Source organism: Dama dama, chromosome X (assembly GCF_033118175.1).
Source record: "Dama dama isolate Ldn47 chromosome X, ASM3311817v1, whole genome shotgun sequence".
In the NCBI taxonomy this organism is placed as follows: Eukaryota; Metazoa; Chordata; class Mammalia; order Artiodactyla; family Cervidae; genus Dama; species Dama dama.
Genome location: NC_083714.1, coordinates 6,196,125 through 6,340,303, shown reverse-complemented (window position 1 = coordinate 6,340,303; position 144,179 = coordinate 6,196,125). Strand labels below are relative to the sequence as shown.

Sequence of the window (144,179 nt, the reverse complement as noted above, 5' to 3'; positions counted from 1 at the left end):
AATCACGATGGTGTGATCACACACCTAGAGGCAGACATCCTGGAATGTGAAGTCAAGTGGGCCTTAGGAAGCACCACTATGAGCAGAGCTAGTGGAGGTGATGGAATTCCAGAAGAGCTATTTCAAATCCTGAAAGATGATGCTGTGAAAGTGCTGCAGTCAATATGTCAGCAAATTTGGAAAACTCAGCAGTGGCCACAGGACAGGAAAAGGTCAGTTCTCATTCCAATCCCAAAGAAAGGAAATGCCAAAGAATGCTCAAACTACTGCATATTTGCACTCATCTTACACGCTAGCAATGTAATGCTCAAAATTCTCCAAGCCAGACTTCAGCAATATGTGAAGCATGAAGTTTCAGATGTTCAAGCTGGTTTTAGAAAAGGCAGAGGAACCAGAGATCAAATTGCCAACATCTGCTGGATCATTGAAAAAGCAAGACAATTCCAGAAAGACATCTATATCTGCTTTATTGACTATGCCAAAGCCTTTGACTGTGTGGATCACAATAAACTGTGGGAAATTCTGAAAGGGATGGGAATACTAGATCACCTGACCTGCCTCTTGAGAAACCTGTATGCAGGTCAGGAAGCAACAGTTAGAACTGGACATGGAACAACAGACTGGTTCCAAATAGGAAAAGGAGCACATCAAGGCTGTATATTGTCACCCTGCTAATTTAACTTATATGCAGAGTACAGCATGAGAAATGCTGGGCTGGAAGAAGCACAAGCTGAAATCAAGATTGCCGGGAGAAATATGAAATAACGTCAGATATGCAGATGACACCACCCTTATGGCAGAAAGTGAAGAAGAACTAAAGAGCCTCTTGATGAAGGTGAAAGAGGAGAGTGAAAATGTTGGCTGAAAGCTCAACATTCAGAAAACTAAGATCATGGCATTGAATCTCATCACTTCATGGCAAATAGATGTGGAAACAGTGGCAGACTTTATTTTTGGGAGCTCCAAAATCACTGCAGATGGTGACTACAGCCATGAAATTACAATACATTTACTCCTTAGAAGGAAAGTTATGACCAACCTGGACAGCATATTAAAAAGCAGAGATATTAATTTGTCAAGAAAGTTCCGAGTAGTCAACATTATTGTTTTTCCAGTAGTCATGTGTAGGTGTGAGTTGAACTATAAAGAAAGCTGAGCACAGGAGAATTGATACTTTTGAACTGTGGTGTTGGAGAAGACTCTTGAGAGTCCCTTGGACTGCAAGGAGATCCAAGCAGTCCATCCTAAAGGAGATGAGTCCTGGGTGTTCATTGGAAGGACTGATGTTGAAGCTGAAACTCCAATACTTTGGCCACTTGATGTGAAAGCTGACTCATCTGAAAAGACCCTGATGCTGGGAAAGATTGAAGGCAACAGGAGAAAGGGATGACAGAGGATGAGATAGGGGGATGGCATCACTGACTCAATGGCCATGATTTGGGTAAACTCCGGGAGTTGGTGATGGACAGGGAGGCCTAGCATGCTGCGGTTCATGAGGTCGCAAAGAGTCAGACACGACTCAGCAGCTGAACTGAACAGACTTACAAATTGGACCACCTGAATCATTTCCCCTAGGAGTTCACTGATACCACCCACTCATGCCTGCTGTGTGTCTCCTACCACTCCTTTCAAACAGGTCCAGCTTACAATCTGCAGCCTCTGACATATCCCCCTTGCATGTGTTTCAACCTAAATATCAGCTTTATTACTGATGAAACTGATTGGGAAGAACATGGCTTGGGCATCTGAGCCAAGTCAAGTTTCTGACTTCCTCCAGACTGGCTGAGACCTGGGGATGGCCACCCTCAGGGAAACATGGGCCCTGAGGATTGATCCACCTTCCCAGGCTGCTGCCTCCCATGGTCAGCTTCATTGCCTGTCACACTCTGACATGTGTGTCAGACCCATTTTCTTCAGTACATATTATCTCTGAGATTTGCTTTCTCATACTGAGTCAGATTATCTGTCACACACACTCTTTCTGTTGTATTCCTGTGTCACTCTATAATGCTTTTTTCCATCACACTCATTCTCTCTCACACCCGATCTCTCCTAGACTCTTTCTCTGACACTCTGTGTGCCACACACTTACTCTGTCATGGTATCTGTGAGAGGGTTAACTTAGCCAGGTTTCTAGGGAAACCAAGGCTCTTTAAGGAGGAGGTGAACATTCTTTCTTTTTCACATTCTTTTTACTTTGACACGGAGGCCTGGTAGGCAGAAGAATCACTTGCTCAAGGACATGCTTTTTTTTGTAGCTCAGAACCTATGTTACAGGAGAAGGTCTGGGTAAAACTTCCATGGCCTTGAGCTCTGGGTTAACCCATTTCTTCTGGTTAATATCCTGCTGATGTCATCCTCAGATGTATGCTATGGGAAAGGGTCTGGGCAAAATTTTCATAGCCTTGAGTCATCCTTTTTTCTATTCTCAGCAGGTAGCAGAAAAGTATATAATGCTCTGCTTAAACTAGCAAATGTGGTACTCTTACTACCCTGTTCTGATAGCTATGTCAGAAGCTTTTTCTATCCCTTTCACTTTAATAAAATTTCTACTACACAAACTACTGGGTGACTGGAACTGTGTCTCTTGGTTCCAGAATTAAAGTTTTCCTTTGGAGACCACAAATCTGGTGGCAACGTTCAGCATTCACTGTACATGTTAAGCTATCATCTATCACCTTCGGGGCTTGCTACCACTATCAGTATCATCTGCATCTTAGTTTCTTCCCGTTGCATTCTGTCCTTTTAAATTCCTGTCCCAATCACACATTCCCTCTGCCTCACTCACTCAAAACCATGCACCTGTCACAGTGGTAAACTCTCTGAGAAACTCATTCTATCATACAGTGTCTTTCCTTCATACTTCTGTCACTCTCTTGTCACACACATTATTTGTCATTGGCACTATCATTTTCATTTGCAGATCTCACCATTCAGACCCAACTTAAGCCCAGTGCCTGCTGGAGCACTACGGTCATCATATTTTGAGAAATGCAGAAACGAAAATGCACAAGACTTTGAGCCGCTGGTGTTGGGGAAAGAGTGGGTGTGTGTGATTTGTGTGGAGGAGACCTGCATCATGGGAGACTGGATGCGAACATGGCAATACTGTCTGAAAACTGACTTGATAGAAGAAAATATGGAAAGCATATGAAACATCATATGGACTGTAGCAAGTGTTAGCTATCACTACAGATTAAGAGCATAGGTGTAGATGAACAGTGTTCAGAGGAAGGACGCTGGTGGGTCCTGTGGCTTAGCCCCTTGCCCTCTAGTCCATCGTAGTTAGTGAGCTCCCTTCTAGAGCATGACTACCCTTACAAATGTCCCCCCAACCTGACAGTGGGCCCCTGAGGGAGAGATGTGTCCAGGCTCCCTGCTGGGGTCCTCAAGGCCACAGAGCACGGGACAGACACAGGCATTAGACAGGGTCTACCCACACTGACTGGGAGCCAGAATGGGGAGAAACTGGGTGGGTGGGAAGGTGGGACAGGCATGCCCCACCCGTGAGCAGGCACTGCCCGCACCTCTCCTTGCAATAGGGGTGGGGGAATGCTGCTGGCCTTGGATTTGAGGGCTGAGAGGATTCTCCAGCCAGGGGGTGGGGACCAGGGACGAGAGAGGGCAAGAGACTGGGTAGTGTCCAGGGGAACATTGCCCTTCCCCCAGTCCTTGAGTCTAGCCAGTTACTCTGGTGCTTCTGAGGGGCCCTGGGCAAGCCCACAGCCTGGAGTCCCTGCAGCCTGTGTGCCTGGAGCCCCAGGCAGCCCAGCCCCATGCCGTCCCCAGTGAGCAAAACAGCAGGCCCCGCCTCAGGTGGGCAGGCACAGCAGGCTCTGCATCCCCGGTATCATGCCTCCAGGGCCAGGCCACCCCACTCCCATGTGAAGGCACCTGTGCAGGCATACACACAGACACATATGCCCATGTGAATGCATCTCAACCATGCTCTCTTTGACACGCACACACACACACACACATACACACATGTACACAGGGACCCTCCCATGTGCATGCACCTGACCACACACTCTCTCGTGACAATACATATATGCCCGTGTGTAAGCACCTCCACACACAGACACATGCATATGCCGATGGGAAGGCACCTGTGTAAGGGCACTCTCTCGGGCACACACACAGATATGCACAATCAAACGCCTATGTGCATGAATCTGTGCACGTGCTCTCTCTCACAAACACACCCATGCACACGCCCATGTGCATGCACCTGCCCATGTGCATGCACCTGCCCATGCGCTCACACACAGACGCACATACACGCACGTGAGCTATGTGTGAGACACCAGAGGGACAGACCGGCCCTGACCCAGGGGTTCCCGACTCCCTTCTGGGAGTCGATGACAAGGACCTGCGCTCAGCAGGATGGTCACCTGTGAGCGACACCAGCTTGGCAGTAGTGCAGTCTTGGAGGTGCACAGGGACCGGGGCTGACTTGGGGTTTGCAGGCTTGGAGTGGAAACAGTCAGGGGCCCTGAGGAGTGGGGCGGGGTCTGTTTGAGCATGCGCACTGAGAAGCTGCCCCCACACTAAAGGGTGGAGCGCCACCCAGAGGCCTCAGGGCTGAGCAGTTTACCGGGCTTCCGGGTCCAAGGCAGGGCTGACACAGAGGGCCCAGAACACGTGGGTGTGCATCTGCGCACGCGCATTGGGGCGACATGGCACGTGAACGGCATGAAACTTCAGCAGGGAGGGCCCCTTGCCCGAGAGCCTGCAGTCATCGCGGGAACCAACGGTCGGTGGGAACCAATCGTGAGGCAGGACCAGGCTGTGTGTGCGCAGGCGCTCTGCCTATGCTGAGTTGCAGGTCTCATCACAGGGCTGGGTTCTGTAGGGACGGTTCCGTCTTTCCCGCCACGGAGGGCAGGGGAGAGCGGTTCAAGATGGAGTCCGAGGCACATGGTGGAGGAGCCATGAGGGCAGCCGATGAAGACGCAGGCGCCGTGGCCTCTGCAACGGGCACAGCACATGGTGGCCAAGGCGTGCCTGGTGGTGCTGGTGGCCGCCATGGCCCTGGCGACCCAGCTGGCCCTGGAGACGCTGTCAGTCGAGGAGTCCCTGCTGGCTCCGGCGACATGGCTGATCCCAGAGACCCCAGCACTGCCGGAGAGTCAGGTGGTGCAGCCCGTGCCATTCCGCAGATCCCGGGGGCACCCCACGCACCAGGGCCTGGTGGAGACGCAGCACCCGGAGCCGGAGCTCTGAGTAACCAAGTCTTCCAGTTGTATCCTATTCCAGGAGCCCTGGTGGGCCGGGCGGCTGAGGGTGTGGGGGGTGGGCTAGGGGTGGTTTGGAGGTTGCAGGCAGCGGGGCCTAAAGTGTAGGAGGAGGGTACTCTGGGGGGCTGGAGGGTATGGGTCAGGAGTGGTCTGGCAGCCAGGGTATGGTGGTGAGGAAAAGCAACCTGAAGGGATCCAGAGGGTCGGGCGGTGATATGTAGGGTGTCCAGCGGCAGCCTTGTGGGAGAAGGCGGGTCTCTGTGAGCAGGGAGCCTGACGTACAGGCAAATGACTCGTGTGGATGATGCCTTAACCGTATCTCCACCAGCACCCTTGCCGTGCCTTTTGCAACGCCTGGGCGGGCGGAGTACGCCCGCCACCTCCTGACTCGACGTACTCAACTGCGATGGCCGGTTCGGAGGGAGCTCTATGTTAATGGCCGCATGTTGGTTCTGTAAGTTCTAAAGGGGGCTGGGGTGAGGGACAGAGTGGTGGGTGGTGACCAGTCTTGGCCCAGGAGGAGCCATAATGGAGGGTTAAGCCTAGAGGAGAAGTGTGGTACTTTGGGCTTGTCCGTGTGCGGGGACAGAGGGAGGACATTCTCCTCTTCCTCCTTGGCGAGAACTTGAATTTCATTTTCCTTCCCTTTTAGCCGTTTGACTGCTGAAGACCATGACCTGCTCGACACAGCTGTCGCCTTCTTTCTGGAGCAGGTTTCCCTGGTGAGGTGGACCTTGCAGCACTTTTTGCACCCTCTTTTTGCTTAGTCTCCACACGGAAGAGGGGCTTAAACCTTGCCCATGTGCCCTACCTTCAAGTGTGCTTCCATTGGGCATTTCTTTCTGCAATAGTTTGATCGGGCTTCATCTTGTGTCTGTGGTGCTATTTGAGGGCTCAGGGTCCACATAGTTTGTTTGGTGATTGTTAACTGCAGAAAATAAAAGTGAGCTACTGTGCTGTCTCTGACTTTAGTTTTAGCTTGTTCACTTCCTAATACTGCGTTCATCTACTGGGTGGAGGGGAGGGTCTGAGATCCAGATATTCAAGGAGAACAACATAAGTGAAGACAATGTAAGAAGTGGGAGAATAAGAAAGTTGGGTACTGCCATTCAGTATTGATTTTGAAATATATTGTCGATTTTATAGTTTCATTTATATATTAAGATATTATACCAGAACCTTGTTGTTGTTGCTCAGTCTCTAACCAGTGTCCAACTCTTTGCAACCCAATGGACTGTAGCAAACCAGGCTCTGTGTCCCCACTGTCTCTTGGAGTTTGCTCAAGTTCATTTCGATTGAATGGGTTATGCTGTCAAACCAACTCATCCTCTGTTTATGTTTGTGTATTTGTTAGGAAGTGCTGTCATTTCGTTCTTTTACATGTAACTGTCCAGTTTTCCCAGCACCATTTTTGTAGAAATTGATGAGCTGATTTCTTAAACAAATGCTTTCTTTCTTTCACCCCATTGGGCCTTATTTGGGGAATGTTGAAACATCATTGTGTCACATGGGATCTTTTATTGAAGTGCACAGACACTCCAGTCTCGATGCCCAGGTTCAGTAGTTGCTCCACTGCGTGTAGGATCTTAGTTCCCTGACCAGAGGTGGAAGTGATGTGCCCCACATTGTGAGGCAGGTTCTTTCTTAAAAGATTCATTTGTTTGTTTGTGTAATTTTGGCTGGACTGGGTCTTTGCTGCTGCACACAGGGGGTTTTTCTGGTTGTGGTGAGTGGGGGCTACGCTTTAGTTATGGCAGATAAACTTCTCATTGGGGTGACTTCTCTTGTTCCAGAGCACAGGCTCTAGGCACTCCAGCTTCAGTAGTTGCAGCTGGCGGGCTCTAGAGCATAGGCTCAGCCATTGTGCTGCTTGGGCTTAGTGGCCTTTCAGCTTGTGGGATCTTAGCAGAGCAGAGATCAAACCCATGTTCCCTGAATTGGCAGGTTGAGTGTCAACCACTGGATAACCAAAGAAGTCCCTGATAAGCTGATATTGAAATATATGTGAGAACAGAAGCCTGATGATGGCCTGAACAACTGTGACTATGCACAGATAAAAAGACCAAGACAGTCTAATTTCATAGCTTACTGTACATGTCCAGTACTGGAGCTGTGGATCCATGGGACAGGACTGATAATCGAGAATTTCCAACTTTTAAGTTTAATCAGGTCCCACTTGTTTACTTTTGTTTTTATTTCTGTTACTCTAGGAGATGGGTCATAGTGACTCTTGTTTTGATTTATATCATAGAGTGTTCTGCCTGTGTTTTCCTCTTGTTTTGTAATAGTTTCTAGTCTTCCATTTAGGTTTATAATCCATTTTGAGTTTATGTATGGTGTTTGGAAGTGTTCTAATTTCATTCTTTTACATATAGCTGTCCAGTTTTCCCAGCACCAGTTATTGTAGAGGCTGTCTTTGTTCCAATTGTACATTCTTGCCTCTTTTGTCAATAATAAGGTCCTGGGATGGTCCTAAAATGGTGGAGGAATTTTGGTGGAGGTCCAAAAGGGGAGACCACTTTCTCCCCTACCACAAATTCATCAAAAGATCATTTGAATGCTGAAAAACTTCCATGAAACAACTTTTGAACACTGGCAGAGGACACCAAGCTCCCAGAAAGGCATCCCATTCTCTTAGAAAGGAGGTAGGACAAAATATAACAGACAAAAAGAGGCAAAACAGTTAGGGACAGAGACCGTCCTGGGGAGGGAGTCGTGAAGGAGGAGAAGTTTCCAAACAGCTGGAAACCCTCTCACCTGCGGATCTGTGGGAGTTTGGAATCTCAGAGGGCAACATAACTGGGAGAAAGGAAAAAAATCTCCACAGAACAGGCGCCTAACCACAACTCCCAGTAGCCTAGACACTTAGGCTCTGCCACCAGCGAGCAGGGCCTGGGTAGGGAGGTGTGGGTTGCATGCTTAGGGTAAGGACTGAGCATGAATGCCCTGATGACAGTCTGAGGGAGTTATCATGAGATAGCAACCCCAACTGTGGGATAACCAAAGAGGGAAAAAAAGAGGGAACTTTCCTGCGAAAGGCTCTAACCTAAGGTATATCCTAGCCCTGGCCCCTCAGAGAACAAAGGACTGAGCCAATAACAAAGGAGAGCTGGCTGGCTGCGGACTGGCCCCTCCCCTGCTGGAGGCAGAGAGGCAGGTGTGCGACAATCATAGCTGGAAGGTAAGGAGCCATCTCAGCCCCAGAAATGGCATCCTCCACCAAACTGTGAGCAGGCTCCCAGTTGCTAACCACGTCTTCCTGGGATCCTGGACAGTTGACATCTGCCAGGAGGGTCACAGCCTGAGATCAGCTCCCCAGAGGAGACACATGGCATGTCTGAGATGGAGCTCTCCCAGTGCACCGAGGAAACAAAGAGGCCAGGACCGAGGAGGTGATTAAGATGTCCGGCCCACCTTGTCACTGCACTCCCCAAGCACCTGGCCACCTGAGCTGCTCAGACCTGGGAAGGGCACAAAACGCACGCCCAACCAAGTCTGTGCCCTTGCGCAGTACCCAAGAACCTGAACCTGAGCAGCTCAGACCTGGGAAGTGCACGAAACACAGGGTATGCTCTGGACAGTTTCCCTGCAGAGGAACTTGGAGCCTGAGCAGTGTAGACCACAAAAGCACATGCCATGATGAGCTGGGGCAAAGCCAGTGTGGTTCATACACTGAGAACACTCCCCACACACACCAGTGAGGTTTGTTTGCTGTTTTCCTCCCTCCCCACAACACAACTGAACAAGTGAGCCTAAATAAGTGACCACCCTGCCCCCTTGTGTGAGGTCAGAAATTAGACACTGAAGAGACTTGCAAACAGTGGAAGCCAAAATAAACAAAAACAAGAGGGAACCACTCTGGAAGTGACAAGAGTGACAGATTAAAACCCTGTAGTTAGCATTACCTAAGCATTGGAAGGGGCCTATAGACCTTGAGAAGAAGTATAAGCTGGAACAAGGAACTATCTGAAACTGAACTGACCCCACATTGCTCTCAACAGCTCCAGAGAATTCTAGATATATTTTTACTATTAGAATTTTTCAATTACTTTTTTATTTTTAAGTTCTTCATTACCCCTTTAATTTTCATTTTTGTAACCTACTATTACCTTACCAAAAGAAAGGTCCTATTTTTAAAGCAAATTTCATATATATATATATATTTTATAATATTTGTTTCATGTTTTTAATATTGTATTTTTGAGAGTCTAAATTCTACTCTAGATTTTTCATCTTTGATCTTTTTTTTCTTCCAACTTTGGTTTTATTTTTATTTATTTTTGTTTGTTTGGTTTTTTGGTTTTATTTTATTTTTCATTTATTTTTATTAGTTGGAGGCTAATTACTTTACAATATTGTAGTGGTTTTTGCCATACATTGACTTGAATCAGCCATGGATTTATTTACATGTGTTCCCCATCCCGAACCCCCCTCCTGCCTCCCTCCCATCCCATCCCTCTGGGTCTTCCTAGTGCACCAGCCCTGTGCACCTGTCTCATGCATCCAACCTAGGCTGGTGATCTGTTTCACCCTTGATAGTATACTTGTTTCAATGCTATTCTCTCAGAACATCCCACCCTCACCTTCTCCCACAGATTCCAAAAGTCTGTTCTGTACATCTGTGTCTCTTTTTCTATTCTGCATATAGGGTTATCGTTACCATCTTTTTAAATTCCATATATATGCATTAGTATACTGTATTGGTCTTTATCTTTCTGGCTTCTTTCTGTATAATGGGCTCCAGTTTTATCCATCTCATTAGAACTGATTCAAATGAATTCTTTTTAATGGCTGAGTAATATTCCATTGTATATATGTACCACAGCTTCCTTATCCGTTCGTCTGCTGATGGGCATCTAGGCTGCTTCCATGTCCTGGCTATTGTAAACAGTGCTGTGATGAACATTGGGATGCACGTGTCTCTTTCAATTCTGGTTTCCTCGGTGTGTATGCCCAGGAGTGGGATTGCTGGGTCAAATGGCAGTTCTATTTCCAGATTTTTGAGGAATCTCCATGCTGTTCTCCATAGTGGCTGTACTAGCTTGCATTCCCACCAACAGTGTAAGAGGGTTCCCTTTTCTCCACACCCTCTCCAGCATTTATTGCTTGTAGACTTTTGGATAGCAGCCATCCTGACTGGCGTGTAATGGTACCTCATTGTGGTTTGATTTGCATTTCTCTGATAATGAGTGATGTTGAGCATCTTTTCATGTGTTTGTTAGCTATCTGTATGTCTTCTTTGGAGAAATGTCTGTTTAGTTCTTTGATCCATTTTTTGATTGGGTCATTTACTTTTCTGGAATTGAGCTGCAGGAGTTGCTTGTATATTTTTGAGATTAACCCTTTGTCTGTTGCTTCATTTGCTATTATTTTCTCCCATTCTGAAGGCTGTCTTTTCACCTTGCATATAGTTTCCTTTGTTGTGCAAAAGCTTTTAAGTTTAATTAGGTCCCATTTGTTTATTTTTGCTTTTATTTCCAATATTCTGGGAGGTGGGTCATAAAGGATCCTGCTGTGGTTTATGTTGGAGAGTGTTTTGCCTATGTTCTCCTCTAGGAGTTTTATAGTTTCTGGTCTTACATTTAGATCTTTAATCCATTTTGAGGTTATTTTTGTGTATGGTGTTAGAAAGTGTTCTAGTTTCATTCTTTTACAGGTGGTTGACCAGTTTTCCCAGCACCACTTGTTAAAGCGGTTGTCTTTTTTCCATTGTATATTCTTGCCTCCTTTGTTGAAGATAAGGTGTCCATAGGTATGTGGGTTTATCTCTGGGCTTTCTATTTTGTTCCATTGATCTATATTTCTGTCTTTGTGCCAGTACCATACTGTCTTGATGACTGTGGCTTTGTAGAAGAGCCTGAAGTCAGGCAGGTTGATTCCTCCAGTTCCATTCTTCTTTCTCAAGATTGCTTTGACTATTCGAGGTTTTTTGTATTTCCATACAAATTATGAAATTATTTGTTCTAGTTCTGTGAAAAATACCGTTGGGAGCTTAATAGGAATTGCACTGAATCTATAGATTTCTTTGGGTAGTATAATCATTTTCACAATATTGATTATTCCAATCCATGGACACGGTATATTTCTCCATCTATTTGTGTCCTCTTTGATTTCTTTCATCAGTGTTTTATAGCTTTCTATATATAGGTCTTTCGTTTCCTTAGGTAGATATACTCCTAAGTATTTTATTCTTTTTGCTGCAGTGGTGAATGGTATTGTTTCCCAAATTTCTCCTTCTGTTTTCTCATTGTTAGTGTATAGGAATGCAAGGGATTTCTCTGTGTTAATTTTATAGCCTGTAACATTACTATATTCATTGATTAGCTCTAGTAATTTTCTGGTAGAGTCTTTAGGGTTTTCTTTGTAGAGGATCATGTCATCTGCAGTGAGAGTTTTACTTCTTGTTTTCCAATCTGGATTCCTTTTATTTCTTTTTCTGCTCTGATTGCTGTGGCCAACACTTCCAAAACTATGTTGAATAGTAGTGGTGAGAGTGGGCACCCTTGTCTTGTTCCTGACTTTAAGGGAAATGCTTTCAATTTTTCACCATTGAGGATAATGTTTGCTGTGGGTTTGTCATATATAACTTTTATTATGTTGAGGTATGTTCCTTCTATTCCTGCTTTCTGGAGAGTTTTTATTGTAAATGGATGTTGAATTTTGTCAAGGGCTTTCTCTGCATCTATTGAGATAATCATATGGTTTTTACCTTTCAGTTTGTTAATGTGGTGTATTACATTGATTGATTTGCAGATATTAAAGAATCCTTGCATTCCTGGGATAAAGCCCACTTGGTCATGATGTATGATCTTTTTAATATGTTGTTGGATTCTGTTTGCCAGAATTTTGTTAAGGATTTTTGCATCTATGTTCATCAGTGATATTGGCCTGTAGTTTTCTTTTTTTGTGGCATCTTTGTCTGGTTTTGGTATTAGGGGGATGATGGCCTCATAGAATGAGTTTGGAAGTTTACCTTCTGCAATTTTCCGGAAGAGTTTGAGTAAGATAGGTGTTAGCTCTATAGCTGTGAAGCCATCTGGTCCTTGGTTTTTGTTTTCTGGAAGATTTCTGATTACAGTTTAGATTTCCTTGCTTGTGATGGATCTTTTAAGATCTTCTATTTCTTCCTGGTTCAGTTTTGGAAAGTTATACTTTTCTAAGAATTTGTCCATTTCTTCCAGGTTGTTCATTTTATTGGCATATAGCTGCTGGTAGTAGTCTCTTATGATCCTTTGTATTTCAGTGTTGTCTGTTGTGATCTCTCCATTTTCATTTCTAATTTTGTTGATTTGGTTCTTCTCCCTTTGTTTCTTGATGAGTCTGGCTAACAGTTTGTCAATTTTATATGCCTTTTCAAAAAACCAGGTTTTAGTTTTGTTGATTTTTGCTATGGTCTCTTTAGTTTCTTTTGCATTTATTTCTGCCGTAATTTTTAAGATTTCTTTCCTTCTACTAACCCTGGGGTTCTTCATTTCTTCCTTCTCTAGTTGCTTTAGGTGTAGAGTTAGATTATTTATTTGACATTTTTCTTGCTTCTTGAGGTAAGCCTGTAATGCTATGAACCTTCCCCTTAGCACTGCTTTTACAGTGTCTCATAGGTTTTGGGTTGCTGTGTTTTCATTTTCATTCATTTCTATGCATATTTTGATTTCTTTTTTTATTTCTTCTATGATTTGTTGGTTATTCAGAAGCTTGTTATTTAGCCTCCATATGTTTGAATTTTTAATAATTTTTTCCTGTAATTGAGATCTAATCTTACTGCACTGTAGTCCGAAAAGATGACTGGAATGATTTCAATTTTTTGAATTTACCAAGGCTAGATTTATGGCCCAGGATGTGATCTATTCTGGAGAAGGTTCCGTGTGCACTTGAGGAAAAGGTGAAATTGATTGTTTTGGGGTGAAATGTCCTATAGATATCAATTAGGTCTAGCTGGTCCACTGTGTCATTTAAAGTGTGTGTTTCCTTGCTAATTTTCTGTTTAGTTGATCTGTCCATAGGTATGAGTGGGGTATTAAATTCTCCCACTATTATTGTGTTATTGTTAATTTCCCCTTTCATTCTTGTTACCATTTGCCTTACATATTGTGGTGCTCCTATGTTGGGTACATATATAATTATAATTGCTGTATCTTCTTCTTGGATTGATCCTTTGATCATTATGTAGTGTCCTTCTTTGTCTCTTTTCACAGCCCTTATTTTAAAGTCTGTTTTATCTGATATGAGTATTGTGACTCCTGCTTTCTTTTGATCTCTGCGTGAAATATTTTTTTCCAGCCCTTCACTTTCAGTCTGTATGTGTCTCTTGTTTTGAGGTGGGTCTCTTGTAGACTGCATTTATAGGGGTCTTATTTTTGTATCCATTCAGTCAGTCTTTGTCTTTTGGTTGGGGCATTCAACCCATTTACATTTAAGGTAATTATTGATAAGAATGGTCCCGTTGCCATTTGCTTTGTTGTTTTGGGTTTGCATTCATACAACCTTTCTGTGTTTCCTGTCTAGAGAAGATCCTTTAGCATTTGTTGAAGAGCTGGTTTGGTGGTGCTGAATTCTCTCAGCTTTTGCTTGTCTGTAAAGGTTTTGAATTCTCCTTCATATCTGAATGAGATCCTTGCTGGGTACAGTAATCTAGGTTGTAGGTTATTCTCTTTCATTACTTTAAGTATGTCCTGCCATTCCCTTCTGGCCGGAAGAGTTTCTGTTGATAGATCAGCTGTTATCCTTATGGGAATCCCTTTGTGTGTTATTTTTTCTTTCTCCCTTGCTGCTTTTAATATTTGTTCTTTGTGTTTGATCTTTGTTAATTTGATAAATATGTGTCTTGGGGTGTTTTGCCTTGGGTTTATCCTGTTTGGGACTCTCTGGGTTTCTTGGAGTTGTGTGACTATTTCCTTCCCCATTTTGGGGAAGTTTTCAACTATTATCTCCTCGAGTATTTTCTTCTGGCCTTTCTTTTTGTCTTCTTCTTCTGGGACTCCTATGATTCGAATGTTGGGGCATTTCATATTGTCCCAGAGGTCCCTGAGGTTGTCCTCATTTCTTTTAATTCTTTTTTCTTTTTTCCTCTCTGCTTCATTTATTTCCACCATTTTATCTTCTACCTCACTTATCCTATCTTCTGCCTCCATTATTCTACTGTTGGTTCCCTCCAGAGTGTTTTTTACCTCATTTATTGCATTATTCGTTTTTAATTGACTCTTTTTTATTTCTTCTAGGTCCTTGTTAAACATTTCTTGCATCTTCTCAATGCTTTCCTCCAGGCTATTTATCTGTAACTCCATTTTGTTTTCAAGATTTTGGATCATTTTTATTATCATTATTCTAAATTCTTTTTCAGGTAGATTCCCTACCTCCTCCTCTTTTGTTTGGCTTGGTGGGCATTTTTCATGTTCCTTTACCTGTTGGGTATTTCTCTGCCTTTTCATCTTATTTAGATTGCTGTGTTTGGGGTGGCCTTTTCTGTATTCTGGTAGTCTGTGGTTCCTTTTTATTGTGGAGGTTTCTCCCAGTGGGTGGGGTTGGACGATTGGCTTGTCAAGGTTTGCTGGTTAGGGAAGCTTGCGTCGGTGTTCTGGTGGGTGGACCTGGATTTCTTCTCTCTGGAGTGCAATGTAGTGTCCAGTAGTGAGTTTTGAGATGGTTCTATGGGTTTGATGTGACTTTGGGCAGCCTGTATATTGATGCTCAGGGATATGTTCCTGCATTCCTGGAGAATTTTCATGGTCTGTCTTGCTCTGGAACTTATTGGCTCTTGGGTGGTGGATGGTTTCAGTGTAGGTATGGAGGCTTTTGGATGATCTCTTATTAATTAATGTTCCCTGTAGTCAGGAGTTCTCTGGTGTTCTCAGGTTTTGGGCTTAAGCCTCTTGCCTCTGGGTTTCAGTCTTATTCTTCCAATAGCCTCAAGACTTCTCCATCCATACAGCACTGATAATAAAACTTCTAGGTGAATGGTGAAAGGATTCTCCACAGAGAGGGACACCCAGAGAGGTTCACAGAGTTACATGAAGAAGAGGAGAGGGAGGAAGGAGATAGAGGTGAGCAGGAGGAGAAAAAGGGGGATTCAAGAGAGGAGAGACAGATTTAGGTTGTACTCTGTTCCCTAAGTGTTCTCCCCAGCCCAGAACACCCACAGAGATTCACAGAATTGGATTGAGAAGTGAAGGGGGAGGGAGGAAATAGAGGTGATCTGGGGGAGAAAAAGGAGAGTCAAAAGGGGGAGAGAGTGATCAAACCAGTAATCACACTCCTGAGTAAAAATGGGTACTGAAGGTTGTATTACTAAATGTCCAAAATTGATATCAAATACTGAAAAACAAAGATTAAAAATCTAGGGTAGAGGTTAGACTCTTAAAAATACAATATTAAAAAAAAATTTAAGAAAAATATATGAATTTCACTTTAAAAATAGGGTCCTTTTTTTTGCCAGGTTATAGTGGGTTATATAAATGAAAATTAAGGAGTAATAGAGGAGTAATAGAGGACTTTTAAAAAATGAGAAAAAAATTTTTAATTAAAAAAATAGTAATAGTAAAAATATATCTAGGAATTTCTCTGGAGCTGTTGCGGGCAGTACAGATTCAGTTCAGTTTCAAATAGCTCCTTGTTTCAGCTTACACTTCTTGATACCTATAGGCCCCTTCCGGTGTAGTTGGTGTTGACTACAGGGATTTTAATCTGTTGCAGCGGTCACTTCTAGAGCAGTTCCCTTTGTTTATTTGGCTTCTGTTTGCGGGTCTCTACAGTGTCTAATTTCCGCCCTGACACAAGTGGGCGGAGGTGGTCTCTTGTTTAGGTTCGCTTGTTCAGTCCTGCTGTGGAGAGGGAGGGGCACTGTAGACAAATATCACTGGCATGTGTGGGGAGCACTCGCAGTGTTCCGGCCACACTGGGTTTGCCCCCTGCTCACAGCGTGTGTGCTTTCCCCATCTACACTGCTCAGGCTCCCAGCTGCTCTATATGGAGTGGGCCCTGAGTTGTGTGCACTTCCCAGGCCCAAGCCGCTCAGGTTCAGGTTCTCGGGTACTCCCCAAAGGCACAGGCTCAGTTGGACCTGCATTTTGTGCCTTCCCCAGCCCGAGCAGCTCAGGCAGTCAGGAGATTGACGAGAGCACTCTCCCGGGGTGCAGTGCGCCTTATCCCCTCCGCGGCCCCAGCCTCAGTTTCCGCGCGTGCCGGTTGGGTGCGCCTTGTGTCTATTCTGGGGAGTTGGTTTCTGGCTGCGACCCTCCCGGCGGATGTTGGCCATCCAGAATCTCAGGAAGTCTTTGGCTAGAAGCTGGAAGCCTGTTTGCCGTTTGGTAGGGAATGCTGTCTCTGGGGCCGAGTTTGCCCCTTTCCCCTCCCCACTGCCTCCTGCCTCTGGCGGGGGATGGGCCGGTCTGCAACCGGCTAGCTCTTCTCTGCTATTTGCTCAGTCCTTCGTTCTGGGAACGGGTGGGTAGTGCCTAAGTTTAGGGCTTTTCTCAAGTTAATTCTCTCTCTCTTGCTATCCCACAGTTTAAGTTGCTATCTCGCGTTAGCTCCCTCCGATTGCCCTCAGGGCTTTCAGGCCTGGCCCTTACCCTAAGCAATGCCACCCACTCCTCTCTGTTCAGCCCCCACTTGCTGATGGCGGATGCGAGTGTCTGGGGTACTTTTCTGCTGGGGGTTGCTTTTAGGCATGTAATCTGTGGGTTTTATTTATTTTTCCTCCTGGTTAGGTTGCCCTCCGAGATTCGAAAACTTCCCCCAGACCCGCTGGTGGGAGGGTTTCCTGGTGTTTGGAAACTTCCTCTATTAAGACTCCCTTCCTGGGACGAATCTCCGTCCCTAACTCTATTGTCTCTCTTTTTATCTTTTATATTTTGTCCTACCTCCTTTCGAAGACAATGGGCTGCTTTTCTGGGTGTCTGATGTCCTCTGATAGTGATCAGAAGTTGTTTTGTGGAGTTTGCTCAGCATTCAAATGATCTTTTGATGAATTTGTGGGGGAGAAAGTGGTCTCCCCATCCTATTCCTCCGCCATCTTAGCTCCTCCCCCCAACTCTCCATCTTTGATTTTGTATTTGTTATCAATTTTGTACCTTCAACAATCTAATCTTCAGTATCCATTTTCACTTAGGGGTGTGATTACTGGCTTCATTCTCTCTCCTCTTTTGACTCTCCCCTTTCTCCCCCAGGTCACCTCTATCTCCTCCCTCCCCCTTCTCTTCGCTACTTAACTCTGTGAATCTCTCTGGATGATCAAGGCTATGGAGAACACTTAGGGACCTGATTACTGACTAGACTGGTCTCTCCTATTTTGACTCTCCCTCTGCTCCTCCTGGTCACCTCTATCTCCCTCCTCCCTCTTCTCTTCTCTCTGTAACTCCGTGAACCTCTCTGGGTGTTCCAGATAGTGGAGAGCACATGGGCAAAGAATATTAAGAAAAGCAAAGAAAGGAATAAATGTAGAAAAAATAAGTTTAAAAAATAAGATTAAAAAATATAAAAGGGGAAAAAAAAGCAAAATTCCACAGAACTGAAACAACCCAATGTAGAGGCAGAGGTTTATAACAACAATAAAAACTGTGACTGAGGAAAACAAAATGAAACAAAAAGCTCAAAAGCTTATTTAGATTTCATAGTGCCAATAAAATAGCTACAACACAGGGTGAAAACAAAAGGGAAAAAAAAGGGGAAAAAAGGAAAAAAAATCCAAAAGAGTCTACAGAGCAAGTGAAAACATAAGAATAATAAATGTTTTTCTTGACTCAATGCTCAGAGTTGAGTCCTTTCCCTCACTGGGAATCACAGTCCACCTCACCTCCCTACATTGCCCTCCAACACTGTGCTGATCTCTGGACCTGTTGTGGGGGCAACTCAGATTCTAATCTGGTCCTACTGTATGTTCTTGTGTGTTCTTGTGTGAATCTGTGTTCTTGCCTCCAATGTCCACAGCTATCAGAACCAGTGCATTGTTTTGTGGGAGCTCTCAATGTCCTTTTATATATTCCATAGACACAGAGTCTGCCTAGTTGATGGTGTAGATTTAATCTGCAGCTTGTACAGCTGATTGGAAGGTTTGGGGTCTTCTTGCTTAGACACACTGCCCCTGGCTTTCCAATATATTTTTATTTCCACCTCTGCATGTGGAAACCAGTATTGCCCAATACGCTCCAGTATTCTTGCCTGGAGAAAACCCCTGACAGAGAAACCTGACAGGCCACAGCCTACAGGGTCGCAAAGAGTTGGGCACAACCGAAGTGACCCTGTGCACATAGATGCAAGATTTTTTTGCCTGGGGCAGCAGTGTTCCAGGGACAGTTAAGCATGAATGTGGCTCAGCTGCTTGGCTTGTGGGGACCCTGTCAGCACAAGGTGTGCAGGTACACGGAAACTGCCTCCACCCCAAGAGTTGTGGAATTCAATTCAGTTCAGTCACTCAGTCATGTCCGACTATTTGCAACCCCATGGACAGCAGCAAGCCAGGCTTCCCTGTCTATCACCAACTCCCGGAGGTTACTCAGTCTCATGTCCATCGAGTCAATGATGCCATCCAACCGTCTCATCCTCTTTCATCGCCTTCTCCTCCCGCCTTCAATCTTTTCCAGCATCAGGGACTTTTCCAAAGAATTAGTTCTTCACATCAAGTGGCCAAAGTATTGGAGATTCAGCTTCAGCATCAGTCCTTCCAATGAATATTCAGGACTGATTTCCTTGAGGATTGGCTGGTTTGATCTCTTAGCAGGCCAAGGGACTCTCAAGAGTCTTCTCCAACACCACAGTTCAAAAACATCAATTCTTGGGCGCTAAGCTTTCTTTGTGGTCCAACTCTCACATCCATACATGACTACTGGAACAACCATAGCTTTGACTAGATAGACATTTGTTGGCAAAGTAATGTCTCTGCTTTTTAATACACTCTCTAGGTTGGTCATAACTTTTCTTCCAAGGAGCAAATCTCTTTTAATTTATTGGCTGCAGTCACCATCTGCAGTGATTTTGGAGCCCAAAAAACTGAAGTCTGTCACTATTTCCATTCCTTCCCCATTTATTTGCCATGAAGTGATGGGACCAGATGCCACGATCTTAGTTTTCTGAACTTTGAGTTTTAAGCCACCTTTTTCACTCTCCTCTTTCACTTTCATCTGGAGGCTCTTTAGTTCTTCTTCACTTTCTGCCATAATGCTGGGGGCATCTACATCTCTGATGTTATTTATATTTCTCCCAGCAATCTTGACTCCAGCTTGTGCTTCATCCAGCCAAGCATTTTGCATGATGTACACTGCATATAAGTTAAACAAGCAGGGTGACAATATACAGCCTTGACATACTGCTTTCCCTATTTGGAAACAGTCTGTTGTTCCATGTCCAGCTGTAAATGTTGCTTCTTGGCCGGCATACAGATTTCTAAGGAGACTGGTCAGGTGGTCTGGTATTCCCATCTCTTGAAGAATTTTCCACAGTTTGTTGTGACCACCCAGTCAAAGGCTTTAGTGTAGTCAATAAAACAGAAGTAGATGTTTTTCTGGAACTCTCTTGCTTTTTCAGTGATCCAGCAGATGTTGGCAATTTGATCTCTGGTTCCTCTGCCTTTTCTAAATGTAGCCTGAGTCTCTGGAACTTCACATTTCACGTACTGTTGAAGCCTCAGTTAGAGAATTTTGAGCATTACTTTGCTAGCGTGTGAGACAAGTGCAATTGTGGAGTAGTTTGAGCATTCTTTAGTGTTGCCTTTCTTTGGGATTGGAATGAAAACTGACCTTTTCCAGTCCAGTGATCATGGCACAGTTTTCCAAATTTCTTTGGAGATTTCCAAATTTGCTGCCTTATTGAGCGCAGCACTTTCACAGAATAATTTTTTAGGATTAGAAATACCCCAACAGGAATTTCATCACTTCCACTAGCTTTGTTCTTAGTGATGCTTCCTAAGGCCCATTTGACTTCGCATGCCAGGATGTCTGGCTCTAGGTGAGTGATCACACCCTCGTGGTTATCTGGGTCATGAAGATCTTTTTTGTATAGTTCTTCTGTGCATTCTTGCCACCTCTTCTTAATATCTTCTGCTCCTATTAGATCCATTCGACTTCTGTTCTTTATTGTGCCCATCTTTGCATGAAATGTTGCCTTGGTATCTCTAATTTTCTTGAAGAGATCTCTAGTCTTTCCCATTCTATTGTTTTCTTCTATTTCTTAGCATTGATCACTGAAGAAAGTTTTCTTATATTTCCTTGTTATTCTTTGGAACTCTGCATTCAAATGGGTACTATAGATTTCCATTTCACCTTTGCCTTAAGGTTCTTTTCTTTTCTCAGCTATTTGTAAGGCCTCCGCAGACAACCATTTTGCCGTTTTGCATTTCTTTTTCTTGGTCTTGATCACTTTTTGATCAAGTGATCACTTGACCACTTTTTGATGGTCTTTATCACTGCTTCCTGTACAATGTCACGAACCTCTGTCTGTAGATGTCAGGCACTCTATCAGACCTAATCCCTTGAATCTATTTGTCACTTCCACTGTATTATCATAAAGGATTTGATTTAGGTCATACCTGAATGATCTAGTAATTTTCCCTACTTTCTTCAATTTAAGTCTGAATTTGGCAATTGGGAGTTCATGATCTGAGCCACAGTCAGCTCCCAGTCTTGTTTTTGCCAACTGTATAGAGCTTCTCCATCTCTGGCTACAAAAAATATAATCAATCTGAGATTGGTATTGACCATCTGGTGATGTCCATGTGTAGAGTCTTCTCCTGTGTTGTTGGAAGAGGGTGTTTGCTATGTGACCAGTGGGTTCTCTTTGCAAAACTCTGTTAGCCTTTGCCCTGCTTCATTTTGTGCTCCAAAGCCAAATTTGCCTGTTACTCCAGTATCTCTTGACTTCTACTTTTGCATTCCAGTCCTGTATAATGTAAAGAAATCTTTTTGGGAGTGTTAATTCTAGAAGCTCTTATAGGTCTTCATAGAACTATTCAACTTCAGCTCCTTCAGCATTACTGGTTAGGGCATGGTTATGTCATTACTGGTCATGGCCCTATATGAGTGTTTTTGCGAGCCTCTTGTATCTGACGATCAGAAGGTCTCTTTGGCCCGTCTTTCTCTGTAGCTCTGCCCGTTTAGGCACTTAGAGGACTCCTGTGCCTGGGGTCCTTCTCTGTTGTTTCACACATCAGGCAGTTAAAGGGCCCCCCTGGATGGGATCCTAGTCTATAGCTTGGCACATCAGGCACTTAAAGGGGCACCCTGGGTGGGGTCCTCCTCTGTTGATCAGGCACGTTAAACAAGACCCTGGGTGGGGTCCTACTCTGTAGTTTGGTGAATCGCGTTTGATGGGTGAGCTTCTCCATTGTTCACCACTGGATGCTGGCGGGTGGGGAGAGAAAGGCTATGGTTACCTGTGTGACTCAGAAGTATCACCTTGCTTCCATGGCTGCTCAACTTTCTCCACAGTCATTTCCCACCACAGTCTCCTCCCTCACATCCCCTCTCCACAGTCAATAACAGCCCTCGCCCTGGGATTGTTCCACAATCCCTAAATTCCAGTTCGCAGTCGCTGTGCCTTCCAGGGGACCTGCGTCCGTTTGGGCTATCTATGGCTGCAGCAAAGACTGTCTGATTCTCATTCCATTTAGGCTGCCACACAGATCAGCTGTTTCACTCCCAGTCTTAATGTTTCTCCTCTCACTCAGACATTTGCCTCGATGTGGTATAGGTCCTATCCATCAGTTCCCCCACCCACTGAGGGCAGTTCTATTCCTACTAACACTCCTGTTTTTCCCACTATTTCATTCTTCCTACCGAGTTTTGCGAGGTTTGATATATTCTTTCCCACTGGTCAGGTACTCCTGTCAGCTCTCAGCCGGTGTTCTGCATGCACTTCTGTGTCTGAAGGTGTATTTCTAACGTATCCATGGAGAGAGATGTACTCCATGTCCACCTATTCCTCTGTCATCTTATTCTCCCATGTTTTTTGGTTTCTTGACAGTCTCTCATGGCTAGACTGGAACCTCCATGGAGACTTGTAATGGTATCCAACAAAAAATGTTCCTTGAGTTACTGAATACACAAAACTATTTTAGAGAGATGTAAGAAAATATCCTTGTGAGCTACCATTGGGGGTGTACTTCCTAAATATTGTTTTAAGCCCATAAAAGATTAATATAAAGAATATACAAATATTTTTAATATCCCATGATCATCAAGAAGGAAAGTGCAGTTGCAATTTGTGGAAATGGGCAAAGGATACAAATAGGTGTGGCCTGTGGAGGTGGGAGTCAGAGCCATCTAGATGTCCACTCACTATCCTCCTGCCCTAATTTTAGACCCTTAGGTGGGTCTGGTTAACTCATTAGTTTCCACTTGTGGGATGGACAACAGCAGAAGTCAACACACTAGACCCTTGCTTGGTACGTTCTTTGGCCTTTCCTGCCACATGTCTGACCAAAGTGTCCACACCAACTCTACGTACCCATGTGACTCTGGATCTTCACTGAAACAGTTGTTTACCAGGGATGATGGCAAAAAACTATGAATATCTGCTAAACGTACAACTAGAACTGTAACAACGTCTGCTCATGCCTCCCCCTTTGTAGCACCCACAGAAAGACTGAGACAGAGAGCTCATTTAAACATCTGTAAACAACTGCAAGGCTTTGTTTCCCACTTGGTTTTCATATAAGATCCCTAGACCAGCTCCACACTGCCTTTTACTCAGAGAAGCTTGCCTGATCTCCTCCCCTCCTGTTGATTTTATTGATTTATTTTTGCATGTGTTGGGTCTTCCTTGCTGTACCCAAGCTTTCACTAGTTGTAGGGAGTGGGGGCTACACTCTACTTGCTGTGCACTGGCTTCTCATTGCAGTCACTTCTCTTATTGCAGAACATGAGCTCTAGAGCACAGGTTCAACAGTTATGGTGCTCTGGCTTAGTGGCGTTTCAGCTTGTGGGATCTTCCCAGGGCAGGGATCGAACCTGCGTCCCCTGCATTGGCAGGTAGGGTCTCAACCACTGGACAACCAGAGAAGTCCTTGATGAGCTGATATTGAAATTTATGTGGGAACTGAAGCCCAGTGATAGCCTGAAGAATTGTGACTATGCACAAATAAAAAGAATAACAGCCTAATTTCATGGCTTACTCTACATGTCCAGCACCAGAGCTGTGGCTCCATGGGACAGGAAAGACCATCCAGAAGCATCTCCAGACATATGTATGCGGTCAATGGATATTCGGTAGAGGAGTTTAGATAATTCAATGGGGGGAGGATAGTCTTTTGTTGAACAATTGTGGAATATCCATACGGGGAAAAACAAACCTGCATTTCCTTGTGTTCTTACCTTCCGTCATTCACAAACATGTTTACGTTCAAACTCTCAGGGTTCTACAGGCAAAAGCTAAAAGGATAAAAAGTTAAGGACTCAGATGAGAACTTTGTGACCTTTCAGTATGCAAGTCTTTCACGTTTGAAGTCAATATCAATAAGTGTGAAGAACAAAAAAGAACAATATGAACCCAGTCTTCACCAATCAAAAATACCAGTCAGATGATATTACTACTCTGATGAAAATTGTATGAGTTTTCTAGGGCTTCCATCATAAAGTACCAGATAGGAGATGCCTTCAGACAAGAGAAATTTATTCTCTCACAGTTCAGGAGGCAGGGAGTCTGAGACTGGTGTTGGCAGGCTGATTGATTCTGATGGCACTGAGGGAGAGTCAGTTCCAGGTCTCTCTCATAGCTTCTGGTAGTGGCCAGCAGCGCGTGGCCTTGTCTGCCTTGTAGACACTTCACTCCAACTCTTCCTGTGTCTTCACACAGCCTCTGTGTGTGTCTCCACATGGCTTTCTTATCAATGTACCAGTCATCGGATTAGGGCCACCATAACACAGTGTGACCTCATCTTAACTAAGTATATCTGCAAAACCCTATTTCCAAATCAAGTCACATCCACAGGCTCGAGGGGTTGAGACTGCAACATCTTTTTCGGGTGGACACAATCCAACCCACAGCCACCCTCCACCACCTCCCACTTCACTCTCAGCACAAGCCCTCAGCATGTCCCCTGAGGCCTCCACATCCAGTCCCTGTCAGCTCTCGGCCCCCTGTCCTGCTGCTCTCCTCTTCTCCCACTCTGCTCTGGCCACGCTAGTCTCCTCACACTCCCAAACCTCCTCCAGGTTCATTCAGTCTCTGCTTCACAACAAAGCCGACCCGGACCACCCGGTTGAAAATGGAAAACCACTCCTCCAAGCGCTCCCTCTCCTTCTCTGGCTGCACTTCCAGCCAGGCTTCTCACCACCTTCCCATAGTCTACCTAATGTAGTTTTTTCATTTCATTTCTTTTGACATTTTAAATGGTATTTTTTATTGAAGGATAATTGCTTAATAGAATTTTGTTGTTTTTTGTCAAACATCAGCATGAACCAACCATAGGTGTACATATATCCCCTCCCTTTTGAACTTCCCTCCCACCTCCCTCCCCATCTCACTCCTCTAGATTGATACAGAGGCCCTGTTTGACTTTCCTGAACCATACAGCCAATTCCCATTGGTTATTTTATGTACGGTAATACAAATTTCCATGTCACTCTTTCCATGCATCTCCTCCTTTCCTCCCCCTCCCATGTCCACAAGTCTATTCTCTGTGTCTGTATTTCCATTGTTGCACTGTAAGTAAATTCTTCAGTACCATTTTTCTATATTCCGTTTATATGCATTAGAATATGATATTCATCTTTCTCTTTCTGAATTACTTCACTATGTATAATAGGTTCTAGGTTCATACACCTCATTAGAACGGACTCAAAAGCATTTTTAATGGCTGCATAATATTCCTTTGTGCAAATGTACCACAAATTTTTTATCCATTCATCTGCCCATGGACATCTAGGTTGCTTCCATGTTCTAGCTATTGTAAATAATGTTGCAATGAACAATGGGATTCATGTCTCTTTTTCAGCTTTGGTTTCCTCAGGGTATATGCATAGGAGTTGGATTGCTGGGTCATATGTTGATTTTATTCCTAGTTTTTTAAGGAATCTCCATACTGTCTTCCATGGAAGCTATATCAATTTACATTCCCACGAACTGTGCAACAGCGTTCCCTTTTCTCCACACCCTCTCCAGCATTTATTATTGGTAGACTTTTTGATGATGGCCATTCTGGCTGGTGTGAGGTGATATGTCATTATAGTGTTGATTTGCATGTCTCCATTAATGAGCAATGTTGAGCATCTTTTTATGTGTTTGTGACCAATCTGTATGTCTTTGGAGAAATGTCTGTTTAGGTCTTTTTTTCCATTTTTTTGATTGGATTGTTTATTTTTCTGGTATTGAATTGTATGTGGTGCTTCTACATTTCAGAAATTAGTCTTTTGTCAGCTGTTTCATTTGCTGTTATTTTCTCCCATTCTGAGGGTTGTCTTTTCATCTTGCTTAGTGTTTCTTTTGCTGTGCAAAAGTTCTTAAGTTTCACCAGATCTCAACTGTTTACTTTTGCTTTTATTTCTGTTACTCTAGGAGGTGGGTCATAGTGGATCTTGCTTTGATTTATGCCTATGATTTCCTCTAAGAGTTGGATAATAGTTTCTGGTCTTCCATTTAGGTCTTTAATCCATTTTTACTTTATCCTTCTGTATGGTTTTAGGAAGTGTTCTAATTTCATTCTTTTCCATGTAGCTGTCCAGTTTTCCCAGCACCATTTTTGTAGAAATTGGTGAGCTTTGATTTGTTAAACAAATACTTTCTTTCTTTCGCCCCATCAGGTCTTATTTGGGGAATGCTGAAACATCACAGTGTCACACGAGATCTTTTGTTGCAGTGCACAGACACTCCGGTTGCGATGCCCAGGCTCAGTAGTTGCTCCACTGCATGTAGGATCTTAGTTCCCTGACCAGAGATAGAAATGATGTCCCTTACATTGTGAGGCAGGCTCTGTTTTAAAAGATTCATTTGTTTGTTTGTTTATGTAATTTTGGCTTGTCTGGGTCTTTGCTGCTGCACACATGGGGTCTTTTTAGTTGTGGTAAGTGGGGGCTATGCTCTAGTTGCAGCAGATAAGCTTCTCATTGTGCAACTTCTCTTGTTCCAGAGCACAGGCTCTAGGCACTCCAGCTTCAGTAGTTGCAGCTGGTGGGCTCTAGAGCACAGGCTCAGCGGTTGTCGTGCTTGGGCTTAGTGGCAATTCAGCTTGTGGGATCTTCCCAGAGCAGGAATTGAATCCATGCTTCTTGCATTGGCAGATAGAGTCCCAAACATTGGACAACCAGGGAAGTCCTTGATGAGCTGATATTCAAATTTATATGAGAACAGATGCCTGATGATAGCCTGAAAAATTATGACTATTCACAAATAAAAAGACTAACACAGCCTAATTTCATAGCTTATTCTACATATCCATTACTGGAGCTGTGTATCTATGGGACGAGACTGACAATCCAGAAGCATTACCAACTTTTAACTTTAATCAGGCCCCACTTGTTTACCTTTGTTTTTATTTCTGTTACTCTAGGAAATGGGTCATAGTGGATCTTGCTTTGATTTATGTCATAGAGTGTTCTGCCTGTGTTTTCCTCTAAGAGTTTTATAATAGTTTCTAGTCTAGTTTCACATGTAGCTGTCCAGTTTTCCCAGCACCATTTATTGAAGCTGCTGTCTTTGTTCCATTGTACATTCTTGCATCCTGTGTTAAAAATAATGTACTGGGGTGGTCCCAAAATGGCAGAGGAATAGGACTAGGAGACCATTTTTCTCCCCCAAAAATTCATCAAAAGATCATGTGAATCCATGAAACAACTTCTGAACCCTGGCAGAGGACACCAGGCACCCAGAAAGGCAGCCAATTCTATTTGAAAAGAGGTAGGACAAAATATAACAGACAAAAAGAGAGGCAAAAGAGACCCGTCCTGGGGAGGGATTCGTGAAGGAGGAGAAGTTTCCAATCAGTAGGAAACCCACTCACTGCCAGATCTGTGGGGAGCTTGGAATCTCAGAGGGCAACATAACCAGGAAAAGTAAAAGAAAACCACAGAATAGGTGCCTAACTGAAACTCCCAGCGGAGAATAGCCCAGACGATCACATCCTCCATCAGCGAGTGGGGGCTGGATAGGGAGGTGTGGGTTGCCTGCTTAGGGTAAGGACTGGGCCTGAATGCCCTGAAGACAGTCTGAGGGAGCTAACATGAGATACCAACCCCAACTGTGGGATGGCCAAAGAGAAAATAGAGAGAGAGAACTCCTGCCAAAGGCTCTAACCTAAGGTACAGCCTGGCCCGCTCACAGAACAAAGGACTGAGCAATCTCCAAAGGAGAGCTGGCTGGCTGTGGGCTAGCCCCTTGCCCGCTGGAGGCAGAGAAGCAGGCGTGTGACTGCCATAGCCGGAAGGCGAGGGGCCATCTCGGTCCCAGAGACGGCATCCTCCACCAGACTGTGAGCAGGCTCCCAGTTGCTACCATGTCTTTCTGGGATCCTGGACAGTTCACATCTGCCAAGAGGGTCACAGCCTGAGATCAGATCCCCAGAGGAGACACACGGCACACCTGAGATGGTGCTCTCACGGTGTACCCGGGAAACCAAGGCACCAGGACCGGGGAGGTGATTAAGATGTATGGGCCACCTGGGACAGTGTGCTTGCCAAGCACCAGGTGGCCTGAGCTGCTCAGACCTGGGAAGGACACAAAACGCACGCCCAACCAAGTCTGTGCCCTTGTGCAGTACCCAAGAACCTGAACCTGAGCAGCTCAGGCCTGGGAAGTGCATGAAACACAGGGTCTGCTTTGCACAGTTCCCCTGCAGAGCAACCTGGATCCTGAGCACTGTAGACTGGGAAAGCACATGCCATGGTGAGCTGGGGCAAACCCAGTGTGGTGCATACACTGCGAGCACTCCCCACACACGCCACTGGTGTTTGTTTGCTGTGTTCTCAACACAACTGAACAAGTGAGCCTAAATAAGTGACCACCCTGCCCCCTTGTGTCAGGGTGGAAATTAGACACTGAAGAGACTTGCAAACAGAGGAAGCCAAAATAAACAAAAAAGAGGGAACCATGCTGGAAGTGACAGGAGCAACAGATTAAAACCCTGTAGTTAGCATTGACTAAGCATTGAAAGGGGCCTATAGACCTTGAGAAGAAGTGTAAGCTGGAACAAGGAACTATCTGAAACTGAACAGACCCCACATTGCCCTGAACAGCTCCAGAGAAATTCCTAGATATATTTTTACTATTATTATTTTTGAACCAATTTTTTATTGTTAAGCTCTTTATTACTTTTTAAATTTTCTTATTTATAACCTACTATTAACCTGCAAAAAAAGGACCCTGTTTTAAATAAAATTTCATATATATATTATAATTTTTGTGATTGGACTTTGTTGTATTTTTAATATTGTATTTTTGAGAGTCTAACCTCTACTATAGATTTTTCATCTTTGCTTTTTGGTATTTGTTATCAATTCTGTACTTTTAAGAATCTAATCTTCAGTATCCATTTTCACTTAGGGCTGTGATTATAAGCTTGATTGCTCACTCCCCTTTTGACTCTCGCCTTTCTCCCCCAGGTCACCTCTATCTCCTCCCTCCCCCTTCTCTTCTCTACTTAACTCTTTGAATCTCTCTGGGTGTTCCTGGCTGTGGAGAGCACATGGGAAGAGAATGTTAGGAAAAGCAAAGAAATAAATAAAAAAAGACAAAAAGACAAAAAGAAAAGGAAAATTCCACAGAACTGCAAAAGCCCAATGGAGAGGAAGAGGTTTATAACAACAATAAAAGTGTGACTGAGGAAAACAAACAAACAAAAAAAGCTCAAAAGCTTAATTAGATTTCATAGTGTCAATAAAATCAACTACAACAGAGGGTGAAAACAAAAGGAAAAAAAATCCAAAAGCATCTACAGAGCAAGTGAAAACATAAGAATAATAAACGTTTTTCTTGAATCAATGCTCAGAGCCATTTCCCTCGCTGGGAATCACAGTTCACCTCACCTCCCTAGGATGCCCTCTGACACTGTGCTGATCTCTGGACCTGTTGTGGGGGCAGCTCAGATTCTAAGCTGGTCCTGCTGTGTGTTCTTGCATGTTCTTGTGTGAATCTGTGTGTTCTTGCCTCCAATGTCCACAGCTATCAGAACCAGTGCGTTTTCTTTTGTGGGCACTCTCAATGTCTTTTTATATATTCCATAGACACAGAGTCTGCCTAGTTAATCGTGTGGACTTAATATGCAGCTTGTAGAGCTGGTGGGAAGGTTTTGGATCTTCTTGCTTAGCCACACTGCCCCTGACTTTTAATTACCGTTTTACTTCCACCTCTGCATGTGGGTTGTCCACTGGGGTTTTCTCCTGAGGCTGCCTTGAAGGACTTGGGTTTGCCCCCGTGAGGGCCAGGTGTGGACGTTGTGCAGCTGCCTGGGTTTCAAGGGTTCTGGCAGCACCAGGTACTCAGGGGAGTTGGCGGCTAGGGCAGCAGGATATCTACTGCTCTAGAAGCATATGGAAACCAGTATTGGCCAATACGTGCCAGCATTCTTATCTGGAGAACCCCCCTGACGGAGAAGCCTGACAAACCACAGTCTACAAGGTCAGAAAGAGTTGAGCATGACCGAAGAGGCCCTGCGCCCACAGACACAAGATCTTTTTGCCTGTGGCTGCTCTGCCCCAGTGATAGTTGAGTGTGAAGGTGGCACAGCTGCTTGTCTTGTGGCGACCCTGGCAGCACAAAGTGTGCAGGGACACGGACTGCCTCGGCCCCAGGAGTTATGGCCCTCATTGCAGTTCAGTCACTCAGTCGTGTCCAACTATTTGCAACCCCATGGACTCCAGTACCCCCCAATACCCTGTGTATCACCAACTCCCAGAGCATACTCAACCTCATGTCCATCGAGTCAATGATGCCATCCAACACTCTCATCCTCTGTCATCCCCTGCTCCTCCTGCCTTCAATCTTTCCCAGCATCAGGGTCTTTTCCAGTGAGTTAGTTCTTCACATCAGGTGGCCAAAGTATTGGAGATTCAGCTTCAGCATCAGTCCTTCCAATGAACACTCAGGACTGATTTTCTTTAGGATGGACTGGTTGGATCTCCTTGCAGTCCAAGGGACTCTCAAGAGTCTTCTCCAACATGATAGTTCAAAAGCATCAATTCTTTGGTGCTCAGCTTTCTTTGTGGTCCAACTCTCACATCCATACATGACTACTGGAAAAACCATAGCTTTGACTAGATGGACATTTGTTGGCAAAGTAATGGCTTTGCTTTTTAGTATGCTGTCTAAGTTAGTCTTAGATTTTCTTGCAAGGAGTAAGTGGCTTTTAATTTCATGGCTGCAGTCACCATCTGCTGTAACCTTGGAGCCCAAAAAACTAAAGGCTTTCACTGTTTCCATTGCTTCCCATTTATTTGCCATGAAGTGATGGGACCTGATGCCATGATCTTAGTTTTCTGAATGTTGACTTTTAAGCCAATTTTTTCACCCTCCTGTTTCACTTTCATCAAGAGGCTCTTCAATTCTTCAATTTCTGCCATAAAAGTGGTGTCATCTATTTATCTGAGGTTACTGATATTTCTCCCAGCAATCTTGATTCCACCTTGTGCTTCATCCAGCACAGCATTTCATATAATGTACTCTGCATATAAGTTAAACAAGCAGGGTGACAATATACAGCCTTGACATCCTCCTTTCCCGATTTGGAACCAGTCTGTTCCATGCCCAATTCTAACTGTTGCTTCTTGACCGGTATACAGATTTCTCAGGAGGCAGGTTAGGTGTCTTGGTATTCCCATCACTTTAGGAATTTTCCACAGTTTCTTGTGATCCACAAAGTCAAAGGCTTTAGTGTAGTCAATAAAGCAGAAGTAGATGTTTTTCTGGAACTCTCTTGCTTCTTGGATGATCCAACGGATGTTGGTTCCTTTGCCTTTTCTAAATGTAGCTTGAACGTCTGGAAGCTCACATTTCATGTAATGTTAAAGCCTCAGTTGGAGAATTTAGAGCATTACTTTGCTAGTGTTTGAGACAAGTCCATTTGTTCAGTAGTTTGAACATTCTTTGGCATTGCCTTTCTTTGGGATTGGAATGAAAACTGACCTTTTCCAGTCCAGTAGTCACACAGTTTTCCAAATATTTTGCAAAACGTTTTTTCCAAAAATTTTTTTGAAATATCCAAATTTGCTGCCATATTAAGTGCAGCATTTTCACAGCATCATCTTTTCTGGTTTGAGCTCAACTGGAATTCCATCACTTCCACTAGCTTTGTTCTTAGTGATGCTTCCTAAGGTCCACTGGACTTCCCATTCTAGGATGTCTGGCTCTAGGTGAGTGATCCCACCATCATGATTATCTGGGTCGTGAAGCTCTTTTTTGTACAGTTCTTCTGTGTATTCTTGCCACCTCTTCTTAATATCTTTAGGTAGATATACTCCTAAGTATTTTATTCTTTTTGTTGCAATGGTGAATGGTATTGTTTCCTTAATTTCTCTTTCTGTTTTTTCATTGTTAGTATATAGGAATGCAAGGGATTTCTGTGTGTTAATTTTATATCCTGCAACTTTACTATATTCATTGATTAGCTCTAGTAATTTTCTGGTAGAGTCTTTAGGGTTTTCTATGTAGAGGATCATGTCATCTGCAAACAGTGAGAGTTTCACTTCTTCTTTTCCTCTCTGGATTCCTTTTACTTCTTTTTCTGCTCTGATTGCTGTGGCCAAAACTTCCAAAACTATGTTGAATAGTAGTGGTGAGAGTGGGCACCCTTGTCTTGTTCCTGATTTCAGGGGAAATGCTTTCAATTTTTCACCATTGAGGGTGATGCTTGCTGTGGGTTTGTCATATATAGCTTTTATTATGTTGAGGTATGTTCTTTCTATTCCTGCTTTTTGGAGAGTTTGAATCATAAATGAGTGTTGAATTTTGTCAAAGGCTTTTTCTGCATCTATTGAGATAATCATATGGTTTTTATCTTTCAATTTGTTAATGTGGTGTATTACATTGATTGATTTGCGGATATTAAAGAATCCTTGCATTCCTGGGATAAAGCCCACTTGGTCATGGTGTATGATTTTTTTAATATGTTGTTGGATTCTGTTTGCTAGAATTTTGTTAAGGATTTTTGCATCTATGTTCATCAGTGATATTGGCCTGTAGTTTTCTTTTTTTGTGGCATCTTTGTCTGGTTTTGGAATTAGGGTGATGGTGGCCTCATAGAATGAGTTTGGAAGCTTACCTTCATCTGCAATTTTCTGGAAGAGTTTGAGTAAGATAGGTGTTAGCTCTTCTCTAAATTTTTGGTAGAATTCAGCTGTGAAGCCATCTGGTCCTGGGCTTTTGTTTGCTGGAAGATTTTTGATGACAGTTTCGATTTCCTTGCTTGTGATGGGTCTGTTAAGATCTTCTATTTCTTCCTGGTTCAGTTCTGGAAAGTTATACTTTTCTAAGAATTTGTCCATTTCATCCAAGTTGTCCATTTTATTGGCATAGAGCTGCTGGTAGTAGTCTCTTATGATCCTTTGTATTTCAGTGTTGTCTGTTGTGATCTCTCCATTTTCATTTCTAATTTTGTTAATTTGGTTCTTCTCTCTTTGTTTCTTAATGAGTCTTGCTAATGGTTTGTCAATTTTGTTTATTTTTTCAAAAAACCAGCTTTTAGCTTTGTTGATTTTTGCTAGGGTCTCTTTAGTTTCTTTTGCATTTATTTCTGCCCTGATTTTTAAGATTTCTTTCCTTCTGCTAACCCTGGGGTTCTTCATTTCTTCCTTCTCTAATTGCTTTAGGTGTAGAGTTACGTTATTTATTTGGCTTTTTTCTTGTTTCTTGATGTAAGCCTGTAATGCTATGAACCTTCCCCTTAGCACTGCTTTTACAGTGTCCCATAGGTTTTGGGTTGTTGTGTTTTCATTTTCATTCATTTATCTTCTGCTTCTGTTAGGTCCTTAGCATTTCTGACCTTTATTGAGCCCATCTTTGCATGAAGTGTTGCCTTGGTATCTCTAATTTTGTTGAAGAGATCTCTAGTCTTTCCAATTCTATTTTTTTCTTCTATTTCTTTGCATTGATCAGTGAGGAAGTGTTTCTTATCTCTCCTTGTTATTCTTTGGAACTCTGCATTCAAATGGGTACTATTGCTTTCCTTTTCACCTTTTCCGTTAGCTACTCTTCTTTTCTCAGCTATTTGTAAGGCCTTCGCAGACAACCATTTTGCCTCTTTTTCTTGGGGATGGTCTTGATCTCTGCCTCCTGTACAATATCAGGAACCTGCATCAATAGTTCTTCAGACACTCTGTCTATCAGATTTAATCCCTTGAATCTATCTGTCAGTTCCACTGTATAATCGTAAGGGATTTGGTTTAGGTCATACCTCAATGGCCTAGTGGTTTTCCCTACTTTCTTCAATTGAAGTCTGAATTTGAAAATAAGGAGTTCATGATCTTAGCCACAGTCAGCTCCCAGTCCTGTTTCTCTGGACTGTGTAGAGCTTTTCCATCTCTGGCTACAAAGAATATAATCAATCTGATTTGGTATTGACCATCTGGTGATGTCCATGTGTAGAGTTTCCTCCTGTGTTGTTGGAAGAGGGTGTTCGCTATGACCAGTGTGTTCTCTTGGCAAAACTCTATTAGCCTTTGCCCTGCTTCATTCTGTGCCCCAAAGCCAAATTGCCCTGTTACTTCAGGTATCACTTGACTTCCTACTTTTGCATTCAAACCCCTTATAATGAAAAGGACATCTTTTTCGGGTGTTAGATCTAGAAGGTCTTGTAGGTCTTTATAGAACTGTTAAACTTCAGCTTCTTCAGCATGACTGGTTGGGGCATGGTTATGCCATTACTGGTCATGGCCCTTTCTGAGTCTTTGTTCGAGCCTTTTGTAGCTGGCAATCAGAAGGCCTCTTTGGCCAGTCTTTGTAGTTCTGCCCACTGAGACCTCCCTTGTCTGGGGTCCTTCTCTTGTTTGACATGTCAGACACATAGAAGGGCGTCCCTGGCTTTGATCATATTCTGTAGGTTGGCACATGAGGCACTTAAAGGGGCACCCTGGGTGGGGTCCTACTCTGTAGTTTGATGAGCCAGCCCTCTCTATTGTTTAGTTGTTGATGCTGGTGTACAGGGAGAGTGAGGCTATGGTGATGACTCCACCCCGTCCCTGGACTCTGCAGTATCAGCTTGCTTCCATGGCTGCTTGGCTTTCCTCCACAGGCATTTCCCACCACAATCTCCTCCCTCACACCCCCTCTATCCATCTCTCTGCAGTCAACAGCAGCCCTCGCCCTGGGATTGTTCCACAAACCCTAAATTCCAGCTCCCAGCCACTGCAGCTTTCAGGGGACCTGTGTTCTTCTCAGGGCTATCTATGGCTCAAGCAAGGACTCTCTGATTCTCATTCTGTTTAGGCTGCCACAGATCAGCTGTTTCACTCCCAGCCTTAAATGTTTCTCCTCTGACTCAGACAATTGCCCTGATGTGGGGATCAGACCCCTTCTTCAGTTCTCCCACCCACTGAGTTCAGTTCTAGTCCTACAAACACTCCTGTTTTTCCCACTAGTTCCTTCTGCCTCCCGAGTTTTGTGGGGTTCCATATATTCTTTCCTGCTGGTCAGGCACTCCTGTCAGCTCTCAGCTGGTGTTCTGCATGCACTTCTGTGTCTCAAGGTGTATTTCTGATGTATCCATGGCGAGAGATGTACTCCATGTCCACCTATTCCTCTGCCATCTTGTTGTCCCGTGTTTTTTCATTTATTGGCAGTCTCTCCCAACTAGACTGTAACCTCCATGGAGACCAGAAATGGTGTCCAACAAAAAATGTTCCTTGAATTGCCAAATAAATAAAACTATTATAGAAAGGTATGAGAAAATATCCTTGTGAGATAAGAGTGGGGAAGTACTTCCTAAACATTGTTTTAAGCCCATAAAAGATTAATATCAAGAATATACAAATATTTTAATATCTTATAATCATCAAGAAACTAAGGGCAATTACAATTTGTAGAAATGGACAAAGGACACAAACAGGCTAGTTCTAGAAGAGAAAAACCCCAAAGGTCGCAGGATATGGTAGGAATGGAGATGGGTGCAGCTATAGCAGGGAGCAGCCTGGTATGACTGCATCCAGTGAAGCCTGCACATCCTTGAACTCCAGCATTTCTGCTTCTGGGAAACTGTGGCCAGTCCCCTCAGTGGGAGTGTCTGAGGGTGTCCTCACGGTGTCATCTGTGGAGGCGGGAGTCAGAGCCATAGACCCTTTGTCTAAGGAAAACCCTTTGGGCTTTCCTCCCACATGTCTGACCAGAGTGTCCACACCTACTCTCTGCATTCTCATGGGATTCTAGATCTGCCCTGACACAGTTTCTCTCCAGGAATGATGGCAGAAACATATTAATATCTGCTAAACTTACAACTGAAACTATAACAATACCTCCTCATGCCTCCCGCTTTGCAGCACCCACAGGAAGACTGGGACAGAGAGCTCATTTAGTCATCTGTAAGCAACTGCAAGGCTTTATTTCCCACTTGGTTTTTGTACAGGATCCCTGGCCCAGCTCTGCCCTGCCCTATACTCAGAGAAGATAGCCTGCTCTCCTCCCCTCCTGTTGATTTTATTGATTTATTTTTGCATGTGCTGGGTCTTCCTTGCTGTGCCCAAGCTTTCTCTAGTTGTAGGGAGTGGGGTCTAAATTCTAGTTGCTGGGCACAGGCTTCTCATCACGGTCACTTCTCTGATTGCAGAACATGGGCTCTAGAGCACAGGCTCAGTAGGTGTGGGGCGTGGGCTCAGTCGCTCCATGGCATGTTGGATCTTCTCGGATCAGGCATCAAAGCAATGTCTGTTGTATTGGCAGGTGAATTCTTGTCCACTGAACCCCCAAGGAAGTCCTCCACATGTTTTCTCTCACTCTGTCCTGAACTGTAACCACTATTCTAACCTCTGCTTTCTCCTGGATTAAACATATATGTGTATATGTGTGTGTGGGATCAATCATGTCTGACTCTTTGTGACCCATGAACTGGAACCCGCCAGGCTCCCAGTCCATGGGATTTTCCAGGCAAGAATACTGGAGTGGGTTCCCATTTCCTTCTCCAGGGGATCTTCCCCACCCAGGGACTGAACCTGTGTCTGTTGTGTCTCCTGCCTTGGCAGTCGGATCCTTTACCACTAGCAGCACCTGTGTTTTGGAAGTCTGAAAGAAAGTGTGTGGCTTTATAAGCTGGACCACCTGAATCATTTCCTCTACAAGGAGTTCACTGACACCACCCACTCACGCCTGCAGCGTGTCCCTTACCTCTCCTTTCACACAGGTCCAGCTTAGTGTCTGCAGCCTTTGACACATCCCCCTTGCATGTGTTTCAACCTAAATATCAGCTGTATTACTGATGAAACTGATTGGGAAGAACGTGGCTTGGGCAGCTGTTTTTGTTGTTCAGTTGCCCAGTCGTGTCTGACTCTTTGCAACCCCGTGGACTGCAGCTTGCCAGGCCTCTGTGTCCCTCACCATCCCCCAGAGTTTGCCCAAGCTCATGTTCATTGCATCTCTGATACCATCCAGCCGTCTCATCCTCTGACATCCTCTTCTCCTTCTGCCCTCAAACTTTCCCAGCACCAGGGACTCTGCCAGTTGTTGACAATTTTTTCATTACTTTGGTTAATGATTCAGTGGAATTCATGTATATAATTCTTTCCATTAATGGTTATTTCCTGAAAGTATTAATATATTCCAAAACTTAGAAATATTGACCTAAATGTTTATTTCTCTAGTTCTTTTTAAAGACTCTGGAACACAGGGAATTCCCTGGTGGTTCAGTGATCAGGACTCCAGGCTTCCACTGCAGGAGGCACGGCTTTGGTCCCATGTCAGGGAACTAACATCCTACAGGCCGTGAGATGCAGCAAAACAAAAGATGGAGAGGAAACAGAGTCTCTTTAAAAAAAAAAAAAAGATTCTTGATCACATGTTCTCTCAAAAAATATTCCTGCTTCCCAATTGCTGGATTCCCAACATCCTTGCCCAACACATATTGGCTTGGTTTTGTACTAAAATAAAAAACTTAGTTTGCTAAATTCACTGATTAGTTCTTGTCAATATTTTGTAGATTCCATATGATTACCTGCATAAACAGTTATGTTGTCTGCGGATACTTTTACTTTTTCCTTTCCAATTGAGATGCCTCTTATCCACTGATTTCTCTCCTCATAATGGTTTGGATATTTCTGATTCTGGGCATACTCTTTTCCTTGGGTGCTAGGTATATTTTTCCCTAGGTATATTCCACAACTTTAAAAAATGTAATGTTGTTTACTTACTTAGAAACACTTTGATCCTGTTGAGTCTTGCATTAAGGTTTGATTGTGGGAGTTTGAGACAAGATCCCTCTGAGTCCTGTATGTGATGTCACCTGAATGAAGAGTTTCTGCTATGGCTCCAGCAGACTATCTGCCCATGTGCAGGGTTCTCTCCTCTCTCTGCCGCCCTCTCCTCTCTGGTCTGCCGCCTGCCAGCTCCAATAGCCTGTGCTCTGCAACCCCCCCTCAACACCCAGGGGGACAGCTGGACATGGCCTGGGCAGTCTGTGTAGATAGCAAGCTGGGGCAGCTGCACAGCTCATCTCTTCCATGTCTCGGCTCCCAGAGATCACTGCTGATCCTCCCTGGCCTGATGCCCAGTTTTTTCACAGCCTGAGCTTCATATATTTTGGCCTGTTTTAAGGGGATCTTTGAAGCCAGTGGCAGGGGAGACCCGGTCCTGCTCCTCCATATGCGTGAACAGAGTCTGCCATGACAGAACCAGGAGAGCTCTGCCACCGTGGGCTGTAGGGAGGCAAGAGCTGCTGCTGGGGATGGTGGCAATGGTCCTGTGGGTGACAGTGATAAGAGTTATCTCACCTGCCAGCACCCAGCAGCTCTAATGGCTACAATGATCCTTCCTTTCAAAATGTAAGCCAGATATGTCTCCCCTGTTCAGTTCCCTTCACTAGCTTTATTCTCGCTCAGAATATAAGCCAGAGGTCCTTCTAATGACCAGAAAGGCCCCACATTCTCATCTGTGAACCCACATTGCCTCTGTACCTCCTCTGCTATGCTCACTCTTGCTCACCCCATGCCAACCACACTGGCCTCTTGGCTGCACACTCAACATTCCAGGTTTTCTTAAGAATTAGTGCTTTTGCATAGTCTGTTCTCCCTGCCTTGACTACCCTCTCAAGTATAGCTCCTGGCCACCTTCCTCATCTCTGAGTCTGCTCAGGTCTCATATTCTCACCCGACTTCCTCCTGCAGCCACCCTCACCACAGCCTGGTGGGCAGTCAATCCTCTTCATGCTGTTCTTTCCCACACCACTCATCACCTTCTATAATACAGTATAATTTACAAATTTGTTTTACTTCCTGCCTCTTCCCAATAGAGATAATCACTATTCTGACTTCTGTCACCATAGAGTATGAAAATGAGTTAAAACTCATGTTGAAGACCAAAGAAATGGAAATATTTAAAATTTCAAGACAGATATAAAACAATTAGGTAGTGTTCTTTTGTGTGAAAGTAAACAGAGGCTAAAACTCATTCAAATAAGAGATTTTGACCATGAAACACACCATGAGAACACAGTGCTGGACAGAAGCCAAATGGAGGGACACACCCCATGGATTGCCCTGCCTTCTCCATGGAGGTCTCCCAGGAAGTGATGTCCGTGTGTGGTGCCAGAGTGGGATCGGGTTCACGATCAGCCTTGTGGAGTTCCAGTGAGCAGCAGCCTTGATTGGAAAGGCCATCCTGTCCCTTCGGCCCTCCAGTGCCCCATCTGCCATCAGTGAGGTGCCCATGTGGAAGGGGTCTCTGTCTCAGCTCTGCTCTCTCCCATCGGGCCCCCTGCTCCAGCCTGCACAGTGCCACGCTGTCTCAGAAAATAAAAAATAAATTTATAAAAACAAATGGCACTATTAAAATAAATAATAATTAATACAATTTAAGATCAAAGAAAATAAAGTAGAAACTGGAAACTTAGGGAGGTTCCTGGTGGAGTAAGGGGACCAGAGCTCAAGGGGCCTGGGGCTCAGAGACCTTCAGCTTAGGTTCCCTGGCCCTAGCATCTCAGGTTAGCATTGTGGGCCAAAATACCCTTCTTTAGATCGGGGGTTGGTCTGCAGTGTCAGGAAAAATCGTTCGTGGTAATCGGCCTGTTCCTTGACCACGGTGAGGAAGTTCACGTGGCTTCTCCTCCTTTGTCTCAGCACCAGGATTCCCCTTGGCCGTAGGGTCTGTGCCTTTGGCCTGGTTCCCCCAAACCTGAGCCCTGCCTACTCTGGTTGTCTCTGCCTTACATCATGGCCTAGAGACGCTGCTGACCCGGCACCCAGGGCAGCTGGGAGCATCAACCATGGGGAGAAGAGAGGTGAGGGCACAACAGACCCCTGCTGTTGCCTTTTAATGTCAGTACCGAAGGTCACCTTATCTGTGGTATCTGGCAGGGCCGTTGATTTTACTGTCAATTACTGAAGCTAGTTTCTGGCGCAGAAAAAAAGACATGGTTTGGCTGACCAAAAGCAATGCTTGTTCCAGCCACCTACTGAATGGCTTGCAGCAAAGAACATGGATGAGGGGCATTCCATGTGATTCAGGATAGGCCTGTTGTATATGAAAACAGCAGGGAAGTCTATTTTCATCACTCAGCCTTCAAAACGTGTTCCGAGTTTTTATCAGAGGTCATTATTTATATAAAAGGGCACTTATTCTTCCTTATAACTTTTATTAATGCCAGAAATGAAACAGTAAAACCACAGTGAATTTTTCAAAATGTCATGATTTTGTCACATTCACAGGTGCCAGGGCTTGGGATTTCAACATCTTTTCCTGGGGACACAATCCAACCCACAGCCACCCTCCACCATCTCCCACTTCACTCTGAGCACAAGCCCTCAGCATGTCCCCTGAGGCCTACACATCTAGCCCCTCCCTGTAAGCTCTCAGGCCCTGTCCTGCTGCTCTCCTCTTCACCCACTCTTCTCCAGCCACACTGGTCTCTTCACACTCCCAAACCTCCCTCAAGTCTTCACTCAGTCTCTGATTCACAAAGAAGCTGACCCTGACCACCCGGTTGAAAATGGAAAACTACTCCTCCAAGTGATTGTTCTCTTTTCTCCAGCTGCACTTCAGGCCAGAGTTCTCACCACCTTCCTATAGGCTACCTAGCGTAGTTGTTTTTCGTTTCTTGATTGTTTTTCGTTTCTGGCTGGACTGGAGCGTCCACAGAGGCCTGGAATGGTGTCCAACAAAAATTGTTCCTTGAGTTATTGAAGAAATAAAACTACTATAGAAAATGTAAGAATATATCCTTGTGAGCTAGGAGTGGGGAAGCACTTCCTAAACATTGGTTGAAGCCCATAACAGATTAAATAAAGAAAATACAAATATTTTTAATATCTTATGATCTTCAAGTAGTTAAGTGTAATTGCAATTTGTGGAAATGGGCAAAGGATGCAAATAGGCTAGTTACAGAAGAGGAAACCCTCAAAGGTCACAGGATGCGGTAGGAGTGGAGATGGTTGCTGCGTGCCAGATAGCAGCCTGGCACGACTGAATCCAGTGAAGCCTGCACATCCCTGAATGCCAGCATTTCCGCTCCTGGAAAACTGTGATGAGTACCCTCAGTGGGAGTGTATGAGAGTGTCCACACAGTTTTGTGTGTGGAGGCGGGAGTCAGAGCCACCTAGATGTCCCACTGTCTCTCCTTCTGTCCTAATGTCAGACCTTCAGGTGGGTCTGGTTGTTAATTCATGAGCTTACACTTGTGGCATGGCGGACAGCAGAAGTCATCATGCTAGACCGTTGCTCAGTACATTCTATGGGCTTTCCTCACACATGTCTAACCAGAGTGACCACACCTACTCTATGTACCCATGTGAATCTGGTTCTGCCCTGACATGCTTTTTCTCCAGGGATGATGGTGAAAATCTATTAATATGTGCTAAACCTACAACTAAAACTGCAACAATGTCTGCTCACTGCTCCCCCTTTGTAGCACCCACAGGGAGTCTGAGACAGAGAGCTCATTTCGTCATCTGTAAGTGACTGTGAGGCTTTACTTCCCACTTGCCTTTCATATAGGATCCTCAGCCCAGCGCCACACTGCCCTTAACATGGAGAAGCTGACCTGCTCTCTGCTCATCATGTTGACTTTATTTATATATTTTTGTCTGTGCTTAGTGTTTGTTGATGCACATGGCCTTTTTCTAGTTGTTGCCAGGGGCACCTACAGTCTAGCTGCTGAGCACAGGCCTCTCATTGTGGTGCCTTCTCTTACTGCAGAACATGGGCTCTAGAGCACAGGCTCAGTAGTTGTGGGGCATGGGCTCAGTTGCTCCGTGGCATGTTGGATCTTCCCGGACCAGGCATTGAACCATGTCCCTTGCACTGACAGGTGGATTCCCGTCCACTGAAACCCAAGGGAAGTCTTCCTCATGTTTTATCTTGCTCTGTCCTGAACTGTAACCACTTCTCTAACCTCTGCTTTCTCCTGGGTTAAAAGTATATTGGTATATGTGTGTGTGGGCTAAATCGTGTCTGACACTTGCTACCAATGAACTGGACCTCACCTGGCACCTCCATCCACGGGATTTTCCAGGAAAGAATACTGGTGTGGGGTCCCATTTCCTTCTCCAGGGGATTTGCCCACCCAGGGATTGAACCTGTGTCTTTTCTGTCTCTTGTGTTGGCAGGCAGATTCTTTACACAAACATTACCTGTCTTTTGAAAACCTGAAAGGAAAAGAGTGTGGCTTTACAATTGGACCACCTGAATCATTTCCCCTAGGAGTTCACTGACACCACCCACTCATGCCTGCTGTGTGTCTCCTACCACTCCTTTCAAACAGGTCCAGCTTACAATCTGCAGCCTTTGACACATCCCCCTTGCATGTGTTTCAACCTAAATATCAGCTTTATTACTGATGAAACTGATTGGGAAGAACATGGCTTGGGCATCTGAGCCAAGTCAAGTTTCTGACTTCCTCCAGACTGGCTGAGACCTGGGGATGGCCACCCTCAGGGAAACATGGGCCCTGAGGATTGATCCACCTTCCCAGGCTGCTGCCTCCCATGGTCAGCTTCATTGCCTGTCACACTCTGACATGTGTGAGAGACCCATTTTCTTCAGTACATATTATCTCTGAGATTTGCTTTCTCATACTGAGTCAGATTATCTGTCACACACACTCTTTCTGTTGTATTCCCGTGTCACTCTATAATGCTTTTTCCATCACACTTACTCTCTCTCACACCCGATCTCTCCTAGACTCTTTCTCTGACACTCGGTGTGCCACACACTCACCCTGTCATGGTATCTGTGAGAGAGTTAACTTAGCCAGGTTGCTAGGGAGACCAAGGCTCTTTAAGGAGGAGGTGAACATTCTTTCTTTCTCACATTCTTTTTACTTTGACACGGAGGCCTGGTAGGCAGCAAAATCTCTTGCTCAAGGACATGCTTTTTTTTTTTTGAGCTCAGAACCTATGTTATGGGAGAAGGTCTGGGTAAAACGTCCATGGCCTTGAGCTCTGGGTTAACCCATTTCTTCTGGTTAATATCCTGCTGATGTCATCCTAGGATGTATGCTATGGGAAAGGGTCTGGGCAAAATTTTCATAGGCTTGAGTCATCCTTTTATCTATACTCATCCTTTTTCTGTATTCCCAAGCCATGTTCTTCCCAATCAGCTTCATCAGTAATAAAGCTGTATTTTAGGTTGAAACGCATGCAAGGGTGATGGGTCAAAGGCTGCAGATGGTAAGCTGGACCTGTTTGAAAGGAGTGGGAAAGGACTCCCAGCAGGCATGAGTGGATGGTGTCAGAAAAGTATATAATGCTCTGCTTAACTAGCAAATGGGTACTCTTTCTACCCCGTTCTGATATCTATGTCAGAAACCTTTTCTATCTCTTCACTTTAATAAAATTTCTACTACACAAAGCACTGAGTGACTGAAACTGCGTCTCTTGGTTCCAGAATTAAAAGTTCTCCTTTGGCGACCACGAATCCGGCGGCACTGTTCACCATTCTCCGTACACGTTAAGTTATCATCTATCATCTTGGGCGCTCACTACTGCTATCACTGCATCTTAGTTTCTTCCCGTCGCATTCTGTCCTTTTAAATCCCTGTCCCAATCACACATTCCCTCTCTCACACTCACTCAAAACCATGCACCTGTCACAGTGGTAAACTCTCTGAGAAACTCATTCTATCATACAGTGTCTTTCCTTCATACTTCTGTCACTCTCTTGTCACACACATTATTTGTCATTGGCACTATCATTTTCATTTGCAGATCTCACCATTCAGACCCAACTTAAGCCCAGTGCCTGCTGGAGCACTACAGTCATCATATTTTGAGAAATGCAGAAACCAAAATGCCCAAGACTTTGAGCCGCTGGTGTTGGGGAGAGAGTGGGTGTGTGTGATTTGTGTGGAGGAGACTTGCATCATGGGAGACAGGATATCGACATGGCAATACTGTCTGAAAGCTGACCTGATGGACGAACACATGGAAAGCACATGAAACAGTGCATGGACTGTAGCAAGTGTTAGCTATCACTATGGATGAAGAGCACAGGTGCAGATGTGGAGAGGGCAGAGGGAGGACCCTGGTGGGTCATGTGGCTTAGCCCCTCGCCCTCTAGTCCATCGTAGTCTTGTGAGATCCCTTCTACAGCACGACTGCCCTTACAAATGTCCCCCCAACCTGACAGTGGGCCCCTGAGGGAGAGATGTGTCCAGGCTCCCCGCTGGGGTCCTCTAGGCCACGGAGCAGGGCACAGACACAGGCAGTAGACAGGATCTACCCACACCCTAAAACTGACTCGGAGCCAGAATGGAGAGAAACTGGGTGGGTGGGAAGGCAGGACAGGGATGCCCCACCCCTGGGCAGCCACTCCCGGGGCCTCTCTCCCTGCGCTGGTGGAGGGGGAATGCTGCAGGCCTTAGATGTGAGGGTTGAGAGGACTCTCCAGCCCAGGGGATGGGGACCAGGGACGGGAGAGGGCAACAGACTGGGCGGGGTCCCGGGGAACATTGCCCTTCCCCCAGTCCTTGAGTGTATCCAGTTCCTCCGGTGCTTCTGAGGGGCCCCGGGCAAGCCCCCAGCCTGGAGTCCCTGCAGTCTGTGTGCCTGGAGCCCCAGGCAGCCCAGCCCCATGCCGTCCCCAGTGTGTCCAACAGCAGTCCCCGCTTCCCTCCCCAGGCAGGCAGGCACGGCAGGCTCCACATCCCTGCTATCATGCCTCCAGGGCCAGGCCACCCCACTCCCATGTGAAGACACCTGTGCAAGCATGCACACAGACACACATGCCCATGTGAATGCAACTCAACCGTGCTCTCTTTGACACACACACACACACACACCTCTGCACACAGGGACAGACCCATGTGCATGCACCTGACCACACGCTCTCTCGTGACCACACATACATGCCCATGTGCAAGCACCTCCACACACAGACACATGCACACGCCTATGTGCACGAATCTGTGCTTGTGCTCTCTCTCTCTGAAACACACCCACGCACACGCCGACGGGCAGGCACCTGTGTTAAGGGCACTCTCTTGGGCGCACACACAGATACACACACCTATGTGCATGAATCTGGGCACGTGCTCTCTCTCACGAACACACGTGTACATGTGCCCATATGCATGCACCTGCCCATGCGCTCACGCACACAGACGCACATACATGCACGTGAGCTATGTGTGAGACACCAGAGGGAGAGACCGGCCCTGACCCAGGGGTTCCCGACTCCCTTCTGGGAGTCGATGACAAGGGCCTGCGCTCAGCAGGATGGTCACCTGTGAGCGACGCCAGGCTGGCAGCAACACAGACTTGGAGGTGCACAGGGACTGGGGCTCACTTGGGGTTTGCAGGCTTGGAGTGGAAACAGTCAGGGGCCTGAGGAGTGGGGCGGGGTCTGTTTGAGCATGCGCACTGAGAAGCTGCCCCCACACTAAAGGGTGGAGCGCCACCCAGAGGCCTCAGGGCTGAGCGGTTTACCGGGCTTCCGGGTCCAAGGCAGGGCTGACACAGAGGGCCCAGAACACGTGGGTGTGCGTCTGCGCACGCGCATTGGGGAGACATGGCACGCGAACGGCATGAAACTTCAGCAGGGAGGGCCCCTTGCCCGAGAGCCTGCAGTCATCGCGGGAACCAACGGTCGGTGGGAACCAATCGTGAGGCAGGACCAGGCTGTGTGTGCGCAGGCGCTCTGCCTATGCTGAGTTGCAGGTCTCATCACAGGGCTGTGATCAGTAGGGACGGTTCCGTCTTTCCCGCCACGGAGGGCAGGGGAGAGCGGTTCAAGATGGAGTCCGAGGCACATGGTGGAGGAGCCATGAGGGCAGCCGATGAAGACGCAGGCGCCGTGGCTTCTGCAACGGGCACAGCACATGGTGGCCAAGGCGTGCCGGGTGGTGCTGGTGGCCGCCATGGCCCTGGTGACCCAGCTGGCCCTGGAGATGCCGTCAGTCGAGGAGTCCCTGCCGGCTCCGGCGACATGGCTGATCCCAGAGACCCCAGCACTGCCGGAGAGTCAGGTGGCGCAGCAGCTGCCATTCCGCAGATCCCGGGGGCACCCCACGCACCAGGGCTTGGTGGAGACGCAGCACCCGGAGCCGGAGTTGTGAGTAATCGAGTCTTCCAGTTGTATCCTATTCCAGGAGCCCTGGTGGGCCAAGTGGCCGCACAAGTTGGGGTGTGGGCTAGGGGTGGTTTAGGGGTAGCAGGTGGTGGGGCCTAAAGTGTAGGGGGAGGGTACTCTGGGGGGCTGGAGGGTATGGGTCAGGGGTGGCCTGACTGCCAGGGGAAGGTGGTGAGGAAAAGCAATCTGAAGGGAACCAGAGGGTCGGGTGGTGATAGCCAGGGTGTTGGGCGGTGGCCGTAAGGGAGAAGGCAGGTCTCTGCGAGCAGGGAGCCTGACGTACAGCCAAAATGACTCGTGTGGATGGTGCCTTAACCGTATCTCCACCAGCACCTTCGGTGTGCCTTTCTCATCACGCGCAGAGGCGGACAACGCACGCCACATCCTGACTCGACGTACTCAACTGCGATGGCCGGTTCAGAGGCAGCTCTACGTTAATGGCCGCATGTTGGTTCTGTCAGTTCTAAAGGGGTCTGGGGTGAGGGAGGGAGTGGTGGGTGGTGACCAGTCTCAGCCCAGAAGGAGCCATAATGGAGGGTTAAGCCTAGAGGAAAAGTATGGTGGTCTGGGCGTCTCGGTGTGCGGGGACAGAGGGAGGACATGTTCCTCTTCCTTCTTCTTGGCGTGAACATGAATTTCATTTTCCCTCCCTTTTAGCCGTTTGACTGCTGAAGACCATGCCCTGCTCCAGATGGCTGTCGACTTCTGTCTGGAGCAGATTTCCCTGGTGATGTGGACCTTGCAGAACTTCGTGCCCCGCCTTTTTCCTCAGTCTCAGCACAGAAGAAGGCCTTAAAACTAGCCTATGTGCCTTAGTCTCAAGTGTCCTTCCCGAGGGCATTGCTTTCTGCAGTAGTTTGATTGGGCTTCATCTTGTGCCTGTGCTGCTGCTTGTGGGCTCAGGGTCCACATAGTTTGTTTGGTCGTTGTTAAATGCGGAAAATAAAACTGAGCTACTGTGCTGTCTTTGACTTTAGTTTTAGCTTGTTCACTTCCTAATACTGCATTCATCTTCCAGTTGGAGGGGAGGTTCTGAGATCCAGATATTCAAGGAGTACAACATAAGTGAAGACAATGTAAGAAGTGGGAGAATAAGAAAGTTGTGTACTGCCATTCAGAATTGATTTTGGAATATTTTCTCAGTTTTATAGTTACATTTATATATTAAGATATAATACCAGAACGTTGTTGTTGTTGTTCTGTCTCTAACTTGTGTCCAACTCTTTGCAACCCCATGGACTGTAGCACACCAGGCTCTGTGTCCCCGCTTTCTCCTGGAGTTTGTTCAAGTTCGTGTCCACTGAGTGTGTTATGCTGTCAAACCATGTCGTCCTTTGTCCTCCCATTCTCCTTTTGCCTCAGTCTCTCCCAACATCAGGGTCTTTTCCCGTGAATCAGCTTTTCGCATCTGCTGGCCAAAGTGCTGAAGCTTCAGCTTCAGCATCAGTCCTTCCAATGAAAATTCAGGACTGATTTCCTTTAGGATTGACTGGTTTGATCTTGCAGTCCAAAGCACTCTCAAGAGTATCCTTGTATCCTGAAACCATGCTAAACTTTAATTAATTACAAAAGATCTTTTGTAGATCCCATTGACCTTCCTACATAGGCAATCATTTTGTCTGTAAATAAATACACATTTATTTCTTCCTTTCCAATTAATGCATTTTAACTGGTTTCTGTTAAAATGAAATCTCCAGCACTTTGGCCACTTGATGCGAAGAGCCAAAGACCCTGAATATGGGAGAGATTGAAGGCAGGAGGAGAATGGAATGACAGAAGATGACATGGTTGGATGGCATCACGTCTCTATGGACATGAGTTTAAGCAAGTTCTGGGATATGGTGAAGGACAGGGAAGCCTGGCGAGAAGCACTCCATGGGGTCACAAAGAGTTAGACTCGATTAAGTGACTGAACAACAACACAGTGATTTCTGTTATAATGGATTGGAGTTTTCTGCTTCTTTGCCTCCTGGTAATTTTACACTGAATGCCAAGCATTATCAAATTTCCCTTGCATGCTTGATATTTTTCTATCCCTAAACTTATTTTTGTGCCTTATTCTGAAATCTTGTTAAGATGCTTGGGAACAGTTTGATCCTCTTGAGTCTTACTTTTTAACATTGGCTCTGTAGGACCAGAGCAGATCTTAGTGTAGGATGAACTTAATTAACTGAAATCTTCCATGTCCGAGAAGGCTATAGCTGGAAACAAGGACTCTTTAAAAATTTTATTTATGAAAATTATTTGTTTACTTTTGACTGTGCCGCCTCTTGTTAACTGTGTGCAGTTTTTCTGTGCTTGCAGCCATCGGGGGCTACTCTCTACTTGCTATGCTCAGGCTCCTCATTGCAGAGGCTTCTCCTGTTAAGGAGCAGGGACTCTAGATCAGGTTGAGCTCAGTAGATGTGGCACACCGGCTTAGTTGCACCAGGCATGTGGGATCTTCCTGGCCCAGGGATCAAACCCATGTGCCCTGCATTGGCAGGCAGATTCTTAACCACTGGACCGCCAGGGAATCCAAAACAAGGAGTCCTATACAGTATGAGAGTGAGTTTATGTTTGTGTATGTGTTAGGAAGTGCTGTAATTTCATTCTTTTACATGTAGCTGTCCAGTTTTCCCAGGACCGTTTTTGTAGAAATTGATGAGCTGATTTCTTAAACAAATACTTTTTTTCTTTCATCCCATCAGGCCTTATTTGGGGAATGTTGAAACATCATTGTGTCACACGGGGTCTTTTCTTGCAGTGCACAGACACTCCAGTCGCGATGCCCAGGCTCAGTACTTGCTCCACTGCATTGGCAGGCAGATTCTTAACCACTAGACCTCCAGGAAAGCCAAAACAAGGAGTGTTAGAGTGATAGTAAAATCTATCTGAACATTTGATTGGTACTCTCTATTACATTTTAAAGATGCTCATATCCTTTGGCCAAGTTTTGGGAATCTATCATAGGAAAATTCTAGTATATGTGGGCCAGGCAGAATCGACCACAGTATTCATTACTGCATTGTTTGTCACTGTGAAAAACTGGTAGAAGGTAAACCCAGGGGGAAACATTGAGTAAATCATGGTAATTCCATCCTGCAGGAATAACATATGGCAATCAGAGAGCAAACCAGATAGCTGGGAACTAATATGTAAAGAGATGAAAGCAAATTGCAGAATGCTGGGTCTGGCATATTCCTGTCTTTCAGGACTTTCTGGCCCTATGAACATGTGGGGCAATGCTGAGTAGAACCACCCAGAATAAGCACAACCACCTCAACTGTCAGTGTTATCACTAGACATTAGGGAAAATCATTTCCGTATTTAGATTTCCATGTTTAACTATCTTCATAACGAATCATGACTTTTGAAATGATGCTGCTTTGGAACATAAAGGTCTTCTCCATTTCCCCATTGGAAAAAAGCACTTACTCACAAACTTTAATTCATCAAAAGTCTGTGAGGGAGCATTGGGAAGAGGACACCCCCAAGAAGTGGATGTGGACCCCCAGAGTCAGGGGATGGAAGCTGATGGGAGGGTCAGTAGCAGGGCTGATGCTTGCATTAACGAAGAATCTTTCCTTTCTCACTTTTTTTTTTAAAGTTAGAAATTGATTTTTAATTTGAGGAAAAGTCTATACCAACATTGAGGACATCTATGGGTTTTTTCACCTGGCATCCATTTCCTTCTCTTGGATCTGGTATCCTCCTATCACCCTGGGAAATCACCCCTTTCCTTTTCTCTCACTCATTATGATTATGATAGAGTTGATGTCACCTGCGATTTCAGGAGTGGGCATGTGGCTCAGGCCTGACCTATCAGAGCACTTCTTTCTTCCAGCTGTGGTGATATCATCCAACCAGTGACACTTTGGGAGCTGTAGGGGAGGCAGGTTGCCAAGGGACAGAGGGGGAGTTGAAGAGAGAAGGCAGATCTCAGGGAACCAAATGCTGGATCCAGCCTTGCTTGAAGACAGAAACTACCTCTGTACCTTGTAGTTACACAGACCCAGAGACTCTCCCTTTGGCTTAAACCAAGGTGGTTATTTTGCATTGATTTGTTCCTTTTTTCACTTGCAATAGCAAAGTCTTCATTATTATTGAGTTGAGGCACCACAGTTTTATTTATTACTTAATTTTCTTGCTAAGGGATTGGCTCTTAGGTAAGAAACCATCAAGCCATACTGTAGAAAAAGAGACAAATGAGAGTTTTTTGTGGGTAAATTGCCAGAGGTGGGGGAGTGTTTACAATGGGCAGATGGAGGAAAGGGCAAAAGCTGGAGAAGGGGCACTAGGGACAGCCATTTCTAGACAGTGCTCCCCCAAACTGGCCCTGAATGGTGAAGTCAGTCCACCAGGGGGCTGGGACTCTCATCTGATTCTCCCTCCCTCAGCCAGCAAACTTGGAATCATTCAGCTACTTTGACCCCATCCATGGACTGCTGAAGCTGCTAGGTTGCTTTAAAACCTGTCGGGTCCTGTAATTATTCAGTTCCAAACCTTCCAATGGGATCCCTGTCAGTCAGAGTTGAAGCAACAGCCTTCCAGTGGACTGAAAACTCCTATGTGGTCCAGCCTGCATCTTCTCTGGCTTCATATCTTCCCTTTCCAGTACCCCTTTGCCTAGTTGGGTCCAGACACACAGGGCTTCTTGCCCTTTATGAAACATTAGGGTACATTTAAGAAAATTTGTTAGACACCACCATGGGAGAAATTGAAGAAGACCTAAAAATGCAGAGATGTATCATATGCATGCTCTTCAATCATGTCTGATGAGAAGAATTGATATTGTTCAAGGTTCAATTTCCCCGAAAGTCATCTATAGAGTCCATCAAAATGCCAGCAAATATTTTTGTAGAAACTGATGAGCCGATTTCTCAAACAAGTAGTTTCTTTCTTTATTTTGTTCCATCGGGTCTTATTTAGGGAATGTGGAAACTTCATTGTGTTATGCAGGATCTTTTGTTGCAGTGCACAGACACTCCAGTCGCGATGCCCAGGCTCAGTAGTTGTTCCACTGCATGTAGGATCTTAGTTCCCTGACCAGAGATCAAAGCGATGTCCGCCACATTGTGAGGCAGGTTCTTTTTTAAAAGATTCATTTGTTTGTTTGTTTATGTAATTTTTGCTTGGCTGGGTCTTTGCTGCTACAAACAAGGGACTTTTCTAGTTGTGGTGAGTGGGGCTACACTCTAGTTGCAGCAGATAAGCTTCTCATTGCAGTGATTTCTCTTGTTGTGGAGCAGAGACTCTAAGCACTCCAGCTTCAGTAGTTGCAGCTGGCGGGCTCTACAGCATAGACTCAACCATTGTGGTGCTTGGGCTTAGTGGCCTTGCACCTTATGGGATCTTCCCGGGGCAGGGATCAAACCCATGTTCCCTGCATTGGCAGGTAGAGTATCAACCACTGGACAACCAGAGAAGTCCCTGATGAGCTGATATTGAAATTTATGTGAGAACAGAAGCCCAATGATAGCCTGAAGAACTGTGACTATTCACAAATAAAAAGACTAACACAGCCTAGTTTCATAGCTTATTCTATATGTCCAGTACTGGAGTTGTGAGTCCATGGGACAGGACTGACAATCCAGAAGCATTTCCATCTTTTAAGTTTAATCAGGTTCCACTTAGTTCAGTTCAGTTCAGTTCAGTCGCTCAGTCATGTCCGACTCTTTGCAATCCCATGAACTGCAGCATGCCAGGCCTCCCTGTCTATCACCAACTCCCAGAGTTCACCCAAACCCATGTCCATCGAGTCGGTGATGCCATCCTACCATCTCATCCTCTGTCATCCCCTTCTCCTCCTGCCCTCCGTCTTTCCCAGCATCAGGGTCTTTTCAAATGAGTCAGCTCTTCTCATCAGGTCGCCAAATGTGGCCCACTTATTTACTTTTGTTTTTATTTCTGTTACTCTAGGAGATGTGTCATAGTGGATCTTGCTTTGATTTATGTCATAGAGTGTTCTGCCTGTCTTTTACTCTTGTTTTATAATAGTTTGTAGTCTTCCATTTAGGTCTGTAATCCATTTTGAGTTTATGTATGGTGTTTGGAAGTGTTCTAATTTCATTCTTTCACATGTAGCTGTCCAGTTTTCCCAGCACCATTTATTGAAGCAGCTGTCTTTGTTCCATTGTACATTCTTGCGTCCTGTGTTAAAAATAAGGTACTTGGGTGGTTCCAACAAGGTGGAGGAATAGGACTTGTGAGACCACTTTCTCCACACAGATATATCAAAAGATCATTTGAATGCTGAAGAACTTCCACAAAACAACTTCTGAACACTGGCAGAGGACACCAGGCAACCAGAAAGGCAGCCAATTCTGTTCGAAAAGAGGTAGGACAAAATATAACAGACAAAAAGAGAGGCAAAAGAGTCAGGGACAGAGACCCATCCTGAGGAGGGATTTGTGATGGAGAAGTTTCCGAACAGCTGGAAACCCTCTCACCGATGGGTCAGTGGGGAGTTTAGAATCTCAGAGGGAAACATAACTGGGAGAAAAAAAAAAAACACACACACACACACAGAATAGGCGACTAACCACAACTCCCAGCAGAGAAGTAGCCCAGACGCTCGCAGCCGCCATCAGCAAGCAGGGGCTGGATAGGGAGGTGCAGATTGCATGCTTAGGGTAAGGACTGGGCCTGAATGCCCTAAGGACAGTCTGAGGGAGCTAACATGAGATAGCAACCCAAACTGTGGGATCATCGAAGAGAAAAAAAAAGAGATGGAGGCAGGGGGGGACTTTCCTGGGAAAGGCTCTAACCTAAGGTACAGCCTGGCCTGCTCACAGAACTAAGAACTGAGCAATCACCAAAGGAAAGCTGGCTGGCTGTGGACCAGCCCCTCATCCACTGGAGGCAGAGAGGCAGGTGTGTGACAGACAGAGCCGGAAGGCGAGGGGCCATCTCAGCCCCAGATTCAGCATCCTCCAAAAACTGTGAGCAGGCTCCCAGTTGCTACCAATGCCTTTCTGGCATCCTGGACGGTTAACTTGGGCCAGGAGGGTCAGAGCCTGAGATCAGGTCCCCAGAGGAGACACATGGCACATCTGAGACGGTGCTCTCCTGATGCACCTGGGAAACAGGTGCCAGGACCAAGGAGGTGATTAAGATAAATAGCCCACCTGGGACTGTGCACTCGCCAAGCACCTGGTGGCCTGAGATGCTCGGACCTGGGGAGGGCACAAAACGCACGCCCAACCAAGTCTGTGCCCTTGTGCAGTACCCAAGAACCTGAACCTGAGCAGCTCAGGCCTGGGAAGTGCATGAAACACAGGGTCTGCTTTGCACAGTTCCCCTGCAGAGCAACCTGGATCCTGAGCACTGTAGACCAGGAAAGCACATGCCGTGGTGAGCTGGGGCAAACCCAGTGTGGTGCATACACTGCGAGCACTCCCCACACACGCCACTGGTGTTTGTTTGCTGTGTTCTCAACACAACTGAACAAGTGAGCCTAAATAAGTGACCACCCTGCCCCCTTGTGTCAGGGTGGAAATTAGACACTGAAGAGACTTGCAAACAGAGGAAGCCAAAATAAACAAAAAAGAGGGAACCATGCTGGAAGTGACAGGAGCAACAGATTAAAACCCTGTAGTTAGCATTGACTAAGCATTGAAAGGGGCCTATAGACCTTGAGAAGAAGTGTAAGCTGGAACAAGGAACTATCTGAAACTGAACTGACCCCACATTGCCCTCAACAACTCCAGAGAAATTCTAGATATATTTTTACTATTATCATTTTAAAATTATTTTTAAGATCCTTATTACTCCTTTAATTTTCATTTTTATAACCTACTATTAGTTTGCAAAAAATGACCCTATTTTTAAAGCAAATTTCATATATATATATATTTAATTTTTGTGATTGGTTTTGTTTCATGTTTTTAATATTGTATTTTTTTTAGTTCTACCACTTTATTGCTACCAACCCATCTCCCTCCACCCTCGTGCACACATGCTCAGTCGTATAACCCCATGGACTGCAGCCCACCAGGCTCCTCTGTCCATGGACTTTTCCAGGCAAGAATACTGGAGTGGGTTGCCATTTCCTTCTCCATTAATATTGTATTTTTGAGAGTCTAACCTCTACTCTAGATTTTTCATCTTTGCTTTTTGTTATTTGTTATAAATTTTGTACCTTTAAGAATCAAATCTTTAGTATCCATTTTCACTTAGGGGTGTGATTACTAGCTTGATTGCTCTCTCCCATTTTGACTCTCCCCTTTCTTCCCCAGGTCACTTCTATCTCCTCCCTCCCCCTTCTCTTCTCTACTTAACTCTGTGAATCTCCCTGGGTGTTCCAGGCTGTAGAGAACACTTAGGGAACTGATTACTGGCTAGACTGGTCTCTCCCACTTTGACTGCCTCTCTTCTCCTCCTGGTCACCTCTATCATTCTCCTCCCTTTCCCTTCTTTAGGTAACTCCGTGAACCTCTCTGGGTGTTCCAGACAGTGGAGAGCACATGGGCAAAGAATATTAGGAAAATCAAAGAAAAGAATAAATGTAGAAAAAAACAATAATAAGCTTAAAAAATTAAAATTAAAAAGAGAAAAGGAAACAAATGGAAAATTCCATAGAACTGCCAAAGAACAATGTAGAGTCAGAGGTTTATAACAACAATTAAAAAATGTGACTGAGGGAAAAAAATGTGACTGAGGAAAACAAAAAAAAGCTCAAAAGCTTAATTAGATTTCATAGTGTCAATAAAATCAACAACTACAACAGAGGGTGAAAACAAAAGGAAAAAAATCCAGAAGAGCCTACAGAGCAAGTGAAAACATAAGAAAAATATATGTTTTTCTTCAGTCAATGCTCAGAGTCATTTCCCTCGCTGGGAATCACAGTTCACCTCACCTCCCTAGGATGCCCTCCGACACTGTGCTGATCTCTGGACCTGTTGTGGGGGCAGCTCAGATTCTAAGCTGGTCCTACTGTGTGTTCTTGCATGTTCTTGTCTCCAATGTCCACAGCTATCAGAACCAGTGCGTTTTCTTTTGTGGGAGCTCTCAATGTCCTTTTTTTTTTTTTAATTAATTTATTTATTTTTTCAGTGGGTTTTGTCATACATTGACACAACCCTTTATCAATGTCCTTTTATATATTCCATAGACACAGAGTCTGCCTAGTTGATGGTGTGGATTTAATCTGCGGCTTGTAGAGCTGGTGGGAAGGTTTTGGGTCTTCTTGCTTAGCCATACTGCCCCTGGCTTTCAATTACATTTTATTTCCACCTCTGCATGTGGGTCATCCACTGGGGTTTTCTCCTGAGGCTGCCTTGGAGGACTTGGGTTTGCCCCCGTGAGGGCCAGGTGTGGACGTTGTGCAGCTGCCTGGGTTTCAAGGGTTCTGGCAGCACCAGGTACTCAGGGGAGTTGGCGGCTAGGGCAGCAGGATATCTACTGCTCTAGAAGCATATGGAAACCAGTATTGGCCAATATGCTCCACTATTCTTGCCTGGAGAACCCCCTGACAGAGAAGTCTGACAGTCCACAGTCTACAGGGTCGTCAAGATTTGGGCACGACAGAAGCGACCCTGCACACATAGATGCAAGAATTTTTTGCCTACTGCAGCTCTACCCCAGTGAGATTTGAGCATGAAGAGGGCGCAGCTGCTTGGCTTGCAGGGACCCTGGCAGCACAAAGTGTGCAGGGACACAGACTGCCTCCGCCCCAGGAGTTATGGCCCTCATTGCAGTTCAGTCGCTCAGTTGTATCCAACTATTTGTGATGCCATGGACTGCAGTACGCCATGCTTCCCTGTCTATCACCAGCTCCTGGAGCTTACTCAATCTCATGTCCATTGAATTGGTGATGCCATCCAACCATCTCATCCTCTGTAATCCCCTTCTCTTCCTGCCTTCAATCTTTCCCAGCATCAGGGTTTTTTCCAATGAGTTAGTTCTTCACATCAGGTGGCCAAAGTATTGGAGATTCAGCTTCAGCATCAGTCCTTCCAATGATTTTCTTTAGGATGGACTGGTTGGATCTCCTTGCAGTCCAAGGGACTTTCAAGAGTCTTCTTCAATACCACAGTTCAAAAGCGTCAATTCTTCAGCACTCAACTTTCTTTATGATCCAATTCTCACATCCGTACATGATGACTGAAAAAAACCACAGCTTTGACTAGATGGACATTTGTTGGCAAAGTAATGTCTCTGCTTTTTAATACGCTCTCTAGGTTGGTCATCATTTTTCTTCCAAGGAGCAAGCGTCTTTTATTTATTTATTTATTTATTTTTGGTTCAAATACTTTATTTACAGTTAAATTTAAAACAGTGTATAGGAATTCAACCATATCAGCCAATTTTATATTAAAGGACTATAGGTTGTCAATGGGAAGAGGTCACTTACAAAATGACACTTACAAAGCTTCCCAGAGTTGATTTTTTTTAAAAAAAAAACCCTTGCCGATAAGAACAAAACAACAGTTTAGGTTGGAATTTGCCAAGAGTATGGGAAAGAAAGGGGCCTCCCACATGGCTCAGTGGTGAAGAATCCACCTGCCAATTCCAGAGCTGCATGAGCCCCAAGAGACGTGGGTTCAATCCCTCAGTCAGGAATAACCCCTGGAGAAGGTAATGCAACCCACTCCATATTCTAGCTGGGATAATCCCATGGACAGAGGAGCCTGGTGGGCTACAGTACATGGAGTTGAAAAGAGTTGGTCGCGACTGAGCACACATCCACTGGTTAATCTAACATGGCCTGTTAGTACCTTGGCTGCATGCTGTACTTTCTCACTACCCAGGATTATTCTTTCTATGAAATATGATTTCAGATCTCTCCCTCTAAGAACATCTTCTTTGAGAACCTTTAATCCTCTCATCCAGCTATTCCTATCACATCTTGTCTTTGACCTTGTCAAGACCTCCATCCCATGATGCTGCTACTACCTATCAATCCACTCCTGTTTTAATTTCCTTCCCACCAGCTGACTCCCATTTCACCCCTCCTAATCACTCTCATGCTCATATTCTCAATTCTCTTTTTCAATTTTCCTTCACTCTAGGATTTCCTTTACCTCTTGATGAAACTCCACATTAGATAAATATTTTATCTAGTTAAATTATTCAATAAAAAGTATCTTTTCTCTTACACCTGGGATACTGCACTCTATAGGACAAAGCTTAGAAAATAAGTACTATCACCACTAAGGTTATCACGTTCAAAAGTAATTGGACTTTCAAGATCAAGAAATCTTTTTTTTATATTTTCCTAAGTAGCATTCTCTTTTACTGTTGATAACAACTACTTCAAACCTACTTATTTTACTTTAAACTTCTTACCCTACTACTTATATACCCCTTTTTAGCAGATGAACTTGCTTAATATCTTAAAGAGAAAACAGAATCCATCAGATGGGAATTATCTTAATTTCCTGTCCAAAAACCTATACTTTTGATAGCATATGTACTTGTAATTTCCTCTGCTGAGTTCCCTTCCACGTAAGTCCAACTCCTTCATATTTGCTGAATCCTGTCTTTGACAACCGTCTAGGGACTTAACACTGATAATATCCTTTATTGTATATTTTAATTTCCTCCCTCTTTACGAAGTACTGCAAATCAGCATTTTAAATGTATTTCTCTAGGCTTGAAAAACCCTCTTCAGTCTAAATTCCCCTCCAGATACAAATCTACTGTTTTCTTTTGCAGCTAAATTTCTCAAAAGGATTTCCATTTTTCCTTCCTTATCCCTCTCACTTTTTTAAAAAATTTTAATTGGAGGCTAATTACTTTAAATTACTGTGGTGGTTTTTGCCATACATTCACTTGAATCAGCCATGGGTGTACATGAGTTCCCCATCCTGACCCTCCCTCCCACCTCCCTTGCCATCCCATCCCTCAGGATCATCCCAGTGAACCAGCCCTGACCACCCTGCCTCATGCATCAAACCTGGACTGGTGATCTATTTCACATATGAGAATATGCATGTTTCAATGCTATTCTCTCAAATCATCCCACCTTTGCCGTCTCCCAAAGAGTCCAACAGTCTGTTCTTTACATCTGTGTCTCTTTTGCTGTCTCGCATATAGGGTCATCATTACCATCTTTCTAAATTCCATATATATGTGTTAATATACTGTACTGGTGTTTTGTTTTTTTTTTTTTCCTGACTGACTTCGCTCTGTATAATAGGCTCCAGTTTCAACCACCTCATTAGAACTGATTCAAATGCATTATTTTTAGTAGCTGAGTAATATTCCATTGTGTATATGTACCAGAACTTTCTGATCCATTCGTCTGCCGATGGACATCTAGGTTGCTTCCATGTCCTGGCTATTGTAAACTGTACTGCGATGAACACTGGGGTACATGTGTCTCTTTCAAATCTGGTTTCCTCTGTGTGTATGCCCAGCAGTGGGATTGCTGGGTCGTTTGGCAGTTCTATTTCCAGTTTTTTAAGAAATCTCCACACTGTTCTCCATAGTGGTTGTACTAGTTTGCACTTCCACCAAAAGTGTAACAGGGTTCCTTTTTCTCCACACCGTCTCCAGCATTTATTGTTTGTAGACTTTTTGATAGCAGCCATTCTGACTGGCGTGAGATGGTACCTCATTGTAGTTTTGAGTTGCATTTCTTTGATAATGAGTGATGTTGAGCATCTTTTCATGTGTTTGTTAGCCATTTGTATGTCTTCTTTGGAGAAATGTCTGTTTAGTTCTTTGGCCCATTTTTTGATTGGGTTGCTTATTTTTCTGGAATTGAGCTGCAAGAGTTGCTTGTATATTTCTGAGATTAATTCTTTGTCAGTTTCTTCATTTGCTATTCTCCCATTTTGAAGGCTGTCTTTTCACCTTGCATATAGTTTCCTTCGTTGTGCAAAAGCTTTTAAGTTTCATTAGGCCCCATTTGTTCATTTTTGCTTTTATTTCCAATATTCTTGGAGGTGGGTCATAGAGCATCCTGCTATGATTTATGTCAGAGAGTGTTTTGCCTATGTTTTCCTCTAGGAGTTTTATAGTTTCTGGTCTCACATTTAGATCTTCAATCCATTTTGAGTTTATTCTTGTGTATGGTGTTAGAAAGTGTTCTAGTTTCATTTTTTATAAGTGGTTGACCAGTTTCCCCAGCACCACTTGTTAAAGAGATTGTCTTTTCTCCATTGTATATTCTTGCCTCCTTTGTCAAAGATAACGTGTCTATAGGTGCATGAATTTATCTCTGGGCTTTCTATTCTGTTCCATTGATCTATATTTTTGTCTTTGTGCAAGTACCATACTGTCTTGAGGACGGTTGCTTTGTAGTATAGCCTGAAGTCATGCAGGTTGATTCCTCCAGTTCCAGTCTTCTTTCAAGATTGCTTTGGCTATTCAAGGTTTTTTTGTAATTCCATACAAATTGTAAAATTATTTGTTCTAATTCTCTGAAAAATATTGTTGGTTGCTTGATAGGGATTGCATTGAATCTATAGATTCTATATATTGAATCTATATATTCATTTTCACTGTATTGATTCTTCCAATCCATGAACATGGTCTATTTCTCCATCTATTTGTGTCATCTTTGATTTCTTTCATCAGTGTCTTATAGTTTTCTACATATAGGTCTTTTGTTTCTTTAAGTAGATTTATTCCTAAGTATTTTATTCTTTTTGTTACAATGATGAATGGAATTGTTTCCTTAATTTCTTTTTCTGTTTTCTCATTGTTAGTGTATAGGAATGCAAGGGATTTCTCTGTATTAATTTTACATCCTGCAACTTTACTCATTGGTTAGCTCTAGTTATTTTCTGATGGGGTCTTTAGGGTTTTCTATGTAGATGATCATGTCATCTGCAAACAGTGAGAGTTTTACTTCTTCTTTTCCTATATGGATTCCTTTTCTTTCTTTTTCTGCTCTGATTGCTGTGGCCAAAACTTCCAAAACTGTATTGAATAGCAGTGGTGAGAGTGGGCATCCTTGTCTTGTTCCTGACTTTAGGGGAAATGCTTTCAGTTTTTCACCATTGAGGATAATGTTTGCTGTGGGTTTATCACATATGGCTTTTATTATGTTGAGGTATGTTCCTTCTATGCCTGCTTTCTGGTGGGTTTTTATCATAAATGGATGTTGAATTTTGTCAAAGGCTTTCTCTGCATCTATTGAGATAATCATGTGGTTTTCATCTTTTAAATTGCTAATATGGTGTATCACATTGACTGATTTGCAAATATTAAAGAATTCTTGCATCCCTGGGATAAAGCCCACTTGGTCATGATGTATGATCTTTTAAATATGTTGTTGGATTCTGTTTGCTAGAATTTTGTTAAAGACTTTTGCATCTATGTTCATCAGTGATACTGGCCTGTAGTTTTCTTTTTTTGTGGCATCTTTGTCTGGTTTTGTTATTAGGGTGATGATTAGGGTTATTATTTGATGATTAGGGTGATGGTGGCCTCATAGAATGAGTTTGGAAGTTTACCTTCCTCTGCAAATTTCTGGAAGAGTTTGAGTAGGATAGGTGTTAGCTCTTCTCTAAGTTTTTGGTAGAATTCAGCTGTGAAGCCTTCTAGTCCTGGGCTTTTGTTTGTTGGAAGATTTCTGATTACAGTTTCGATTTATGTGCTTGTGATGGGTCTGTTAAGATTTTCTATTTCTTCCTGGTTCAGTTTTGGAAAGTTATAGTTTTCTAAGAATTTGTCCATTTCTTCCAAGTTGTCCATTCTGTTGGCATATATATGCTGATAGTTGTCTCTTATGATCCTTTGTATTTCTGTGTTGTCTGTTGTGATTTCTCCATTTTCATTTCTAATTTTGTTGATTTGATTCTTCTCCCTTTGTTTCTTCATGAGTCTAGCTAATGGCTTGTCGTTTTATTTATCTTCTCAAAGAACCAGCTTTTAGCTCTGTTGATTTTTGCTATGGTCTCTTTTCGTTCTTTTCTTTATTTCTGCCATACTTTTTGTGATTTCATTCCTTCTGCTAACCCTGGAGTTCTGAATTTCTTCCTTTTCCAGTTGCTTTAGGTGTAGAGTTAGGTTATTTATTTCTCTCCTATCTCTTGAGGTAGGCTTGTATTGCTATGAACCTTCCCCTTAGCACTGCTTTTACTGAATCCCATAGACTTTTGGTTGTTGTGTTTTCATTTTCATTCCTTTCTATGCACATTTTGATTTCCTTTCTGATTTCTTCTGTGATTTGTTGGTTATTCAGAAGTGTGTTGTTTAGCCTCCATATGTTTGTATTTTTCATAGGTTTTTTCCTGTAGTTGACATCTAATCTTACCGCATTGTGATCAGAAAATATTCTTGAGATGATTTCAATCTTTCTGAACTTACCAAGGCTAGATTTATGGCCCTGGGTGTGATCTATCCTGGAGAAGGTTCTGTGTGCACTTGAGGAAAAGGTGAAATTCCTTGTTTTAGGATGAAATGTCATATAGATATCAATTAGGTCTAACTGGTTCATTGTACCATTTAAAGTTTGTGTTTTCTTGCTAATTTTCTGCTTAGTTGACGTATCCATAGGTGTGAGTGGGGTATTAAAGTCTCCCACTATTATTGTGTTACTGTTAATTTCCCCTTTCATATTTGTTAGCATTTGCCTTACATATTGTGATGCTCCTATGTTGGGTGCATATATATTTATAATTGTTATATCTTCTTCTTGGATTGATCCTTTGATCATTATGTAGTGTCCTTCTTTGTCTCTTCTCCCAGCCTTTATTTCAAAGTCTATTTTATCTGATATGAGTATTGCTATTCCTACTTTCTTTTGGTCTCCGTTTGCATGAAATATTTTTTTCCAGCCCTTCACTTTCAGTCTGTATGTGTCCCTTGTTTTGAGGTGGGTCTCTTGTAGACAGCATATATAGGGGTCTTGTTTTTGTATCCATTCAGCCACTCTTTGTCTTTTGGTTGGGGCATTCAACCCATTTACATTTAAGGTAATTATTTATAAGTATGATCTCATTGCCATTTACTTTGTTGTTTTGAGTTCAAGTTTATACACCTTTTCTGTGTTTCCTGTCTAGAAAAGATCCTTTAGCATTTGTTGAAGAGCTGGTTTGGTGCTGAATTCTATCAGCTTTTGCTTATCTGTAAAGCTTTTGATTTCTCCTTCATGTCTGAATGAGATCCTTGCTGAGTACAGTAATCTGGGTTGTAGCTTTTTCTCTTTCATCACTTTAAGTATGTCCTGCCATTCCCTTCTGGCCTGAAGAGTTTCTACTGAAAGATCAGCTGTTATCCTCAAGGGGATCCCCTTGTGGGTTAATTGTTGTTTTTCCCTTGTTGTTTTTAATATTTGTTCTTTGTGTTTGATTTTCCTTAATTTGATTAATGTGTCTTGGGGTGTTTCTCCTTGGTTTTATCCAGTTTGGGACTCTCTGGGTTTGTTGGACTTGAGTGGCTATTTCCTTCCCCATTTTAGGGAAGTTATCAACTATTATCTCCTCAAGAATTTTCTCATGGTCTTTCTTTTTGTCTTCTTCTTCTGGGACTCCTTTGATTCGAATGTTGAGGCATTTAACATTGTCCCAGAGGTCTCTGAGGTTGTCCTCATTTCTTTTAATTCTTTTTTTCCTTTTTCTCTCTGCTTTGTTTATTTCCACCATTCTATCTTCCACCTCACTTATCCTATCCTCTGCCTCAGTTATTTACTGTTGGTTCCCTCCAGAGTGCTTTTGATCTCAGTTATTGAATTATTCATTATTGACTGTTTTTTTTTCTTCTAGGTCCTTGTTAAACTTTTCTTGCATCTTCTCAATCCTTGTTTCTAGACTATTTATCTGTAACTCTATTTTGTTTTCAAAATTATGGATAATTTTTACTATCATTGTTCTGAATTCTTTTTCAGTTAGACTCCCTACCTCTTCCACTTATTTTTTTGGATTGGTGGCCATTCATCATGTTCCTTTCCCTGCTGAATATTTCTCTGCCTTTTCATCTTTTTTAGGTGGCTGTGTTTGGGGTGGCCTCTGTATGCTGGAAGTTTGTGGTTCCTCTTTATTGTGATGCATCCTCCCTTAGGGTGGGGTTGAACCAGTGACTTGTTAAGGTTTCCTGGTTAGGGAAGTTTGTGTCGGTGTTCTGGTGGGTGGAGCTGGATCTCTTCTCTCTGGAGTGCAATGAAGTGTCCAGTAGTGAGTTTTGAGGTGTCTATGGGTTTGGTGTTACTTTTGGCCGACTGTATTCTTGTGCTCAGGGTTATGTTCCTGCTTTGTTGGAGAATTAGCTTGGAAGGTCTTGCTCTGAAACTTGTTGGCTCTTGGGTGGAGCTTGGTTGCAGTGTAGATATGGAGGCTTTTGGATGAGCTTTTGCTGATTAATAGTCCCTGGAGTCAGGAGTTTTCTGGTGTTCTCAAGTTTTGGATTTAGGCCTCCTGCCTCTGGCTTTCAGTCTTATTCTTATAGTAGCCTCAAGACTTCTCCATCTATACAGCTCTGATGAAAAAAAACATCTAGGTTAATGGTGAAAAGACTCTCCACAGTGAGGACACCCAGAAGGTTCACAGAGTTACATGAAGAAGAGAAGAGTGATGAGGGAGATAGAAGTAACAAGGAGGAGAAGAGGGGGAATCAAAAGGGGGGAGAGCAGTCTAGCAAGTAATTAATTCCCTATTGAGCAATGGTCTTTTAATTTCATGGCTGAACTCACCATCTGCAGTGATTTTGGAGTGCAAAAAACTAAAGTCTCTCACTGTTTCCATTGCTTCCCCATTTATTTGCCACGAAGTGATGGCACCAGATGCCATGATCTTAGTTTTCTGAATGTTGAGTTTCAAGCAAACTTTTTCACCTTCCTCTTTCACTTTCATCAAAGGTTCTTTATTTCCACTGCAATTGCTGCCATAAGAGTGGTGTCATTGGAATATCTGACGCTATTGATATTTCTCACAGCAATCTTGATTCCAGCTTGTGTTTCACCCAGCCCAGCATTTCTCATGATGTACTCTGCATATAAGTTAAACAAGCAGGGTGACAATATAGAGCCTTGACATATTCCTTTCTCCATTTGGAACCAGTCTGTTGTTCCATGTCCAGTTGTAACTGTTGCTTCTTGACTGGAATACAGATTTCTCAGGAGGCAGGTCAAGTGGTCTGGTATTCCCATCTCTTGAAGAATTTTCCACAGTTTGTTGTGATCCACAGAGTCAAAAGGCTTTAGTGTAGTCATTAAAGCAGAAGCGGATGCTTTTCTGGAACTCTCTTGCTTTTTGGATGATCCAACGGATGTTGGCAATTTGATCTCTGGTTCCTCTGCATTTTCTAAATGTAACTTGAACATCTGGAAGTTCACATTTCACGTACTGTTGAAGCCTCAGTTGGAGAATTTGGAGCATTACTTTGCTAGCGGGTAAGACAAGTGCAATTGTGGGGTAGTCTGAACATTCTTTGGCATTGCCTTTCTTTGGGATTGGAATGAAAACTGACCTTTTCCAGTCCGGTGCTCATGGCACAATTTTCCATATTTTTGGAAAACATTTTTTTTTCTAAATTTTTTTTTGAGATTTCCAAATTTGCTGCAATTTTGAGTGCAACACTTTCACAGCATCATCTCTTAAGATTAGAAATAGCTCAAAGAGGATTCCATCACTTCCACTAGCTTTGTTCTTAGTGATGCTTCCTAAGGCCCATTTGATTTCACATTCCAGGATATCTGGCTCTTGGTGAGTGATCTGTTTATATGTTTATCTCATGTTTATCTGAGTCATGAAGATCTTTTCTGTATACTGCTTCTGTGTATTCTTGCCACCTCTTCTTAGTATCTTTTGCTTCTGTTAGAACCATACCACTTCTTTCCTTTATTGTGCTCATCTTTGCATGAAATGTTTCCTTGGTATCTAATTTTCTTGAATAGATCTCTAGTCTTTCCCATTCCATTGTTTTCTTCTATTTCTTAGCATTGATCAGTGAGGAAGGGTTTCTTATATCTCCTTGTTATTCTTTGGAACTCTGCATTCAAATAGGTTTATCTTTTCTTTTCACCTTTCCTTTAGCTTGTCTTCTTTTCTCAATTAATTGTAAGGCCTCCTCAGACAACCATTTTGCCTTTTAGCATTTCTTTTTCTTAGGGATGGTCTTGATCACTGCATCCTGTACAATGTCACAAAACTCCATCCATAGTTCTTCAGGCACTCTATCAGATCTAATCCCTGAATCTATTTGTCACTTCCACTATATAATCATAAGGGATTTGATTTAGGTAATACCTGAATGGTCTAGTAGTTTCCCCTACTTTCTTCAATTTAAGTCTGAATTTGGCAATTAGAAGTTCATGATCTGAGCCACAGTCAGGCCCCAGTCTTGTTTTTGCTCACTGTATAGAGCTTCTCCATCTCTGGCTACAAAGAATATAATCAATTTTATTTTGGTATTGACCATCTAGCGATGTCCATGTGTAGTCTTCTTTTGTGTTGTTGGACGAGGGTGTTTGCTATGACCAGTGTGTTCTCTTGGCAAAACTCTGTTAGCCTTTGCCCTGCTTCATTTTGTGCTCCAAAGCCAAATTTGCCTGTTACTCCAGGTATGTCTTGACTTCAAACTTTTGCATTCCATTCCCCTGTAAAGAAAAGGACACCCTTTTGGGTGTTAGTTCTAGAAGGTCTTGTAGGTCTTCATAGAACCATTCAACATCAGCTTCTTCAGCATTACTGCTTGGGGCACGGTTATGCCATTACTACTCTTGGGCCTCTCTGTGACTTCTATCCAGACTCTTGTAGCTGGTAGTCTGAAGGCCTCTTTGGCCAGTCTTTGTCTGTATCTCTGGCCGTTTAGGCACTTAGAGGGCTCCCGTGCCTGGGGTCTTTCTCTGTTGTTCGGCACATCAGTCACATAGAGGGTCCCCCCTGGTTGGGGTCCTACTCTGTAGTTCAGTGTGCCAGGCATTTGATGGGCCAGCTTATCTATTGTTCAGCTATTGATACTAACATGTGGGGAGAGCGAGGCTATTGTGATGGCTCCACCCCGTACCTGGGACTCTGCAGTATCAACTTGCTTCCATGGCTGCTTGGCTTTCCTCCACAGGGCATTTCCCACCACAGTCTTCTCCCTCACATCCCCTCTATCCATCTATCTGCAGTCAACAGCAGCTCTCACCGTGAGATTGTTCCACAAACCCTAAATTCCAGCTCCCAGCCACTGCGCCTTCCAGGGGGCCTGTGTTCTTGTCAGGGCTATCTATGGCTGAAGCAAGGACTCTCTGATTCTCATTCCATTTAGGCTGCCACACAGATCAACTGTTTCACTCCTAGCCTTAAATGTCTCTCCTCTGACTCAGACAATTGCCCCGATGTGGGGATTGGACCCATTTCAGTTCCGCCACCCCCTGAGGGCAGTTCTGTTTCTACTAACACTCCTGTTTTTCCCACTAGCTCCTTCTTCCTCCCGAGTTTTGTGGGGTTCCATATATTCTTTCCTGTTGCTCATGTACTCCTGTCAGGTCTCAGCTGGTGTTCTGCATGCACTTTGTTTCTCAAGGTGTATTTCTGATGTATCCATGGAGAGAGATATACTCCATGTCCACCTACTCCTCCACCATATTGTTTTCCCGAGTTTTTTCATTTCTTGACAGTCTCTCCTGGCTAGACTGTAACCTCCATGGAGACCTTGAATGGTGTCCAACAAAAAATGTTCCTTGAGCTACCAAATAAATAAAACTATTATAGAAAAATGTAATAAAATATCCTTTTGAGCTAAGAGTGAGGAAGTACTTCCTACACATTGTTTTAAGCCCATAACAGATTAATATCAAGAATATACAAATATTTTTAATATCCTATGATCATCAAGAAGTTAAGTGCAATAGCAATTTGTGGAAATAAGCAAAGGATACAAATAGGCTAGTTATAGAAGAGAGAAACCCCAAAGGTCACAGGATACGATAGGAGTGGAGATGGGTGAATCCATAGCAGGGAGCATCCTGGTATGACTGACTCCAGTGAAGACTGCACATCCCTGAACTCCAGCATTTATGCTCCTGGGAAACTGTGACCAGTCCTCTCAGTGGGGTGTATGAGGGTGTCCTCATGGTGTTCCATGTGGAGATGGGAGTCAGAGCCACCTAGGTGTCCCACTGACTCTCCTTCTGCCTAATGTCAGACCCTTAGGTGGGTCTGCTTAATTCATGAGTTTCCACTTGTGGGATGGACAACAGCAGAAGTCAACACTCTAGATCCTTGCTTGGTACATTGTTTGGGCTTTCTTCCCACATATCTGACCAGAGTGTCCGCACCAACTCTACATACCCATGTGACTCTGGATCTGCCCTGATGCGGTTTCTCTCCAGGAATGATGGCAGAAACCTATGAATATCTGCTAAACTTACAACTAAAACTGTAACAACGTCTGCTCACAGCTCCTCTTTTGTACTACCTGCAGGAAGACTGGGACAGAGAGCTCATTTAGTCATCTGTAAGCAACTGCAAGGCTTTATTTCCCACTTGGTTTTTGTACAGGATCCCTGGCCCAGCTCTGCCCTGCCCTATACTCAGAGAAGATAGCCTGCTCTCCTCCCCTCCTGTTGATTTTATTGATTTATTTTTGCATGTGCTGGGTCTTCCTTGCTGTGCCCAAGCTTTCTCTAGTTGTAGGGAGTGGGGTCTAAATTCTAGTTGCTGGGCACAGGCTTCTCATCACGGTCACTTCTCTGATTGCAGAACATGGGCTCTAGAGCACAGGCTCAGTAGGTGTGGGGCGTGGGCTCAGTCGCTCCATGGCATGTTGGATCTTCTCGGATCAGGCATCAAAGCAATGTCTGTTGTATTGGCAGGTGAATTCTTGTCCACTGAACCCCCAAGGAAGTCCTCCACATGTTTTCTCTCACTCTGTCCTGAACTGTAACCACTATTCTAACCTCTGCTTTCTCCTGGATTAAACATATATGTGTATATGTGTGTGTGGGATCAATCATGTCTGACTCTTTGTGACCCATGAACTGGAACCCGCCAGGCTCCCAGTCCATGGGATTTTCCAGGCAAGAATACTGGAGTGGGTTCCCATTTCCTTCTCCAGGGGATCTTCCCCACCCAGGGACTGAACCTGTGTCTGTTGTGTCTCCTGCCTTGGCAGTCGGATCCTTTACCACTAGCAGCACCTGTGTTTTGGAAGTCTGAAAGAAAGTGTGTGGCTTTATAAGCTGGACCACCTGAATCATTTCCTCTACAAGGAGTTCACTGACACCACCCACTCACGCCTGCAGCGTGTCCCTTACCTCTCCTTTCACACAGGTCCAGCTTAGTGTCTGCAGCCTTTGACACATCCCCCTTGCATGTGTTTCAACCTAAATATCAGCTGTATTACTGATGAAACTGATTGGGAAGAACGTGGCTTGGGCAGCTGTTTTTGTTGTTCAGTTGCCCAGTCGTGTCTGACTCTTTGCAACCCCGTGGACTGCAGCTTGCCAGGCCTCTGTGTCCCTCACCATCCCCCAGAGTTTGCCCAAGCTCATGTTCATTGCATCTCTGATACCATCCAGCCGTCTCATCCTCTGACATCCTCTTCTCCTTCTGCCCTCAAACTTTCCCAGCACCAGGGACTCTGCCAGTTGTTGACAATTTTTTCATTACTTTGGTTAATGATTCAGTGGAATTCATGTATATAATTCTTTCCATTAATGGTTATTTCCTGAAAGTATTAATATATTCCAAAACTTAGAAATATTGACCTAAATGTTTATTTCTCTAGTTCTTTTTAAAGACTCTGGAACACAGGGAATTCCCTGGTGGTTCAGTGATCAGGACTCCAGGCTTCCACTGCAGGAGGCACGGCTTTGGTCCCATGTCGGGTTCACGATCTGCATCATGTAGTTCCAGTGACCAGCTGCCTTGATTGGAAAGGCCACCCTGTCCCTTAGGCTCTCCAGTGCCCCATCTGCTGTCAGTGAGGTGCCCATGTGGGAGGGGTCTCTGTCTTAGCTCTGCTCTCTCCCATCGGACTCCCTGCTCCAGACTGTGCAGTGCCACTCTTTCTCAGAAAATAAAAACTAAATTTATAAAAACAAATGGCACAATTAAAATAAAGAAATAATAATTAATGCAATTTAAGATCAAGGAAAATAAAGTAGAAACTGGAAACTTAGGGAGGTTCCTGGTGGAGTAAGGGGGCCAGGGCTCAAGGGGCCTGGGGCTCAGAGACCTTCATGTTAGGTTTCCTGGCCCTTGCTTCTCAGGTTAGCCATTTGCAGTAATCAGCCTGGTCCTTGACCAGGGAGGGTGAGGAAGTTCACGTGGCTTCTCCTCCTTTCTCTCAGCACCAGGAATCCACTTGACTGTAGGGTCTGTGCCTTTGGCCTGGTTCCCCCAAACCCAAGCCCCAGCTACTCTGGTTGTCTCTGCCTTACATCATGGCATAGAGACGCTGCTGACCCAGCACCCAGGGCAACTGGGAGCATCAACCATGGGGAAAAGAGAGGTGAGGGCACAACAGACCCCTGCTGTGGGGAGGCAGGCTGGGTGCTGTTGCCTTTTAATGTCAGTACCGAAGGTCACCTTATCTGTGGTATCTGGCAGGGCCACTGATTTTACTGTCAACTACAGAAGCTAGTTTCTGACCTCAAAAAAGACGGTTTGGCTGACTAGAAGCAGTGCCTGTTCCAGCCACCTGCTGAACTGCTTGCAGCAAAGTAACATGGATGTGGGGTATTCCATGTGAGTCAGGTTAGGCCTGTTGTACTTGATAACAGCAGGAAAGTCTGTTTTCAACACTCAGCCTTCAAAATGTGTTCTGAGTTTTTATCAGAGGTCATTACTTAAAACAAATAAGAGAACGCTTAGGTCATGATTCTTCCTTATAACTTTTATTAATGCCAGAAATGAAATAGTAAAAACAGTGAATTTTTAAAAGTCAGCATGATTGCAGATACAAACGTGGTTTGAACAGGAGCCAAGCATGAGGTCTTGAGAGGGGAAAGCCAGGCCTGAAGGGTGCCTTCAGTCTCCCGTGGCACCTAAAAACTACAATTCAGCTGCTGCTTACTGCATGAAGTGGCCTGGACAGTCAGTCCCCAGGGTCACTCGATGCCCTTGGAGCTGGGCTATGTGCTGGGCCTCAAGTTCCTCCTCCCCATGGAAAGTTTAACTCCCAACATCCTGGGCTTGTGGACTTAGGGAGTTGCAAGCATGAAAACCTTCAGCCCCCCTTTTGGCATGACACAACCCCTGACCTGAAGGTATTTCCTAATGAAATGAGACGGAAGGAAATGAAGCAAAAAGGAACTACAGAAAACAATGGAGGATTAATTGATGCCTTTTCCCCTTTATGTTGATGCCCAAATTTTCTAGAAAGGTGTACTATGCACAGTGCACAGACACGCCATGTGCACTTGTGTTGGAATGGTGTCAGAGATTATTTCTTTTTTAAAAGAAAATCCCTCCGAGCCCATCAGAATCATAGCTCTTTATTACATGTGGATTATCTCTGCCAGAAAACAAGATCTGGCTAGCATCCATTGTTGTGATTTATGGTGCCTTTCTCAGGAGCATATGCTGCAGTCAGCTCAAAAACTACCTGTATTTTGGGTCCATGAATTGTTATGTTTTTGTGTAGCTGTCCATTAGCAGTTTTATCAAAGCAAGACATAAATGCATACACCCTGAAAATGAGGGTGAAGTGATATTTGTAAAACCCCAAATCACTTCCAAAAAAGTCACACCACTCAAGTGTCTATTGCTTAGTGCAGTAAACATGTCCCTGGAAACGTTTTGTAGAAAAATATTTCTTTTTTGGTCAATTGGATGACATTTCACTGCTGACATAATTTCAGCTGCATTTACTTTTCCAATCTATCTTCAATGTGGTTAGGTTCTTGATTCTCAGACGTATAAATTTTTCTGCACTGGCCTTTGTCAGGCAGTGATCTAAACACAGGTGGCCCACACATCAGAAAGCCACCATCTATGGGAACTAGCTGTCTGTACCCCTGGATTCTTGCCTGAGGCTCTGTGACTCTTTGCAAGTCACACACGAAGAAGGCAGCTCCTTAACAGGCTCTGGCTGAGGAGCAGGCCATGGGGTCCAGGAGCCCTCTTGTGGCTCCATCCAGACTTACTAAATACTCAACTTAATTAAAGAACTTGGCAATTTCCCCCATCTTTCTCTGGGAAGAAAATGATGTCACAAGATCCTATCATTTTGAACATTAAAATTACTTCTTTTATGGTCTGAAAAAACAAATTTTTGCACTTACGTTTGGAGCAGTTTGAAACCCTGTAGCAAAGCCTACAATTGCCCTGACCAATGCTGACTGTCATAGACCTGCCTGCCTACTTCCTCCACCTCATGTGTACAACACAGTGGCAGGACAGGATAACAGTCTCTATTTATTACCCAGTTGTTCAAATTTGTCTTCCAGCTACAGATGCTCAGAACAATCAGGAAGGGCATTAAGTAAAACCCTGTGCTCAATTGAGCCTTTTTTCTGTACCTCTCCCTGGAACCCCAGTGTCTCATAAAGGAAGGGGTGACAAGGTGCCCTCGTTGCACAGTGGGAACGTTTGCCCTCTCAGGACCTAGTCACCACTAAAGCAGAAGGGGAAAGTTAGGCAAGACCCCTGATACTGGAGCTGGCTGGGTTTGTTTTTTTCCGATCATAACTATCACTTGAAAGCTTAAGTCCAGCACAGGATGACCAGGGATAGTCTTCCCCAGGGTGGCTCACAGGAAATGCACTGCCAAGGGGACCACGTGAACCAAAATGGACTTCATACTGATTTTCAGGAGGTATCTCTGATGGTAACTGCTGATTATGTTCGAGTGCCCTGTTTGAACACCATACAAAGAAACCCTGGTTTGACATGCATACCTTTCAATTATAAAAAGCACCTGCTCAAAATTCTATGAAAAGGATAGGGGACAATGAGCCATCCCGTGTTTGCATGTATTTCCCACCGGTCTCCAAAGTTACCCTGATTGAGGCAGCAAGAGACTGCAGAAGAAGCCTGACTGGCTCTCTTGGCATGATTCATCTTGGGCAAAGTGTTCCCTCCTCCAGTTCTTAGCATCTTTTCCCTCAAAGCTGGAGCAATGATCTCTGCCAAGACTAACTTCTGAGATCTTTTAGGGGAAGAGATGAGATGATGAATGTGAAAGAACACTGGGAAAAGGCCAACAGCAACGGGACACCCAGCCATGGGTGGCTGCTTAAGCACGATGTTCTTAGAGCCACCAGTGTCATGTGATCTGCTCATCGTGGAGCCTGGGACTCAATGCCCCATCACTTGTGTTGTCTTTCTTTGGAGGATAGAAATACTTGTCTGCTGGATTCTTTGGAGTAAGGAGTACATATTCTGTCTCCATCCCTAGGCTTGGTCTCTTGCACTGTGTCTTCCAGTGGGGGCAAGACGGTGTCCAGGTGCATGTCTCCTAGGATAATTTATTATTCCAATGGAAGCACAGGAGAGAGATCAAAAGTTCAAGCATTGGAAGTAAATGATGTCATCTTTTGGGCAGCGATACCGGCTCTAATGTGCACTTCAAATGCTCCATTGGAGATGTTTAACCCAACTTCCGTTTCAATTGTTCCCATCCTGCCCAAATGGAGTTTTCTACATCCCAGTCCATGGCTGTGGAATCCTCTCTCTCTGCTGCTCCTGACTGTGGAGCCAACACCACATTGGTCTGAGGCTCAGCAGAGGCACATGTGGCTGTGATTGGTGGTCGGGGCAGGGGCTGGCCCCCCTGAGAGCCCCTCTGGGAGGAGACCACTTCCTGCTCCTCCCCAGTCAGTGTGTACAAATGGGTCCTCTCTCCAAGAGGGTCTCGTCAAGACTCTCTGCGTCTTGACCTGTGTTGAACATCAGTGGGCTTCCAGAGGAAAAACTCAAAGCAAGCCCCGCCTCCCACCTGCAGCCCAACCCTGTCACGCTTTGGACTGCCTCTCATCCGTCCACTCCTGCTTTGTGCTCTGAAGAGCTTGTGTCTTCTGCTCATCCACTTGGACATAGTCCACTCTCTGATCCTCTGAAAGGAGAATTTTCTGAATGGGGAGAACAAAAAGGTTTTCGTTACACCTCATCGATAAAATTCAGCACGTCCCTGGTGGATTACAGGTTCACGCGTTTGCTGTCCCTTCCTCCTGGGCTGTCATATGCAGAAGTGTTACACTCTGTGTGTGTGTGTGTGTGAATCTCTCCTCAACCCTACTCCCTTCAACTTGGCTCTCGCCATCTAACTCGCCTTGACCAGTATACTGTGAGCAGAGGTGACACCCTGCAATCCTGCCATCTCTCTTTTTCCTCTGCCAAGACAGTGGCCCCTGAATTGACAATGACCTGAGACACCAAGGCCATGGTTGTGATGGACTGTCCTGTAGGCAACAACTGAGAAGCCTTTGTGGTCGAAAGCCATGGAGGTCTGGGGACTCTCTTCACTGTTTGAATTTACCAGTCTCATCCTGCTGACCAGCTTTTCTGAAGTGTCATTGTAGGTTTTGGGAATGAAATGAAAGGTAAAGGAGAAGTCCCTTCAGCAAAAGGGAAGGGAAGTCTCCCAAACACCTTTCTCCACAAACACAAAATGAAATCATATTGTATATCCTGTTCAGCAAGTTGATTTTCTCGTCAAACAATACATTGTTAGCACAGTTTAGACTATGACCATCCTTTGCTCAAAAATATTTAGCTTTTGTCCACTGTTTGCCAGTCATTCATGCCATGGGCAGTGAGTGACAACGGTCAATGGCTAGGGTCTGTTACATGTATTAACTCATTTAATCCTCACAACAGGCTTCAACATAGCTATTATTTCTAATCCCCACTTTACAGACGAGAATACTACGTCAAAACTGCCACCTGCCACTTGAGGCCCTTTATGGAGGGGTTCTGATTGCAACTGAGAGTTTCTGTCCCCAGTGCCTAGAGTTGAGACAAACAAGGCTATCCCTTCTTCCTTCAGCAGACCCTTCCTGTGCCTGGTCTACCATTTACCCCACCCTCATCTCTGCCAGACATTTCCCAACAAACTCTATCGTCCAAGTTTTGAAGAGCATGAACACTACATACATTTATACATAGACATTCAAGAACACACCCCAGAGGGAAAAACACCACGATTTCTGGGAGACTGAATTAGAGCTGATTTTAAGATTCTTCACAGTACATGTCTTTATGTTTAAGACTCTGCAAAAAGAATACACATGGTGGAATCATCAAAACAAAACCAAACAGAAATGAAATCTCCTGGGAATTCTGATACAGAGTACTTCCTACCTGCTGTACAGGGGCTGGTGATGCTGAGTTGAAGTCCAAGGCTAAATAATCCAGGCTGAATTTCCTCGTCCATGTCACAGCTCCACTGCTTAAGGAGTTGGTTGCTCTGCGCTCCTCCTAGAAACCAATGTCCCAGGATTCAGGTTAACAGTTTCTGGCTGGGCTGCCCAAGGGAAGGCAGCTGAGCATGTCTCTACTTGAGCAGCTGCCCGCAGAAAGTGGATGAGTCCTGTGCAGCTTGGCCTGCACATCACAAGGAGAGCTTGCAAATACAATATGGCTAATTTGGCCTTCGCATGAAGACCTGCCTTTATTCACCATGGAAATGATTGGCCAAAATCTCCCCCAAGAAGAATTTGTTTGATGTATCTGACAGGCTCATGATGCCTGAGAGATTAAATCCTGAAACGATCAGTCATACTTATGAAAGCTCTAGTAAAGGCATCCCAAGTGCATTTGAAGATACTTTACACAATACAGTGATAACATGTGTGCAACACACACCTATGGCCCTACCAGTGAGCTTCAGAGGTAGAATATACCACTGTTACACGACACATGACACACGTGGAGGAGGACCTGCCCCCTTCTACTGCAGCCTTCTCGTCTACAATGGGATGAGCACAATCTCGAATTTAGTGTTTATCACTTCTTTTCTTTTTAAATATGATTTTATGAGTGTGTGAGTGTCCTTAAGTGACGTACTGTTTTGTTTTGCGTGTTTTGAACTTTGATCAACAGAGCCATATTGAGTGCATTTTTGGTGACGTCTATTTTCACTCCATTTATACATACTTCACATCCATCCATGTAAATGCACTGGCCCTATTTCATTTGTTTTCATTATCATAGATGGTTTCATTGCATGATTTATTTAACTGTTCCACCAACAATGGTCATTTGGGTTGCTTCCAGTTTGGAGGCTCTTACCAGCATGCACCCAGGGATGTGGGCACCTTCAACTCGACTACCACCCACTTGATCTGGGGGAAAACATATCCTCTTGTGGTTTGATTTTCCATGCCCCTGATAATGTAATCAACTGGCCATCCTTTCATCTACTTGACTCATTTATTTTTCTTTTCTATGAATTATCTGTTTAGATTAGGTTTGGTTTTGCAAATTTTTATACTGAAGTGTTTGTATATTTCTGATTTTTCTCAGTACTTCCTCACATACCTAGGAGAGTGATAATTTGTTGGTAGTGTGTGTTGCTAATAGTCCATCACATTTATAGCTGGTTTTTCTTTCTTTGTATGGCATTTTTAAATGAAGAATTGTTCTCACTTTTAATGTAATATATCCATATTTTTCTGAGTAGCTTGCTCTTGTATTTTATTTAAAGAATTTTTCCTATGCTGAGGTCATAGTTTGTTTTCCCACACTTTCTCCTAAGTTATTAAGTTTTGTCCTGGGCTCCTCTGGTGGCTCCTTTACACTTAAGTAATAACCTAGCCTGACCTAATAGTAACATATGCTGGTGAAATAAGGATACAATTAATTCTCTTCTCTTTTGTGTGTACCCAATCTGGGAACCAGTCTTTCTCAGTAGTGCAGCCTCTATTCATATACCACTTCCATCTGGATGATCATCTGTATCCTTTATTGTCTCTTTTTATAATAAACTAGTAAATGTCCATGCTTCCCTGAGTTCTGTGAGCTGCCCTAGCAAAGTAGTCAAACCAAAGAAAGGGGATGTGGGAACCTCCAATTTGTAGCCTGTCAGGCAGAAGCACAGATAACAACCTGGGCTTGTGACTGGCATCTGAAGTTGAAGGGAGTGGGCAGTCTTGTAAAAAAAAAAAAAAAAAGACTGAACCCATAACCTGTGGAATCTGATGCTATCTCTGGGTAGAAAGTGTCAGAATCGAGTTGAATTCTCAGACACCTTGCTGGTGTCTGGGAAATGCTTGGTGTTAGTGTGAACCCACTCCAATCAACACCCACGCATTGGAACTGGCTCCAGAAACCCAAAAGAGTGGTCTTTCTGGCCGGTTTCTTTCATTCAGTATATTGTTTTCAAGGTCCATCCTTGTCATTTCATGGATCTGATTTCATTGTGTGGCTGCTTATATAACACTGCACCATGTATCCATGCTACATTTTATTTACCCATTCATCATTTGGTGAATATCTGGGTTGCTTTCATTTCTTGGCTGTTATGAAAAATGCTGCTATGAATGTTCATGTACAAGATGTGGTTGGACTTACTCTTGATTAGGATTTTTTAACCTGCATGAATGAGTGAGGTTGGTATATAATTTTCTATTCATGTCAGTGCTATTTGTTTTGGTATCAAGTTATTTTAGTTTTATAAATAAACTACTTATTTTAGACAGTTTAATTTAGACAGGATAATATGTCTTCTTTTTGCCATTCCTGAAGCAGTTTATATAAGATGGCAGTGATCTCTTCCTTTTGATAGAAAGTGTCTGTAAAGTTTTCAGGGCTTTGTGACCTTTTGTAGTAAAAATCTCCCTACATATTCAGTTTCTCTAATGGTTGTATAACCATTTGTGTTTTCTATTTCTACTTGAGTCAGTTTGTAATAATATTTTTCTGAGACTTTGCCTATTTTCACTAAAGTTTTCATATTCACTACTTTGACGTTGTTCATAATATTCCCACATCTTTATCTCTGATGTATTTGCAGCTCTTGCATCCTTTACATTCCTAATATGTTTATATCCATTGCTTTTTCTTGATTGATTATGTTCAAGTTTAATCTTTCAAAAGAACAAATCAAGTCTGTGCTGATTTTCTCTAATTTTGTTCATTTTTTAAATTTCTGTCCTCACTTTTATTCATTTTCCTTTAATGGGGTTTATTTATTTATTTTATTATTATGAAAATTTTCTAATAATCAGTCAAACTGAAGAAAATATGATATGAACACCCATATACCTGCCATCAACACCTACCACTAACATTTGACACAATAAACTGCTTGTGAGATTTTGGACTGAGGATTGTGAGAAACTGCCATTATGCCTTTCCATATTGATTCTCTATGTTTTTCCTTATCATCTTCTGAAACTCTGGCTGTTTTAGTCTCTCTAACCTGACTGATTAGTGAATTCACAACTATATTCCAGTTCACTAAACTACTCTTTGGATTCAGCCTGTTTACCTTCACCCATTGAACTTCTAATTTCATCCTTATTTTTATGTCTAGCAGTTCTAAATGGTCTTTTTTAATCCACCTGGTCATTTTAAAATAGTACCTTGTTACTCAGTCCAACTTGCAACCCTTCATCTTATTTTTTAAGTATATAAAACTTATTTATACTTAAGATCTAATATTTTCAATAATGACTTACTTCTAGACTTGATTTTATTGTTTGTAGTTCCTATTGATTCTAGGGGTTTGCAATCTCTCAGTATTTTTAGCTTAAGAGATACCCTTTCTTTTCTTGGCAGTTGAGTTTTGGATTTAAAGAATACATTTAGCAGGACTTCCCTGGTGGTCCAGTGGCTAAGACTCTGTGCTCCCAATGCAGGAGAGGCCTGGGTTTGATCCATAGCCAAGGAATGAAATCCCACATATCACATCTAGGAGTTTACATGTAGCAACTAAAGATCATATATTTTGCAACTAAGACCCAGTGCAGTCAAATAAATAGAAATAAATGTATAAAAATATATTCTCTACTATTTTAAGATTATCTTATATGGTGGTGATGTGTACCTTGGTACTTTCATGGTACCTTGCCTACTAAAGTGCTGCATCAAATTTTTAAAAAGTAGAACAAATGTAGTTCCACTTCCAGCAATGTTAGATTAAATAATTTGACTACCTTCCTGAAGAGAACAGCATTTCTTTGTTTTTTTCCCCCAATTTTGGTAGACTTTAACTAATTTTTCTAAAATTTTTATAGGAATAGAAAGGACCATAAAATAGCCAAAGAAGCCTTGAGGAGGATAAACAAAGCAGGAGGGCTTCCTTTCCTAGATATTGAGACCTGTCAAGCTACCATAACTAGCAAAGTGTGGTATTGCCCAATGATAGACATGTAGACCAACAAAACAGAATCAAGAGTCCATAAAAAAAACATACATATATGGATATGGCAAAGAAGCCACTGCAGAATGGTTGTAAATGATAATAACTTTAAATAATCAAACTTATTAAATTAGAGAAACATGGGGGAGAAATAAAACTTGACTTTTACCTCAAATCACATGCAAAAGTTAAATCCAGGTAAATGTGACCTAAATGTGAAAGGTAAAACTATAAAACTTCTAGCAAATAACCAAAATTCACCCAAGATTACATAACTCATGTCAATGGTCCTCCAAGTATTACAGAAATTGAATTCACCCAGAGAGTTTCACTGGTGAATTATACCAAAAAAGTTAAAGAATAAATAACACTGCTGCTGCTGCTAAGTTGTTTCAGTCATGTCCGACTCTGTGCGACCCCATAGATGGCAGCCCACCAGGCTCCCCCGTCCCTGGGAGTCTCCAGGCAAGAACACTGGAGTGGACTGCCATTTCCTTCTCCAATGCATGAAAGTGAAAAGTGAAAGTGAAGTCGCTCAGTCATGTCTGACTCTTAGTGACCCCATGGACTGCAGCCTACCAGGCTCCTCCGTCCATGGGATTTTCCAGGCAAGAGTACTGGAGTGGGGTGCCATTGTCGTGTCTGATAAATAACACTAATTCTATTCAATCTGTTCCAGAAAGTAGAACACTTCCAGAAGAGACCAGCATTACCTTGATTATAAAATCAGACAGATCAACAACTAATATCAACATAGACACAAAATCCTCAACAAAATGTTAGTGAATCAAATCCAGCAATATATAAAAATAACAATATACCATGACCAAACGAGGTTTATTCAGTGAATAAGAGGATGGTTCAATAAAGATAAATCAGTCTAATCTACACTATAACAGTCTGAAGAAGAAAACTAAGTGATCAGATCAATGAATGTGGAAAAGCATAAAATTCAACATCCATTCATGGTTTAAAAAAAACTGTCAGCAAACTAGGAATTTTTGTTGTTGTTTAGTTGCTAAGTCGTGTCCAACCCTTTAAGACCCCATAGGCTGTAGCCTGCCAGGCTTCTCCGTCCATGGTATTTCCCAGGCAAGGATACTAGAGTGGGTTGCCATTTCCCTCTCCATGAGATCTTCTAGACCCAGGGATACAACCCACATTTCCTGCATTCCAGGCAGATTCTTTGCCATCTGAGCCGCTAGGGAAGCCCTTAAAACTAGGAATAGAAGAGACCTTACTTAATGTGATAAAGAATGTCTGTAAAATACCTTCAGCTAACATCAGATTTAATAGTGAAAGACTTAATGCTTTCCCCCAAGATGGAAACAAAGAGTTTCATCTCACCACATCTATTCAACATTGCACTGAAGTGTTAGCCTGGCAAGGCAAGCAAAAGAATGTAAGAACACACAGATTGGAAAGAAAGAAATAAAGCACTGTATTCACAGATGAGATGATCATGTACACTGAAAGCCCCAAGGAATCTTAAGAAAATTCAAAATGCCTATAATTAATAAGTGAATTTAGCAAGGTTGCAGGATACAACACTAACACACAGAAAAAAATCAATCATATTTCTATATACCACCAATGGAAGCTGAAATTACAAAAATGCCATCTAGGACTTTCCTGGTAGTACAGTGGATAAGAATCCACCTGCCAGACGAATGGATAAGGAAGCTGTGGTACATATACACCATGGAATATTACTCAGCCATTAAAAAGAATTCATTTGAATCAGTTCTAATGAGATGGATGAAACTGGAGCCCATTATACAGAGTGAAGTAAGCCAGAAAGATAAAGACCATTACAGCATACTAACGCATATATATGGAATTTAGAAAGATGGTAATGATAACCCTATATGCAAAACAGAAAAAGAGACACAGATGTACAGAACAGACTTTTGGACTCTGTGGGAGAAGGCGAGGGTGGGATGTTTCAAGAGAACAGCATCGAAACATGTATATTATCAAGGGTGAAACAGATCACCAGCCCAGGTTGGATGCATGAGACAAGTGCTTGGGCCTGGTGCACTGGGAAGACCCAGAGGGATCAGGTAGAGAGGGAAGTGGGAGGGGGGATAGGGATGGGGAATACATGTAAATCCATGGCTGATTCATGTCAATGTATGACAAAAACCACTACAATATTGTAAAGTAATTAGCCTCCAACTAATAAAAATAAATGAAAAAAAAAAAAAAGAATCCACCTGCCAATGCAGGAGACATAGGTTCAATTCTTGGTCTGGGAAGATTCCACATGCCACAGGGCAACTAAAGCCCGTGTGCCAAAACTACTGAACCCGTGCTCTAGAGACCATAAGCCACAACTATTGAGCCCACGTACTGCAACTACTGAAGCCCATGCACCTAGAGCCTGTGCTCCACAAGAGAAGCCACTGCAACAAGCAGCCCACCCACTGCAACTAGAGAAATCCCACACGCAGCAACAAAGACTCAGTACAGCCAAAATATAAATTAATTAATTTTAAAAAGACACAAAAAACATTTACAATAGCTCCAAAAATAAAACACTTAGGTAAAGGTATAATAAAATACACGTAAGATCTATATGTTATAAATCACAAAATTCTGAGGAAAAAAAATAAGACATCTGAATAAACAGAGAGATGTATTACATACAAACTGAAAGATTCAGCATAATAAAGATGCTGATTCTCTCCAAATTTATTCATAGATTTAGCACAATTTCAATCAAAAAATCTCATCAGGATATTTTTGTAGGTAAAGAAAAGTTCATTCAAAATCTTATATATGGATAGACAAAGGAAGTAAAATAACAGAATTTAAAAAAAAAGAATGAGGTTGAAGGAAATATACTTCCCATTAGCAAACTGAATTCAACAATACATTACAAAGACCATACATCATGATCAAGTGGGATTTATCCGAGGAACACAAGGATGGTTCGATATCTGATATACCACATTAACTAACTGAGGAATAAAAACTATATGATCATCTTAATAGAGGCAGAAAAAGCATTTGACAAAATTCAACACTAATTTATGATACAAACTCTTAACAAAGTGAGTACCTAATGAATATATCTTAACATAATAGAAGCCATGTATAACAAGCCTGTAGCTAACATCATACTCAACACTGAAAATCTGAAAACTTTTCCACTAAGATTAGGAACAAGACAAGGATGTCTACTCTTGTCACTTTTACTCAATGTAGTATTGGAAGTCCTAGTCCCAGCAATCAGATAAAAAATATATAAACAAAAGAAATTAAAACTGGAAAGAGTAAAACTGTCACTGTTTGCAGATGACATAATACTATATATAGAAAATCTTAATCATACTATCAAAAAACCATTAGAACTCATCAATGAATTTAGGCAAGCTGTAAGATGCAAAATTAACATACAGATCTGTTGCAGTTCTATACACTAACAAGAAACTGTCTTAAAAGAAACTAAGAAAAAAAAAAAAAAGAAACTAAGAAAGCAATGCCATTTACAATTTCATCCAAAATAATAAGATATTTAGGAATAAATCTAAATAAAGAGATTCACAAACCATACTCAGCAAACTATAAGACCCTGATGAAAGAAACTGAAGATGAGACAAACAGATGGAAAGATATCCTGTGCTCATGGATTGGAAGAATTAATATTGTAAAAATGTCCACACTCCTCAAGGCATTCTATATATTCAATGCAATTCCTATCAAAATACCAATAGCATTTTTCACAGAACTGGAACAAAAACACTAAAATTTGTATGGAACCATAAAGGACCCAGAATACACAAAAACATCTTGAGAAAGAGAAACAAGAACAAAGCTGGAAGAATCACACTCTCAGACTTCAAACTATAATACAGAGTTAAAATAATCAAAGTAGCATGGTACTGGCACAAAAACAGACACATAGATCAATGGAACAGAATAAAGAAAAATAAACTCATACTTATATGGTCAATTAATCTATGTAAAAGGAGGCAAGAATATACTACCAGGGGGAAAACAGCTTCTTCAATAAATGGTGTTGTGAAAACAGGACAGTTCCATTCAGTTCAGTCGCTGTGCTGTGTTCGACTCCTTGCGACCCCATGGACTGAAGCACGCCAGACTTCCCTGTCCATCACCAACTCCCAGAGCTTGCTCAAACACATGTCCATCGAGTCAGTGATGCCATCCAACCATCTGGGCAGCTACATGCAAAAGAATCAAACTGGAATATTTTCTCACACCATATATAAAAATGAAACCAAAATGGATGAAAGACAAATGTAAGATCTGAAACCATAAAACTCCAAGAAGAAAACACACAGACTAACTCTTTGACATGGGTCTTAAAAATATTTTTTGGTTATGTTTCCTCAGGCAAGGGAAACAAACAAATACACACACAAAAAGGAACCACATCAAACTAAAAAGCTTTTGCATAGCAAAGGAAACTATGAATAAAACAAAAAGGCAGCCTACTGAATGGGAGAAGATATTTTCAAGTGATACATCTAATAAGAGGTTCATGTCCAAAATATACAAATAACACATACAACTCAGCATCAAAACAAAACAAAAACAAAATAAGCTGATTAAAAAATAGAGGACATGAATAGACATTTTCCCAAAGACATACAGGTTTCTAACAGACAGATGAAATGATGCTCAACCTCACTAATCATCAAGGAAATGCAAATCAAAACCACAATAAAACATCACCTCACACATGTTAGAATGAAAGTGAAAGTCACTCAGTCGTGTCTGACTCTTTGCAACCCCATGGAATTCTCTAGGCCAGAATACTGGAGTGGGCAGCCCTTCCCTTCTCCAGGGGATCTTCCCAACCCAGGGATTGAACCCAAGTATCCTGCACTGCAGATGGATTCTTTACCAGCTGAGCCACCAGGGAAGCCCAGGAATACTGGAGTGGGTAGCCTATCCCTTCTCCAGTAGATCTTCCTGACCCAGGAGTCAAACCAGAGTCTCCTGCATTGCAGGTGGATTCTTTACCAACTGAACTATCAGGGAAGCCCTGCTAGAATGGCTATGTTAGAATGTCAGAATGACTAAGATGATAGAATGGCTATCATCAAAAAGAACTCAAATAACAAATGTTGGTGAGGGTGTGGAGAAAAGAGAACCTTTGTACACTGTCCATGGGAATGTAAATTGGTACATCCACTGTGGAAAACAATATGGAGGTTCCTCAAAAATTAAAAATATGATTCACCAATTTCACTTCTGAGTATTTGCCCCCAATATAAAAACAGTAATTCAAAAAGATATATACAGTCCCATGTTCATTGCAGCACTATTTACAATAGCCAAAATATGGAAGCAATTTCAGTGTCCAACAATAGATGAATGGATAAAGATGTTTTATATATATATATAACATATATATATGTGAAACATATATATATATATAACATATATATGTGAAACACATATACAACATATATATATATATATGCACATATACACATGCACATACATATACATGCACAATGGAATATTACCCAGCAAAAGGAAGAAATGTTGCCGTTATGACACGATGGGTGGATCTAGAGGGCGTTATGCTAAATGAAATAAGTCAGACAGAGAAAGACATATACCATATGATCTTACATAGATGTGAAATCAAAAAATAAACACAAACAGACTCAAAGACCCAGAGGACAAATGAGTAGTTGCCAGAAGGGAGGCAGATGAGGGGTAGGTGGAATAGGTGAAGGAGATTTGAAGGTATACACCTCCATTATATAGTAAGTAATCCATGGGAATGTAATCTACAGCACAAGCAACAGGATCAACAATATTGTAGTACATTGTAGAGGTCCATATGGTTACTAGACTTATCATGGGGATCACTTCATTCATGTATGCAAATGTCAGTCATTATGTAGTACATCCGAGACTAATATAATGCTGTGTATCAACTACATTTCATTAGAAAATAAAGTCACTAAAGAAGAATACAGGACTTTTATAAAACAAAACTTCTTTTTCAGACTCTAGCCTAAATTTTTACAGTCAGGTAAGAACTTGTCCTTAAAGAGAAGCAATTATGCATATGATTATGTACAAAATCAAAATTGAATTATATTAATTCAGTCTATCAAATGGATTGTTTTTTGGAACAAGTGAAATATTGTAAATCAATGGCATTTGAAAATATTGTATTACTGCAGTTAAAACACACAGTGGAAAGAGATGGGATAGTCTTTAAACACATTTCTGTGATGAGTTCCTCAGAGTTACCTTCCTTCAGCCAGCTTTCTGGGCTCTTAAGCTACTGAGTCATATCGCTTAATAATGTACAGAGACAGTAATCAACCAATGATTATAAATAGGCAAGAAACCAATCCTGAACAATGTTGTTAACGAGACACTGGGCTTTCTCACAACATGAAAGATCAGAAATAACTGCTAGTGTCTGGAATGACTCGGCATTTGCTTCCGTGAGGTTATAGATTCACTTCCCTTTTCTGTTCTCTGGAGACAAAGCACAGCTGGTCAGTATCTTTTATAAGAGTGTTTTCTTCTAGAAGTTTCCCAAGGGCCATTACTAAGTGTGAAAAATATTGGGAATACCACAGCAGACTGGATATGAGTCACTTTCCACCTGCATATGATTAAGGGGACTCACAGCACAGTCCATTAAATAGAGGCAAAATGCAGCACTTAATTGCTGCTTCACTGGACATGACTGTTTTGAGAACTTTAAATGCCTTTTACTGTCATGCATAGGAAGGCAGGCAAAGTTGTCTGCTCAAAAGCATATAGTCACAGTGCCTTGAACATTGTCTAAATTTCACAGTTCAAAAAGAAATTCTCTCAAGAGTTCCCTAGATTTTAAGCTCACAGAATGGTGAGAGTTCTGGCTAAAGGGCCTGATACTTGCCAGAGGTACTAAAAGGTCCTCTTTGTCCTCAGTAACCCACTGGCAACAGAATCAAAGGAAAGAGAATGGAAGGGAAACAGAGGGCAAGAAGGAGATACCAGGACTCTAGAACCATAGATGGTTAATCAGAGGATAAACATGCCAGGTCTTTGTGAACTCACGTTTACAGAAAAGCTCCACAAGAAATCTCCAGAAACTAATACCCACCCATGAGCTGGGACACGAGGCCACCCTCCCAACAGGACTCTTAGTGATGCATCTTTGGTAAAGGTGCAGAGGAAGTCAGAGTAGGGCTACCAGGGGGTTTGGTGGAAGGGAGCATCCAGTGTCAGAGTTTTCCCAGCTAAATGGTACAAGGAGCTGAACGCTGCAGGAAAGAAAACCAAATTCATGTCAATTTGTTCCCAGTCTGGAAAACATGGTAACCTGGCATTACAATTAAGTAATAGTTTTAAGATTTCATGGCACTTTCTGAGCAATATGTTTCCTTTACAGTGAACCCGTAAGAATATAGACTGGGGTGAATAAGAAAAATGTGAAAAATAGAGGATTACCATTTGGATGTAGCTTTTTTCCTCTTCTCTGGAAACAGAATTGGCAAAAAATCTTGCAGAATTAATACCATTTCTTTCTGGAGATAGAAAACTGGTTCGATTGCTAGGAACAAAAATATAGATGAGGTCAAAGCAGTGTCTTACAGCTGGTCTGAAAGCCAGCCAAGAACTGACACAGCCCCTGTGAGGTTTCACCCTCCCCTTCCAGATGCAACTTCCTTCCGGCCAAAGCAACTCCTGAAGTGACAGAGACTACCCCGCAACTCCTGTCCCACTATGGGGAAGATGGTTCCCACTTCTCAAAGGTTATTCTTTTTGCAGGCCCTCCATGTGCCACAGCTCATGAGCTTTCTAGAAAGAGACCAATGCATCACATCACTGAGAGAAAAGCAAAACAGAAATGCTCCTTTGAGGCTCTCATTTCATTCCTCTGAGAAGATGAGACCAAGACCACAAATCCACTTTCATCCTACTCCCAAGTCAGAAGCACAAGGTGAGGCTCTGCATTCCTGTCTGGAATGTGGCCCATTACAGTCATCATGTGCTGTGGTATTCAGGGTGAACCAGCAGTAATCTGCCTGCAGTGCGGGAGGCCTGGGTTCAACCCTTGAGTCGGGAAGATCCCCTGGAGGTGGGCAAAGAACCCACTTCAGTATTCATGCCTAGAGAATCCCATGGACAGAGGAGCCTGGTGGGCCACTGTTGCAATGAGTTGGACATGACTGAGCATTTAAAACAGCGGTAAAGAACCCGCCTGCAATGCAGGAGCCGCAAGAGACATGGGTTCCATCCCTGGGTCGGGAAGATCCTCTGGAGAAGGAAATGGCAATGCAGCCCAGTATTCTTGCCTGGACAATCCTATAGACAGAGGAACCAAGTGGGCTATAGTCCCATGGGATCGCATAGAGTTGGCCACGACTGAGTGACTAAACCAGCAAGAAACTACCAGGCCAAGCTCAGGACTCTGAAACTCCAGCTTCTACAAGGAGAGATGAGAGAGTGCAGACACATTTGAGGGCTCGTTTACTGAGAGAACTCCCTTCACAAAGTTGAGCTTTTAGAAGCCATGCCAGCAGTGCCAGCCCTGCTCAGCAGGCCAGAGCTGCATCCACTGTAGCTGGGGCAAAACAATTCCCTCTCCCAACAAATGTGAATTGGAGGTTGAAAAAGAACCTCTCTCTGTTGGTACTAGAAATTGTAGCAGGTAAATACAGATCTACAGGATGGCTACTTTAGGCTGTGAGGATTGTGCAACAGAAAAAAAGAGTTCTTGAAAGGAAGAGGAATGAGCAAATGTGAAGAGAGAAGCACACATTAGAGACAGTTCCCAGCAATACTCTCGTTCTTGATTCCATTGCACTGGGAGATTCAGTTACTGTCATTCCTTGGTGACCTACAAAACACTTCCGGTTCAGGATAATAAATCTTATTCCTCCCTTGTCTTAAGCTCTTTCACCACAGAGGTCTGACTAAGGCTGAGAGGGCGCCAGATGAGGCCCCTGGGAGCAATCAAAGACTCACCAAGGCGCAGTGTGGGTCCTGGTTAGACACGTGTGCTCCCGGATCGTGGAGAGGTTTTTCAGGTCCAGGGTGGGTGGCCGTGCTACAAGATAACACAGAACATCCAATATAAGTTCTCAGGGTTTCAAGGCCAGAATCTTCAGACTGTAAAACTATGACAATTCCACTCATGGAGCACATCAAGCCCACATTTACTCACAAGCAGCACTAATGATGAGTGCCCATTTTGCTGTCCTACTGTTTCCTGCCTCAGCAGAAGCAGAGGGGACAAGTACTGAGCCAGTGGTCACATCAGCAGCTGAGGTTATATCCCATCACTACACATTTATTGAGAACTCATCGTAAGTCAGGCCTGGTTCTGGGTGTCAGATGAAGGTCTCTGATCTCATGCCATTCTGTTGCCCGTCTCACCTTTGACCCCTCTCATCACAGACACAGGTGATCACCCAAGTTCTAATCATCCCCTCCTCTCCAGGCCACTGTCTACTTTGTGGTCCTTCTGTGTAGAACAATCTTCCCCATGTCTCTGGTTGGTTATAGTCATCTTCACATCTCAGCTCAACATCCCCTGCTCACAAAGGCCTTCATAGGCTCTCATGAGTTCATGTGCTTACTGTTCATGGCACCAACCTGTCTGTGATGACGCCAACATTACTGAGTTGGGTCTGCACTCTGGGAGGACAGGGTTTTTTTCCTGGTTTGTTCACTGCAGTAGCCTTTGCATCTAAAGAAGCATCTAGTGCCTGACCCTCACCCCACCTTAGCAATCCACCTTGCTGAGTCAGTCATGCACATATTCCTCTATCACTGCCTTGACCAGCTTGTTTTTCTAGCTCTTTCCTCCACACTGGTAGATAGTGTTTAACTCCTTCCATATTACCAGTGGCATTCCTGCTGTTCAGTCAGCCAAGCAGCCACGTGTGTCAGAATCACCCCCTCCCGGCCCAGGTGTTCACCTCCCCAACCCTGTGTCTGTCCAAAATCTCTGCACCTTTCTCCATCACCAGGTCTTTCAGACTGGTGATGTCCAAAATGGTAGCCACTAGCCACACGTGACTCTTGAAATCTAAGTGCATTGAAATTAAATCAAATCTTAAAATTCACTTCTTCAGTTGCACTAGCCACATTTCACATGTTTAACAGCCCCACTTTCTTCATTACAGAAACTTCTGTTGCACAGGATTACTACAGAAAAGTAATCAAGCAAAACAATAAGATATACTGCAAAGTTACAGGCGCCTGTGAAATGGTTTCTCACCAGAATGAATTGTTATTTCCTCTAAACCTCATGAGACAGGGCCTGTTCTCCTATTTAGTACCTATTGCATAATTCTTCTTCCAGGTGGTTTTGACATATCTTTCTCCCCCTCAACCTGGGGAACCCTGCTTGTTTCGTCATCTCTGTCTCCCCCTAGTGCTAGGCAAACACACAGGAAATGGGATTTGACTCAAAGCAAAGAGGGCGAGGCTGGAGCAGAGCAGGCATAAGCGAGATGCTTAGTTACAGCTCTGAGAGTGGCCACGTGAAGTAGTAGTTTTTCCAAAGAGATGGGTGGCGGTGGAGCCAATGGAGTGTCAGGAGTCATGGTCGCAGTACCAAGTATTTCCTCAGAATCACCCAGCCCTACTGGGCAGGCAACGGTGAGTGAGAATGAAGTTAGCAAGTTACTCTGACCTACTTTTGCTCAAACTCTCTTTGCCTTCCTCCCTGCCTGTTCCTGCCACTCAGCAGATGGGAGGAACTGCCTAGAGCTCTGTGCCCACAGGAGCCACACTTGTCACCTCCACATCCTCCATGTTCTCCCTCCCCACAAAGATACATCTGCAGCTGGGCACACACAGGGCACTGAACCATGGGGCCTGTGACCGGGTCTGCATTAAGGAATCAGTGTCAAAGGGCATTCTTGGCTGCCTTACATAACGGGGATGGTATGACTCCATTTAAGTGCTGTTTAAACAAAGAGAGACCAAGGGGCTTCCATTCACACCCACCTCACTCGTTTCTGGGACTTTGTTAGGGAAGTAGCCAAAGATGAGCCCGCTGGAGTGGATTTGGCTTTGGAGACCACATTTGCCATGACTGCAAGTCTCCGGGTTCCTGTTACCCTGATGATCTGGAGCAACAGTGCTCCCCATCCCTTCCCACTGGATCCCAGCCACGTCTTTCTCCAAGGCCCCTGGGGTGGTGGGTTTCTGTAGTGCTTCCTTAGCAGAGGGGCTTAGGAGGGAAGCTTTTCCACACGGTTATCACACCTTGCTCCCCCATCCCACACAGGAGTGGCTTACTCTTCCTCTGAGGCTTGAGATCTCTGTTCACGGGGGGAGGCTCCAGGTCTAAAGGGAGCTCAGGCAAAGGGCTGGAGATGCTCCCTGAATTCATTGGGATGTAATCGTCAGAGCTGTCATGGGATCCGAGAGCAAAGGCGGCAGTCTGGGGACTCATGGGCACGTAGCTGTCCTCAGTGCTGGTGGAAGTCGGCGGGGACATTGGGAAGAACCTGCATGGCTGCAAGGGAATGAAAACCAGTTGGAAAGCACAGAATAGCATGGAAACTGCTTCCAGTGGGCACAACTTGGCTGCATTTTGGATTTCAGTTGCAAATTATCTAGGAATAACTCTGAACTTCCTTAGGCAAGTCAGACAGCCTCTAACTCAAGCTCTGCCTCTGGACTTATCATGGGAGGTAGGTGATGACTCGCCTAGGACTCAGCTGGAAGACAGAGGTCAATGAAATGTATGTAAATACTTTAAGAATCATGGGATGACTTCAATAGCTACCTCAGGTCTGAGATGTGTGTAGACCATTAGAACCGGTAAGGCCGTTATAGAGCACGAAGTCCAGTAGTTCCCAGATAAGTTCAAGCTTTAATGGGAGACTGGAAGGGTCCCTGAAGATTCAGAGTGCTGAATCTCAAAAGATATCAAGGGAACATATACAGGGTAGACTATGTTTTGGTAAAAATTAAGGCTTAAAAAACTCAAGTACCAAACTTACCAAATTTAAACTTAGCCTCTTGTCTCGGTGTCTTAAAGATTGGCCTTCGACATCTGCTGCAAGAAACAAGCCAGGTGGTGAAAACGAAGGGCACCAGTTGAAACTAAGCTCAGGGCCCTGTGCTCAGCTCCAGAGGGAGAGAGGCTTGCTACTCAGTCTAGCTGGTCAGCCAGAACATTCCCCCACAGGTGGAAAGCTGACCAGATTTTGAAGAGGTTTCTGTATGATGCTTCAGTTCTGTGAATTGGGGTGAGTCATGGGAAGCAATTAAGAAATGCTTGCGGCATTTGTCACATGAATTTTCTGCACTTAGAAATGGCAGAAACAGAGCTGGAGGTTTGAGGAGAGGAGAGGAGGCATGAAATAGCCCTTGCAAAGAACAGGAGAATGGGGTGAACAAAGGAGCTATACCCTTGCAGAGCGTCAACACGAATTAGTGACTATGAATTTCTACAGAGTCAGCACTTCAGTACAGATCTGAAGAGAGAGGAGAGCTGGAATGAATCTAAGATTAGACATTTCTGAGGTGGATGTGACCCATATAGAGTGTGATGTAAAAATTCAGAATAATTGTTGAATTAAAATAGATATCCAGAAGGTAGCAAGATATATGTGTGCAGAGTCAAATGAGACTTGCTTAGAGATAGAGTCAAAACCTAAGAGTAGAGGAGATAATCTAGAGGTTTTAAACATTGAGAAAAGTTTAAGTATAAAATCCTGGAGACTCTGGGCTTCCCTGGTGGCTCAGAGGTAAAGAATCCGACTGCCAATGCAGGAAATATGGGTTCAATCCCTGACCTGGGAAGATCCCACATGCTGTGGGCAGCTAGAGTCTGTGCACCAGTACTAGTGAGCCTGTGCTTTAGATCCTGGGAGCCGCAACTACCAAAGTTCAAGTGTCTTAGAACCTGTGCTTCACAACAATAGAAGCCACCACAATGAGAAGCCAGCACACCCCAGCTAGAGAGTAGCCCCTGCTCACTGCAACTAGAGAAGGTGCACAAAGCAATGAAGACTCAGCACAGCCATAAATAAATAAATTAATAAAATTATTTTTAAAAATCCTAGAGATTCTCACTACTCAAAGAGCAGGAAGATGAGGACTGGCTCATGTTGAGAGAGAGTAGTTGGAGAGGAAGGAGGAAAGCCAGGGGCTAGGACCACGAGAGCCCACAGGAGGAGATGGAGGCTGCTGGCAGTGAGCATTGCTGGGAAGGGCCCTCAGCATGTGGGACTGGAGCAAAATGTCTCCCTAGAACCTGGAGATGTGAAAAGCCAGGCTGCCTTTGAGAAATTAACTGTAGTCAACATCATCTTCAAGCGAGAGAATAACTCCCAACTTAGAAAGATGTGATGAAGACTAGAGATTGATTAAGAATGTCTTTTAAAAAAATGTCTTTTATATATACACAGATATGTGTGTCTACCTATGTTTATATTTCTTGAAGGGGGAAGAAGTACTGGTTAAAAGATGCTCTGGAGTCACGCTAGTTTTAAATCCCTAATCTGCCACTTATTAGCTCTGTGACACTGGACAAGTTACTTTCTCTGTGTCTCAGTTTCCTAATCTGTAAAGTGAGACCAAAAATAGAATCTATTTCACAGCACTTCTGGAAAGATTAGATGTGTTAGTGCATTCAGAGGACTTAGAATAGTGCTTGGAACACAAAGTATTTAATGAAATCCTACCAATTATTATGGACATTGTTAATAAAGAATGTGGTGATCCAGTGGTTAAGATTCTGTGCTCCTAATACAGGGTACAGGTTCAATCCCTGATCAGGGAACTAGATCCCACATGCCACAAAGAGTGGCCAAAAAAAATTTAGAATGTGGGACTTGCATATGTGTACACAGTCCCTAACTTCCTCTCTATTACAAAATTCCTATTGAAATCACCAAATAACACAATTACAGAGAAACCCCTGCATCAACATCAGCTAGTTTAAGGGATTTGCGAGAGAGGAAAGACAGGATTTGAGAGTGGATGCACATTCCTATGAAACAGATATCTGTCACATTCACCCTTTTTCATATTATTCCCTTGCCCCCACCTGCTCTACTAATCTCCTTGACCCTGTTCTACTTTTTCTCTTTCCAAAGTACTATCACCTTCTAATGAATCAAATAGTTTTGTTTTACCCAGCCTTACTGAGAATGTGTGTATATGTCTGTAAAAACACTGTGTAAATTAAAGGTGTACAATATGCTGATTTGTCATACATATATTGCAAAATAATTACCACCATAGCATTAGGTAACACCTCCATATCATCACATAACTACCATTTCTCTTTTTCTTCCAGTTTCATTGAGATGTAATTGACACACAGCACTGTGTAAGTTTTGGGCTTCCCTGGTGGCTCAGTGGTAGAGAACCCACCTGCCAATGCAGAGGATGCATGTTCGATCCCTGGGTCAGGAAGATGCCCTGGAAAAGGAAATAGCAACTCACTCCAGTATTCTTCCTTGGAAATCCCATGGACAGAGGAGCCTGGCAGTGTACAGTCCATGGGGTTGCAAAGTGTCTGCCACGACTGAAGTGACATAGCATAGCATTAATATTAGATATCAAAAGTTTATTTCCAACATTTTGCTTTAAAATAAAGGAGAGAAATGGGTGGAAATGGGGGGAAATGAAATAAGAATTGATTAACAATACTCAAGAAATTAGAGAAAACCATCTCAGAAATGAAGCCTAAGTTACAAAATTCCAAGGGAAGAAGATATTCAACTGAAAATGCAATAGGTGGAATTGAAGAAAGGCCAGAAAACTAAGAGAATAAAAAACAAAGTTAAAAAGAATCAGAGAAAAAGATTGAAATAGAAGATAGGCAATGAAGATGCAATATATGTATTGTTAGTTCCCCCCAAAGAAAAACAAAACAATAGTATATTACTAATATTGAAATCATAATCCAAGAAAAGTTTCACAAATAAAGTAACACTTGAATCTACATGTTGAAAGGCCCATCAAGTAACTGGAATAAATAGTCAATTCTACCCAGAATGTAAAATCTATTAAAACAGCTATATCAATCAAAATGACAAAATGAAAACAAGTGAATTAAATACCCAGTTCAAAGCTAGAAAAGGAACAATAGAGAAAACCAAAAGAAATTATAAGTAAAGATAAAGGCAAAAACTAATAAAGTCCAGAGGAAGTGGATTTACTTTTTTAAAAATAAAAATCTTGGTTTCCTGGGGAAAAAATTTAACCTGAGGGAAACCCACAAGTCAATGTAATCAATAAAGGAGGGGGCACAAACATACAAAATAAGAACTGATAAAGAGAAAGTAATCATTGAAACAGAGGAGATTTTTTTAAAGAGACACTTCTGCATTCCTCTACACAAACAAACTTTAGGGTTAGACTACTACAATGTTGTAAAGTAATTAGCCTCCAACTAATAAAAATAAATGAAAAAAAACCAATAAACTTTAAAATCTAGATGAAATGGATAATTTCTAGAGAAATACACTATACCAAAATTGACATAAAAGGGGATAGAAATCTTACACATTTAAATTTCCATAGAATAAAACAGATAAAGTTACCTCCTAAAACCACCTCCCAAAAGCGAAGTCATTCAGTCGTGTCCAACTCTTTGCAACCCCATGGACTGTAGCCTGCCAGGCTCCTCTATCCACGGGATTCTCCAGGCAAGAATACTGGAGTGGATTGTCATTTCCTTCTCCAGGGGACCTTCCAAACCCAGAGACTGAACCTGAGTATCCTGCATTGCAGGCAGACTCTTTACCATCTGAGCCAGGGAACCTTCCCAAAATCACCTCCCAAAACTACCTCTCAAAACCACTGAGATCGGATGGTTCCAACAGACAATTTTACCAAATCTTCAAACACCAGGCAGTCTCAATGCTTCAAAAATTTGTTAGAGAGTTTAGAAAACCAAGGACTATTTCTAATTCTTTTCATGAAGCAAGTATAACTTTGGAAGCTAAACCTGATAAAGATAAGATATATCAGAAAAGTATAAACTAATATCACTTATGATCATTAACACAAAAATCCTAAAATACTAGCAAGCATCATGCCCTCTTTGAACTATTACTATAAAACATCTCACTATCCTCTCCAAGTTGGGACACATTGTTTTGAGGGCATTAGCCTGCTCTGGACTCCTTAGCCTAGCAAAGCAATAAAGTTTCTTTTTTCTACTTCACCACTATCCCCAAATATTAGAAAACAGAAGAAAGTGGTATTACTAGAATGGCTGAATGAAGAGCTCAGAAAAGCTATTCCCCCAAAAGCAATGATAAAACTGTACAAAATTACTTTTGTACAAAACTATTAGGGGACTTTGAAAATTTACCAAAAGCATACAACAAAACTATTGCATATTGTATTTGGAAGCTTTTATTGAAAAAAAAAAAACTACTGAATATCACATAAGAACAGTGAGAATTTGTGGCATTTTAGTTTGGGGTGCTCCCATAACCCTCAGCAGCTCACTCAGCAGTAGTTCTACCAAGGCAAGGCAAGTCATGAAAACTGGCAGCTTTTTTTGCCAAAGGGGTCTCATCTGATTTGGATCAAAGCATATAAAAAACTCCATTCCTCTATGTACTATCAAAAGCATACCAACATTCACTTTATAGGGGTTCAAAAATTGTATTCACAGAACTTATGGTTGAAAACTTTCTACAAGGAAACAGACATCCAGAGGCAGGAAGCACAGAGGGTCCCTAAAAAAGATGAACCCAAACAGACTTACAAGACATATCATAATTAAAATGGCAAAAGTTAAAGATAAAGAGAGAATTCTAAAGAGTCATTTACAAGGAAATCCCCATAAGGCTATCAGCTGATTTCTCTGAAGAAACTTTTCAGGCCAGAAGAGAGTGGCATGATAGATTCAAAGGCTCGAAAGGGAAAAACCTGTGACCTAGGATAACCTACCCAGCAAGATTACCATTTAGAATCAAAAGAGATATAAAGAGATTCTCAAACAAGCAAAAACTAAAAGAGTTCATCAATACTAAACCTACCTTAAAAGAAATGTTAGATCTTCTCTAAGCAGAAAAGAAGGAAATAATATTTAAGAAAAGGAAAATCCCACTAGGAGAGCCAAATATATAGCAATGACTGAGGAAAAACCACTTAAATAGCCAATACAAAGATTAAAATACAATAAATTATAAAATCAACTATAACTACAATAAAGAATTAAGGGACAGACATGAAGATGTAAAATATGACATCAAAAACACAAAATGTGAGGGAGGAGAGTAAAAAATATAGATTTTTTAAGAGTTTGTTTGAACTTAAATGACTATCAGTTTCAAACAAGAAGACATAGGTCAACATATATGAAAACAATGGTAACCACAAACCAAAAAGCTACAATAGATACACAAAGACTAAAAAGAAAGTAACACAAACATAATATTAAGAAAATCATCAAACCACAAGGGAAGACAGAAAGAATAAATGAACAGAGAATAATAATAACTATTATTAAAATGAAAATAAGGACATATCTATCAATAATTACTTTAAATGTCAATGGGCTAAATGCTAAAACCAAAAGACGTAGTCTGGCTGATCAGATCAAAAACAAGATTCTTCAATATGTTGCCTACAAGAGACTCACATCAGGGCTAATGACACATAGAAGCTGAATGTGAAGGGATGGAGAAAATATTTCATGCAAACAGAAATGACAAAAAACTGGAAGTATCAATACTCATATCAGACAAAACAGACTTTAAAACAAAAGCTATAACAAAAGACAAAGAAGGACACTATATAATGATAAAGAGATCAATAAGAAGAAGAGGATATTACACTCATTAACAAATATGCACCCAACACAGGAGCACCTAAATACATAAAGCAAATACTAACAAACTTAAAGGAAGAAATTGACAATAACACAATAATATTAGGGGACTTTTACACCCCACTGACATCAATGGACAGATCATCCAGACAGAAAATCAGTAAGGCAACAGTGGTCTTAAATGACACAATAGACTGGTTGAACTTAATAGATATCTTCAGGACATTCAATCAAAAAACAGAATACATATTCTTTCCAAGTTCACAAGGAATGTTCTCCAGAATAAATTACATGCTAGGCCACAGAAAAAGTCTCAACAAATTTTAGAGGATAGAAATTATATCAAGTATTTTTCCAACCACAACAGTATGAAATGAGAAATCAATTCTAGAAAGAAAAGTAGGAATAGCACACATGTGTGGAGATTAAGCAATATGCTAATAAAAAAAGCAATGGGTCAATGAATAAGTCAAAGAGGAAATCAGAAAATAGCTTGAGACAAGTTAAAATGGAAACACAACACTCCAAAATCTATGTAATACTGCAAAAGCAGTTCTATGAATAAAGTTTACAGTAATACAGGGCTTCCTCAAGAAATAAGAAAAATCTCAAATAAACCAATTAACCTACCATCTAAAACTGGAAGGATGCTCATTCTTGACACTTCTATTTAACACAGCATTGGCAGTCCTAGCCACAGTAAACAAACAAGAAAAATAAATCAGAAGCAACCAAATCGGAAAGGAAAAAGTAAAACTGTTAGTATTTGCTGATGACATGATACTTTATATAAAAACCCTGAAGTGTCCACAAAAAAAATTATTAGAACTAATAAATGAATTCAAGTTTCAGGATACAAGATTAATAGACAGAAACCTGTCATAGTTCTATACACTAATAATGAAGTCTCAGAAAGAGAAAGCAAGAAAATAATCCCATTTGAAATCACATCAAAAATAAAATACCCAAGAATAAACTTGACCGAGGAGGTAAAAGACCTATACTCTGAAAATTATACAACATTGAGGAGGGAAACTGAAGATAATACATAATAATGAAAAGATACAAAAAAAAAAAAAAAAAGAAAAGAAAAGATACCCTGTGCTCCTGGATTGGAAAAATTAACATTGTTAAAGTGTCCATATGAAACAAAGCAATCTACAGATTTAATGCAATCCCTATCAAAATAATACTCACAGAAGAAGAATAAATAATCTTAAAATTCATATGGAACCAAAAAGATCCAGAACTGCTAAAGCAATCTTGAGAGAAAAAAAAAAAAGCTAGAGGTAAAACCTATCCAGACTCACAAAAACAGATACATAGATCAGTGGGAGAGAATAGAAGGCCCACACACCTATGATCCATTAATCTATGACAAAGGAGGCAAGAATATACAATGCAGAAAAGAGAGTCCCTCCAACAGGTGATGCTCAGAAACCTGGACAGCTACATGTAAAATAATGAAACTAGAACACTTCCTAACACCATATACAAAAATAAACTCAAAATGGATTAAAGATCTAACTACAAGACCTGAAACCATAAAAGTCCTAAAAGAGAACATAGGCAGAACACTCTTTGACATGATTGTAGCAATATTTTTTGAATCTATCTCCACTTTATGGCAAACAGAAGGGGGAAAAAGTGGAAACAGTGACAGATTTTACTTTCTTGGGCTCCAAAATCACCGTGGATGATGATTGCAGCCGTGATGTTAAAAGACTCTGGCTCCTTGGAAGGAAAGTTATGACAAAACTAGACAGTGTATTAAAGAAGCAGACACATCACTTAGCCAACAAAGGTCTATATAGTCAAAGCTATGGTTTTTCCAGTAGTCATGTATGGATGTGAGAGTTGGACATTAAATAAGGCTGACTGCCAAAGCATTGATGCTTTCAAATTGTGGTGCTGGAGAAGACTCTTGAGAGTCCTTTGGACAGCAAGGAGATCAAACCAGTCAATCCTAAAGGAAATCAATCCTGAATATTCATCGGAAGGACTGATGCTGAAGCTGAAGCTCCAATAGTTTGGCCACCTGACTCACTGGAAAAGACCCTTGATGCTGGGAAAGATTGAAAGCAAAAGGAGAAGCGGTGGCAGAGGATGATATGGTTATATAGTGTCACTGACTCAATGAACACGACTTTGAGCAAACCCCAGGAGATAGTGGAATGCAGGGGAGCCTGGCATGCTTCAGTCCATAGGGTCACATAGTCAAACACAATTTAGCAACTGAACAACAACAGTAAGCAAACAAAAGAAATAAAACCAAAACAAACAACTGGGACCTAATTACACTTAAAAGTTTTTGGACAGCAAAGGACACCACAAACAAAACAAAAAAACAACCTATGGAATGAGAGAAAATATTTGCAAATGATATGACCAACAAGATTTTAATATTCAAAATATATAAACAGCTCATAAAACTCAATATCAAAAAAAAAAAAAGTACATGATTTGAAAATGGGCAAGAGAGAGGAACTGTGGCTCCTGAGGCATGCTGGATGCAGAGAAACTGAAGATGTAGTCGACCAGATTTTGGAAATAACTATGATAGGAGGTCTGAAAAACAAAGAGGTTGTTTTCATCTCATCAGTCCTATATGAAGAGATCAAGCCCTGAGCCTTTGGAATGGGAGTACTGACTCCAAGACCCTAGACTACCAGAGAATTAACCCAAGGAAGCATCAAATAGTGAGAACTGACACAAAGGAAACCACTTCAATACAAGGCCCAGCATCACCCAACCACCAGTAGCACCCTGTGCAGGACGCCCCATCTAAACAACAAACAAAACAAAAATACAAACCCAATCATCAGCAAACAAGATTACCACCTCACTCAGCCTTGCCCATCAGAGGTAAAAAAAAAAAAGACTCAGCACAAATCTCACCCTATATGAAGCTTACACAAACCACTGGACCAACCTTAGGAGGGCAGAAACCAAAAGGAAGAAAGAATTCAACCTTGAAGCCTGGGAAAAAGAGACCTCAAACATAACAAGTTAAAAAAATAAAAAATAATGAAAAGACAGAAATACTACACAAATGAAGGAACAAACTAGAAACAAAGAAGTCCAAATAAATGAACAAGAAATAGGCAAACTACCTGAAAAAGAATTCAGAATAATGATAGTAAAGATGATCAAAAACCTTGAAAACAAAATGGAGAGAATGCAATAATAAACTAACAAACACCTAGAAGAATTAAAAAATAAACATACAGAAACAAACAACACAATTACTGAAATTAAAAATACTCTAGAAGGAATCAATAGTAGAATATCTGAAACAGAAGAAGGAATCAGTGATCTGGAAGTTAAAATGGTGGAAATAATTTCTGAAGAGCAGAATAAAGTAAAAAGAATGAAGAGAACTGAGGATACTCTCAGAGACTTCTGGGACAATATCAAATGCACAAACATTTGAATTAGAGGGATCCCAGAAGAAGAAGAGAAAAAGAAAGGATATGAGACAATTTTTGAAGAGATTATAGTTGAAAATTTCCCCAACATGGAAAAGGAAATAGTCAAGAGGTGCAAAGAGTCCCATACAGGATAAACCCAAGGAGAAACACACCACAACACATACTAATCTAACAAAGACTAAAGACAAAGAAAGAATATTAAAAGCAGCAAGGGAGAAGCGACAAGTAACATACAAGGGAACCCCATAGGTTTAACAGCTGATCTTTCAGCAGAAACTCTGCAGGTCAGAAGGGAATGGCAGGATATATGTAAAGTACTAAAAGGGAAAAATCTACAACCAAGGTTACTGTACCCAAGGATCTCATTCAAAACTGATGGAGAAATAAAAAGCTTTCCAGACAAGCAAAAGTTAAGAGAATTCAGTACCACCAAATCAGCTTTACAACAAATGCTAAAGGGACTTATATAGTCAAGAAATACAAGAAAAAGATCTACAAAATCCACCCCAAACCATTAAGAAAATGGCAATAGGAACATATATATCAATAATTACTTTAAATGTAAATGGATTAAATGTTCCAACCAAAAAGACACAGACTGGCTGAATGGATACAAAAACAAGACCCATATATATGCTGTCTACTGCAATGTTGTGAAGTAATTAGCCTCCAACTAATAAAAATAAATGAAAAAAAAAAAAGAAACCCACTTCAGACCTAAAGGCACATATAGACTGAAAGTGAGAGGATGGAAAAATATATTCCATGCAAATGGTAACCAAAAGAAAGCAGGAGTAGCAATCCTCATATCAGACAAAATAGACCTTAAAATAAAGAAGATTGCAAGAAATAAGAAAGGACACTACATAATGATCAAGGGATCAATCCAAGAGGAAGACATAACAATTTTAGATATATATGCACCCAACATAGGAGCACCTCAATACATAAGACAAACACTAACAGACAAAAGGAGAAATTGACAGTAACACAATAATAGTAGGAGACCTTAACATCCCACTCACACCAGTGGACAGTTCATGAAAACAGAAAATTAAGAAGGAAACACAAGTCTTAAATCATACATTAGATGAGATGGATCTCATTGATATCTTCGGGACATTCCATCCAAATGCAGAAGAATACACTTTCTTCTCAAGTGCACATGGAACATTCTCCAGGATAGACCACATCTTGTGTCACAAATCAAAATTCAGTAAATTTAAGAAAACTGAAATCGTATCAAGCCTCTTCTCAGACCACAACACTATGGGACTACATATCAATTACAAGGAAAAAACTGTAAGAAATGCAAGCATATGGAGATTAACCAATATATTTCTAAATAACCAACACGTTACAGAAGAAATCAAAAAAATTTCTAGAAACAAATGACAATGAAAAAATGACAACTCAAAACCTATGGGATGCAGCAAAAGCAGTTCTGAGAGGGAAGTTTATAGCAATACAATCATACCTCGAGAAACAAGAAAAACATCGAATAGACAACCTAAATTTACACCTAAAACAACTGGAAAAAGAAGAAAAATAGCCTCAAATTTAATAGAAGGAAAGAAATCATAAAGATCCAAGCAGAAATAAATGAAAAAGAAACAAACAATAGTAACAATTAATAAAACTAAAAGCTGGTTCCTCGAGAAGATGTTTATCTTTGTTTAAATTGACAAACCTTTAGCCATACTCATCAAGAAAAAAGGAGAGAAGAATCAAATCAACAAAGTTAGAAATGCAAAAGAAGTTACAACAGACGATGTAGAAATACAAAGGATTATGAGACTATTATGAACAATAAAATGCAATATTATGGCAACAAAATGCATAACCTGGAAGAAATGGACAGATTCTTAGAAAAGTTCAATCTCATAAGACTGAACCAGGAAGAAATAGAAATTATGAACAACCCAATTACAAGCACTGAAAGTGAAGCTGTGATCAAAATCTCCCAAAAAACAAAATCCCAGGATCAGATGGCTTCACAGGAGAATTCTATCAAACATTTAGAGAAGAGCTAATGCCTATCCTTCTCAAACTCTTTCAAAAAATTCCAGAGGAAGGAACACTTCCAAACTCATTCTACAAGGCCACCATCACCCTGATACCAAAACAAGACAAAGATAACACAAAAAAAATAAACCTACAGGCCAAAATCACTGATGACTATAAATGCAAAAATCCTCAATAAAATTTTAGCAAACAGAATTCAGCAACACATTGAAAAGGTCATACACCATGATCAAGTTGGGTTTATTCCAGGGATGCAAGGATTCTTCAATATATGCAAATTAAACAATGTGATACACCATATTAACAAATTGAAAGATAAAAACCATATGATAATCTCAATAGATGCACAAAAGGCCTTTGACAAAATTCAGCACCCATTTATGATTAAAACTCTTCAAAAAATAGGCATAGGAGGAACCTACCTCAACACAGTAAAGGCCATATATGATAAGTCTACAGCAAACATTCTCAATGGTGAAAAACTGAAAGCTTTCCCCCTAAGATCAGGAACAAGACAAGGGTGTCCATTTTCACCACTATTATTCAACATAGTTCTAGAAGTCTTAGCTACAGCAATCAGAGAAGAAAAAGAAATAAAAGGAATCCAGATCAGAAAAGAAGTAAAGCTCTCACTGTTTGCTGATGACATGATATTGTACATAGAAAATCCTAAAGATAGTATCAGAAAATTACTAGAGCTAATCAGTGAATTTAGCAAAGTAGCAGGATACAAAATCAATACACAGAAATCACTTGCATTTTATATACTAACAATGAAAAATCAGCAAGAGAAATTAAGGAATCAATCCCATTCACCATTGCAACAAAAAGAATTAAATATCTAGGAATAAACTTACCTCATGAGACAAAATAAACACAGAAAATTATAAGACACTAATGAAAGAAATCAAAGATGACATAAACAGATGGAGAGATATTCCATATTCTTGGGTAGGAAGAATTAATATCGTGAAAATGACTATACTACCAAACACAATCTACAGATTCAACTTGATCCCTATAAAATTACCAATGACTTTTTCACACAACTAGAACAAAAAATTTCACAATTCATATGGAAACACAAAAGACCCTGAATAGCCAGAGCAGAGAGCAGTCTTGAGAAAGAAGAATGGAGATGGAGGAATCAACCTTCCTGACTTCAGATTATACTACAAAGCTACAGTCATCAAGATAGTATGGTACTGGCACAAAAACAGAAATATAGACCAACAGAACAGGATAGAAAGCCCAGAAATAAACCCATGCACCTATAGGTACCTTATTTTTGACAAGGAGGCAAGAATATACAATGGGACAAAGACAGCCTCTTCAATATATGGTTCTGGGAAAACTGGACAGCTACATGTAAAAGAATGAAATTAGAACGCTTCCTAACACCATACCAAAGATAAACTCAAAATGGATTAAAGACCTAAATGGAAGACCAGAAACTATAAAACTCTTAGAGGACATCATGGGCAGAACACTTGATGACATAAATCAAAGCAAGATCCTCTATGACCCACCTCCTAGAGTAATGGAAATAAAAACAAAAGTAAACAAGTGGGACCTGATTAATCTTAAAAGGTTTTGCACAGCAGAGGAAACACTAAGCAAGGTGAAAAGACAGCTCTCAGAATAGGAGAAAATAATAGCAAATGAACTGACAAAGGATTAATTTCCAAAATATACAAGTGGCTCATACAATTCAATACCAGAAAAACAAACAACCCAGTCAAAAAATGGGAAAAAGACCTAAACAGACATTTCTCCAAACAAGACATACAGATGGCTAACAAACATGAAAAGATGCTCAACACTGTTCATTAATAGAGAAATGCAAATCAAAACTACAATGAGATATCACCTCACACCAGTCAGCATGACCATCATCAAAAAGTCTGCAAACAATAAATGTTGGAGAGGGTGTGGAGAAAAGGGAACACTCTCGCACTGTTGGTGGGAATGTAAATTTATACAGCTACTATGGAAGACAGTATGGAGATTCCTTAAAAAACTAGGAATAAAACCATCATATGATCCAGCAATCTCACTCTTAGGCATATACCCTGAGGAAACCAAAACTGAAAAAGACACATGTATCCCATTGTTCACTGCAGCACTATTTACAATAGCTAGAACATGGAAGGGACCGAGATACCCATCAACAGATGAATGGATAAAGAATGCACTATTACACAGCCATAAAAAAGAACACATTTGAGTCAGTTCTTATGAGGTGTATGAACCTAGAGCCTATTATACAGAGTGAAGTAAGTCAGAAAGAGAAATATCGTATTCTAACACATATATACAGAATCTAGAAAAATGGTACTGAAGAATATATTTACAGGGCAGCAATGGAGAAACAGACATAGAGAATAGATTTATGGACATGGGGAGAGGGGAGAAGAGGATGAGACGTATGGAAAGAGTAACATGGAAACTTACATTACCATATGCAAAATAGATAGCCAATGGGAGTTTGCCTTATGGCTCAGGAAACTCAAACAAGGGCTCTGTATCAATCTAGAGGGGTGGGATGGGGAGGGAGATGGGAGGGAGGTTCAAATAGGAGGGGATATATGTGTGCCTATGGCTTATTCATGTTGAGGTTTGACAGAAAACATCAAAATTCTGTAAAGCAATTATCCTTCAATTAAAAAATAAATCGATTTTTTTAAATGGGCAGGAAAATGAATGGACATTTTTACAAAAAAAAATAATAAGACAGCCAACAGGAACATGAAAAGATGTTCAACTTCAGTAATTATTAGAGAAATCCAAATCAAAACTACAAGGAGCTATCACCTCACACATGTGAGAATGGCTATCATCAAAAAGACAACAAATAACAAGTGTTGGTGAGGATGTGGAGAAAAGGGAACCCTTGTACCGCTGCTGGTAGGAACATAAGCTGGTGTAGTCACCATGAAAAATATATGAAGGTTCCTCAAAAAACTTAAAATAGAGCTACCATGTTGTCCAGAAATCCCATTCCTGAGCATTTATCAGGAAAAAAAAAATGAAAACTCTAATTCAAAAAGACACATGCACTCCAATGTTCATAGTAGCACTATTCACAATAACCAAGACAGGGAAGCAACTTAAGTGTTCATCAACAGATGAATGGATAAAGAAGATGTGACACATATATACAATAAAATATTGTTTTTCAGTCACTAAGTTGTGTCCAACTCTTTTTACCCAGTTCCTAACACAAAACATAAAAGACAGTGCATCACTCAAGGAGAAAAAATGTGTACAGGAACTATGGTGTAAAATACAAAAGATACTATGATAAAAGGTCAGACACAACTGAGCAACTAAACAACAACAATCTGTAAAAATACTGAATCTCTGTGTTATACACTTGAAAGGGAAACTAATATAATATTATAAATAATCAACTATAATTCAAAAAAAAATTGTCCAGTGAAGTCCTTCATGTTAACAGGATAAAGGAGAAAAATCACATGGTCATAAAATGTTTCAACAATTTCAATACCCCTTGATGATTTAAAAAAAAAACATTTAGCAAAGTAGGAATGTCAGAGAATGTACTTATTCTAATGAACGGTATCTACAAAAGTTTCCTGCAAACCACATTACAATAGTGAAATGCAGAAGTTTTCCAGGTGAGACCAGAAATAAGACAAGGATCCCAGTTACTAACAGTACTATTCAAAGATATCCTGGCCTTCCTAGCCCAAGCAGTGACATGAGAAAAAGAAAATGAAAGATATCGATGCTGGAAAAAACAGTTTTTAGTATTTGCATGTTATATGATTGCATACAAAGAAAATGCAAATAAATATACATTTAGAAAAGATAGGAGACTTTCCTGGTGGCCCAGTGGCTAAGACTCCCAATGCAGGGTGCCTGGGTTTTGATCCCAGTGGGGAACCAGATACCACATGCCACAACTAAGACCTAGCACTTCCAAATAAATAAATAGTAAAAAAGAAAAAAAGAAAAAGAAAAGGTAGATATAAAAATCAAAATGAAAAGCAAAGTTATTTTTATGCAACAACAAAAATTTTTTTAAGTAAAATACCATTGACAATATCATAAAAAATAACAAATGCATGGGAATATATTAATGAGATATGCAAGACTTCACTAAAAGCCATAAAAAACTATAGACAGAAATAAAATAATAAGGAGAATTCCCTGGTGGTTCAGTGGTTAGGACTCTGTGATTTTGCTGCTCAGGATGCAGGTTCAATCCCTGATCAGGGAACTAAGATCCTGGGAACAGGCCTGTGGGATGAGGCCAAAAAAAAGGTAGTAGTTGAAAGTGTGGAATGGGGAGAAAAAGAACTGGATGAAGGTGGTCGGTCAAAAAGTACAAACTTCCAGTTGTAAGATAAATACATATTTGGGAGGTAAGGCACGACAAGATAAATAGAAATAACAGTGCTGCATGTTATATATGACAGTTGTTACAAGAGTAAATCCTAAGAGTTCTCATCAGAAGGAAGATTTGCTTCTATTTTTGTAATGTTATATCTATATGAGATGATAGATGCTCACAAAACTGTGGTCAACTTTCATGATGTATATAAGTCAAAACAATGCTGTGTTCCTTAAACTTACACAGTTCTGTATGTCAATTACATCACAATAAAAGTGGAAGAAAAATAAAAGAAAGATAAAGGATATAGGCAAGGCAGATCACAATGGGCCTTGCACACTATGGTAAGAAATTTAGGTTTTATTCCTAGTGCACAGAGAAGACATTAGATTGGTTTTTTAGCAAGGAACCGACTATCTGATTTACATTTTTTAAGAGATCACTTGACTGCAGTGTGGAAAACAGATTAGAGGCAGACAAGCATAGTGGTGGCATGATCTCAGGATAACTAGTTGCATTAGAGTAAATATATTCAGATTTCATTTATGCTTTAAAAAGAAGATATAGTATGTACTTCTGTATCATTTAACTTTTTCCAGTAAGAATTCATGCACTCTGGCAATAAAAAAGTTAACATAGAAATTTAAACTGAGGAATGTGTTTTAAGAGGTTGCTGATTAATCACTTGAAATTGAAAACTTCAAGGAATAAAAACACTATAGACATGTCATATTTTATAATTAAGCAGCAAAGTAAGTTAGGAAATAAAACTTAGTAATTGTTAAGCCTGGCGGATGAGATAAGAAAGCCTTCTTAAGTGATCAAGGCAAAGAAATAGAGGAAAACAACAGAATGAGAAAGACTAGAAATCTCTTCAAGAAAACTAGAGATACGAAGAGAACATTTCATGCAAAGATGAGCACAATAAAGGACAGAAACGGTATGGACCTAAAAGAAGCAGAAGATATAAAGAAGAGGTGGCAAGAATACACAGAAGAACTACACCAAAAAGATCTTAATGACCCAGATAACCATGATGGTGTGATCACTCACCTAGAACCAGACATCCTGGAGTGCGAAGTCAAGTGGGCCTTAGGAAGCATCACTATGAACAAACATAGTGGAGGTGATGGAATTCCAGCTGAGCTATTTCAAATCCTAAAAGATGATGCTGTGAAAGTGCTGCACTCAATATGCCAGCAAATTTAGAAAACTCAGCAGTGGCCACAGGCCAAGAAAAGCTCAATTTTCATTCCAATCACAAAGAAAGGCAATGCAAAAGAATGTTCAAACTAATGCACAATTGCACTCATTTCACACACTAGTAAAGTAATGTTAAAAATCCTCCAAGCCATCCTTCAACAGTATGTGAACTGAGAACTTCCAGATGTACAAGCTGGATTTAGAAAAGGCAGAGGAACCAATTTGGCAACCAAATTGCCAACAGCCATTGGATCATAGAAAAAGCAAGAGAATTCCAGAAAAACATCTACTTCTGCTTCATTGACTATGCTAAAGCCTTTGACTGTGTGGATCACAACAAACTGTGGAAAATTCTTCAAGAGATGAGAATACCAGACCACCTGACCTGCCTCCTGAGAAATCTGTATGCAGGACAAGAAGCAACAGTTAGGGACTTCCCTGGTGGTCCAGTAGCTAAGACTCCATGCTCCAAAGGCAGGGGGACATGGGTTCAATTCCTGGTCAGGGAACTAGATTTCACTTGCCGCAAGTAAGAGTTTGCATGCCACAACTAAGACCTGGCACAACCAAATAAATAAATATAAAATTTTTAAAAAAAAGAAGCAACAGTTAGAACAGGACATGGAACAATGGATCGGTTCCAAATTGAGAAAGGAGTAGTATGTCAAGGCTGTATATTGTCACCCTGCATATTTAACTTATATGCAGAGTACATCATGAGAAATGCCAGGCTGGATGAAGCACAAGCTGGAATCAAGATTGCAGGGAGAAATATCAATAATCTCAGATATGCAGATGACACCACCCTTATGGGAGAGAGTGAAGATGAATTAAAAGAGCCTCTTGATAAAAGTGAAAAGAAGAGAGTGAAAGAGCTGGCTTAAAACTCAATATTCAAAAAACTAAGATCATGGCATCCAGTCCCATCACTTCATGGCAAATAGATGGGGAAACAATGGAAATAGTGAGAGACTTTATTTTCTTGGGCTCCAAAATCACTGCAGCCATGAAATTAAAAGACACTTGCTCCTTGGAAGAAAAGCTATGACAAACCTAGGTAGCATATTAAAAAGCAGAGACATTACTTTGCCAACAACATTCTGTATAGTCAAAACTATGTTTTTTCTAGTAGTCATGTGTGGATGTGAGAGTTGGACCATAAAGAAAGCTGACTGCTGAAGAATTGATGCTTTTGAACTGTGGTGTTGAAGACTCCTGAGAGTCCCTTGGACTGCAAGGAGATCAAACCAATCAATCCTAAAGGAAATCAACCCTGAATATTCCTTGGAAGGACTGATGCTGAAGCTGAAACTCCAATACTTTGGCCACCTGATACGAAGAACTGACTCATCAGAAAAGACCCTGATACTGGGAAAGATTGAAGGCAGGAGAAGGGGACGACAGAGGATGACATAGTTGGATGGCATCACCAACTCGATGGACATGAGTTTGAGCAAACTCTGGGAGATAGTGAAGAACAGGGAAGCCTGGCATGCTGCAGTCAATGGGGTCACAAAGAGTCCGACACGACTGAGCAACTGAACTGAACTGGGGGATAGATACATGGGAGTTCATCATACCATCTCCTACTTTTGTAAATGTGTGAAATTTCCATTAATACAGTTGTATTTTAAATGTTTTTATGGGATTTGGGGTGGGGAAATTAAGAGAGTTAAAGGTAGTTTATTTAAATTTTTTAAAGATAATTTCTAATATAAACTTTAAAGCCATAAACACTTACAGTTCCTAGTGTATAAAATATAGAAATATAAAATATAGTGCATCACTCAAGTAAGAAAAATATGAACATAAACTATGGTAAAATACTAGATAATGAAGTAGGGATCAAATAAACATGAAGATAAAGTGCTATGTATAGGCTCTGAGAACCAGTCAGCCTAGTATAGGAGGTATAAATCATTACAGGGGTGTGTTGACAGGTATGTATGTGTTCTCCACATCTGGGGGAGAGGAGGTGTCTTCAAAATTGCATGAAGATTTCACACATTTACATATTACATTTTCTCAAAGGAAAGATCAGATCTATGTACTGAATACAAGATTCCACATTACTTGAGGAAGACATTTCGGTTGAGATAAACCGTTAGTCATAAAGCTTTCCTTATATAGTCATGAAAATATTTAACAAGAAAGATGTGACACAGAAAGATACTAAACACCTATTATATGCTGGAACCAATGATGTGGCAGATATTCATTTCAACTGATTTTCAAAACAAACCTCCCAGTTAGCCGGACACTCTTCACCGAGAGCCGTGGTGGCTTCCTGTTCGACACTATTTGGGAAGAACCAACAAGGTGGCTGAATACCAAAATCCTCATGACATCAAGAAATTAAACCATGATGACTCAGACAGCAAGAGGCAGAATGCAACAGAATGTGTGCTGCACCCTTCAAAAAAAAGGGTGCATCAGTCCCTACTGCAACCGTGCCAACTGACCACTGACAACACAACTCCTGCTTGTGTCATTTCACCAAGACTCATCACCTGAATAAGAGGGGAAATCCATCAACAAACTGGGTGACCATGACACCAAACTGCCCAAGATAGGGTCTCTCAGTCTGGCATTTCAGCCTCTCTTTGACGAGCACACCTTGGAGCACAGTGACAATGAGAGCCAGCCTCAGGGAGGGTGACTTCCCTGGCCACCAAGGCGAGACGTGAATGTGTTTACCTTTATCTGTACCTTTTCTATAAGGTAATGATTTTTACCTTTCCTATAAGTTGCAGCAAAAGATCCGCTTAAGTGCTTTCGTTTCCACTCTTCCTTCCAATAAAATAAGTTGGCTTAAGCTCAACATTCAGAAAACTAAGATCATGGCATCTGGTCCCATCACTTCATGGCAAAGAGTTTTAGCCTCTGTTTACTTTCATGCAAAAGAACACAACATTTGGATGGAGATGCAGCAGGAGAGAAGGAGAGAGAGAGTGTGCACAGAACCCCATGGGAATCAACAGATTTCCAGAAAAAGGCCAAAGGGGGCTCCAGGAGGGCATGCCAATGGACCAAGCTGAGATGGCTAGGTTAGCATCACCTCAATGGTGATAGCCTGGCCAAGAGCACTTCAGCTTAGCCAGGGAGAAATTGGAAAGAACATGTCAGGTGGCATAAAGGATGAGGCTGATGGAATTGTTGACAAATAGAAGACAAGAGCTCTGCTCTCCCCCCTTGGCAGAAGCCAGACACCACCTTCTGTACCAAGTGGGTCCCTGCGTGGTTCAAAATGAACACAAGGAGCCTGGTCTCAGGAGGGGAGGACATCACGTGGGCAGGGGCATGGCTAGGGCACCAGGAGTCTGAGTTCTTTCAGCATCTACAGGGACCAAAGATATCTCCCAGTCTGCAGACCGAGATGAGCAGGGGGACGCTGGGATCAGGGCAGGGGGTTTCCAGGTGTGCACTTCCACCCACAGCCTGACCCTGCTAGGACACTGGAATGGCCTGAGGAAAGGATGCTGAACAATGCCCTGACACAGAGGAAAGAGGAGCCGGCTGCTGTCAGTACCTGAAGTTTAGCATCATCCAGCACTTACCTTTCCAGGTTCTCATGTTGTCCAAACCGGAAAGGGAGATTCTTCTAGGCACCATAGTGCCTTCTGGCTTCTTGAGGTTACTGGGCCCTCTGCACAGGAACTGCTCCTTGTGCCGCCATTCAGAGAGATGGCTCGGCTTAGGGGGGCGAGGAGGGGGTGTGTTAGACATCACGTCTAGTTCTTTTACCCCATAGGGCAAGGAGGCTTGATTTTGATCTACCTGGATGGCAGAATTTAAGGAAGTTTCCCCCAGTGGTAAAGAAAAGTGGTCCCTGGATGGGCCATTGACGTCTTTCATCCAGATCAGGGCAGCCTGGGGCCTCATGGAAGGGGCCTCCTGAAACCCGTTCCCGGGGTGCGAAGAGCCGGCCAGGCTCCCAGAGGGTGGCGGCTGTGGGCAGTCCACAAAGACATCATCAAAGGAAGCCTGCTCCAGTGAGCGCTCTGAGTTTGACCAGCTATCACATCTGGTGGGGAGACTGAGGGAAGAAAAGCACAGACATTTGACTGAAAGGTCACAAGTCCCCACAGTGGCTATTGGTACTGCTACACCTTTGGCAAGAAGTTTGAAGGAGAAAGCCACCCACCCACCGCAAAGCCATGCTGTGGGGGAAAAAAAGGCCATGCTGCCATCACGCCCCCTCCTCTGATGTCGCCATTTTTTTTTTAACTTTTATAGTGACATTCCCTCCACACCCCTCAGTGACAGAAACCCCTTAATGCGTGGGGGGGTGGGGATAAAAAGGTTTGTTGATTTTTTTTCATCATCTAAGTGGAAGATACAAATGAAAATGCAAGGTTAGAAATGAAAGCCACAACACCAAAATGCCTGAGTCATTCTGTTTAGTGTACCACATGCTTCAGCCTTGATAGTGGTTGATAGGGATCTGGCCCTGCCCTGGTGGCAGCAGGAAGCAAGGGGAGCAGAGATACACCCACTAGAAGATGCTACAGCTAAATAGCCTGATTTGCAGTGAGGGCATGGCAGTCACAGAGGCTGCAAGAGGAAGCAGTGTGGGTTCTGCCAATGGAGGGGCACGCACTAGGAGGCCGGGCGCAGAGGCGTACCTGGCATGGTGCAGTCTTCCCGTCTCGCAGTTGGATAGAATCAGATAATCAGGAAGGAAGAGCAACTCTGACTCACTTCTGGTTTCCTCAGTGGCTACAGTACTAGTGCTCAGGTCATCTCTTGGCAGGGAGCAGGCAGCAGGGTTGGTGAGAAGGGAGCTGGAGGAGGAGGGCTGCGTGGAGGACGGGGCGCGACAGCCACTCTCCATGGAATCTGCAGGACAAATCGTTTCCCAGCTGAATGTTTAAGAATGGCTAGAACACAGTTTCTCAGACAGCATCTAAGAGGCCAAATAGAAGATGCAAATCACAGCTGGTGTTTGTACTGATGGAGAAGACCATTTCCCCAAGCTATAAACAACGTCTGGGGAAGAAGGCCAATGTTCCAAGAGTGAAGTGTTGAATCAATTAAGGGCAAAATAAAGCAATCATTCTTGGCCTAAAAATCTGCAGTTAGATAGTCTACACACAGCTTCTTCATGGCCCTCAGCCACAACTCTGCATGCATCACTGTTTATTCACTCAACAAATATACACATATATATGCATAACAAATATATATATATATATATATATATATATACACATATACTTACATATGCATTTGGGCACATGTGCAGGCATGCAGATACAGACATATATGTCTACTTATGTCTATATAGATACCTTCTCTTGCACCTACTATGTGCACGGGACTGTTCTAACTTTGCCAGTCAAGACAAAGACTCTGCCCCCATTGGCATTTACAACCCTCCAGAGGAGAGAGACAAGTAACACGTAAAGAGCAGTGTGAATGATTGACCACTAGCGATGTCTAATGAAAAGGAATGAAAGAAATAAAGTGTTGTGATGGCTGGTAAAGTCCACATTCAGAAACTCCGGATGAAAAGCCTGCTTTTACTTCCCTTTTGAACCACGTTGGCAGGAATTTAGGATTCCTGAGTCAGAGTAGCCCAGAACTGCCTGGATTCAAGTGCAGACTCTAGTATCTAGCTGTCGTGACCTTGGGCAAGTTACCTGCTTGATCCAAGTTTTCTTCTCTATAAAGTGGTTACGCTCAGAGTACCTCTGCCACACAGTTGGTCTAGGAATGAGATGAGCTAATACACAAAAGCATGTAATGGAGTTACTGGCCAGGGTACACACGATGTGCTACCTACCTATGGTTACCAGAGACAGAACCAAACACTCTATGTGAGAAGCCACAGGACAGCCCCTTCAGGCTTGGTTCTCAGATGAAGAGGAATCAACCCCTACATCCTCCTCCAAACGAAGTGGGGGGCTGCTACAGGGAACAAAAGACGTCATGGGGGATTTGCCACCCTCCAACTTCAGGCCAGAGCTTTCTGTTTTCTGCCTGGTGCCTTACTCATTTCTGCTCCCCTTAGCATATTGTATCTATGTTTTAGCATCACTGCCAAATGAGGAAACAGACGTCACATATGACATGAAACATAAATATGCATCTAATTGCACCGAAGGTAGGGACTAGGCGTGAAGAGAGAGCAGCAAGGCTCTGCTGGATTGCAGTGTCTTGACAAATTCAGTGCGACTGTGCAAAGAAACTCTGTTGCAGCAAGGACAACAGACTGCCATCATTTCATTTCCTCTTACTTGAGTGCTCTCAAAGTTCAACGGTGTAACTGAGTAGCTTCACTTAGTAAGTTTGCCTGCGTCGTGAAAAGAAAAGGACTTCATTGGTAGGAAGCACACACAGCCTAACGTCTAGAGAGGGATGCAACTCTGACTCTTCCGCGCCACCTAGTGTTAGAATGTGGTTATTTCCATGGAAAACGATAAAGCACCCAGTTAAGGAGAGAAAGGGTGAAGCAACTGTAGGCCATGGGATTTAAGGGTAAGGTTCAGCCTGCTAAGCTAAGAGGCTAAAAGAAACCAAAATTTGAAGTGAGAGAGTCAATTCCTAGGCAGACTGATAAGAAGTCCAGGGGTCCCCAAGGAGAGAGGGGTCTGGAATTCTCAAGGAGGAAGAAAGAACAAACTTTTTTTGTCCCTTTACATTCCTTAGGATTATATAACAATAATGTATCCTGCTTGAGGACAGTCTCTGGAAAAAACCTTCTGGCTAATCCTGTTATCCTAAGGTGTAAATCATGGGAGTAGGTCTAGTGAGGTCTTTACAACCTCCAGACATTCTTTTGATTCACTGTAATAACTAATTAGAGAGTGTGTAACTCCATGGCTAACACTAGCAAGGGGGTACTCTTTCTGCCCCCTTCTAATGCCTATGTCAGAAGCTTTCTCTATCTCCTTTATAATTTAATAAAACTTTATTACACAAAGCTCTGAGCGATCAAGCCTCGTCTCTGGCCCCAGATTGAATTCTTCTCCTCCAGAGGCCAAGAATCCTGGTGTCTTTGCGTGGTTCAGCAACAACCTTTCAGAAGTCCGTAGTTTGAGGATCAAGGCATGGTGCCAGGGGCTCAACAACAACATCCACGAAGGGGAGTTAATTGTAACCTTAAGTGCGCTATAGCCAGTATATTACATAGAAATGGTAGTGTGCATGTGTGTGTGTGTGTGTGTGTGTGTGTGTAAAAGAGCAAGAGTGATAGACCAAGTGCCACATGGGTCATTTGCTCCCAGTGCCCCAAAATGGTTCAGAGCAAACTTAGAACTCATTTCTGTTGCAGAGACCTTGAGCTACTTGGACATAAGCAGAAACCTTCCCTGTGTATGACAGGCAGCCTACTTCTGTCTTTCTAAAATTTAGCACTGCAACACAATAGGCAACAGAAAACCTGGAGTTCCTAGAATTTTTTTTAAAGACAGCAATATTTGATATTTCCAGAAAAACCAGAAACAGCAGCGTGGGGAAAATCAGAGCTGTACAGAATGTCCCCACCCATGTTGTGCTTTCGCTGCCTGCGTGTCCTGATGATGGCAAAGCCGCTGGGCAGCTTTGAAGGCACCAAAGTGGCTCCTCATGCTCTGAGGGCAGTGCCTGGGCTTGGCCACCCCGTTCCCCCAACACCCGGCGCACTTGGGGCCACACTTTGCCTCAGCTCCCCGCCTCCCCCTCCCCCAACCGAGTCGGCTCTTACCTGCACTGTCCTCCAGGTGGCCGAAGTTGCAGACCTGACTGATGCTGTGCACCCACACCTGCATCTCTTCCTCCGTCTTGGCCACCAGATAGAATGTGCGAGACGTGGTCTTGACAATGAACACGAAGTGGTTCTGGAATTCCTTGCGAACAAAGCCTGGGCCCGCATGCTTCCAGACGGCACACTCGCTGAGGTCGATGGCGCGGATGGGCTTGCTGGCACGCTGGCTGCGGTAGTACTCCAACACATCACGGTCACCACTCAGTCGGCCCCGCCGCAGCACGAACCAGCGCCGGCGCCAGGCCTGTGGGAGAGGCAAGCAGACGTCGGCCTCCGTGACAGGAAGCCCCAGAGCCCGCTGGGCCTCTTCCACTTTTCCCGTCGGCCATTGCAGCGAGGGGGTAGCCATGGGAGTCACACCCCCAGGTCGAGGAGAAATATGCACTCATCACAAACGCATGCAACACAAATTTACAGGCACGCGTGCTTAAAAAAAATTAGGGACTTCCCTGGTGGTCCAGTTGATAAGATTCCGAGTTCCCAATGTAGGGGACCCAAGTTCGATCCCTACTCCGGGAACTAGATCCCACAAGCCACAACTAAGTGTTCTCACCCCACAACTAACACCCAGCACAGTCAAATAAAAAAGAAAACTTTAATAATGAAGGGCAGGAAGGACGCTTTCTTATCCCTATGTACCTCAATCCAGTGCGACCTAACCTAGTCATAGAACTTGTAGAGGATTGCTCAACAAAAAGGGGAAAATCATACACATTGGCGAGGAGAGCAGGCTATCATTAGCTTAAGTTAATGATTGTCTAAATTGTAGCAATGGATGTGAATTCGAGGGAGGGTGGAAGGATCAGAAAATGTGAAGTAAAAGAAAATCTGTACTGTGAAGTAGAGAGATGGGTAGTGCCAGCAATTCTTTACAGATGTTTTATCATAAAGCAGAAGACACTTCTGCAACCACCTCCTAGGTCAGTATTCCTCCATCAAGGAACTGAGATGCCCTTGGGGACATCTGAAGATAGCCCTGTGCTGCCAGTCAAGAAGGCTGGGGGCATGGGGGGGTGCACACTGTCTGGCCTAAAGCAATCCTCTGTGCCCTCTTGAGAAACACCATAATAGGAAGGAACTTCCCTTAGTGCTATAGGAATCTGGGAAACAGCCAAATCTTGAGGTCAGATGATTAGGCAAAGTTGAGTCCAGGCTCAAAAAAAGAAAAGAAACCAGAGCTGAAATAGGGCAGGCTGCTCCGAAGGCTGCTACAGTGTCATTTGGGCCTGACACATTGAAAAGGCCACCAGCTTTGGCTTTGACTAGGGGGGCGGGGCGGGGGGAGAGAAGCCCCTTGTGGGGTGTTCTCAGCTCCCTCCCTGCCCAGGGGCTGAGAGATCTCAGGCAACAGAGAATTTGATGAGGCACTGAATGGCGAATATGACCTGCAATCAGGGCTCAGAATGGAAAGCCCCTTTGATGCTGGGCAAGAGGCAGAATCAGAAGGGGGTGGGGCAACTGGTCACCCCATGTGAGGTTCGGACAGGGAAGAGGAAGCAGAACCTGGCAGGTAAGGCCTGGCTAGGGTCTGCCTTTAGGGATGGTGTAAAGCACTCAGGAGACATCTGGCCCCTTGGAAGAGGGAGGAAGCAGTGTAATTAAGTGCTTGTTTTTAAGATGACAGAAATAACAGCATTTGTGTAGACTTATGGGAGTGATGGAAGACAAAAGCATTAATGATTCGAGACCTTTCTGTCACAAAAACCTGGGACTGGATAGCGTGGAGCCCCTGACCATGAGAGGAAGCTCCAGCGTCACTGTCAGGATGAGAGAACGCCCTGGGGCACCAGGGGTACCCCAAACTTTCCAAAGGCCACTTTGGTAGGGAAATGTGAAGAGGAACTTTGTCGTACTTCCCAAAAATGATCCTAAAAGAGGAAGTCAAAGTGGAGGCTGAAACAAGTTTCAAGTTAACTGCTCTTTGTTTTGTAGAAACCCATTTCTTAGCCTTGAATAACAGTGTTGGTGGACTGGGGCTGGGGAACACGATTAGGGTTCACCAAGTAGCTGGGGTGCTGAGAAGGGGACAAGAGATAAAACAGGAAGATTTCAACCCCATGAAGGAGTGCTCTGCTAGAAGGACACAGACATTCGTTCAGCAATTATCTGTTGACATCCTAACAGGCTGGCCAGTGGGCAGACACGGGGGTAACGGAGGTGAACCAGCCATTGAACAGGCCCTGTCACTCAGTCTTGTGGGCAACAGAGGAAATGGGCACATGGATAAACAGACAATTGCTGTCAGCAAGATCAACTCTATGATAAGGGAGAGCTAAGATGCTATGGGCATACCCAAGAGACCTCCTTCAGGAAGACGTGGTGGCCAAGCTGAAAGTGAAGAAGAGCCAAGGATGCAGCCGTATCCAGCACAGTCTGTGTGCAAAACTTACCAGCACAACCTCCCTCGAGTTGTTAAATCTCTGCCCAAGACTTGTGATAATACAAAAGCTGAAATGACACTTTCTTGGAGCATTTTACTAAGTAGGTGGGACCAGCCTTCTAGAAGTGAAAGAGGCCTGACAAAGACCCTTAAAAAGCAGTCAGCCAGCACTGAAGTGAAGCTCTTCACAGGGACACCATTCTGCAAGGAACTTATTGAAAGGACTCAGGGGTCAAGCTGAAGACACTCCCACTGGACAAAGATGGAGCAATTCGAGCTTTAATAAATTGTAATAATTACAGTGGCTTGAAATCCATCAAATATATTTAAACCTGAGAGTTCATCATGATATTAAAAAAGAAAAAGAATGTGTCATCCTCAGAGCAGGTGAGGGAACCACTTCATGATCTTTTCACAAATGTATGCTGACTAATAAAGGAAAACCAACAATACAATTAGAATCTCACCATTTTGCTTGCCGCAGTGCATTCTCAAGCTGTGGTGTTCGCCCTCAACAGTTGCTAACTTACGAAGAGGAACAAGCAAATGTGAAAGTTCCACCCACGAAGCTAGACGGTGGGAAATTCTGTGGTCAAAGGCCCAGGTTCTTCAACAGATAAATGACAAGAAAAAGAAGGACCGAGAGGATCTATGGAGTAAATGAATCTTAAAAGATAAATAAAAAATTTCCCGTGGGCTTATTTTTTATTGAAGTACAGTTTATTTCTGGTTTTCTGTTAATTTCAAGTATACGGCACACAGATTCAGTTACACATCTATATATATATATTTTTTTTTCAGATTTGTTTACATTATAGGTTATTATTAATACAAGATATTGAATATAGTTCCCTATGCTATACAGTAGATCTTTGTTTCTTTTATGTATAGTAGTCTGGATCTGCTAATCTCAAACTCCTAATTTACCCCTCCCCTGCCCCATCCCCTTTGGTAATCATAAGTTTGTTTTTTATGTCTCTGAGTCTGTTATGTTTTGTAAATAAGGTCATTTGTATCATTTGTTTAGATTCCACATATAAGTGATGTCATATTTGTCTTTTTCTTACTTCCTTCACTTACCATGATAATCACTAGGTCCATTCATGTTGCCGCAAATTGCATTGTGACACTCATTTTTTTATGCCTGAGTAGTATTCCTTTGTATTATCATGTCTAGGGGATGACCTTTTGAGTAATAAAAAAAAAAAAATTAAAGAATGCAAAGAAGAGATGTGTCTACATGTCAGGATAGTAATCACATATGGGGAACAGGAGAAGGTTGTGGTTCAGATGGGATACATGATGGGGCTCCAGCAATGGGTGGCAAGGTTATTTTTCAAGCAGTTGGTGGTTACAAAGGGAGGGTGCGGTCACCTAAGAATAATTCATAAAGCTATACATTTGCCCTATGTGGTTTGCCATATTTGTGTTTTCTTTGACAATAAAAAGGATTTTAAAACAATTCCTCTGGACAGGACATGTTCACAGATGCGTTTACTATGTGCCAGGCATGGGAGGGGCTGCTAGCTCTTCCCGTGGGGAGAGGTTCGCAATTCACAAGGGCAAGATTGCAAACTCCACAGCTGAACTTTGTCACCTTGAAAGTAACTTGTAAAATGACATGGGATTGTTGGCCCCCAGGGCACCAGGCATCACATCCCCCCACTGTACCCCACTGGGCCCTGAGGGCTCCTCTAGCTCTGGCCATGAAAGATCTATTTCCCATCAGCCTTTCCTGCCACAGTCACTAAGGTGACTCATTACCACCCTACCAGCATTATCTCCACAACAAAAACCTGCAACATCCTGTAACATTGTGGAAAAGTATTTGTGCTCATTTCTCAGATGTGAAGGAGGTGAAACTGAACTCCTCTAGAAAGCTGTGATTTGCCTGGAATTGGTTGGGGAATAACTGGATCTAGTCCCGCTGACAATAAAAGCTATGTGCTGTCTTCAACCATCTTAGCCAATCCAACTTGCTGATTCTGTTTACAAACACCTCCTGGTTGGCTTCTTGATAGAAAGGGACCCCCAGGTTAAACCAAGGTGCAAGTGATTGCAAGCCTGAGGCAGGCACTGTGCAATGGCAGCCTTGGTTATCCAGGGAAGAAGGACTGAGACTCGAATCTAAATTTCCCTGTTATGGACTGAAGTGTCCCCTGCCTCAAAATCCCAATGTTGAAGTCCTAGTGCTCAGCACCTCAGAAGGTAACTTTATTTGGAGACAGGGTCTTTACAGAGGTAATCCAGTTAAAATAAGGTCCTTGGTGTGGCCCTAATGTAATATGACAGGCACATTTATAAAAGGGGACACTTGGAGGCGCAGACATGCATGGAAGAAAGATGATGTGAAGACTCAGGGCACAGACAGCCTCTCCAATCCCAGGAGAAAGGCCTGGAACACACCCTCCCTCGTGGCCTTCAGGAGGAACCAACTCTCCCCATGCCTGGATCATGGACTTCTGGCCTCCATGACTGGGAGATGATATGTTTCTGTAGCTTAAAACTACCCAGTTTGTGGTACTCTTACAGCAGCCCCAGGAACCTAAGACATTCCCCCACTTTCATTCTGCATCTGAATCACCTGGGAGAACTTCCACTTCCACCACATTGATGTACTTGGCTCTGAACTTGCCCCCACCCACAAAGCCAACTAGAAAACTAGACGAAATATATGAATCCAATGACTTCTGACATTGAGCAACAGTCAGCTGTGGTGTGTAGGAGAAGAGAACAGTGTGTCTGAGTCTCAGACTCTAGCATTCTAGCTCACAGCCGGTAAGCCTATTTCTAGCTGATGGTATAGAGAAGGGGCTCCCAACAGACCACGGCAATCCAACCATCTCAGCCTCTGTCATTCCCTTCTGCTTTTGCCCTCAATCTTTCCCAGCATCAGGCTCTTTTCCAATGAGTCAGCTCTTCACATCAGGTGGCCAAAGTATCGGAGTTTCAGCTTCAGCATCAGTCCTTCCAATGAATATTCAGGACTGATCTCCTTCAGGATGGACTGGTTGGATCTCCTTGCAGTCCGAGGGACTCTCAAGAGTCTTCTCCAACACCACAGCTCAAAAGCATCAATTCTTCAGCTCTCAGCTTTCTTTATGGTCCAGCTCTCACATTCATATGTGACTATTGGAGAGACCATAGCTTTGACCAGAAGGACCTTTGTAGGCAAAATAATGTCTATGCCTTTTAATATGCTGTCTAGGTTGGTCATACCTTTTCTTCCAAGGAGCACAGATCTTTCAATTTCATGGCTGTAGTCACCATCTGCAGTGATTTTGGAACCTAAAAAAGTAAAATATCTCACTGTTTCCATTGTTTCCCCATCTATTTGTCCTGAAGTGATGGGACCTGATGCCATGATCTTTGTTTCTTGAATGTTGAGTTTTAAGCCAGCTTTTTCACTCTCCTCTTTCATTTCCATCAAGAGGCTCTTTAGTTCCTCTTCACTTTCTGCCATAAGGGTGGTGTCATCTGTGTTTCTGAGGTTATTGATATTTCTCCTGACAATCTTGATTCCAGCTTGTGTTTTATTCAGCCCCAGCATTTCTCATGATGTACTCTGCATATAAGTTAAATAAACAGGGTGACAATATCAGCCTTGATGTACTCCTTTCCCAATTTTGAACCAGTCCATTGTTTCATGTCTGGTTCTAACTGTTGCTTCTTAACCTGAATATAGATTTCTCCGGAGGCAGGTAAGGTAGTCTGGTATCCCCATCTTGTGAGTAATTTTCCACAGTTTGTTGTGATCCACACAGGCAAAGGCTTTGGTGTAGTCAATGAAGCAGAAGTAGATGTTTTTCTGGAATTCTCTTTTTCAATGATCCCACAGCTGTTGGCAATTTGATCTCTGGTTCCTCTGCCTTTTCTAAATCCAGCTTGAACATCTGGAAGTTCTCAGCTGATGTCCTGTTGAAACCTGACTTGGAGAATTTTGAGCATTACTTTGCTAGCGTGTGAGATGAGTGCAACTTGTACATTTTTGGCATTGCCTTCATTTGGGATTGGAATGAAAACTGAGCTTTTCCAATCCTGTGGCCACTGCTGAGTTTTCCAAATTTGCTGGCAAACTGAGTGCAGCACTTTCACAGCATCTTCTTTTAGGATTTGAAACAACTCAGCTGGAATTCCATCACCTCCACTAGCTTTCGTCATAGTGATGCTTCCTAAGGCCCAGATGACTTCTCACTCCAGGATGTCTGGCTCTAAGTGAGTGATCACATCATCGTGGTTATCTGGGTCATGAAGATCTTTATTTTTTTTTAGTTCTTCTGTGTATTCTTGCCACCTTTTCTTAATATCTTCTGCTTCTGTTAGGTCCATACTGTTCCTGTCCTTTATTGTGCCCATCTTTGCATGAAATGTTCCCTTGGTATCTCTAATTTTCATGAAGAGATCTCTAGATTTTCCAGTTCTATTGTTTTCCTCTATTTCTTTGCATTGATCACTTAGGAAGGCTTTCTTATCTCTCCTTGCTATTCTTTGGAACTCTGCATTCAGATGGATATAGCTTTCCTTTTCTCCTTTGCCTTTAGTTTCTCTTCTTTTCTCAGCTATTTGTAAGGCCTCCTCAGACAACATTTTGCTTTTTTGCATTTCTTTTTCTTGGGGATGGTCTTGATAACCACCTCCTGTACAATGTCACGAACCTCCATCCATAGTTCTTCAGACACTCTGTCTATCAAATCCAATCTCTTGAATCTCATTGTCACTTCCACTGAAGGGATTTAATTTAGGTCATACCTGTATGGTCTAGTGATTTTGCCTACTTTCTTCAATTTAAGCCTGATTTTTCCTATAAGGAATTCATGATCTGAGCCACAGTCAGCTCCCAGTCTTGATTTTACTGACTCTATAGAACTTCTTCATCTTTGGCTGCAAAGAATATAATCAGTCTGATTTTGGTATTGATCATCTGGTCATGTTCATGTGTAGAGTCTTCTCCTGTGTTATTGGAAGAGGGTGTTTGCTATGACTAGCACATTCTTTTGGCAAAACTCTGTTAGCTTTTGCTCTGCTTCATTTTGTACTCCAAGGCCAAACTTGCCTGTTACTCCAGGTATCTGTTGACTTCCTACTTTTGCATTCCAATCCCCTATGATGAAAAGGACATCTTTTTTGGTGTTAGTTCTAGAAGGTCTTGTAAGTCTTCATCAGTTCAGTTCAGTTCAGTCGCTCAGTCGTGTCCGACTCTTTGTGACCCCATGAATCCCATAGTGTCAGGCCTCCCTGTCCATCACCAACTCCTGGAGTTTACTCTAACTCATGCCCGTCAAGTCAGTGATGCCATCCAGCCATCTCATCCTCTGTCGTCCCCTTCTCCTCCTGCCCCCAATCCCTCCCAGCATCAGGGTCTTTTCCAGTGAATCAACTCTTCGCATGAGGTGGTTAAAGTATTGGAGTTTCAGCTTCAACATCAGTCCTTCCAATGAACACCCAGGACTGATCTCCTTTAGGATGGGCTGGTTGGATCTCCTTGCAGTCCAAGGGACTCTCAAGAGTCTTCTCCAACACCATAGTTCAAAAGCATCAATTTTTCAGCACTCAGCTTTCTTCACAGTCCAACTCTCACATCCATACATGACCACTGGAAAAACCATAGCCTTGACCAGATGGATCTTTGTTGGCAAAGTAATGTCTCTGCTTTTTAATATGCTATCTAGGTTGGTCATAACTTTCCTTCCAAGGAGTAAGCATCTTTTCATTTCATGGCTGCAGTCACCATCTGCAGTGATTTTGGAGCCCCCAAAAATAAAGTCTGACACTGTTTCCACTGTCTCCCCATCTGTTTCCCATGAGGTGATGGGACCAGATGCCATGATCTTAGTTTTCTGAATGTTAAGCTTTAAGCCAACTTTTTCACTCTCCTCTTTCACTTTCATTAAGAGGCTATTTAGTTCCTCTTCACTTTCTGCCATAAGGGTGGTGTTATCTGCATGTCTGAGGTTATTGATATTTCTCCTGGCAATCTTGATTCCAGCTTGTGCTTCTTCCAGCCCAGCGTTTCTCATGATGTACTCTGCATATAAGTTAAATAAGCAGGGTAACAATATACAGCCTTGACATACTCCTTTTCCTATTTGGAACCAGTCTATTGTTCCATGTCCAGTTCTGTTGCTTCCTGACCTGCATACAGGTTTCTCAAGAGGCAGGTCAGGTGGTCTGGTATTCCCAAAGAACCGTTCAATTTCAGCTTTTTCAGCATTAGTGGTTGGGGCATAGACTAAGATTACTGGGATATTGAAAGATTTGCCTTGGAAATGAACAGAGATCATTCTATCATTTTTGAGACTGCACCTAAGTACTGTATTTCAGACTCTTTTGTTGACTATGAGGGCTACTCCATTTCTTCTAAGGGATTCCTCCCCACAGTAGTAGATATAATGGTCATCTGAATTAAATTCACCCATCCCAGTCCATTTTAGTTCACTGATTCCTAAATGTCGATATTTACTCTTGCCATCTCCTGTTTGACCACTTCCAATTTACCTTGATTCATGGACCTAACATTCCAGGTTGCCATGCAATATTGTTCTTTATAAGCATCAGACTTTACTTCCATCACCAGTCACAGCCATAACTGGGCATTTTTTTCATTTTGGCTCCATCCCTTCATTCTTTCTGGATTTATTTCTCCAGTCTTCTCCAGTAGCATACTAGGCGCCTACTAACCTGGGGAGTTCATCTTTCAGTGTCCCATCATTTTGCCTTTTCATACTGTTCATGGGTTTCTCAAGACAAGAATACTGAAGTGGTTTGCCATTCCCTTCTCCAGTGGATCATGTTTTCTCAGAACTCTCCACTATGACCAGTCCATCTTGTATTGCCCTACATGTCGTGGCTCATAGTTTCATTGAGTTAGACAAGGTTGTGGTCCCTGTGATCAGTTTGGTTAGTTTTCTGTGATTATGGTTTTCATTCTATCTGCCCTCTGATGAATAAGGATAAGAAGCTTATGGAAACTTCCTGATGGGAGAGACTGACTATGGGGGAAACTGGGTCTTGTTCTTATGGGTGGAGCCATGCTCAATAAATTTTTAATCCAATTTTCTGTTGATAGGTGGGGCTGTGTTCCATCCCTGTTTTTTGGCCTGAGGTCAAACTATGATAGGGGTAACGAAGGTAATGGTGACCTCCTTCAAAAGGACTTGTGCATGCATTGTTGCATTCAGTGCCCCTGACCCTACAACAGGCCACTGTCGACCCACGCCTCCATCAGAGTCTCCTGGACACTCACAGGCAAGTTTGGTTCAGTGTTCTGTGGGGACACTGCTCCTTTCTCCTGGCTCCTGGTGCACACAAGGTTTTATTTGTGCCCTCCAAGAGTCTCCCAGTCCTGTGGAAGTTCTGTGATCAAATCCCACTGGCTTCCAAAGTCAAATTCCCTGCGGGTTCTCAGTCCCTTTGCTGGATACCCAGGTTGGGAAATCCGTTGTAGATCCTAGAACTTTCTTAACAGTGCCAGAATTTCTTTGGTATAATTGTTCAATCCATGAGGTGAATCCAAAAACAATTACTGGACACCCAGAAACTGATCACCTACCAGAGCTCACACAGTGCTGGGAGAGGTTCAGACCAGCTAGGATGGAGAAACCTGAAACAGTCAGGAGAGACTCTAGCAAGGCTATACCTTAGAGTCAGGCCTCAGTATAACTTCATCTCAACCTGCCCTGAGAAAGTTTAAAAAGACTTGGAGTCACCAAACCAATGTTTATGTTACTGAATTGACTGCCAAACAAAGCTCAATACTTTTTAAAGAAAGACAAGAAAACCCAGACACTCAACAATATATTTATGAAGTAAAGCCTCCTCCAAATTACTAGAACTGCAAAGAAGCTGGAAACTGTGGCTCATATTAGGTGAAAATCAGTCAATAGAGAACTAAAAATGACAGAGATGATGGGATAAGCAGGCAATATTTTTAAAACAGCTCTTACAGTATTTGACTTTTAAAGGAAAACATGTACATATGAGAAGAGAGATAGAAGATACAGACAAGAACAAAAAGGAACTTGTGAAGGTAAAAATACAATATCTGAAATGAAAAATGCACTGGATGTGCAGAACAATATCTTAGACCTCAGAGAAGTGGTCAGTGAACTGGAAGCACGTTTTTAGCACTTTCCTGGGAAGAAGTGAATAGACTCCTGAGGGATCTGCTAAAAACACGCATTCCTGGATCTCACATCCAGGGTGGTTAGGAGTCCAAGGCCATCTCATGAAACACCTCGAAGCCACCTGCTTCTAGCTCAGAGAACGTCTATTGCCAACCAAACAGAATACATCGATCTCTGAACCACAGTCTCAAGATGCACTGTTTCAACACTGAATGTCTATCCTTTTATCAGTTGTGAACCCCTTAGAGAACATGAAAGTCATGCACCTTCCCTCATCAGAAACATGCATGCATGCATATGCACGCATGCACACACACACACACACACAGACACACATGCATGCACTGTTCAGGATGGCCTTCCTTCATTTAATTGCCCACGCTTTCCCTCACTGGCCTCACCCAGTAGCATTTCTCAGAGTGACCCTTGCTTCACTCTTCACATCCAAACTGTGTGCATGGCCTGCTGACTGTACTTTCACCTCTCCATGTTACCCTGCTACAGCTGCCCTGGTCCTAGGCCCCCCAGAAATTCATTCTCGACACAGAACTCAATGGTCTTTAAAAAACATCAATCCGCTCATGTGGCTCCCTCGATTTGCCCTTTCCAAAGGCCCTCTAAGCCTTATAATAAAATCTACCCCCTTGAACCTGGCCTGGAGCCTCCTCCTGGACCTAGCCCTACCCTCCTCTCCCACTTCAGCTCCACCACTCTCTGGTTCTTTCACACTGTTCCTTCTGCTGTTCCTGAACAGGTCAAATCTCATTTCCACCTTGAGGCCTTTGCCCTCCTTCTTCTCAGTATAGTCTTTCACCAGATTATCTGCATGCCTGTCATTCATATCTCAGCTTCCCATTGCTGAGACCATAACTTAATTGTCATCATCTCAGAGCAACCTTCTCTGAACATTTAAGCCCAAGTGGCTGCACATCACTTTCCACCTTAGTTTCAAACACACTACTTTCAATACCTACTATTTCTCTTTCCTGTCTGTTTAAGGATGGGTGTCTGGCTCCCACGCCAATCCGCAGTCCTCTACAGAGGCCTTGCTGTCTTGATTACTGCATTAACCTTTGCTATGTGGCACAGAAGAGCTGCTCATACTTGTTGAGTTAATGAATTTCATACATGACTTCAGGGTGCCCTGGACCTAGGTTTAAAACACTAGTCTTGAGAAACATGACTAGCGTTGTGGGTTCATAACAAACCTTATCACCAGGATCCACTCATCACATATTTATGTGCAAGGAACTGGAGTTGTGATGGGTAATCAGACAGACAAGGTCTCAGCAGTCAGGCAAGGTATGGTCGGAGCCTTTTAACTCAAATACAGCAAATGCTCCCCATTTGGAGCATTTGCAGATGCAACACACATATATGGCAGTGTGTTGTTCAAGAGTAAATTGGGGTGTCAGCTACGCATGCCTAACATGAGCTTTTCTCAGCTAATAAAAGAAGCTCTCGAGGCTGAGATTACCATAGACAAAAGTTCGAAGTCTGAGCACTTTATTCCTGTACTTGATTCTATTTGCACAATAAAATAAACCTGGCTGGGTTAGAGCAAGCTTCACTTCTGAGGCTCCAGAATTCACTCCAATAAAATTGAACTGGCATGTCTGGATTGTATCCATTGTTGAAAGACACTGAAATGAACAGAGAAACATCCTGCGAAGTCTCTGAGGCTGTAAAGAGACACCTTTGATTTAAACTGCTTTTCTGGCCAAAGTGATTACTGTCCCTTTGTTTCAGCGGAATTGGCCCCCTGCCCCCTCTGCAGCGGTGAAATCCCAAAGCTATGAAATCATTTCCTCTGCATGTGCACAGGACCGGTCAGCAAGCTGCCTGCATCGCCTGGCTTTCCAACCCGGGCTGAGGGAATGAAACCTCCGTCGAGCTGCACTTAGAGCTGTGGGTTTCCATCCTTCACTGTCCCTGTCATCTGAGCCGGAACAGTTTTCAATTCCAGTTGCCCAAGGAACTGCTTGGGCTTCCTCCACCTTGGACCCATGGATGGGCTCTATGCTGCCTGCCTTGGCCCAAAGTGTCCAGAGCCCCGGGATCTGGGGCTCAGACTCCAAAATCTGAGTCTGTTCTGATTACTTACACATGTTGGGCTTCTGAGCTGCTCTCACAGGGGCCTTATCTGTCAGGCTGCAGGAGGTGCCTCGATTAGAGGGGAACAAGCAGAAAGATGCTGCCAAGGATCTGTGGGTGGCAAGGCCCTGCTCTAGTGGGCAAAGAGTTCAACATTTCTCACCATTACACGTAAAGAGCAGTACACAGTTGGAAGGGGAACTCATTTGAGGTGCATGAGAAGTTATGTGCAGAAAAAAGGAACTCTAGGAACCAAGACGCAGCTAATGACCATCAGCTGGTTTCCAACTCGCCCTGGGACTCTGGCCTATGCCCACTCTAGCCCATGTGCTGTGATGGCAGGAGCCTCCTCTGTCTCAGTACCTGAAGTACTTCCAGTATCTTTAATAGTCTTAGTCTACAACACACAATCAGTGCATAGTGTTGGACCAGGTGATGGACTTGGGGGATGGCTGGCTGGAAAAGCTTAACAGGAAGAATCCTCATGTTGGAAGAGAACTTTCTGTTTCTTACAGTTGTGGTCACAGGAATCCATGTGTTATGATGAAACCACAGTGAAACACACATACATGTATACACACAGTCGCACACACATCTGTGAAGTGAAACCTACAGCAGCTCCTGTTTCTTTACAACCTCCTGGGGATGGAGGTTTCTAAATCTGTTGACAAAAAGATGCTTAGTGCAAAAGAAGTCAAGAATGTACAGAAAAGGAAACCTCCAAGAGGTGGGGCACATCAAAACACAAAATAAGATGCTTGATTTCAATCATTGCATCCAGGGGAACCATACTCAATGGGCTGGTGAAAAGACATTTATGTAATGGGCTGTGTACAGGGGAGGCAGAGATGAGCAGGTGCTCAGAGTCCCCTGAGTGGAACAAGGGTCAACGAGCTTTCAGTGATGGCAATTCCTTCTAAGTTTGTCAGCTTGTATCTATAATCCTGTGAAGTGTTCAAGGCTGCTAATTTTCCAGAAAAAGAAGCTGGTCCTCAGAGAGACGGAGGGTTTTGTTCACAACCCTCCCTTTCAGTGTTCAAGGACATGGCTCTATGTAATCGAAGAGACTGAATTCCAGTTAGTTGAAATTAAAGAAGAGAGAAAATAGAGCCACAGTTGGAGGAGGGTACATGCCTACTCTCATTGGTTGGTGACCCAGGAAGGCATCTATTCCAACACGAGGATTCCTCCTGTTAACCCTTCACCAGCTGCTCCTGGTCCCCCAGCACTTCAGTGGGAGGGATTTGAGTGGAACCAGGGTGACGGAGCACGTTACCCTCAAGGTCACATGTTAGACTGCTTTCTGCAGACTGTCCTGTCATATGGAACTGTCAAAGCCATCTCCCTTGATCTAGCTCGGGAGTGGACTCTTCTCTGGAGTCCAGAAGAGGAAACAGGACTAAGACATGCTCTTGACTGCCTTTTCATTTCTTTCTTCTCCATTTTCATTTCCTTCATTTCCATCTTTCCTCATCCCTGTTCTTCTGACTGGAACACATTTCTCTTTGCGTTGTGTGACTATTGACAGAGACTTAGTAAATGTTAGTGAGTGTTTTTCAAACCTAACAACAGCATCCCTGACTGCCCTGTGTAAGGCCCTGGGAATCTTGGAAATGCTCCCAGACTCCGAGATGAAAGAAAGCTTTTGGTAACAGCTTGGAGGCTTTCAGTAGCTTCCCAAGCCTGGCTCCTTTAAGCCCAGCTCCCAGTTTCTTCCTAGTGGTTTCACCTTGAAAACATTCAGGAAGTTTGGGGTGCGGTTATGTGTTGCAAAAGGTGAACATCATCGAAGAAACAAAGTCCTGGTTAATGTTCTATTTTCTGCTGTGCTTTACTCAAGGGGGCCCCAGTCTCCACCTTCTACTTCCTCGCCAAGGGGGCCCACTAAAGCCAGGGGACCCGAGGGCGGGGGGTTGGGAATTTCCAGGAGCAGGTTAAGGCTCCTCTCAGCCCTGGCTCAGTGCCACCAGCCCAGGGATTGCTGTGACCCTTCAGCTTGATGGGCCTGTAACCTTCTGCCTGCCACTACACAGAGCCGGGACTTGTCACAGGCGTGGAATAACTTCCTGTGATTGTCCTGGAGACGGTCTGGCCCACGAGATCCGCTTCCAGGGCTTGTCAACAGAGGCAGAGGAGTCCTGGATCTCTGCCCTGTGGACGGAGACACCCTTGCATTTAAGGAGGAAGATGGGGCAGGCCTCTCACTAGGCTGTGAGCTACTGAAATACATGGGATTGTGGAAAGCATTTGGAAATCCTGGTCTTGTGTTATTAGCTGTAAGTCAGTTGAGGTCTAATGTGCAGGAAAATCTCTCTAAAATCTCTCCCCCCTGGCTCCTGGTGCCGAGATTGATCTCAGTCCATCTTGCTGAGTCAGTTGATGAATCTCTAGCTCATTCCACCTGTAATCAAAATAAATTCTGCCTGAATTAAATATTTAAGTATTTAAATAAGGACATATTTAAGTTTAAATGTTTAAATAAGGACATATTTAAATTTAAATGCTTAAATAAGGACATGTTTAAATTTAAATGTTTAAATAAGGACATGTTTAAATTTACATGTTTAAATAAGGATATATTTAAATTTAAATATTTAAATAAGGTTATGTTTAAATTTAAATGTGAATGATGTTTTATTTGGATTTAAATATTTAAAAAAGGAAATATTTTTATTTAAATATTGAAATAAGGAAATAACAGGACTGAAAAAATAGAGGTGGACATTGACTTAACACCAGCCTCTGAGAAGGTTTTCTAAAAACAGGACATGACAGCTAGAGGCTACAGAGAAAAACCACGCCACACATTCATTCCTCAAAAGTTAAGATGTCGATGCTATGAACAGGCGCGCCACCCATGACTCAGTTGCCAGAGCGCAGGGGGGCAACAGAAAGTGAGGGTGGTGGGCAGGAGACCGGTCCCAGCTGGTAGGCTGCTAACAGCCCCGGAGGGATAGTTACAGGGCGACTCATCCGCTCGAAACACTGTTCTGGCTGCAGGAAGTTGCCAAATCCACCTCCCAGCCTCTGGCCAGCACAAAACTGTGACTCAAGTTGCTCCACACAGGAACCCAGAGGATGCAACTGCTGACCGAAGGACCTGTCTAGGCCTGGGAGGAGCTGGGCGTGCAGAGGGCACCTGCCTACAGACTCGTCCCAGGTACCTAGAGAGGAAAGGAACAACCTGGCTTTCAACTGGGTTAAAGACTTGCTGGGCTGAAAGAACATACATCGACAGAAAGAAGAACCCTTCACTGTTCACAGTTCAAGGCCAATCCCCTGGGCCTCCTCCCTGCTGTAACCCAGGGCATTTCTGGATCCTTGGCACACACGTGCCAATCAGGATGTGATCACGTTTTGGGGGTGAAGTGATAAGCAGCAGTCTCGCGAGCACCTCAAGCCACTGCCCACTGCCTCTGGCTTCAGTTCTGTTCCCCACAGGGTCCCTCTCTGCTCTTGACATCTGAGAGTCCAGGTGGAGCTCACACCACTGTGAAGGATTTCTCACGGGCACCCTTCAGAAATCTTTCTCCTATTTTGTGAAAACTGTAACTTTCCAGGGGTAGGTAACCGGTCTAACTGATCTAAGGTCTATTCCATGAGTTGTTTAGATTTTCCTGCTCTATTTTGGACTCTAAAAAAAACCACTTTTTCTTTCATATTGGGTTTTAGCTGATTAACAATATTGTAATAGATACAGATGAACAGTTTAAGGACTCAGCCATCCATATACATGTATCCATTCTCCCCCAAACTCCCCTCCCATCCAGGCTGCCACAGAACATTTAGCAGAGTTCCCTGTGCTGTCCAGCAGGTCTTTGTTGGTTCTCCATTTTAAAAATAGCTGTGTGTACATGGATTTTGGGACTCTTTGATGAGTTTCACAGAGGGGAATTATATAAACATGTGTTCAGAAATGTTACTTTCTTCCTCAGAAATCTCTTTGAATGCTCTGGCAGTCACACTGGTCCAAGGCAAAAGAGCACCTTGTTGTTTAAATGTGTATTTGGCTGGTGTCTCGTGAGGCTTTATATTATTTCTTATGCATCACACCCCTTTGTAGACCTTTTTTATTTGCCCATTTTCCCACTTCCATGCTGATCTTTCCCTAATGACTGACAAGGATTATTCACAAAAGTCAAGGGTATAAACTCATCTGCCTTATATGTTTGTATTGTTTTGAAGCATCAGTGCCTAAAATCGTGCTTGGCATATAGGAGATGCTCAATAAATATTTGTTGAAGGGCTGCAGAAATGAATGAAGAGAAGTGTTTTATTCTCAAAATCATTTTCTAACATATTTAGACAGGTTTTCCCCACCTCCAGATCAAATTGAGATCTGACAACATTCTTTTGTAGAAACTGTATTTCATTGTCTTCCACTTAAATGCAACACATCTGGAATTTGTTTGCCATGTCTCTATGAAGTGAGACTGATCTATATTTTTATGAATTTGTTATCAAGGTTATGAAGAAGTTTGCATCTTTTCTGTGCCCAAATAGTTTAAAGAGTATGAGAGTGAGCTGTTCTTTAAAGCTCAAAAGTTCTCCAATATTAAAACATTTGAAGTCAAGCATCTATCTCAGAAGTAATTATCCATTTCTTTCATATTTACTTCATACTATTGACCAGAACAACATTTTAGGGTGTAACACTGTGAAGAGTGGTGTTCCTTTCCGGCAAGGCCATGTGAGAGTTCTCCTCTACTGTGAAAATTTGGGTGGAGTTAAACTACAGTTTAAACTTCAGTTTAATTTCTAAGTTACACCACACACAGGACCCAAGACCCCAAACCACGGATTTCTTGTCAGCCCTGAAAGCCACAATGTAACAGACTTGCTTCTTGTGAAATAGGAACTGGTGGTGATGAACCAAAACAGCCACCGAAAAGGAGGCCTGAGACGGGATGACCAAGCAGCCCACAAGAAGACCTAGCTGGGGTGTCGCTCTAAGGTAGGCACGATTCTGACGTGGAAAGAAGGCAGAGGAAACTGAGTTACCAGTGCTGTGGGATGCATTGTGAGACTCTTGCCTGGAGGGAGACAGACAAGAACACAGAAGTTCCATGCCAGAAGGAACCGGACTTTGATCCCTGACGGGAGATAGCAGATTATAAAAAAGTATTTTCCACCATTTTCTTTCTGCCGGCAATGGCACCGCACTCCAGTACTCTTGCCTGGAAAATCCCGTGGACGGAGGAGCTCTGGCGGGCTGCAGTCCCTGGAGTCGCTAAGAGTGGGACATGACTGAGCGACTTCACTTTGACTTTTCACTTCCATGCATTGGAGAAGGAAATGGCAACCCACTCTAGTGTTCTTGCCTGGAGAATCCCAGGGACGGGGGAGCCTGGTGGGCTGCTGTCTATGGGGTCGCATAGAGTCGGGCACGACTGAGGCGACTTAGCAGCAGCAGCAGTACAGGAATATCATTGCCAGATGCCAAACAAGCCAGCATCATCTGCTTCGGCTCTGTCCCTACAGTCAACTGTCAACCGGCTGCCAGACTGACCCTGTTACAACGCACGTCCAGTCACATGGTTTCTATGCTCAGAATCCACATAAGGTCTTCCTTCCTCACTGAGAGGAAAAGTCCTAGGCCTCTTCTTAGACACTCCAAGACCCGACACTAGCCCCCCACCCTCTCCCATCACCTCTCTAACCCCAAATGCTCTTTGCTCACTCCCTGGGTTCCAGCCCAGCTCATTGCTCCTGGAACATTCCAGGTGTGTTCCTGTTGGAGGGTCTCTGTGTTGAGTCCTTCATCTCCTGTGTAAGCGGTGGGGCATTTGAATTCCCCAACCCTTGCAGATGCCTAAAGTTGAAGCCAAAAGGTGTCTAGTGGCCAAGAGCAATCCCTCGAACAGGACCTTCCAGCGTTAAGTCATGAAAAGACAAGCAGATATGATTCCCTTCCATGTGGAAGTAGATGAATACTGCCTCCGAAGGCCAGGAACTCTGTTGAGATTTGAGATGGATTCATGATACGAGGCTCTCAGAAAATTAAGATGTATGTGAGTGTTGACCTGTTACAATCTAGAGCTAGGTGGTCCATAATCAGGGAGGTGAATTAGAAACCAGCTTTGAATAAAAAAAAAAAAAAAAACCAAGGGGTGACAATGGCCTGATTTCTCCACTCTCACTCCAGGTTCCGAGCACATGGGAACTTCTAGCCAGAGGAGGACCTGTGCAGAGAGAGTTAGCGGGGCTTTTCCTTTGAAGACATCATCCAAGCAGCTCATCAACAGCGACAAGCCAAACTCCTCGAAAGCCCCCTTCTGGGCCTTATTCTGATATCATTTTGCCACTTGGCCATGTCTCCTTCTCTGTTAGGCCCAGGTCTGGAGGTGGGTGTCACTTGATTCTTGCAAATCACTGAAATGCTTCCCTCTTTGTTGCCTTCAGCAACCAGGTCCCCCATCTCTCCATCCTCTTCCCTCTCAGTGGTCCTGACACATTCCCTGAGACTCTGTGACTCCAAGTAGTTGTGCTCAGTTGTGTCCAACTCTTTACAACACCCTGGACTATATAGCCCACCTGGCTCCTCGGTCCATGGGATTCTTCAGGCAAGAATCTTGGCATGGGTTGCCATTTCCTCCTACAGGGGGATCTTCCCCACCCAGGGACCAAACCCACATCCCCCACACTGGTGTGTGGATTTTTTTACTACTGAGCCCACCTGGGAAGCCCTCAAACTCAAAGACCTGCCCCCAGACTAAGGTCTGTGGTCCCATGCTCCCTCCTGCATGGGCTCTATGATGTAATCAGGACTCCAAAGATCTGGACAGATTGGCCTGAAGGCTCCACAGCAATCAGAAAGGGGGAATCTACCGGGAAGAAAGGAAAGGTCCAGTCCATAGGCCTTGACAAAGCAAAACATCAACAGCACACACAGAGGCTAGAAGAGAGAGAGAGAGAGCTCAGCAAAAGCAGAGAGGAAAATGCGGTTCCCTCAACAGGAAGCCAGCATGAGTCAGCAGTGGGGTGGCCGCCAGCCCCGAGCCAGGAGGACCTGCAGCCTCCAGCAGGGGAAGGGGGCACCTGGCTCCTCTCGGCCTGAGGCTTTGATCCCAGGAGCGCACTCTCTTCCTGGGAGCAGCTCAGAGGAGGCGGGTCAGTGGCCCGACAACATGGAAGGATCAGCGGCATCCACCAGCCATACTCAGATGCCTGAGAGGAACCCAAGTCAGTGAAAGCAAGTGTGTGTTCCACGTAATCTCACCAGGTAACAACAGTGGGAAGACTGTCCAGTCAGAGCTGTCACACACCTCTTTGGGAAGAGTGTTATGTAACCAGTTTCCTGTTGGTAAAGTGTCCAAACAACACGTGATCACTCAGAAAACGTGGCCAAAAAAAAAAAATAAAAAAAAAAAATAAAAAAAAAGAAAACGTGGCCAGAGTGTCATGAGATCGCGGCTGATACACTTGCCAGTCACTGAAATTTACAAAACTGCACTGCGCCCCAGCTTGCCGACCACCCTGCTCAACAACCTGTCTCTCCTGAATGTTTTCATTAAGTAGTAGACACCTGACATTGGTTATTTCTCTATAATCATTCGCGTGTTCTTAATTTCCACTGCACTCCCACGAATAGCCTTTCTGTTCCAGTTTTACTTCCAGTTGGTCTCCCCTGCCAGTTCAACCTCAAGATCACTGCTGCAGACCCCAACACAGTCTGTGAGCCCCCTAATTAAATCCTCATCAAGTAACAGTTCCCTGAACCCAATGTGCCCAGTACTCCAATGCAGGCATTTGCTTCTCAATGTGCAAAAGGCTGACTAACTCCAAGACTTAAATCACTGGGCGAAGCAGGTCTGGGAAACTCGACTCTCTTCTAGCTTATGTGTGCGGGTTGAGATCCCCCAGAACCAACCTGAGTCTAACGCTGCAAGGTGTCCAATGGTTCCACCAGGTCTTCTATGTGAAACCACAGCCACATTTAGGAGAGACTGGACCCAGAGCATTGGAATGGGACACTTGACGGTGATGAGCTGCTTCTAAGCACTCTAATCTCCCCAGTGCCACTGGAAGGGCCTCCAAGGAGTCAAGAGTCCTCAGGAAAGAAGATTCCAGTCACCTCACCAGGCAAAAACACCTTTATCAGCTAAAGAAAAAAAGTGAAGTCACTCAGTCATGTCTGACTCTTTGCAACCCCATGGACTGTAGCCCATCAGGCTCCTCCATCCATGAAATTGTCTAGGCAAGAGTACTGGAGTGGGTGGCCATTTCCTTCTCCAGGGGATCTTCCCGACCCAGGGATTGAACCCAGGTCTCCCGCATTGCAGGCAGACACTTTACCGTCTGAGCCACAGGGAAGCTAAGACCAGCTAAGGCATGGTCTTTCTCCTTTCTTTTCCCTACTGTTTTCTGTAGGGTTTGCTGGTGGCGGTGAACTCCTGCTCAGTGGCCTCACTCAGCCTGTCAGACACCCGCTCTCTTTGACACGAGAGGGAAGGAGCATGTAGGCAGTAGTGACAGCGGGTTTCTCACTAGAACTAGCTCTGAGTTGTGGTTTGGGGTGTTTTTTCCTGGCTGTTTAACCTCAAAACTGGTTCTCCAGCCCTCTTAGCATGTCTGTCAGAGACCCAATATCATTCTGATAAGCTCTTTTTCTGCTGAAATCAGTCAGGATCAGCTTCTGCTGCTTGCAAAGTAAAACCTTGACCAGTACCACATCTACAAGGAGTATGTGGTCCATCCAAGTTTCCTCATTTCTAAAATGCACTGAGATTGAATGAAGGAATAATAAATAGAAAAGGAGAAATTACAGAGCTATAAAAATTATAAAGTAGAACTAATAGTAAGCAAAACACTGATTCAGTGCCAAAACAAAACTTAGTAAACAGAACACACCAAGTAACCTAACCAACAGGGGAAAAAGGAACACAGCCCAAACTCACAATGACAAGAAAGCAATACCTCTGGGAAGAGGAAAAACAAATTGTAAAAATCATAAGAACATTTTATAAAATTATATGTGATTAATTTGATGGCCAGAATGAAACAGATACTTTTCCAGGAAGAGTATAATTTACATAACTGACTCAGGGAAAGATAGACTAAACAAATCAATTTCCATAAAAGAAACAGAGTTGACAAAGATCTAAACACACCAAAAAAGCACCAGATATAGCTTAGAGGGGGATTCTGCCAAAATTGTAAAGGGCTGTTAATTCCAACTCTACTTAAAATATTCTAGAATATGGCAAACTTCCAAATTTTTGTATGAGCCAAGTATAACATTTATGCCAAAATCTGCTAAAGATTGTACAGAAATAAATAAAGCCAAATTTAAAGCCAAAGACCAGTCTCACTCATGATTATTGATACAAATATACAATATAAAATATTGGGTTGGCCAAAAAGTTTGTTTGGGTTTCAAACCCTGAATGAACTTTTTGGCCAAACCAATATTAGTATGAATAATCCAACAACACAATAAAATCATACCTTATCCAGCTGGTAATTTTTCCAGAAATGTAAAAGTGGTTTAATATTAGATGATCTATTAATAGAATTCATTGCTTTGCTAGGTTTAATGAAAAAGTCATGTGACCATCACTAGAAAAACTGAAAAACTTCTTAATAAAATCCAAAAATGACTTCTGATGAAAAAAAACCCTCATTAATACAGAAACTGTGGAATATTTCACTAACATGAAGAAAATATATTCTCCTAGCCCAAAAGTCAATATATTTCTTTTTTAACAAACAGCTTTATTGAAGTATAATTGACACACAAAGAACTGTACATAACTAACATGTACAATTTGATGAGTTTGGCATATGTAGACACCTGTGAAACCATCACCACAAAGTAACAGATCCATCACCTCCCAAAGTTTCCCTGTGTTCCTTTGTGTGTGTGTGAATGTGTGTGCACTAAGAACACGTACATGAGACCTAACCTTCTCACAACTTTTAAGTGCATAATACAGTATTGTTGGCTATAGCCATTATGCTGTACAGTCAATCTCTAGGAATAATTTATCTTGTATAATTGAGACTTTATACTCTGGTGACTCAGACAGTAAAGAATCTGCCTGCAATGCAGGAGACCTCGGTTTGATCCCTGGGTCAGGAAGATCCCCTGGAGGAGGGCATGGCAACCCACTCCAGTATTTTTGCCTGGAGAATTCCATGGACTGAGGAGCCTGGCAGGCTACTGTCTGTGGGGTCATAAAGAGTCAGACACAACTAACACTTTATACCAAGAGGGGCCAGCAATCCCACTTCTGGATATATGCTCAAAAGAACTCAAATTGAGATCTCAAAGAGATATCTGTACTTCCATGTTCATCAGAACATTGTTTACAATAGCCAAGACAGAGAAACCATCTAGGTATATTCACTGATGGATGCATGGCTAAAGAAAATGTGTTATGTCCATAAAATGGAATATTACTCAGCCTTTAAAAAAAAGGGAATCTTGCCATCTGTGACAACATGGATAAACCTGGAGGACATTATGTTAAGTGAGATAAGTCAAGCACAGAAGAAGAAATACTGCATGATTCCACTTTTAAGAAAAGGTCCCTAAAATAGTCAAACTCTTAGAAGCAGAGATTATGATGGTGGCCCCCAGGGAACAGGGTTAAAGGAAATGAGGATTTGTTGTTCAATTGGTGTAAAGTTCCAGTATCTTTCTTAATAGAAAAACACTGATCTTGACTTACTTATTTTATTTTTTGGCTGCACTGTAGATCAAAATAGGCTTGCCCATTGTCAATACTACTTTTTCACATTGGGGTATTAACCAACACATCTGGACAAGAGAGAAAAAATGAGATACATAAGAATTGTAAACATAAAATTCTATTTTTGATGACATGACTGTCTACATAGGACATCCCCAAAGAAAAATCAACTGAAAACTACTACAAAAAATAAGAGAAATCACAGGTAATAGGATATAATATTAATATGTTGAAATTATACTGGACCAAATTTTGTGCATTTCCAACTGAACTTGGCCCCATCTGCCTTCCAGGCCTGGCTGCTCGCTTTGTGCAGAGCTGTGGCCTGTGCTGAGGGTCCTTCCCCACACTGCCCAGGTCTAACCCAGTAGACCCTCAAATAGTCCAGAGCCCTCCACCACTCCTGGATTCAGATTATACACCGGGCCACAAAACATTCGCTTTCCTAGTGGTTGCCCAGAAAGACACAGAGAGACAAGTGCCACAACAGAACTGGGAGATACATTCATCTCCCTTCTTTGTTGCAAAAGACCTTCTCAAAGGCGAACTGACTCTATAGAGCCTGTCCAAGTCCATCCAACTGACCCAACCAGTGGGTGTGTTTTCTCATGAAACTGCAGCCAATTCAATAACACACTATTTTGTATTTTATTTCTTTCCTTTCCTTTTTCCACCACTCTCACCACACTGAGATTACAACCCCAACAGAGCCTTGGCAAATAAGCTTTGGCTCAAGTTGTGTTTTCTAAGGAAAGGAGGTGAAGATAGAATCTAATAGTCCTACAGATACAAACAACAGTGAGTAGACATAATGGAGAAAGTCCCATCTACAGTAACAACAAAAGTGCAAAAAACAACACACACACACACACACAGAAACCCCACATAGACATAAGACTAACAAGAATTCTGCAAAGACCTATGTGAGAAAAACCTGGAAATACTCTTCTAAGACATAAAAGCTGACTTGAACAACTGGAAAGACATATTTTGTTCTTGGATAGAAAGGCTCAACACCATAATGTCAGTTCTCTCTAATTTTTTTTTTAAATCTAAAATAACCCTCCTTCCCAATAATAACAGATTTTCTTTTGAAAGTAAGCAAGCCAATTCTCAAGTTCATGTGGCAAAATAAAATCAAAACTAGCCAAACTAAACTCTAAAAACTCCAACAACAACAACAAAAAAAAAACACCAACAATAAAGGGGGACTAGCCATATCAGTGGGGGCTTTCTTGGTGGCTCAGTGGTAAGGAATCTGCCTGCAATACAGGAGACCCGGGTTCTATCCCAGGGTCGAGAAGATCTGCTGGAGGAGGGCAAGGCAACCCACTCTAGTCCTCTTGCTTAGAGTCCCATAGACAGAAGAGCCTGGCGGGCTGCAATCCATGGGGTCACAAAGAGTCGGATACGACTAAGCAGCAGCAGCCATATCGGTATTCAAATCAATTGTAAGACCTCTCTAATGAAAACAGCATAATAATGGCACAGGAGTTGACAGAGATACAATAGAAGATAACGTAAGATCCAGAAAGTGAACCAGAATGAAATATGGAAATTTCATCTATAATAAGGAAGGGCAGTATTTGACATCAGTAGGGATACCAATTTTTTTAAATTTTGTGTTGGCAAAATTGTACAGCGACTTGGAAAACAATAACATTGGATCCGTTCTTTACATCTGCACCAAGGTAAACTCCAAATGGATCCCGAATCAAAATGTAAAAAATAAAACACAAACCAGGGCTCCTGTCTGCTTCTGCTCAGTAGCTCAGACCCAGCACCCAAGTGTCCCAAACACTGAGCTGATGACATTCCTGGGGAGGAAGGGCTGTGGGCCTTGCCTGAAGGAGAAGAAATGTGCAAACTCACTGCCCCAGCACAAGGCCATGCCCAGGACAGGGGCGATCACCCCTGCTGGGCAAGCAAGTTGGAGCCCCAGGCTTGGGCAAGAGGGAGCTGAGGGTCACACTTTCAAGTCAATCCAGGTGGTGCAGATCCCACCCCTGGCCACCTGCCAGCATCATCATCCCCCTAGGCTGATGCCTGACCCAACCTGCAAGTACCTACGTCTCCCCCGTAGACCCAGTGCCTCAAAGGCCCCAAACACTCAAGGGAAAAATGATCAAATAAAACAAAATACAAACAAAAACAAAACCATACAAGCACCAGAAGCAGAGTCAAAATACAAGTGAAAAACTGGGGAAAAGTATACACATCTCTTCTCCCAAAGGACTAATCATCTCCCAGAAATTGCAGCTAAAAAGACCAACAGGGAGAAGACACACACATGTCAAGACATGTTCAACTTCCCTCCACATAAAAGAACTGCCAATTCAAATGACACTGAAACACCATTTCTCACCTATCGGATGGCAAAAAATGTCCAAGTTTAACAGCACGTGCTGTTGGCCAAGCAGTATTGACACTGCTGGAAGGAATGCAAAATGGAACATTCATTAATATCTACGGATTCTAGATTCACAGGCCCAGCAACCCAAGCTCTGGAAATCATCCAGGTGTACCTGCACAAATAGGAAAGCATCACCTGGACAATGTTACTAGTTATGGCCATGGTTGTACACATGAAGAGGAGAAACAACTCAGGGGTCCAAAATAGGGAAGTGGTTGAATAAACGTGGTATGGCCACACATCAGGATGCTACACAGCTGTCAAAAATAGTGAAGATCTCTGGTCACTCACATGGACAGAATCCTAGAGTAACTTTTTTTTTTTTTTTGAGAATTTTCAAGATCGACTCTCTTACCAACTTTCAAATCCACGTTTCAGTATTACTAGCTACAGTCACCATGCTGCATATTAATATCCTCAGAACTATTTATTTTATAACTGCAAGTCTGTACCTTTGGAACACCTTCACTCATGTTATCCACCCACCCCCCCTTCCCCTGCCTCTGGCAACCACCAGGCTCTTCTCTGTATCTCTGAGTTCAATTTTGAAGAGTTTACATAAAATTGAGATCACCTGGTATTTGTCTTTCTCTGTCAGACTTAATTCACTTCGTATAATGCCCTCAAGTCCCATCTATATTGTTGCCAATGGCGAGATGTCCTTATTTTGGACGGCTGAATAATATCCCACTGTGTGTGTATATATAGATAGATAGATAGATAGATAAAGATGGGTCTTTATCTCACTGGAGAAGGAAATGGCAACCCACTCGAGTATTCTTGCCTAGAGACTCCCATGGACAGAGGAGCCTGGCTGGCTACAGTCCATGGGGTCGAAGAGTCGACACGACTGAGCAGCCAACACATCTTTATCTATTTATATGCTGATGGGTACTTAGGTGGCTTACCTTACCTATTGTAAATAATGCTTCAGTGGATATGGGGGTGCAGATACCTTTGTGAGTCAGTGATTTTGTTTCCTTTGGATAAATACCCAGAAATGGAGTTGGCAGATCATATGGTAGCTCTGTTTTTGTTTTTTGAGTAACCTCCGTACTGTTTTCCATAGTGTATGTGCTGATTTACAGTCCCATCAACTGTGTAGGAGGGTTCCCTTTTCTCCAACATCTTTGCCAGCATTTGTTACCTCTTATCTTTCTAACAGCCATTCTGATAGGTGTGAGGGGCACCTGTGCTTTTGGTTTGCATTTCCCTGACAATCAGTGGTTGAGCTTATTTTCATTTGCCTATTAGCCATCTATTTGTCTTCTTAAATGAACAGACAACGTAGAATGGAATATAGACTAAGCTACCTTTTGTGCAAGAAAGGAGAAAATAAGGAGCTATGTACATAAGTCCTTGTATTTATATAAAGAAATATTGGACATGTGAAGGAATAAACTAAGAAAAAAATGGTTTACTTGAGGGCTAAGGGCAATTAAGATGGGTGATGACAGAGGGGAGATTGAGATTTCTCCATGTATGTCTTAAATATATATATATTTTTTTTTAATTTCTGAAACATGTAGACATAATATCTATTCACAGACACAGAAAAGAAACATGGTTACCAAAGGGGAAAGTGGGGGATAAATTAACAGTTGGGAATTAGCAGACACACACGAATATGAATAAAACAGATAAACAGCAAGGTCCTACTGTGTAGCATCGGGAACTATATTCCATATCTTGCAATAACCTATCATGGAAAAACTCTATAGCTGTATAGCTTAAAGTAACACAATACTGTAAATCAACTACAGTTAAATTTTAAATTTAAAAGAGCAGTCACAAAACTAACTTCGCTCATGGATTCAAAAGGATGAAACACCAGCTTAGCTTGCACTGAAAGACTTACCTAAAAACAGACTCAGCTTCTGTTAGTCACTCAAAAAACATGAACAGAGTACTACTTGAAGGTCTGGCCATGTAAGAACTGAATTATTGTCTTGTTTGTGCTAGTAGCCTGCTTTGTTATGTCGTTGTGTTACAAATGTTACGGTGTGGACTTCTGGAGGACAGAGAGCAAGTCTTTTTTTCTCGATGACACAGGGCCTAGTTCAGAGTTGGTGCTCAATTAACCTCTGAGCCACCAGGGAAGGCCTTGAGTTGGTGCTCAATTAAAAGAAAAAAGGGATGAATACTCCCCATAAGATCTGAACCAAACAGCAGCTGAGTGATAGCGCCGCGTTGATTCGCGGCCCTGACGCATGATCGCCACCTAGTGGCCACAGAAGATTCCTGAAGAACTTAGAGAAACGACTTCGGCGTGTGTTCCAGAGACGGCTTTCAACCAAAAAGCATCAAAGCCTGTCTAAAGGACTATGTCCCTCACTAGAAAAAATTACCCTTTTTGGTCTTGGTGTGTTGGGAGGATGCCACTGAGGCAGTCTCGCGTCCTAAGTCTCTTCCATCACCACCTGATCACACGCCCCACACACTACTAACCTGTGCAAAGTCCACACCTGCCACACCTCCATTGGACCTCCCGAGAAGGAAACACATGGGATAACAGGTGTAGACACTCATGGCTATCCCTAAGTGGATGAGCGGCTAGTCAACTTTCCTAAGCCAGTCTCCTCAGGACAAGATATACACCAGTCCTAGCCAACAACCTGCCACGAACTTTGGTCTGCAGGTTCGCCAGCTTCCTGCAGCGTCGGACACTCTCCAGTAAAACTTTAAAATGGTTCGTATGTCGAAGGGCAGAGAGGAAACCTGCCTCGAGCTGGCATTGCAAGGCTGGGTCTGTGGCAGACCGTCATCCCCCACCCCCCAACCTTTGAACGTCAGTGAGTTTTCCAAGCAGCTGCACCCTTAGCAAAGCTGTTCAGTGCTTCAGAGCCCGAGAAATATTTGACCTCGTGTTTAGGGACTGGTGGACCCCAAAAGAATGATGAAGGTAAACACTGGTCGTGAATCAGAAAAACCAAGTCTAGATCTATGGCTGTAATGAGAAAATGCCTCTAAGAGACGGACACGAGTCTGCTTCTGGCTCAGCGGAGAAAGGGGTCTGAGCAAGTGTACGTTGCAAAGACCTTGTCCTGTGGACGCGGCTGGAGAGAAGGAATTTCGAGCCGGGGGTCGTCCATTTAAGGTGGTGATGGGATGCGTAGGAAGGGGAGGTCTCCTGAGCGCCCTGTGTCTCCTCCTACCGAAAGCCCGCGGTGCCCAGAGGTGCCAGCAAAGAGGGGCGTCCGAAGAAAGGAAGAGCTAAGAAGGAACAGCCTGGGGAAGACCGCGCGGGCGGCGGTGTCCGATGACAGTTACGCGGAAGGATGGGGCTCGCGGCCGATCGCCGCCGCGGCCCCGGGGACCGGGACGCTCTTTCGGGAGGTCCCGCACCGAGACCGGGGTCGGCGCTCGCCTCCTCGACGTGCAATCTCGCTTTGCCGGCCGCCGGCCTCGCCCGCCGCCCGAGCGCCGGGAGTGGAGAGGATCCCGGGGTCCCCCGCGGGCGGGAGGGCCCCGGGACCCCCCGAGGGCGCGGGGCGACGCCCCCTACTCACGTAGCGCTGCAGCTTCCTCTCGGGGGGCGACTTGACCAGCCAACCCGTGCAGACGGTGTCTCCCGCGCTCATGGTGCCTGCCTTCCCTCCAGCTCGGCCAGCGCCCGCGGCGGAGGAAGTCGGTGGGGTTGCCGGCGGGGCGGGCCCAGCGCCTCCCGCCCGATCGCCGGCCCAGCGCCGCCCCCCCACCCCGGCGGCCCCGCGACCCTCGGCCCGGAGGGGGGGGCGGGCGCCACCACCCGGCTCCAGGCAGCGCAGCCCAGCGGGCCAGAGCGGGTCCCCCCACCGCCAATCTCGCCCCCCGTCCTCCCCTCCCACCCCTATCGGCAGCGTAAGAAGGGCTGATCTCCGGGCCTCGGGCCTCGGAGTCGCGAGAGGCGAAATCTACACCCGCACCTGCGGAGTCAAAGCTCACGGACGCAGCCTAAGCGCCCCGTGACTTCCCGCTTCCCCTGGTTCGCCAAGGACTGCTTCTG

General features: G+C 43.1%; 1 protein-coding gene across 7 annotated transcripts; it reads right to left on the bottom strand.

Annotated features, from left to right (window-relative positions):
* Positions 1-69,530: 69,530 nt before the first annotated feature.
* On the bottom strand, positions 69,531-143,848 carry GAB3 (GRB2 associated binding protein 3). Of its 7 annotated transcripts, none has more exons than XM_061136058.1 (12): positions 143,704-143,848; positions 114,431-114,734; positions 111,369-111,582; positions 110,521-110,779; positions 110,301-110,436; positions 92,304-92,351; positions 89,921-89,976; positions 89,211-89,430; positions 86,925-87,006; positions 85,404-85,506; positions 73,958-74,074; positions 69,531-72,726 (listed from the first exon to the last, which is right to left on the bottom strand). In XM_061136058.1, the coding sequence occupies exons 1-12, from the start codon at positions 143,773-143,775 to the stop codon at positions 72,610-72,612; spliced, it is 1,728 nt and encodes a 575-aa protein (XP_060992041.1). In that variant the 5' UTR covers positions 143,776-143,848; the 3' UTR covers positions 69,531-72,609. The 7 variants fall into 7 exon arrangements, 6 of the variants coding, with proteins under 6 accessions (XP_060992041.1, XP_060992040.1, XP_060992036.1 ...); XM_061136057.1 differs by adding an exon at positions 117,951-118,055 and having other exon boundaries at positions 110,301-110,779; positions 143,704-143,836; XM_061136053.1 differs by having other exon boundaries at positions 110,301-110,779.
* Positions 143,849-144,179: the final 331 nt, after the last annotated feature.

Excerpts from the sequence above, each read along its gene's own strand:
- GAB3 (XM_061136053.1), bottom strand. The coding sequence starts at position 143,775 with ATGAGCGCGGGAGACACCGTCTGCACGGGTTGGCTGGTCAAGTCGCCC. Across the intron at positions 85,507-86,924 it reads AGGACCCACACTGCGCCTTG|CAATCGAACCAGTTTTCTAT; the intron begins GTGAGTCTTTGA and ends TTTTGTTCCTAG. Across the intron at positions 74,075-85,403 it reads AAAAAAGCTACATCCAAATG|GAGGAGCGCAGAGCAACCAA; the intron begins GTAATCCTCTAT and ends ATTGGTTTCTAG.